This window comes from Balaenoptera physalus (genome assembly GCF_965194825.1).
Source record: "Balaenoptera physalus genome assembly, chromosome: 18".
NCBI lineage: Eukaryota > Metazoa > Chordata > Mammalia > Artiodactyla > Balaenopteridae > Balaenoptera > Balaenoptera physalus.
In genome coordinates this window covers 45,754,732-45,898,910 of record NC_138899.1, presented here as the reverse complement: position 1 = coordinate 45,898,910, position 144,179 = coordinate 45,754,732, and the positions used below count along the sequence as shown (strand labels likewise).

At 33.6% G+C, this 144,179-nt stretch overlaps 1 long non-coding RNA gene across 1 annotated transcript; it reads left to right on the top strand.

The window, feature by feature from the left end:
- The first annotated feature begins 44,143 nt into the window (after positions 1 to 44,143).
- On the top strand, positions 44,144 to 106,481 carry LOC309647954. The gene is made up of 2 exons (XR_014256412.1): positions 44,144 to 49,740; positions 101,826 to 106,481. It is a non-coding gene; the product is annotated as an uncharacterized lncRNA (long non-coding RNA).
- The last annotated feature ends 37,698 nt before the right edge of the window (positions 106,482 to 144,179 follow it).

Genomic DNA, 144,179 nt, shown 5'->3' with positions numbered 1-144,179 from the left:
ACCCACAGCCAACATTATAATCAACAGTGGAAAGCTGAAACATTTCCCACTATACTCAGGGGCAAGACAAGGAGGCTCACTCTCACCACTTCTATTTAACATAGAATTGGAAGTCCTAGCCACAGCAATCAGATAAGAGAAAGAAATAGACAGTAGACAGTATCCAAATTGGAAGGGAAGAAGTAAAACTGTCACTATTTGCAGATGACACAATACTTTGTAAAGAGAACCCTAAAGTCTCCACCTAAAAACTAATAGAACTAATAAGTGAATTCAGCAAAGTAGCAGGATGCAAGATTAACATACAGAAATCTGTTGCATTTCTTTACAGTAACAATAAAATATCAGAAGATAAGGTTTAAAAAATCTTTTTAAATTTGCATCAAAAAATAAAATATCTAGTAATAAACCTGAAAAAGGAGGTGAAAGACATATGCTGGGAACTATAAAACATTGATAAAGGAAATTGAAGCTGATTCAAAGAAATGGAAAGATATCCCATGCTCTTGGTCTGGAAGAATTAATATTGCTAAAATAGCCGTATTACCCAAAGCAATCTACAGATTTAATGCAATCCCCAACGTACCTAGAACATTTTTCACAGAACTAGAACAAATGATTCTAAATTTCGTATGGAACCACAAAAGACCCCTAATAGACAGGGAATCTTGAGGAAAAAAGAACAAACCTGGAGGTAGAACTCTCCCAGACTTCCAACTATATCACAAAGCTACAGTAGGCAAAATAGCATGTTACTGGCACAAAGAGAGACAGAGATCAATGGAGCAGAATAGAGAATCCAAAAATAAACCCACACACATGTGGTCAATTAATCTACAACAAAGGAGGCAAGAATATATGATGGAGAAAAGACAGTCTCTTAACAAGTTGTACTGGGCAAACTCGACAGGCACATGCAAAACAAGGAGATCAGAACATTCCCTCATACCGTATTAAAAAAAAAAAATCACAATGGCTTAAAGATCTAAATGTAAGAACAGAAACCATAAAACTCCTAGAAGAGAACATAGGCAGACACTTTTGACATAAATCATAGCAATATTTTTTGGATCAGACTCCTAAGGTAAAAGAAATAAAAGTGAAAATAAACAAATGGAATGTAATTAAACTGAAAAGTTTTGGCACATCAAAAGAAACCATCAATGAAATGAAAAGTTGATCTACTGAATGAGAGAAAATATTTGCAAATGATGTGACTGATAAGCAGTTAATATGCAAAATATACAGTGGCTCATTCAATTCAATATCAGAAAACAAAAAAACAAATAACCTAATCAAAAATGGATAGGAGGCCTGAATAGACGTTTTTCTAAAGATGACATACACATGGCTAACAGGCACATGAAAAGTTGCTCAGCATTGTTAATCATCAGGGAAATGCAAATCAAAACTACAATGAGATATCACCTCACACCTGTCAGAATGACTATCATCAAAAAGTCAATACAAAAGGTTGGAGAGAGGGCTTCCCTGGTGGCACAGTGGTTAAGAATCCACCTGAAAATTCAGGAGACATGGGTTCAAGCCCTGGTCCAGGAAGATCCCACATGCCATGGAACAACTAAGCCTGTGTGCCACAACCTACTGAGCCTGTGTCCTAGAGCCCACAAGCCACAACTACTGAGCCTGTACCACAACTACTGAAGCCTGCATGTCTAGAGCCCATGTTTCACAACAAGGGAAGCCACCACAATGAGAAGCCTGTGCACCACAACAAAGAGTAGCCCCCACTCACTGCAACAAGAAAAAAGCCCATGTGCTACAATGAAGACACAATGCAGCCAAAATAAATAAAATAAAATAATAAAATAAGTTATTAAAAAAAAAGGTTGCTGAGAATGGAGAAAGGCAACTCTAGCACATTGTTGGGATTGTAAATTGGTGCAGCCACTATGGAAAACAGTATAGAGGTTCCTCAAAAAGCTAAAGAATAGAAGTACCATATTATCTAGCAATTCCACTGCTGGATATATATCCAAAGAAAATGAAAACACTAATTCAAAAAGATACATTTACCACAACGTTCATAGCAGCACTATTTATGGTAGTCAAGACGTGGAAGTAACCCAGTGTTCATTGACAGACAATTGGATTAAGAAGATGTGGTATATACATTACTCAGCCATTAAAAAAGGATGAACATCTGCCATTTTCAGCAATGTGAATGGACCTAGAGAACATTATGCATAGTGAAATGTCAGACAAAGAAAGACAAATACTGTATGATATCACTAGGAGGAATCTAAAACAAGAATACAGAATGAATGTATATGCAAAACAGAAACAGACTTACAGATATAGAAAACAAACTTGTGGTTACCAAAGGGGAGAGGGAAGGGGCAAGGGACATATTAGGGGTATGTGATTAACAGATACAAACTTCTTCATATAAAATAGATAAGCAACAAGGATATACTGTACAGCACAGGGAATTAGAGCCATTATCTTGTAATAACCTATAATGAAGTATAATCTACAAAAATACTGAATCAGTATGCTGTACACCTGAAACTAATATTGTATATCAACTATACTTCAATAAAAATAAACAGGCAAAAAATGATATCTAAAATAACGTATACATGCACTTCAGTTTTTGCTCTAGCAAGATTATTCATTTTATTATAGTTAACTAATGTTTCTTTCACCATCTGAAATTATCTTTGGTAATATCAGATATATTGTAGAATTGTTGTAAAATTTAGTAAAACCCCTATCAAGATTATTTTATATGTCAGATACAAAAATTCAGTGAATTTCAGATTTCATGTACAGAGACTAATTTTAAATGATCTTTTATTTTTTAGTACTCAATATTTAGGGTCTTGAATGTGACCCCATTAAGTAAGGGACCTGGAGTCTTAAGATTCATTTGCTTCATAGTAAATCCAACTCTGAGAAAAATAAAGCAATTACGATAAGTAGTTAAGATAAAGTTCAGCAAATATTCTGATAAAAGAAGTGGAGGATACTCTGAAGGATGCATTTCACAAGGGACTTCTAATTTAGTGTGGGTGCATACTGGGTGGAAAGAAGACAGTTGAAGGAACAGTAATGTTTCAGTTAAATGGAGAAGTCAAAGACAAAAAAAATAGACATATAATTCTTGTAGAGACAAAAACTGGACATGGACTTTATCCTTTGGGGATGGAATACACTCAAGGGAATTTTAGATGAGGTAAAAAAAAAATAGATTTGCATTTTCAATGCAAAGGAAGCTGTGTTTAAATCTAAAGATACATTTATTTGTTCACTAATTGTACAAATACCTGAAAATATGTGTCAGACAATGGGTTAGACATTGGGTGTAAAATTAAAAACCTTCTGAATTCAAGAGAATAGAGAATGTCTTCATAGATGTGATCAAGATGGCAGAGGAGTAAAACATGGAGTTCATCTCCCCACAGATATATCAAAAATACATCTACATGTGGAAAAACTCTCACAGAACATCTAATGCATGCTGGCAGAAGACCTCAGACTTCCAAAAGGGCAAGAAAATTTCCACATAATTGTGTAGGGCAAAAGAAAAAGAAAAAGATAATAAAAAAGAAAAGAATCAGGATGGGATCTGTGCCACTGGGTGGGAGCTGTGAAAGAGGAAAGGTTTCCATACACTGGGAAGTCCCTTCACTGGCAGGGACAGAGGTGGAACTTTGTAGCCTCAGAAGAGAGTGCAGCAACAGGTGTGGAGGGCAAAATGGAGAGAAACCTGCACAGAGGGTCAGAGCTGAACAGCACTTCCCAGCCTGAAATGCTTGTCTGCTCACCCACTGGGGCAGGTGGGGGTTGGGTACTGAAGCTTGGGCTTTGGAGGTCAGACCATGGGAAGAAGTCTGGGGTTGGCTGTATGAAGACAGCCTGAGGGGGCTAGGGTGTAGCACACCACAACTAAGGAGTCCAGAAAGAGGTTTGGGCCCACCAGAGAGACAAAGGACCATTGTTGTGGGACACATGAGGAAAGGAGTGGGACTGCCATAGGGTTTTTTTTTTCTCCACGCCCTCACATGTGGCAGGGCACCATCTACACTAGCTCCAGGAGCAGGCATGAGCTGCAGCTGCCATCTCGGACTCCAGAGGTTGGCGCTGACCACAGCCACTGCCAATGCCACCATCATGGGTCCTGTGAGCAGGTGCAGGTCACTGTTCCCAACTTCCCAGGAGCCAGCATTGCCCACCACTGCCAAGGGTCCCGTAATCTGGGACCAACTTTGTTGGGAGGGCAGATGGTCCACTGCCACTGACGAAGGCCCTACTATCCAGTGCCAAGCAATGCCCCCACCTCCCTTGCTGCATGCAACACACTGCCACTGCCAAAGGCCCTACCATCCAGTGCCAAGCAATGCCCCCACCTCTCTTGCTGCATGCAACCCACTGCCACTGCTGCCTAAGTTTCCACAACCCAAGGCCAACTTCCCTGGGGGTGTGCAACCCACTGCCACCACTGCAGAGGGGCCTGCAACCAGGAGCCACCAACTACCTGCCCCCCCCTTCCTGGAATCCTGTGCAAGCCATGCACCTCTGCACCTGCATAACCCCTAGCAAGGCAATAACAGCCAGCACAACCTGATGAAAGAGATGGCAAGCATCCCAACCAAAAACAGCCCTCATGCCAAAAAAATATTAAACCCACACAGGCTACACAAGGATGCTCCAACTTATAAATAGCCCTCCTAGACTACAGTAGGTAATTGTTTCTCCTAAATTCACAGACTAAGAGAAATATAAGCAAAATGATGAAGCAGAGGAACAACTCTCAGTTAAAAGTCCAAGAAAATTCCCCTGAAGGAACAAACAATGAAACAGACCTCTTCACTGAGTTTAAAAAGGAGGTAATGCAAATACTGAAGGAATTAAGAAAGACTATCAACAGAAATGAAGATTACTGTAAAAAGGAACTAGAAACTATAAGGAAGAGCCAAGAAAAAATAGAAAATTCATTTGCCTAGATGAAAGCTGAGCTCAAGGTAATGAATAGCAGAATGAATGATGCAGAAGAAAGAATAAGTGATCTGGAAGATAGACTAATGGAAATTACCCAATCAAAACAGCAGACAGAAAACCAAATGAAAAGTAATGAAAGCAGTATAAGAGACCTATGGTATAATATAAAGCAGGCCAATCTACACATAATAGGGATTCCAAAAGGAGAGGAAAGAGTCAAGGAGATTGAAAATGTATTTGAAGAAACTATGGCAGAAAATTTCCCAAACCTAAAGAAGGAAACAGATATCTAGACACAGGAAGCACAGAGGGTCCCAAACAAGATGAACCCAAACAGACCTACATCAAGACATATTATAATAAAAATGACAAAAGTTAAAGAGTGGAGTGGATTCTAAAGGCAGCAAGGGAAAAGCAAAGAGTTCTTTACAAGGGAACTCCCCCCCATGAGGCTATCAGCTGATTTCTCTACAGAAACACTGCAAGCCAGAAGGGAGTGGCAAAACATACTCAAAGTCTTGAAAGAGAAAAATCTACCAACTAGAATATTCTACCCAGAAAGATTATCATTTAGAATAGGAGGAGAAATAAAAATTTCTCAGACAAGCAAAAACTAAAAGAATACAGCGATATTAAACCTATCCTAAAAGAAATATTGAAAGATCATCTCCACCTAGAAACAAACGAGAAGAAATAAGAAGGAGGAAATCACAATTGGAAAGTAAATCACTTAAATTAGTCAGTATACAGATCAAAAGGGAAAAAAAGCTATTTGTGAAGGCAATGATAAACAGAAGGAACAGCAAAAGGATAAACATGAAGATGTAAAAAGGGACATCAAAATCATAAAACGTGGGGAAGGAGAATAAGAAAATACAGATTCTTTTCCATTTCTTTTTCTTTCTTTTTTTTTTTAGAATGTGTTTTACCTTAAATATCAGTCTAAAGCAAGCAGATAGAGGAAGGGGTTAACATACTTGAAAAACAGGGTAACCACAAATCAAAAACATACAATAGATTCACAAAAACCTAAAGAAGATAACACAAGCATAAAATAAAAGGAAATCATCAAGCCACAAAAAGAAAAAAAATCAATTGGAAAACAAGGTTCGAAATGGCAATAAATACATATGTATCAATTTACCTTAAATGTCAATGGAATGAATGCTCCAATCAAAAGGCATAGAGTGGCAGACTGGATTAAAAAAAAAAAAAGAGCCTACAATATGCTGCCTACAAGAGACCCACTTTAGCACAAAGGGCACACATAAACTGAAAGTGAGGGGATGGAAAAAGATATTTCATGCAATGGAAATGCAAGAAAGCAGGAGTTGCAATAATCTTATCAGACAAAATAGACTTTAAAGCAAAGGCTATAAAGAAAGACAAAGAAGGACACTATATAATGATAAAAGGATCAATACAAGAAGAGAATTTTACACTCATCAACATATATTCCCCTAATATAGGAGCACCCAAATACATAAAACAAATTTTAACAGACATAAAGGGAGAAATTGATAGGAATACAATAATAATAGGAGACTTTAACACCACACTCACATCAATGGACAGATCGTCCAGACAGAGAACCAATAAGGCAACAGAGGTCCTAAATGATATAATAGAAGAGTTAGACTTAAATGACATTTTCATGACACTGCATCCAAAAAGCACAGAATATGCATTCTTTTCCAGTGCACACCAAACATTCTCTAGGATTGACCACCTCCTAGGGCACAAAACTGACCTCAACAAATTTAAAGTATAGAAATTATTTCAAGAATTTCTCTGACCACAATGGCATGAAACTAGAAATCAACCATAGGAAAAGAAACGAGAAAAAAAAATGATTACATGGAGAATAAATAACATGTTACTAAAAAACCAATGGGTCAATGAGGAAATCAAAAAGGAAATTTAAAAATACATTGAGACAAATGACAATGAAAACAGAACCATACAAAATCTACAGGACACAGCAAAAAGCAGTTCTTACAGGGAAATTTATAGTGATACAGACCTTCATCAAAAAACAAGAAAAATCTCAAGTAATGTAACCTACCACCTAAAAGAATTAGAAAAAGAAGAACAAACAAAATCTAAGTTCATCAGAAGGAAGGAAATAATAAAGATCAGGGAGAACATAAATAAAATAGAGATAAAAAAAAAAAAAAACAATAGGGACTTCCTTGGTGGTCCAGTGGTTAAGACTTCACCTTCCAATGCAGGGAGTGTGGGTTCAATCCCTGTTTGGGGAGCTAAGCTCCCACATGCCTCATGGCCAAAAATAAACAAACAAAAAGCATAAAACAGAAGCAAAATTGCAACAAAATCAATAAAGACTTTAAAAACCATACACATCAAAACAATCTTTAAAAAAATTTAAAAACTATAGAAAAAAAATCAACAAAACCAAGAGCTGGTTCTTTGAAATGGTAAACAAAATTGACAAACCTTTGGCCAGACTCATCACGTAGAAAAGAGAGAGAAATCAAAAAAAAAAAAGAAAAAAGAAATGAAACAGGAGAAATCTTAACTGACACTGCAGAAATTTGAAAAACCATAAGAGAATACTACAAAGAGTTATATGCCAACAAATTTGACAACCTAGAAGAAATGGACAACTTTCTAGAAACATAGCCAACAAAATTGAATCAAGAAGAAATAGATAATTTGAACAGACCAATCACTAGAAGTGAAATAGAATCTGTAAAACAAACAAACAAACAAACAAACAAAAACTTCCTACAAACAAATGTCCAGGACCAGATGGCTTCACAGGTGAATTATACCAAACATGGAAAGAAGAACTTATATAGATTCTTTTCAAACTTTTCCAAAAGATTGAAGAGGAGAAAACACTCCCAAAGACATTCTATGAAGTCACCATCACCCTTATACCAAAACCAGACAAGGACACCACCAAACAAGAAAATTACAGACCAATATCTTTGATGAATATAGATGCAAAAATTCTGAACAAAATATTAGCAAACCGAATCCAACAACATATAAAAAAGATCATATGCCATAACCCAGTGGGATTCATCCCAGATTCATAAGGATGATTCAACATACACAAATTAATGTGTGTAATACACCACATTAACAAAAGAAAAGTTAAAAACCACATGATCATATCAATAGATGCAGAGAAAACATTTGAAAAAATTCAACATCCATTCATGATAAAAACTCTTACCAAAGTGGGAATAGAGGGAACATATCTCAACATAATAAAAATCATTTATGACAAACCCACAGCCAATAGAATACTCAATGGTGAAAAGCTGAAAGCCTTCCCACTAAAATCTGGAACAAGACAAGTATGCTCACTCTCACTGCTTCTCTTCAACATAGTATTGGAAGTCCTAGCCACAGCAATCAGACAAGAAAAAGAAATAAAATATATCATAATTGGAAGGGAAGAGGTAAAATTGTCACTATATGCAGATTACATGATACTATAAACAGAAAACTCTAAGGACGCCACATAAAAATTACTAGATCTGATAAGTGAATTCAACAAAGTAGCAGGATACAAGATTAACATTCAGAAATCAGTTACATTTGTTTACACTAACAATGAAGTATCAGAAAGGGAATGTAAAAAAACAGTACCTTTTAAATCACCCACCCCCCAATAAAATCTTAGGAATAAACCTGACCAAGGAAATATAAAACATTAATAAAGCAAATAAAAGGGGATTTAAAGAAATGGAAAGATATCCCATGCTCTTGGATAGAAAGAATTAATATTGTTAAAATGGGGATACCACCCAAAGCAATCTATAGATTTAATGTGATCCCTATCAAATTATTCTTGACATTTTTCACAGAAAAGAAGAAAAATTATTCTTCACATTTTTCACTAGAACAAGTAATCCAAAAATTTATATGAAACATTAGAAAACACAGAATTTCTAGAGCAACCCTGAGGAAAAAAATCAAAGTAGGAAGCATAACTCTCCCAGACTTCAGACAATACTCAAAAGCTACAGTAATCAAAGCAGTATGGTATTGTTATAAAAATAGGCATATGAATCAATGGAACAGAATAGAGAGCCCAGAAATAAACTCACACACCTATGGTGAATTAATCTTCAACAAAGGAGGGAAGAATATAGAATGGGAAAAAGACAGTCTCTTCAGCACATCATGCTGGGAAAGTTGGACAGCTGCATATAAATCAATGAAGTTAGAACACACCCTCACACCATGCACAAAAATAAACTTAAAATGGCTTAAAGACTTAACCATAAGACATGACACCATAAACTCCTAGAAGAGAGCATAGGCCAAGAATTCTCTGATATAAGTTCTACAATGTTTTCTTCAGTCAGGCTCCCAAGGCAATAGAAATAAAAACAAAATTAAACAAATGCGAGCTAAGCAAACTTGCAAGCTTTTGCACAGCGATGGAAACCATAAAAAACCCCACAAAGACAACATACAGAATGGGAGAAAATACTTGCAAATGATGTGACAGGCAAGGGTTTAATCTCCAAAATATACAAACTGCTCATACAACTCAACAACAACAACAAAAAAACAAATAAGCCTATTGAAAAATTGGCAGAAGACTTTAAGAGACATTTCTCCAAAGAAGACATACAGATGGCCAGTAAGCACATGAAAAGATGCTCAACATCACTAATTATTGGAGAAATGCACATCAAAACTACATTGAAGTACCACCTCACACAGGTCAGAATGGCCATCATTAAAATGTCTACAAATAACAAATGCTAGAGAGGATGTGGAGTAAAGGGAACCCTCCAGCGCTGTTGGTGGGAATGTAAGTTGGTACAGCCACTATGGAAAACAGCGTGGAGGTGCCTCAGAAAACTAAAAATAACATTACCATATGATCCAGCAATCCCACTCCTGGGAATATACCCAGACAAAACTATAATTCAAAAAGATACATGCGCTCCTATGTTCATAGTGACACTATTCACAGTAGCCAAAATATGGAAACAACTTAAATGTCCATCGACAGAAGAATGGATAAAGAAAATGTGGTACATATACATAATGAAGTACTATTGAGCCATAAAAAAGAACAAAATAATGTGAATTGCAGCAACATGGATGCAACTAGAGATTGAAGTGAAGTAAGTCAGAAAAAGAAAGACAAATACCATATGTTATCACTTATAAGTGGAATCTAAAATATGCCACAAATGAACCTATCTACAAAACAGAAACAGACTCATAGACATAGAGAACAAAGAGGGCAGAGGGAAAGGGATTGACTGGGAGTTTGGGGTTGGTAGATGCAAACTATTTCATTTAGAATGGGCAAACAATAAATTCCAAATGTATAGCACAGGGAAGTATATTGAATATCCTCTGATAAACCATAATGGAAAAGAATATAAAAAAAAATGTAAATATGTGTATAACTGAGTCACTTTGCTGTACAGCAGAGTTTGACACATTGTAAATTAACTATACTTCAAGAAAAATTTATTTAAAAATTAAAAAGATGTGAGATATATATATGTGTGTGTATATATATATATATATATATATATATATATATATATATAATGGAATACTTCTCAGCCATAAAAAAGAATGAAATAATACCCTTTACAGCCACATGGATGGACCTAGACAGTATCATACTAAGTGAAGTAAGTCAGAAAGAGAAAGACACTTATATGTGGATTCTAAAGTATGACACAAATGAACATAGCTACAAAACAGAAACAGACCCACAGGCATAGAGAACAGACTTGTGGTTACAAGGGGGAAGAAGAGTGAAGGAGAGATGGATTGGAAGTTTGGGACTAGCAGGTGCAAACTATTATATATATGGAATGGATAAATAACAATGTCCTACTGTATAGTACAGGGAACTATATTCAATATCCTATAATGAGCCCTAAGGGAAAAGAACATGAAAATATATATGTATTTTTAACTGAATCACTTTGCTGTACAACAGAAATTAACACAACATGGTAAATCAACTATACTTCAATAAAATAAACTTTAAAGAAAGGGAATAGAGCATGTCTTTTTATTTTGGGGAATTCTGAAATTCTTCACTAAGAAAATGAATAGAATAGACTATATTCCCCAGATAAATTCCTCTCCCTTAAACACAAGCACTGTATTAATATAAACATATAACAAATTTAATACACAAACATTAATATCATTATATGAAAAATGTTAGTACCTGGTACCTGTATGCAGTGGGTATCAAAAGAGAAGTGAACTGTTTCATCATTAGATTCAATCAAATGATTGCAGGTCAACTTACATCATTTCCTTTCCTTTCTATGGACAACTAACCATAGCTGAAGGAACATTAGGAATAACTTACTATATCCTCTTCCCCACTTGTTTTCAAGTTAGAATTTTCCATGAAAGGCACTTGCTTCAGATTTTAAAATGTGGAGTAAAAGGAGATGTTACCCTGTGGGAGAGTTGTACATATATTAGATGTATAATATTTTTTTCTTCTGGCTGATTTTAAATGTTTTTCCTTTATTTCTTGTTTTTAGTAATTTATGATGCCTCTTGATGAATTGCCTTTGTGTTCATTCTGCTTGAGATTTGTTATGATCCTTACATATGTGGGTTGATATTTTTATTATATCTGAAAAATTTTATAGCCATTATTACTTGAAATATTTTATCTTATCACCTATTCCTTCTGGGAGTCCAATATTTCCATGCTTCATTATAGTCAGATTATTTAAGTTAACTAACCTTTCTTTCTTTATTGTTTAAACTGCTATTAGTTATATCCAGTGCTTATTTTTAAATTCCAGATATTTATTTTCCCCATTCTAGAGATTCTATTTTGTTCTCTTATATTTTTTCATTTTCTTCTGTGTTGTCTCCTTATGTGTGTCTGTGTCTAAATATTTTAATATATTCATAATAGCTGTTTTAAAATTTTATCTTCTGAGTTTAACAACTTGCTCATGTATGCCTTTATGTTCAACGTTTATCTACTGCTTACAGATCATTTTTTCTTGTTTCTTTATGTCCAGTAATTTTAGACTGGATGTGGACATTGTGAATGTTATATTTTTGAATGTCTTTTTTTTTTTTTGTATACCTTTAAAGGGTGTTAGAGTTTATTTAAACAGGCAGTTTTTGTAGATATTCTTGAGTGTATAGGCTTATTTTTTTATGCTTTTTTAGCATAAATGTAGCAAAACCTATAATCTATGGCTTGTTTCACCCATTATCTTATACCTTAAGGTGTGGTCATTCCGGGATCTCAACTGATTTCCTTGACTGTTCAGTGAAGTCTCTCCACACTTGCTAGTTAGTACCCATATATTAGCCCTATGTGAACTGCAATAGTTATTCAACTTATGGTTTCTCAATAGTTGTTCTTTCCCTGGTGATTTTTTCTTTGCCCATCCTCCTGGAGTGTCTAAATTATTAATCAGCAAGGAATTTAAGACCCATAGGCAGATTTTTGGAGCTCTTTTCTCTACATATATATCTTAATGTTACTCAGTCCTACAAATTCCAGTTAGTCCAAATCTATGAAAGCTAATATTTTTTCCTCTAGTCAGCAAGACCACTGTGCTTTGCTCCTGGGTCCTTCCTGTACCATGGTCTAGAAAGTGTCTCCAATTGAAAAGCTAGCATAATAGTAGGGCTCATCTAATTTGTTTCATTCTTTCACAGCCCTGAACTGCCTGTTGTTCAACAAATGAAAATTATTGTTTTATATATTTTGTTCAGATTTCTAAATCTAGGATTGCATTTTTAAACGATTACAGTTGTGTATAAAATGTTCAGTGGGAAAGCCAAATAGAATTAAGAATGACATGTGTTTTGCTTGACAGCTGGTTTCACTTTAAATACCATTCATTGAGGTAAGATTAAAAAAAACAAAAACAGAAGAAAAGGCAAAACAAGAGGAGAAGCGAGGGTGGGAATGGGAAAGATAACATTTGGCTTTTTGATCTGTTGATTTTGAGGTGATTAAAAGGGAGTCAATTGGATATAAACTGTAGTAAGTTGAAGTTTAGTAAAGAGGTCAAAGTGAAAGATACAGATACTAAGTAAATCATCAAATAGTATATTCAGTGACAGAGAAGAAAAGAAATTGAATATTAAAGAGTGTTATGGCTGTTACTTGTTCTGCCTTCCTTCAGTATACATATGAGACTTGTTCTAAGAAGCCTGCAAGGGACTGGCTCAAAAATCTACAGATGCTCAAGTCCCTTATATAAAATGACACAGTATTTGCATATAACCTAAACACATCCTCCCATATACTTTAAATCATCTCTGGATTATTTATAATACCTAGCTCAGTATAAATGCTATGTAAGTCACCAGCATATGGCAAATTCAAGTTTTGCATTTTGGAACTTTCTGAGTTTTTTTTTAATATTTTCAATCCACGGTTGGTTGAGTCTATGAAAATATGCAAATATGCAAGTATGAACTGTCAACTGTACTAGTATCTTACAATGCTATTTCAAGAATAAAATTTCAGAGATCAAGGGGGTCGTTTTTTTTAAAATTGAAGTTACATGTTATCTACTGTTCTCTTAACCAAATGTCATGATAAACTGAGTTACCCAAAAGAAAAGCCAGTCAAATTATTAAAAAAATACATTATTCTTCAAAAGTGGTATAATTCCAAGGAAATTTGTGTGTTTGTTCCTGACCGGTTTTCATGTGCAGTATTTAAAGAAAATTGCGTATGAATAAACATATATTTTATTAAATCAACATACTTACTGAGGTCCTATTATGTGGCAGGCACTGTTCCTAAAAGCCAAAGATACAGTGATAAGCCAGAGAGCCAAAACTGTTACTCTTATCCTATTGGGATATGCAGAAATCAACAACAACAAAAATATGTTTAACATGTAAGGTAATTATAAATGCCATGAAAAATAAATAAGTGAGGTAAGGTAATGGAGAGTTCTGTGAAGTAGTATTCTGATACTGTGCTTAAGGAAGGCCTCAATAGAGAAGTGGTACTAGACCTTAATTTAAGGAAAGAATAAGCATGCAATGACCCTAAAACAAGAACTAGCTTTGTATGTTCAAAACATGCAAAAATACCAGAATTGTTGGAAAGGTGGAAGTGTGTAGATAGTGTGGTGAGTGATGAGTAGTTCACAGAAATGGGAAGATCTTTATTATGTACCACCTCTATTTTTACAGGGAAGACATTGAGCCTTCTATTCTTAGTGCAAAGGGAAGGAACCATTGGGGGGCGTGTGACTAAGAAGTGACGCAATCTGATTATTGTTTTCATACTATTATTTGAGGAGTAAATTGTACTGTAAAAACAATAAAGAAAGATTACAAGTTAGAAGGTGGCTTGGTGAGAAGAATGGCATATTTTAAAAAGAGAGATATTTGACCAGAATCCTAAATGAAGCAAGAGAGTGAATCATATGGAGATCTCTGGGAGGGACATTCTTGGCAGTTGCTTCTGAGGAATAGAAATAAGTCCAGTTTGGCCTGAGTAGAGAGCCTAATGGAAAAAATGAAAGGTAATAATTTTGGAGAAGAAGATATGAAGAATATCATGTAGTGTCTTTTAGCCCATGGTTAAGTGATTAAGATTTCTGTGGATAGATTTGGAGGTTTTTGAACAGGGCTGTTACATGATTTTTCTTTTACTAAAGTGAGACACCATTTTGACAAGGTGACATTCACTGCCAGGTAGCAAACAGTTTTTAGAAGGAAAGAAGGGAAGCAGGAATACCACTTTTGAAATTATCGCAGGAGTCCAGTACAGAGAATGTGGGGGCATGTTCATAATGACCCTGCATAATGGGAAATTTGGGATAAATTTTATGTAGATTCGTAGAACATGAAAACAGATCGCCTGTTGAATGTTAGAGGAATAAACTCTTTTTAATGAGATCTTAATATTCTCTTCCAACTACTAATTTACAGATTTGTGGTCATAACGGTTTTAGTTTTTCCTCTTTCAAACCTCAGGATGATAGAAAAAATAACAAGTAATTCCTCTCTAATTCTTGCCCTCATTCCCCACTGTGTTATCATTTTCTACTCAGATGTACATATATACTGCTTCACATAATTCTACATTTTTGTATGGAAAAAAAATTGAACATTAGGTGCCTGATGAGCATCACAATAAACTTTTCTTGTAAGTAAACTTCCTTACAGTGCCAGACATAAAATGTCAAGGAGTACTGTAGCACTTTTCCATAGACATCAATGTTTCTATCTCCTGCTCAGCAGAGTTCTGTATTCGGTGATATAACAAAGTCATTTGCAGTGAAGTTGCCTGGTGAGAGAGAAGATGATAGTCTCCTTTGTCTTTTAAGTAACTGAAAAATGTTTCAGCAAGCAAGACAAATTTCACAGTGCTTTAATTCACTTTTTCTCCTTTCTAAGTGACATAAGAAGATTGCAAACCCAAGAAATGTTCTGCTAACTACTAGAAAAGAAAAGACATCTTTCTCCATTCTTCTAATCTCTGAATACTGAGTATTGTAAGAGAGAATGTCTAATTCATGTACTGCAAGAATGTTGATCTTGTTTTACATTTTTTGACAGGAAACATTGAAAAACAAATTAAATAGTCTTTCCCTTATCCCCATGTAAATTTCAATACAGTAACTGTACTCACATGAAATACCTGTGCTCTAGGCCTTGAAGAATAATTGGAATCTCAAAAAAGGAAGACTAGTGAGGACACTCAAAGAGGCATGTGAAATGGAAAGCATAGAGTAAGTGCTGTCAAAGAAAACTTGTACCCAATTCAGTTAAGCAGGCAGGAAAAAGGTTATTCAAGATTATTGCAATAGGGTTGAGACTATTGCAATAAGGAGAAAGATCGAATTCAACTACACTGAAACAAAAGCGGAAGTGTTTGCAGGGAGATCAGCTCGGTGCTTTGTGACCACCTAGAAGGGTGGGATAGGAGGGTGAGAGGGAGACGCAAGAAGGAAAAGATATGGGGATATATGTATATGTATAGCTGATTCACTTTGTTATAAAGCAGAAACTAACACACCATTGTAAAGCTATACTCCAATAAAGATGTTAAAAAATAAAAAAAGCGGGAGTGTTTGTAATGGTTTTTAAGCACTAGAGTGAGTTATTGGAAAAGTACTGAGAGGGTTTACAAAGGAGATTGGTCAATGTGATTAGCTAGTTGGTGCTTAGCAAAGTTAGGCTCTTACCTTATCCAAGAGACTGGGAGACAGGGGCCTTATCTCCTTAATTATTTTTCAAAGGGTTGGATCCCAGGTCCTTGAGAAAGACATTCCTGGGTTGTAAACCTGGCAAGAGGTTGGCAGAAGATTTATAACAAAATGGGGCCTGGGAAAAAAATTGCAATTGCAAGTTTTCTAAAGTAAATGCTCTAAGGAAAGGGAGGTTGAGGCCTACAGTCAGGAAGAAGTTGTTTAAAAGTTTAGTCAAGCTGAGGGGAACATTAAGTATGTCTATGTCAGTGCAGGAGAAACATGGCTGGAGAAGCTGATGTGCAGAAGATTATGAAGTCTGAAGACCCTTATTTTGAAAGGACACACTCACAATACTATTTAAATGCTTTACTGGTGTTGATATGGAGGGTAGGGTAAAGGGTAGAAAGATAAGACTAAAGGAAATTTTGTAGGAAGCTAGTACATTAGTCAAAAGCACCAGTCAGTAAAGACCTATTATGGGGACTTCCCTGGTGATGTAGTGGTTAAGAATCCACCTGCCAGTGTAGGGGACACGGGTTCGATCCCTGGTCCAGGAAGATCCCATATACCATGGAGCAACTAAGCCCATGTGTCACAACTACTGAGCCTGCATGCCACAACTACTGAAGCCCTTGAGCCTAGAGCCCGCACACCAAAACAGAGAGTAGCCTCCACTCGCTGCAACTAGCAAAAGCCCGTGTGCAGCAGCGAAGACCAAATGCAGCAAAAAATAAATAAATAAAAATTTAAAATAGACCTATTAATGAGGTCAGAGGCCGTATAAAAGACAGAGTATTTCTCTATTATCAATATTTATCTACCATCTATCTATCTCTCTATCTAGATCATCTACTTATAAATTATCTATTTATTATCTACATTTATTTCTGATAGCAACCAAACTTTTCTGTCATTTTAAACTGAATTTTGCTTATTTGGATTATCCTGTATCTGTTGGCATTTGAAATAGCCACACAGGGCCCACAGATTTAACACAGATGTCTGTCAGTTAAAATAACAGATGAATAAAACTCTTGAGCCACTGAGTTACTGAAGATTATAATTACTGTGTCATTAGAGTTCCTAGAGGTCATATAATTCCTATCCATTTTCTGGATGGTGATCTAATGGTTTTCTTCTGACATGCAGAATGCTCATGGCAAATTAATTCCCTAGAGAAAGGTGAGTGACAATGTACTGCCAGCGGTCATGACTTCCTCTTCTTGGCTGCCATTTAGTCTGTACTTTTATGTTTTTAGTGTAAAGAAAACTTTTACTGGTTTGTGCCAACAATGCTCTCTTGGGGAACTTAATTGTGTCTCTCTGTCTGCATAACAAATAGTATAACTATAGCAGGAACAAACATTAAATATGTAGACTGTCACATGATTGCTTAACTCTGAAGCATACTCAAGAAAGTTCATTTAGGATTCCTAAATGAATAACATTGTCAGTCATAGTTAACTCTAGAACAGTTTAGGGAATAGTTTTCATGACACTGAAAAAAATGTTGCCATACTTACTCTGATTTTAAAAATCACACTGATTCAAAACTATATTAAAATTTTATTTCACTATTTTTTGTAGGTCTTCTCTTTTCTGAGATTTGTTTTTGTCCTTGTATTTCTTTGGAATAAGCAAGATGGCTCATGACAGAATAAATGTCTATTTAGGCTAACTTTGGTAAACAAATGAGATATACAGGACCAATGGCCCAGACATGGATGGAATACATTTACCTCTAAGTTTGTCATAGTTAGAACTGGTTTGGCAAAAACTTAATCTTATGCCATTCTTAGTTTGATTTTGTGTTGAAATGCATCATCTTCATCCTGACCACATTCAGACACTGTATTTCAGTAGATATATGTGTATGTGAATGTACTTTGATGTAATACAATGAGAAAAATATTCTACTTTGTATGTGAGAGTTAAAAAATAACAGGTCAAGAACTGAGGATAGATGTGAAACACTGAGGTGCAGAATTCTTGACCTTCAGCTTCTGTGACCTATTATTGATTGTTGAGCTGCCTGTCATGGGAAGACTGAGCAGGACTCAGACCAGTCAGAGCAGGTCAAACTTTGAAGACACGAAGAGCACTTTTTGCTTACAGAATACTGTTTTAAAAAGGCTTGGGTTTTGTAACTTTTTAAATTGTGTATAAAACTATTTTCACTGTTTAGTAGTATAAATGAATTGTGTATTTAGATTCATTTGGCACGTATGTGGGCTACTGTAGTTCAGAAATTCTGAAAAACAAACATTATCATGCAAATATTTGTTATTTTAGGGAGTACTAGCAGTAAAATAAGTTGACTATAGAGTATCAGATTTATGTAATAGTTTATGCATTAATGTAAATTCCATCCAAATAGTCCACATTTTGCTGGTAGTCAATTAATAGACTCCTGAAGGAGAGAACACACAGAGTTGATTTCATTTTCCATTAATGATTAGAACATATTCATTCATTCCTTTAACAAATATGCATGCAACATCTACCATGTACCACATAGGTGGGATACAGTCAAAGTTAAGGTAGGCATAATCCTTGGTCCCATATAACTTCTAGTTTAGTGCTGTGCCTAGTAAACAAAGAGAAACAAAAAAGTTTATCATCATTGTATGGCAATATTATATATTTTAGGGCTATTATTGTATAAACACTTATTGTGTTTCAGTAAGCTACAGGAATATATGTTTTCAAGTGGTAAACCTTTGCTTGATTTCCTGCCTCAGATGAAGATAATCAAAATTATGATATTGGAAAAATACTAAAGTGAATGGCTAGCTGTTAAAAGGGATTATAAAGAATTGCATATATTTTATGCCCAACTTGTTTTTCAAAGAAAATATTTTCGTTACTGAATATTAATGTGTAAGAATTAAAAGTTCAGTGTGGAAACATTGTATGTCTATTTTTAGGGTAATTTTTTGTGTTTGGAGATAATTATATGTCCATGAAACCATCATAGGGTAATTTTTCTAGTCTAACATATATAAATGGGAACAGACTTTCTCAATGAACTGTTTTGGTAGTTTTGTAGTAAAAGAAGTGAGTGTATGTGTGAGTCTATTCTGGCCTTTATTATTTTTTTTCTATGCATATGCCAGAACTACACTTTCCAGATTACTATGGTTTTATAGTAAGTCTGTATATGAGGTAGTGTAAGTTAGCAAATTTTGTTCTTTTTCAAAATTATCTTGGTTATTCTAAGTCCTTTGCCCTTACATGTAATTTTTTAGAATCACCTTATCAGTTTCTCCTAAAGAGCTGCTACTGTTTTGATTGAGGTTTAATGAATTTATAGAACATTTGGGAGATAATGACATCTTAATGCTATTGATTCCAGTCCATTATTACACTATACCTCTTCTCTTATTTAGGTCTACTTTGTTTGCTCAGAATTACCTTGTGGTTTTCAGTTTAGAATCTAGTGCATCTATCATTAGATTTATTTATAAGTATTTTTATGTTTTCATATTATTGAAAATGCTATTATTTTAAATTTTATTTTTCATTTATTCATTAGTAATACATAGAAATACAATTGTGACATTGCTAAATTCACTCACTATTTCTTGTGGTTCATTTGTAGAGTCCTTGAGATTTTCTGTCAACTGAGAATAAAGGCAATTTTATTTTTCCATGTCTAAAATTTGAGGTCATTTTCTTTTCTTTTACTGGCTAGGACTTGAAGTACAAGTTGAATAGAACTGGTGAGTGCAGATGTATTTTACTTCTTCTGGAATATAGGATAAAGGTGTTTAAGGTTTCACCATTAAGTTTCATGTTAGTTGAGATATCTATGAAGACACCCTTTATCAGATCGAGGAAGTTCCTTCTATTCCTAGTTTGCTGACAGTGCTTTCATGAATGTGTTGAATTTTTTCAAAAGTCTTCATGCATCTGTTAAGATGATCATGAGTTTACTCCTTTATTCTGTTAGTTTGGTAAATTACTTTGATTTTTGTATGTTGAAACAAACTTACATTCTTGGAATAAATACCACTTGGTCTTGTTTTATTATATGTTTTAAATATTGCTGAATTCATTTGCTAATATTCTTTCCATCTATGGTCATGAGGATATTGATATCTCATAAATATAGACATTTTTATAAAGTCTTGTCACATTGGTGTTGCCTTATTAGTCTCTGAATGTGTTTGTGGAAGGTTGATATTATTTCCTCCATATGAGTTTGATTAAATTTACCAATATATTCTCTGGATGTGCTGTTTTCCTTCTTAATTATGAATCAACTCATAAAGGTTCTTAATTACGGATTCAATTTCTTTAACAAATTTAAGGTTATTCAAATATTCTTTTATTTCCACTGTGTCACTTTTATAACTCTGTATCTCTCAAGGAAAGTCTGTTTACCAAACAGTGCTTGAAAAATTGGATATCTACATGGATGAAAATTAATGTTAACTTCTACTTCAAATCTTACATAAAATTAATTCCATTTGAATCATGTACATAAACATAAAAGCTAAAACCATTAAGCTTCTAGTAAAACCAGGAGATACATTTTTGACCTTAGAGTAGCAAATACTTTGTAGACAGGACACAGAAAATAGTAAGTATAAAAGGAAAAAAATAATAAATTGAAATTCATGAAAACTAAAATCTTTTGCTCATTTCATGCAGCTCAATATCAAAAAGCAAACAACCCAATCAAAAAATGGGCAGAAGACCTAAATAGACATTTCTTCAAGGAAGACATACAGATGACCAAGAGGCACATGAAAAGATGCTCAACATCACTAATTATTAGAGAAATGCAAACCATAACTACAATGAGGTATCATGTCACACCAGTCAGAATTGCCATCATCAAAAAATCTACAAACAACAAATGCTGGAGAGGATGTGGAGAAAAAGGAACCCTCATGCACTGTTGGTGGGAATGTAAATTGATACAGCCACTATGGAAAACAGTATAGAGGTTCCTTAAAAAACTGAAAATAGAACTACTATATGACCCAGCAATCCCACTACTGGGCATATAACCTGAGATAACCATAATTCAAAAAGACACATGAATCCCAATATTCATTGCAACACTATTTACAATAGCCAGGACATGGAAGAAACCTAAATGTCCATCGACAGATGAATGGGTAAAGGAGATGTGGTACATATATACAGTGGAATATTACTCAGCCATTAAAAGGAACAAAATTGGATCATTTGTAGAGACGTGGATGGACCTAGAGACTGTCATACAGAGTGAAGTAAGTCAGAAAGAGATAAACAAATATCGTATACTAACCCATATATGTGGAATCTAGAAAAATGATATAGATGATCTTATTTGCAAAGCAGAAAGAGACACAGACATAGAGAACGAATATGGATACCAAGGGGGAAAGTGTGAGTGGGAGGAATTGGGAGTTGGGATTGACACATATATACTATTGATACTATGTTTAAAATAGACAAGTAATGAGAACATACTGCATAGCACAGGGAACTCTACTTAATGCACTGCAGTGACCTAAATGGGAAGGAAATACAACAAAGAGGGGATATATATCTATGTATACCTGATTCATTTTGCTGTACAGTAGAAACTAACACAACATTGTAAAGCAACTGTACTCCAATAAAAATTAATATTAAAAAAATTGCTCTTTAAGGCACCCTGTTAAAAAGATGAACGTGTAAGTCACTGACTGACATAAAATATAAGCAATGCACATACAAGATTTGTATCCAGAATAAAATGGACTCTTACAAAAAACCCAATGTAAAAACATATACAAAGTACCTGAAAAGACTGTTCTCAATGGAATATAGACAAATGGACAATAAACACGTGCAAATGTGGTCAACATTGTCTTAATCAGAGAAATACAAATTAAAACCATAATGACATACCACTATGCTTCCTCTAGAATGGCTAAAATTAAAACTACTGAGAATACCAAATGTTGGTGAGGGTATGGAACAGCCAAGACATTCAAACATTTTTGTTGGAACTGTAATATGATACAACCATCTTGGAAAACAGTTTGGAAGTTTCTTCTAAGCTTGTACATTCACCTCCTCTATATTCTAGCAATTCCACTTCTAGGTATTTAGCTGCAAGAAATGAAAACTTATGTCAATAAGCAGACTTGTACAGATACATGTATAGCAGCTTTATTCATGATAATCAAGAAATGGAAGCAACACAAATGTCCATCAACAGAACAATGGATCAGCAAATTGTAGCTTAATCATAGAATTTAGCAGTAAAACTGAATAATCTACCGACACACACAATAATATGCATAAATCTCAAAAGCATTATGCTAAATTATAGGAGCCAGACTCAAATGTGTACTTATTGCATAATTCTATTAATGAGAAGTTTTGGAAGAGGCAAAACTGATATATTGGAGTAGAAATAAGAAGTGGGATTTCCTCTGTAGAAAGAAGGTTTAGGCTAAAGGGATATCAGGGAACTTTCTAGGGTGATGGAACTATTCTATATGAGGCTAAGGATGTGGATTACACAGTTTTTGCATTTGTTAAAACTCATCAAATTATTCAACCAAGATGTGTGCATTTTACTGTATGAAAATTACATCTCAATTTCTTTAAATAAAAGAAAAAATTAATTATAAAAAAGTGTATCGATGTGAAACATAATACATTTTATTGTACTATGCAAGGAGAGCATTCAACTTTAAGGCATTTGTATGTATGTTGAACAATGTCAAATTACTGTACATAGGAAAGAGAATAGAAATGTCTATTAAACAGTCCATCTCCTGGACAAAATTGAGTCAGTGAAAATGTGTTATAATTTCTGTGCACAATCAACCAAATGTTGCTATTTAAAATGTACATTGATAGTACACAGCCCCATGTTCATATATGTAAATTTGTCTTAAGATAGTAAAAGTTTTACTTTTATTTAAATAATTCTTACAAAATTTTTGTTTTACCTTTTCTGAGAAAGACAAATTATTATTAAATAATTTCAGAAACCCTAAAAATATACCTATAGAAACTTTTCAAAGTTTCACTTGATTTTACCTTTGAGCTGAAATATCATTGTCTTTAGCATTTTAAATATTATTTTAAGTTTTACTCATTTTAATTTAAATATCATTTGTATCATTTAACTTTGAATATCAATTTTTATTACAAATATATCATCATAACCATAAGGAAGATGTATGTATGTATGGCATATTTTTTAAGTAATACAGTTTGAAAAAGTAACTTCAGAGCAGAGAAAAGTAAAATAAAAGAAATGATGTTGGAAAGAAGAAAAATTAATGAAAGAGGTCTTAAATATATCTTAATTCTTAAGATCTTAGTTTTTATAACTTGGAGGAATATGTTTTTCTTTTTGTTTTTCAAATTTTTCTACTGTACTAAACAATGTAAACATGAAATAGTTTAAAGAATTTAGTCTTTGATTCTTAATTTTCCAAAAATTTATATCACCAGTAGCGCTGCAACTACAAATGACTTTTCATTGTGACATAAGCATTTGTTGTCTTCATTCTCCTTTTCCATCTGTGAGATAGTAACCATTTACCATTTTCACATTATTTTGACATTACCATTAATAAATTGACTGTAACATTCAAATGTACAGCTGATATAACTTCGGTTCTGATTTACCATTTCCATCTTGATAACTCTTTAAAAAATGAATGCACCACATAAGGATAACACCTGATAATTGGTAGAACTCCACCATTTCAATCTGCGGGTCAGGGAGAAAGATGTTTGTGGTAATGTAATTTTCATGCTTTACATTTCATTACAAAGTATGTTTGAACTCTATGACATAAATCACAGCAAGATCCTTTTTGACCCACCTCCTAGAGAAATGGAAATAAAAACAAAAATAAACAAATGGGACCTAATGAAACAAAAATTCTTGCACAGCAAAGGAAAATATAAACAAGATGAAAAGACAACCCTCAGAATGGGAGAAAATATTTGCAAATGAAGCAACTGACAAAGGATTAATCTCCAAAATTCACAAGCAGCTCATGCAGCTCAATATCAAAAAAACAAACAACCCAATCAAAAAATGGGCAGAAGATGTAAATAGATATTTCTCCAGAGAAGATATACAGATGGTCTACAAACACATGAAAGAATGCTCAACATCACTAATCATTAGAGAAATGCAAATCAAAACTACAATGAGGTGTCACCTCACACCAGTCAGAATGGTCATCATCAAAATATCTACAAACAATAAATGCTGGAGAGGGTGTAGAGAAAAGGGAACCCTCTTGCACTATTGGTGGGAATGTAAATTGATACAGCCACTATGGAGAACAGTATGGAGGTTCCTTAAAAAACTGAAAATAGAACTACCATATGGCTCAGCAATCCCACTACTGGGCATATACCCTGAGAAAACCATAATTCAAAAAGAGTCAAGTACCACAGTGTTCATTGCAGCTCTATTTACAATAGCCAGGACATGGAAGCAACCTAAGTATTGATCGACAGATGAATGGATAAAGAAGATGTGACACATATATATAATGGAATATTAGCCATAAAAAGAAACGAAATTGAGTTATTTGTAGTGAGGTGGATGGACCTAGAGCCTGTCATACAGAGTGAAGTTAGTCAGAAAGAGAAAAACAAATACCGTATGCTAACACATATATAGGGAATCTAAAAAAAAAAGAAAATGATTCTGGAGAACCTAAGGGCAGGGCAGGAATAAAGATACAGACGTAGAGAATGAACTTGAGGACACGGGGAGGGGGAAGGGTAAGCTGGGACAAAGTGAGAGAGTGGCATGGACATATATACACTACTAAATGTAAAATAGATAGCTAGTGGGTAGCAGCCGCATAGCACAGGGAGATCAGCTCGGTGCTTTGTGACAACCTAGAGGGGTGGGATAGGGAAGGTGGGAGGGAGACGCAAGAGGGAGGAGATATTGGGATATACGTATATGTATAGCTGATTCACTTTGTTATAAAGCAGGAACTAGCACACCATTGTAAAGCAATTATACTCCAATAAAGATGTTAAAAAAACAAGTATGTTTGATTGGAAAAGTATACAATTTTATTTTCTTGAATAGGGCATGTTTGTTATCCCTTATCTAATTCCTCCTCTGAAAATTATAAAGAACATTCAGCTAAATATGTTTGTATTTGATGGTTTAAATATACTTTGTCCCAGGATATATTCAATTCTGCTCTTACCTTAACGTGGCAGCAACTTGTTTTTTCAGAAGGGAGAAAATAGATATTTTCACTCTCTCAAAGTAGTCAAAGAAAGCATCTTTGCTCACATACTTAATGATTGATTTCTATGAGCTTTGTTTATAGACAGAAAACCAAGTTCAATATTTACTCTTCAATGTTAATTAGAAAAAGAATTTAAAATAAGCAAATAATATCATAGTAACATGCATTTATTAAATAGTATTTCTTGCATAGTATTACAATACTGATCATGTATTTCAGTGGAATTTTTCATTTTGTAAATCTCTGGGGAAGGCTTGGCACCACTTTTAATTATAGAAGTCTCAGGAAGCTCAGTATTTCCTGGTAGCTAAGGTGTAGATTTTGATCGAGGCTCCACCTTTTAGAGTCCCACTGAATGTTTCATATGGGATCATTTCATGTAAATGTAGAGACAAATATTAGAACTCATTCATAAAGGTTGTGGTGGCAGAACAGTAGAATTGTGTCTTAGTGTCAGGACCATCTACTTGTGGTGGTGATCCCTAGTGGAAAGTGTAGCAGCATACTCTAAATACACTATTTCTCAGTTCTCACTTTGGGAGTAGCTTCTTCTACCTGGCTTGCTTTCCTTCCTTTTCACTCTAAAACTGTTTCAAGTTTCTGTTGCTTTCTGCAAAAAGAACTCAGGGAGAGTGATTTTCTCTGTGACATCTTATACAAACACCTGTTAAATAAAGTAGACTTAAAAGTTCTTATTCTTACATGAACATATGCTACATTTATTAATTAATATGAAGTTAAATCCTAGCACCCTTACATGTACAGATGGGGTATAGTTTAAAAGTAAGTGATAATTTATTTTTTAAATTCTTTAAGATTTTTAACTGATTTCAATTAGAATTAGCCATGAACTTTAAACATATTTCTCTGGGATTGTGTAAATTACATTGTATTAACATAACCAATAATCTGACCTATATTATAAATGTATAAATATAGGATTGCCTACCTGCAGGTCTGCTTTTCTTCTTTCTCCCTTCATTCAAACTTATACAGGACCTCAACTGCGATTAGTGATGCATATAAATTCACCCTACTCTTGAGTATTTGAAGTGTAAAATGTTAAATAACATGAATTCACTTGCTACAAAACTAATGAGAGGTAGAATGAGAGGAGACCATAACTGTGTCTCTTTCCATGGAATCTGCAAGCCTGAGAGATTAGGCGATTTCCTTAGAATCTTGTTGTGGAGGGATGTGTTTATGTAGGGGTTGGGGTAGTAAGAAAATAAGATTTTCTCCCTAAGCCTATGAAAAGGTTTTGTACAATACCTAAGATGTTTTGTGAAAGACTACTTCCTCCATTTTCCAGAGACAATCAAATTCATTATTACATAGTTCTGGTAGGCAAGGGTTTAATTATGAAAAGGAAGATTTTGAAACAAACAAGCAAACTTGCACCTCTCTACTGTGACTGGATTGTAATTGCTATTCCCTTTAAAGAATATAATTTTTGTTAAGCATTTCATTTTTGTTTTCCCTCTTTGTTTCTTTTTTTTTGAGAGAAAGAGAGATACTCTTTCTAAGTATGGTTATTTCAACTAGAAGAATCACAATTATTTGCACTTAAAGTGCAATTTGATAATGATAGTGTCTTGGAAAGTGGCTATGCTCTTTGAATATATTAGCTTATTATATTCTCATAATACATACACCTAATTATTTTTCCTATTTCTCCTTTTTGTCCTCTCTAATATTCAGGTGTGATAACATACAAGTGAAAATCTACTCACATCTGATTAGTGGTTCAAGGAAATGCAGCAAACTCAACCTCTCCCTATTTCTCAAAATTATTAGATGACTTTGATTTCCCTCATAAACTATGGAAATACTATTTGGATATTTTATTTTTGACAACTCAGTTATGTACGTACTGACAATGTACATTTACTCTTGAAGAAGAACTTTCAAACATATTCAAAATTTTTATTGTTTATATTTAAAATCTACATAAATGTCATTTAAATTTTATTATCTCTATGCCAATGTGGTTGCAATAATAGGAAAGAGGCTTAAATCTTAGTGCTTTAGATTATAAAAATAAAAAATTTATTCATTATAAACAAATGTATCCATGTTCCTCTGATGATCTCAAAAAGAATATATTGTACTATTGTTGATTTTAAGTGCAATTAAACTACTGAACGAAAACAATTTTTATAAATTATCTTACATTTTGTCTTCTATTAATATTTGATGTGTCAGGGGATCTGGAATATATTTAAAGGGAATTTGGTTTTGGTTTCCTATTCAAACCATGAGAAATTTGGTCATTGACATGACTCTTTAAATATTTTCATTAGTGTCAATAGATAAAAGTAAGAGGAATGAAATAAATAAGTATATACTCATCAAATTTTATATTTTAGGATCTCCAATAACACTTGAAATGTTTGGAACATTTCTCCAAACCTGGATTGGAAATTTAGTAGGATATCTGCCCTTATTGCAATGACATTTGATAAATGGCTTATGTCCACAGAAGGACAAATTAAAAGGCATGTGTGTACCAATATGAAAAATGTCTCCCTGACCATTAATGACAGGATTACATGATAGGGCAATCTAATATCTTATTCATATTAATGAGATAACATTTTCCAAATTTTTGTAACTATGTATGAGAGTGATTTAGGTCTTTTAGTCATTTAGGTCAACTCCCAGATTTGGGAGTTGTGGCAGTTATTGTTTGGTTACCATATGACCTGAGATACTGGCAAAGGAAGAAAGCAATAGATACACAGAAATAAGCAAGAGAGGAGTGTGTGTGTCCATGTCTATGTGTGATAGAGAGAGTAAAAGGAGAGGGGAGGGATAAGGAAACAGAGAGAGAGAGAGAAAGAGAAAACTCCCCAGTTTTCTGATCCCTGTCAGGTATTGATTCTTTCCCTTCTGTGAATTTTTGGCCAGGCTGCCTTCCTGCTAATGGTTCCCATTATAAATAATTGTGCTCAAACCTAAATGTGTTTTCACACATAGTAGTTATAAAGTGGTAGTCCAAGTCATTGCAGGAAGAAGAGAATGATAAGATTAGTTAGTATTTGTATAATCCTTAAATTGTTAGCATACTTCTTTTACACACAAAAATTAATTTTATCTTTCTAATGACCATATGTGACTGGTAAATTTAAAATTATTTTCTCCACTTTACAGATTTTCATTTCTAGCAAACTCTTACAATGGTGAGAACAAACCAATGAGCCCAGTCACTAACATTTAACGTATACTTTCAGTTTGAAACTAGAGTGTCTGTTAATGTTAGGGTTAGATAAATTGGGGAGGGGATATAAAAGCATGAATGCAACTAGAAATATTTAACCTTTTTTAGTGTTAGAGCAACTATTTTAAGAAACATAGGTCAAAGTGCAAGCAACAGCTACAGAGTATTCTCATTTGAGCCACTCAACTACAAATAGGCACTGATTTTTAGTAAGTGTTTAGTATAAGCAGGATGAAAGACTGAAAGACTTTCTGAAGCTGAAAGACTAAGAAAAGTGCAAAGTCTTAACTTTGTTTATTTATCATAACTAAATTGTTTTTGGTAAATCAAATAACTAGGCACTCCCATATTTCATATACTTCTGTTATAACACTAATAAGTAATTGAAAGTTATATTTTTACTGATTTCCACCTCTAATAATAGTTTTACATAATGTGGTTATAATTATAGGTCAAGTAAAATTGTACATACTTTTTTTAGTAACTTCATTTTGTCTGGTTTTCTGGTAAGTCAAAAACACTGAAAAATAATAAAATGGAAAAATTTGAACCTAAACATTACTCAGATAAAATTACTATTAACAATTTTGTTTTTGCCTCTGCTTTTGGTGTTTTTTTGCTATATGAAATATTGCTAGTTTTGAAATCAATTTGTAATAATTTATTTTGAATTAGTTATGCCAAGACCTTCACAGGTCTTCCTAGGTTAATGATTTTTTAAAAAGGAAATATTGAAAAGATATATTTTAATTTAAAGAATGGTTCAGTTTCTCCCATGTGAATCAAAAGACAGAAAATAGCATTACTCAAGCTCTTTCATTATAAAGACAACTTTTTAAAAATAAAATAAAAACTATTCTCTGAATTGATTAAGAAATATGTGTTTAGTAAATCTTATCTGAAGTATAAATAGCTGTAGAAATAATCCAAATTATTTACTACATGTGTAATTGAACTTACTTGCTAAATTTTTAGCAATTAAAAAATACCATTCAAATCTGGGATATAGACAAGGATCAAGAGACACTTCATGGCAAGGGAAGGGAGGCAACAGAAGCAAATGTAGAAGCAAGGTCAAGTTTGGTCTCCATTTCAAGAATACACTTTAATATTATACATTTTGATTCCTGATTTTATATTTTAACTGAATGAAGTAAGATAAGCAAAAAAATGTATTACACAACTATCCCTTCTTAAGATATAAATATGTATTAATTTCTTTACCTGTTGGAGTTTGATTACATGCAATTTTTAAAGATTTGTTTACCAGTGAGTGATATATTTGTGAGTTCCTGAAGAGATAATTATATCATTTATGTTCATCACAAATAAATGAGAGCTTGGCTGAATACAAAACTCTCAGGTCAAAAAAATTTTGGCCTAAATTCTGTAGTGATTGCTTCATTCTTCTGAAACTTTGTGATGCCAAACAGCAACTATCCAGTTTGTAAAAAACAATTTTGTGTTTTGTCCAGATACTTGTCATCCTTGAATTTGGAAAAATGGTAGGGTTTTTCTACATGATTATTTTATTTTCAAAAGACAGGATCAGAATTTTAATGTACATATTCAATATATTTTTCAACTTGATAATTTGGGGGGCTATATAGATTTTATGATAATTTTCCCAAGATTTTATGTTCTTCTTTGAAACTCTTCTATTCCCTATCCTTCATGTCTGTTATCCATTATCTCATTGTTTTCATCCTATTGTCATTTCCCTTTGCCTACCATAAAGATTTCTCATGATGTTTTCCATTTAATTAATTTTCTAGTAGTGTGAATCCTGCACTTTCCTACCCTGTTTTAATTCTACTATTACACTTTAAGTATAGTCTGCTGTTGTTCCTTATTATACCAGTCTTTGATAAGCAGTTTTTATTTCTATTTATTGTCATTTGACCCAAGTTTCCTTTCTCCTTAAGACTCTTTCTTTCAGATTGAAACAGATTGTGTTTTCCCTCAGTGTATTAAGTATATAAGCATAGTTTTCTTCAGTTGCTGCTAGCAAAACATTTTCCAATATGTGTCATTTCTTTCATTTTGAGGGAAGAAAAGCTGGTTCTTACATCTAGTTTCCAAAGGCCTTAAAGTACTTCTGACAAGTGCATTCAAGACCATAGTCAGTAGAATACATGACACAAGCTGCAGTATCCTAAGCTCAGTACCAATGGTATCATCAAGCAAGCTGCTGGTATAATGCCCAGAGGTGCCAGTAGTGTCTAATTGAACCAGCTCTGTCATGTGAATTTGCTTTTATAACAGGTGGTATGATTCCAAATCTAATTCTCTGCCAAAAATCTTGTAAGTTACATATAATTTTACTAAAAAATATGTTTTGCCTTGAAATTGTCCAGTGTCAGTTATGTTATTTGCATGTGAAGCCTAATACAAAAAGTCAGAAATATTCACACACTGTCTTCTTTTTCTTTATTTTCTCATATATTTTTATTACATACTTTGTCTTATATGCTCATACATAATTTTATAATTTATAAACATTAGCATTCTAAGGATTTGTTGGAGTTACTCTACCATTCTTCCCATTTCCCCATATGTTCAAATATATTCATCATTACACTTTTACCTTTTCAGAGAAACTTTTAATTATGAATGCTTATGTGTAATCTCCTCAAAAATTATGAAGTTTATTTTGTTCAGGAAGGTAGATATTTGTTACAAAAAAAACAAAACAAAACAAACCCTAACATAGTATGGCAAGGCCTTTTAGAAAAGTATAAGACTAGGTTCGTTCTCCATGGTAACATCCCCAAATAGAATTTCTATTTATAGAGACCATCTAGGGTCAAAATAATCCATATTAATTAAGCTCTAGTGTCATTTCTATAAACTGCAAGAGGTGACTTGAACTTTTTTGTCCATTATAGTTCCTTTGACTTCTGACTCCCTCCTTTGCTTTTTTCTCCTTGTCACTTCATGTCCTTTTTTATTCCAGGTCCTGGCATCTCTTCACACATTCCTCATCTTTTACATTATGGTTTTACTCTCCACTATTTCATTGGTTATTCTTCCCAAATACTATTCTTAACTAGCATTTCAGCCATTTCAAACATGCTCTACTAATCACCTGTACTTGACTGTTCTGAATCAGCCAGCCTACTCTCTACTTTTTTTCAATTATTTCTAATACTTGACTGTATTATTTGTTCAGACTCACCTGCAATATATTCCCATTCTTCTAATTAAGGATATTATTACTTTTATTCAAAATTAATGTAATATTACATAGCTAGACAAATACTTATGCTCTTAATAGGCGCTAAGTTTACAGTTTCTTTAATAGCCATGTGGGAAATTTATTCAGACCTTTTGTTTATAACTATAAATAAATAAAATGTACAATATCATTGGCTCTAAGGAGATGGAATTTAATCAAACTCATTATCCTATTAGCATTGGTAATGTCCGAGGATGTTGTGTGAACCTCATCAAATTCTCAGAGCTCTTGTGGTTTTCATGGGTCTGAGGTGATAATCAAGTTAATAAAAATCATTCAATCATTATAGCAAAAATGCCTTTATTTTATTTAAAATTTTAACAATAAAAACATAATAACACATTTAATAAGTTAAATAAATGCAAGGAATATATCTCTTTTAATATACTGAATTATATCATTGATTGTCCTGCTTTTGTCCTTACTTCTCTAAATTCTATTTTCAACACATTAACACTTCAACCAGACTGATCCTTTCCAAATGAAGGTATATCTCATTACTCATCTGCTCAAGCCTCTTTAGTACACTTCCATCTCTCTTGGATTAACAGTCTAAATCTCAGTAGTCTATGAAATCTTACATGATCATTTTCCCCACTCTCACTCGCTCAGCTTCAGGCATGCTATTTTTATTATTAGTCCTTTAACATGACATAGTACTACCTCAAAGTCTTGTACTTGCTGTTCACTATTTACTTTTTCTGAATGTTGTTCCTCCAGATAGCCCCATGACTCCCACCTTGAATCCCTTCAGTTTTTGTTCAAGTTTGCAATGCTTCATGTATGTCTATGGTACTAGGATTAAAAGACACAATCATTAGGATTTGCTTTAGAAGAGAGTTGTTTTCTGTTTTTCCACAGACAAAATCATCACAACACACTTCCATCCCAGGCTATTGATCTGACTTCATATTTTGCCTAAGAATTGGGACTGGGGTATTTGAGATACTGAAAACATTCTGAGTAAAGATGACAAATTGCCTACATATATTTATCCATTATCTCAAAGTAAAGATAAAGTGAATAATACACATAATTTTTTTTAAATTAAGATAAAAATTGCTGGGGAGATAGTGTTATATAAAAAAGAGAAACGCTGCTACAAAAGTTGTTCACCAGGAATGATATGAACAATAAAGAAGTAGGTTTCCTCATGGAATCCCTGAGAGATCCGGATGAAGAATGCCATTTTTGAAGGGAAAGAGTGAGACAACAGTGGAGAGAGCAACTGATTTTCAGTATTGAGAACTTGTCCTATCCCTGCATCCAGAGTGCAAGCAGTCAGACTTCTGTACTCCTAGATAGGATAAGAAGTTTTATTAAATAATTTAAATAGTCCTGAAGAAAATAATTCAAAGTTTTGGCATTTTGGATTTAATTAACCTAAAGCAAAGCTTGTTGGTTGATAAGAACCACTAAGTTACTAAGTGCCTAATTGCTTTGTAGTACTGTTTTATTCTTATATATATAAACTTATGGCCACCAGACACTTGAGGAAAATTTACAAGACAAAATAATAAATAATGAATGTAAAAAAATAATTACCCTGAAGGAAGAAGAGATAGCCCTGGAGGAAACAAAGAAAATTTAAGCAAACACTTCTCCAATGAGTATGTTCAAAGAATTTTAAAGAATCAATGTTTCTAAAATAAAGAATAGGTATGTATGTCCTTTCACATATCTAACCTGAATCATGTCATAGGAGTAATAGGAGCAATATAGCATTAAAATAATTTTGACTAGAGAACAACCTAGGGAAAGATAGGGAATAGAGTTGAATAAATGAAGTGGAGCTTACTACTGGAGGATGTTTAATCACAGACCACTATTTTGGGCTAAAAAGTCAATTAATTAAACTGTAAGTTATGGGGCAAGAGAGAGACAGATTTAGGTAAAATGATCAAAGCAGCCTATTTATACACTTATAAGATGACTTTTTCTTAAATGCTCCACTGGAATTCCCCTTTCCTAAATGCATCTCCATGTTCTGAGTGTGAAACTCATAGGTGCAAATGCCAACTGCTACTACAGAAATAGCTACTTTCAATGAAATGGAGTTATGTTTAGCAAAAATGACGTTTTCTTATTGAGACTTGTTTTCAATGTTTTGAAATAGAATGTTCAAAATATTCTTACTACTGTGGCTGGTTTATTCTTAAAACAGTTTCTTTCTACTTATAAAATGCTAATGTAATTTGACTATGAAAATTGTAAATTTTAATTGTTAGGATCTCCCTTATATAAACTCATTGCTTCCTAGGTACATATGATAAGGATTAAAAAAAAAAAAATTCACTTAACCAACAACAACAACAGCAGAGTAGGTATGGGGAAAAATCTGAAGAAAATGTTCCTGGAAAAAATGTAACTGTAGATATTTATGCAATATTAATGAAAACTCTAAAAAAATAAGTCAAACATCCCTCAGAAAATAGAAGAAAAGAAAAGAAAAGAAACAGGAGAAAAAATAAGAGATATAGAGTAGATTTTCAGGAAATTCAACATCTGATTTATGTAATTTATATAATTTTTCATAACCTACAGAGAAAACAGAGCAAAAAAAATATCTGCCAAAGAATAGTGGAAATAGTTGAGAAAAATTATACTATTCAGATTAGGGGACCAATACATTAAATAAACACACATACCAAGGAATATTTTCATGAGATTTTAATACATCTGGAAAAATACTAAAAACTAAAAGCTGCTAATGAGGTAAACAAAATGAAGCAAAACAAAACACACAGATTATTTACCAATATGGCGGCCACCTTTTCAGGAACTACATTAGTTACTGGAAGACAAGAGAGCAATGCTTCAAGTTCCTATGATATATTACTTTTTCAACTCAGAAATGTAAAATTCACCAAGCTACCAATTGAGAAAGATGGTATTAAAAAAGGTCAGAAATGCAACATTACTCGTCCAAAACGTTAGTATATGTGCTTCAAGGAACAGAGCAATACAGAGTGTCTGCAATCCATGACTGGAATCAAAGGTAACCTCAGCATAGGGTTTTGATTGAAGCCAGAAAGTGGGAGACTGTTTCAGGAAGGAGGGTGCAGGAATCAGACTTAATAAAGTACTAAATATGAAGTTTTAAACATTTCTAAATATTTAAATGAGTAAAGTTAATAAATAACACGAACACAACCAAAACATCAAAAATGCTCTTAAAATGCAATTAACTTAAAAAGAGGAAGAAGAGCAAAAATGCAATTATAACACAATATTCCCAAAGGCATAATCATATGTAGGTAATTTTAATTAAAATATGACAGAACAATATTGACAAAATGCAGAAGAGGTCTTATGGGTGAGAGAGGGAATTAAGGGAAAAAGATGAATGAGTTGATCCCTCAGTAGGAAGTCAATAATAGGGTCTAAAATGAATATTAAATAATACTCTGCACATATTCAAAACACAGAGATAAATATTTTAAAGTAAGAACATCTGAACAGCAGGATTGGGATGAGGATGGCAGTTGGGAGTGTGTTCATTGCAAATCTTTTGGTACTGTGAAAGCCAGTGTTTGTTTGCAAGATGTATTATCTTCACTTTTGTTTTACACAATATGGAACTGCCACAAATACAACATTAAAGGAACTTTTTAGTCTCGCAAAATAAAACAATTTCTTTCCTTTTTCTTTCTGTTTCTCTTTTTCTCTCTCTCTTCACACACATAACACATGTGTATGACTGTATGTATATATTTTTTGTAGTCCAGTGGTTCAAATGTCATTAGATATGAGATTCCTATTTGCCTCATTTAGTGCTTTTGGTTTTGAAATTCACTTTACATGGTTTATTTCTACTCCTGCTTACCATTTGTTTACTTTTCACAGCATTTCTTTCCCATTTTTTTCTTCTACGTTTCTTTGTCCTTTTGTATTTGATGTATCCTTGGTAACGTGCCAAATTTTGCTCTGTAACCACTTTGAGATACTTCAATTTTATCTTTTATGAAGGAGATTTAAATCATTTCCATTTACAGTGATAAATAATCTATTTGGTTTTGTTTATTTTACTTATTTTGGGTTTACTATTAAGTATTCATTGTTATATTTTTATTTTACTCTTTCATCATGATTTTGTGTTGATCAAGTTTCCTTTCATTCCCTCTCCCCTATTAATTTCAACTTACTAGTTTTCTGAAACCCTTTCAAATCACTTTGGTGTCTTTGCTCTTTTCCCTGACAAAGCTGGAACCTTGGGTCTCCCAGCCACCCTTCAGAAGGTCTCTAGCATTCTTCTTAAGCTTCATAATTACACACCTTGTAAAAGACTGAGCCAAAATTCAAATGCAGGCACTCTGATTCCAGAACTCAATATTAATAATCACAATTCTAAAGCCATACATTTTGTTAATTTTGTATTTTTTTTCCATTTTTGTTCCACAAATGGTGACACACACCTCAGTACATAAATTCATTTACTCATTATGTACTAATTTAAATAAAAATTATATGTATGTCTTGTGATATTTTCCATATTAGTACTTAATACAAAAGTACAAAATAGACTTGCCATAGTTTACTTAGACATTCATCTGTTGATAGATATGTAGATTAATTCTAATCTTTTGCCAATTCGAAGAATTCCACAAGGATTATTTATCTTTCTTACATAAGTGAAATTGTTACTGCAAGATAAATTCAAGTAAATTTAATGTTTGGGTCAGCAAGTATTTATTTATTTACTTTTATTTATTTTCTCCAGCTTTATTGAAATATACTTCACATATAACATTGTGTAAGTTTAAGGTGTACTGCATGATGATTTGATATGTGTATATATTCTGAAACTATTGCCATAATAATTTTAATATTGAAAAAAAATTAATAGTCAATCAAGAAAGAAATGGAAATTTTTACTTGAGCCAACATGAGAAAGCTCTGAGAACTGTTCCACCTGTTAGAGGTCAAGGCACAATTATATCAATATAAGTTTTTGAGACAAACGGTTATACATCAAAGTAGCATATTGACAGTTTACATAGTCCAACAAAGTGAAGAGTGGGTTATTGAGAAAGGAATGTTATCTCCAAAGGAGTTACTTTTGTGGTGTCAGGAGGAAATTATTTTAAATTTTTATCTTTTTAGTGAGTAAGCATTTCTGTGTCTTCTAAGGGGAGCTAGCTAATATATAATGCAGGTGCACAATGCACACTAAGGCGGAAAGGTTAGTTGCTCAAACAGGCAGAGAGAAAATTTTATGTTTAAAATTTTTATTGTCCTGCCTTAAAAATAATTTTATTCCATCATTGATTACATTCATAACCTCATATAGTTACTATTTCTTGTGTCTGATGAGAACATCTGAGATCTACTCCCTTAACTTTCAAGTATCCAATACATAATTGTTAACATATAAGTCAACTTGCTCTACATTAGGTCTTCAGAACCTATTCATCTTAAAACTGGAAGTTTGTATCATTTGACAACCATCACTCATTTCTCCCACCCACCCCATGCTAACCACCAACCTACTCTCAGTTTCTATGAGTTCAGCTTTGTTAGATTTCATAAATAAGATCATACAATACTTGTCTTTCTCTGTCTGACTTAGCATACTGCCCTCAAGATCCATGCATGTTGTTGTAAATGGTAGGATTTCCTTCTTTCTCATAGCTGAAAAATATTCCATTATAACCATATATTCATGGATACAATGGAATCATTTCTATTATATTCATCCACTGACACTTTGGCTGTTTCCATGTCTTTGTTGTTGCAAATAATGTTGTAATGAACTTGGGGGTTCAAGTATTTCTTTGAGGCCCTGATTTCATTTCCTTTGGAAATATACCCAGAAGTGGGGTTGCTGGACCTTATAGTAGTTTTGTTTTACTTTTTTGGGGGGAAATCTCCATAGTGTTTTCCACAGTGGCTGTACTAATATACACTACCACCAGTAGTACACAAGTGTTCCCTTTTCTTCTCATCTTTGACAGCACTTATCTTTTTTTGAAATAATAGTCATTCTAACAGTTGAATACACTTTTATGATTAATTTTTTATTCATAAATTGTGTTTTAATATTATTTAATATACATTTTTGTCCTGAATTATAATGTAACTTTTAATAACATCTTTAACTGACATAATGTAATGTCTTCGGTATTTTTAAAAATAATCTGCTCATCTCTTTGTTTCCAAACTCTTCTTTTCCCTTACAGTGCTTCTTTAAACAGAATACAACTGGGCAATTAATTATAAATAATCTGACTCTTAAACTATGTAAAAAAATCTACCCCATTTACAGTGAAGTTAGTAATGTGCTAGAGTGTATGCCACTTATTTTGCTTCATATTAACTACCCTATATATTTTACATAATTGCTTCTTTTTGAGGAAGCTAGAGACAGTTATAACAAGCATTTTGGATTCCTCACAGATATGGAAAAATATAATTAAAAATTACATTTATATTTCTAAGGTTAGTCTAAAAATCAAAGCTTATACATTATCATTCCCTAAGTAGTTATTTATTTATTTATTTATTTATTTATTTATTTATTTATTTATTTATTTATTTATTTGTAACATCTTTATTGGAGTATAATTGCTCCACAATGGTGTGTTAGCTTCTGCTTTATAACAAAGTGAATCAGTTATACATATACACACATCCCCATATCTCCTCCCTCTTGCATCTCCCTCCCACCCTCCCCATCCCACCCCTCTAGGTGGTCAAAAGGAACCAAGCTGATCTCCCTGGGCTATGCAGCTTCTTCCTGCTAGCTATCTATTTTACATTTGGTAGTGTATAGATGTTCATGTCACTCTCTCACTTTGACCCAGCTTACCATTCTTCCTCCCCATGTTCTCAAGTCCATCCCCTACGTCTGCGTCTTTATTCATGTCCTCCCCCTATGTTCTTCAGAACCTTTTGTTTTTTTTTAGATTCCATATATATGTGTTAGCACAGAGTATTTGTTTTTATCTTTCTGACTTCCTTCACTCTGTATGACAGACTCTAGGTCCATCCACCTCACTACAAATATCTCAATTTCGTTTCTTTTTATGGCTGAGTAATATTCCATTGTATATATGTGCCACATCTTCTATATCCATTCATCTGTTGAAGGACACTTAGGTTGCTTCCATGTCCTGGCTAGTATAAATAGAGCTGCAATGAACATTTTGCTACATGACTCTTTTTGAATTATGGTTTTCTCAGGGTATATGCCCAGTAGAGGAATTGCTGGGTCGTATGGTAGTTCTATTTTTAGATTTTTAAGGAACCTCCATACTGTTCTCCAGAGTGGCTGTATCAATTTACATTTGCACCAACAGTGCAAGAGGGTTCCCTTTTCTCCACACCCTCTTCAGCATTTATTGTTTGTAGATTTTTGATGATGGCCATTCTGACTGGTGTGAGGTGATACCTCATTGTAGTTTTGATTTGCATTTCTCTAATGATTAGCGATGTTGAGCCTCCTTTCATGTGTTTGTTGGCAAACTGCATATCTTCTTTGGAGAAATGTCTATTTAGGTCTCCTGCCCATTTTTGGATTGGGTTATTTATTTATTTTTGATATTGAGCTGCATGAGCTGCTTGTAAATTTTGGAGATTAATCCTTTGTCAGTTGCTTCATTTGCAAATATTTTCTCCCATTCTGAGGGTTGTCTTTTCGTCTTCTTTAAGGTTTCCTTTACTGTGCAAAAGCTTTTAAGTTTCATTAGGTCCCATTTGTTTATTTTTGTTTTTATTTCCATTTCTCTAGGATGTGGGTCAAAAAGGATCTTGTTGTGATTTATAATCATAGAGTGCTCTGCCTATGTTTTCCTCTAAGAGTTTTATACTGGTTGGACTTACATTTTGTTCTTTAATCCATTTTGAGTTTATTTTTGTGTATGGTGTTAGGGAGTGTTCTAATTTCATTGTTTTACATGTAGCTGTCCAGTTTTCCCAGCACCACTTATTGAAGAGGCTGTCTTTTCTCCATTGTATATTCTTGCCTCCTTTATCAAAAATAAGGTGACCATATGTGTGTGCGTTTATCTCTAGACTTTCTATCCAGTTCCATTGATCTATATTTCTGTTTTTGTGACAGTACAATACTGTCTTGATTACTGTAGCTTTGTAGTATAGTCTGAAGTCTGGGAGCCTGATTTCTCCAGCTCCATTTTTCTTTCTCAAGATTGATTTGGCTATTCAGGGTATTTTGTGTTTCCATACAAATTGTGAAATTTTTTGTTCTAGTTATGTGAAAAATGCCATTGGTAGTTTGATAGGGATTGCATTGAATCTGTAGAATGCTTTGGATAGTAGAGTCATTTTCACAATGTTGATTCTTCCAATCTAAGAACATGGTATATCTCTCCATCTGTTTGTATCATCTTTAATTTCTTTCATCAGTGTCTTATAGTTTTCTGCATACAGGTCTTTTGTGTCCTTAGCTAGGTTTATTCCTAGGCGTTTTCTTATTTTTGTTGCAATGGTAAGTGGGAGTGTTTCCTTAATTTTTCTTTTAGATTTTTCATCATTAGTGTATAGGAATGCAAGAGATTTCTGTGCATTTATTTTGTATCCTGCTACTTTACCAAATTCATTGATTAGCTTTAGTAGTTTTCTTGTAGCATATTTATGATTATCTATGGATAGTATCCTGTCATCTGCAAACAGTGACAGCTTTATTTCTTCTTTCCTGGTTTGGATTCTTTTTATTTTTTTTTCTTCTCTGATTACTGTGGCTAAAACTTCCAAGTCTAATTCGAATAATAGTGGTGAGAATGGACAACCTTGTCTTATTCCTGATCTTAGAGGTAATGGTTTCAGTTTTTCACATTTGAGAATGATGTTGGCTGTGGGTTTGTCATATATGGTCTTTATTATGTTGAGGTAAGTTCCCTCTATGCCTACTTTTTTGAGGGTTTTTATCATAAATGGGTGTTGAATGTTGTTGAAAGCTTTTTCTGCATCTATTCAGATGATCGTATGTTTTTTACCCTTCAATTTGTTAATATGGTGTATCACATTGATTGATTTGTATATACTGAAGCATCCTAGCATTCCTGGGATAAACCTCACTTGACCATGGTTTATGATCCTTTTAATGTGCTGTTGGTTTCTGTTTGCTAGTATTTTGTTGAGGATTTTTGCATTTATGTTCATCAGTGATATTAGCCTGTAGTTTTCTTTCTTTGTGACATCTTTATTTGGTTTTGGTATCAGGGTGATGGTAGCCTCATAGAACGTATTTGTGAATGTTCCTCCCTCTGCTATGTTTTGGAAGAATTTGAGAAGGATAGGTGTTAGCTCTTCTCTAAATGTTTGATAGAATTCACCTGTGAAGCCATTCCTGGGTCCTGGGTTTTGTTTGTTGGAAGATTTTTAATCACAGCCTCAATTTCAGTGCTTGTGATTGGTCTCTTTATATTTTCTATATCTTCCTGGTTCAGTCTCGGAAGGTTGTGCTTTTCTAAGAATTTTTCCATTTCTTCCAGGTAGTCCATTTTATTGGCATATAGTTGCTTGTAGTAATCTCTCATGATCCTTTGTATTTCTGCAGTGTCAATTGTTACGTCTCCTTTTCCATTTCTAATTCTATTGATTTGAGTCTTCTCCATTATTTTCTTGAGGATTCTGGCTAATGGTTTATCAATTTTGTTTACCCTTTCAAAGAACCAACTCTTAGCTTTATTGATATTTTCTATTGTTTCCATCATTTATTTTTCATTTATTTCTGATATGATCTTTATGATTTCTTTGTTTCTGCTAACTTTGGGGGGTTTTTTTGTTCTTCTTTCTCTAATTGCTTTAGGTGTAAGGTTAGGTTGTTTATTTGAGATATTTCCTTTTTCTTGAGATAGGATCATATTGCTATAAACTTCCCTCTTAGGACTGCTTTTGTTGCATCACATATATTTTGGGTTGGCGTGTTTACATTGTCATTTGTTTCTAGGTATTTTTTGATTTCCTCTTTGATTTCTTCAGTGATCTCTTAGTTATTAAGTACTGTGTTTTTACGCCTCCATGTGTTTGTATTTTTTAAATATTTATTCCAGTAATTGATATCTAGTCTCATAGTATTGTGGTTGGAAAAGACACTTGATACAATTTCCATTTTCTTAAATTTACCAAGGCTTAATTTGTGACCCAAGATATAATCTGTCCTGGAGAATGTTCCATGAACACTTGAGAAGAAAGTATATGCTTTTTTTTTTTAATGGAGTGTCCTAGAAATATCAATTAAGTCCATCTTTTTTAATGTATCATTTAAAGCTTGTGTTTCTTTATTTATTTTCATTTTGGATGATCTCTCCATTGGTGAAAGTGGGGTGTTAAAGTCCCGTACAATGAATGTGTTACTGTTGATTTCTCCTTTTATGGCTGTTAGTATTTGCTTTATGTGTTCCTATTATGAGTGCATAAATATTTACAATTGTTATATCTTCTTCTTGGATTGATCCCTTGATCATTATGTAGTGTCCTTCTTTGTCTCTTGTAATAGTCTTTATCTTAAAGCCTATTTTTTCTGATATGAGAATTGCTACTCCAGCTTTCTTTTGATTTCCATTTGCATGGAATTTCTTTTTCCATCCCCTCACTTTCAGTCTGTATGTGTCCCTAGGTCTGAAGTGGGTCTCTTGTAGACAGCATATATATGGGTCTTGTTTTTGTATTCATTCAACCAGTCTATGCCTTTTGGTTTGAACATTTAATCCATTTACATTTAAGGTAGTTATCGATAGGTATGTTCCTATTACCATTTTCTTAATTGTGTTGGGTTTGTTATTGTAGGTCCTTTCCTTCTCTTGTGTTTCCTGCTGAGAGAATTTCCTTTAGCATTTGTTGTAAAGCTGGTCTGGTGGTACTGAATTCTCTTAGCTTTTGCTTGTCTGTATAGGTTTTAATTTCTCTGTAAAATCTAAATTAGATCCTTTCTGGGTTGAGTAATCTTAGTTGTAGGTTTTTCCCTTTCATCACTTTAAATATGTCCCGCCACTCCCTTCTGGCTTTCAAAGTTTCTGCTGAAAGATCAGCTGTTAACCTTATGGGGATTCCCATATGTTATTCCCAAATAACATATGTTTTATGTTATTTGTTGTTTTTCCCTTGCTGCTTTAATATTTTTTCTTAGTACTTACTTTTAGATAGTTTGCTTAATATGTGTCTTGGCATGTTTCTCCTTGGATTTATCTTGTATGGGACTCTCCGTGATTCCTGGACTTTATTCACTATTTTCTTTCCATTATGAGGGAAGTTTTCATCTATAATCTCTTCAAATATTTTCTCAGTCCCTTTCTTTTTCTCTTCTTCTTCTGAGACCCCTATTATTCAAATGTTGGTGCATTTAATGTTGTCCCAGAAGTCTATGAAGCTGTCCTCAATTCTTTTCATTCTTTTTCCTTTATTCTACTCTGCAGTAGTTATTTCCACTCTTTTATATTCCAGGTCACTTATTCGTTCTTCTGCCTCTTATTCTGCTATTGATTCCTTCTAGAGAATTTTTAATTTCATTTATTGTGTTCTTGATCATTGTTTGTTTGCTCTTTAGTTCATCTAGGTCCTTGTTAAACGTTTCTTGTATCTCCTCTATTCTAGTTCAAGATTTTGGATCATCTTTATTATCATTACTCTGAATTCTTTTTCAGGTATACTGCCTATTTCCTCTTCATTTCTTTGGTCTGGTGTGTTTTTACCTTGCTCTTTCATCTGCTCTGTGTTTTCCTGCCTTCTCATTTGACTTAACTTACTGTGTTTGGGGTCTCCTTTTCACAGGCTGCACGTTCGTAGTTCCCATTGTTTTTTGTGGCTGCACCCAGTGGGTAAGGTTGGTTCAGTGTGTTGTGTAGGCTTCCTGGTGGAGGGGACTGGTGCCTTTGTTCTGGTGGATGATGCTGGATCTTGTCTTTCTAGTGGGCAGGACCACATCCAGTGGTGTGCTTTGGGTTGCCTGCTACCTTGTTATGATTTTAGGCACCCTCTCTGCTAATGGGTGGGCTTGTACTCCTGTCTTTCTTGTTGTGTGGCATGGGATGTCCAGCACTGGAGCTTGCTGCTCGTTGAGTGGAGCTTAGTTTTAACATTGAGATGGAGATCTCTGGGATAGCTTTAGCTGTTTGATATTATGTGAAGCTGGGAGGTCTCTGGTTGACAAATGTCCTGAACTCGGCTCTCCCACCTCTGAGGCACAGGCCTGACCCCTAGCTGGAACACCAAGACCCTTTGAGCCACATTTCTCAGAAGAAATGGGAGAAGAAATGAAAGAAAGAAAGAAAGAAAGAAAGAAAGAAAGAAAGAAAGAAAGAAAGAAAGAAAGAAAGCGAGAGAAAGAAAGAAAGAGGAAAGAAGAAAGAAAGTAAAATAAAGTTATTAAAATAAAAACAAAAAGAAATTATTAAAAATTAAAAAGTAATTTAAAAAGGAAAAAAAAAAGAAAGAAGAGAACAACCAAATCAAAAAACAAGTCCACCAATGATAGCAAGCACTAAAACTATACTAATAAAAACAAACACAAAGAAAATAAGAAAATAAAATGGACCGACACAGCCCTAGGACAAATGGTAACAGCAAATCTATACAGAGAAAATCACACAAAGAAGCATTCACATACACACTCAGAAAAAGAGAAAAAGGAAATATATATATATAAAGAAGGAAGCGAGCAATCCAAATCAATAAACAAATCTACCAATGATAATAAACTCTGAATACTAAACTAATATAAACATAAAACCAGAAACAAATTAGATGCAGAAGGCAAACCCCAAGTCTACAGTTGATCCCAAAGTCCACCGCCTCAATTTTCTGATGATTCGTTGTCTATTCAAGTATTCCAAAGTTGCAGCGTACATCAAGTTGATTGTGGTAATTTAATCCGCTGCTCTTGAGGCTGCTAGGAGAAATTTCCCTTTGTCTTCTTTGTTCACATAGCTCCTGAGGTTCAGCTTTGGATTTGGCCCTGCCTCTGTGTTCAGGTCACCTGAGGGAGTCTGTTCGTCGCTCAGATAGGAAGACAGGACAGGGTTAAAGTAGCAGGTGATTAGGGAGCTTGGGCTCACTCAGGCCAGGGGCAGGGAGGTGTATGGAATGCAGGGTGAGCCTGCGGTTGCAGAGGCCGTCATGACATTGCAACAGCCTGAGATGTGCTGTGTGTTCTCCTGGGGAAGTTGTCCCTGGATCACGGGACCCTGGTAGTGGTGGGCTGCACAGGCTCCTGGGAGGGGAAGTGTGGATACTGACCTGTGCTTGCACACAGGCTTTTTGGTGGCTGCAGCAGCAGCCTTAGCATTTCATGCCCGTCTCTTGTGTCCACGCTGATAGCTGCAGCTCACACCCATCTCTGGACTTCATTTAGGCAGTGCTCTGAATGTCCTCTCCTTGTGCACCCTGAAAAAATGGTCTCTTGCTTCTTAGGTGTTCTGGACTTTTCCCTGGACTCCCTCCCGGCTACCTGAGGTGCACTACCCCCTTCAGGTTGTGTTCATGCAGCCAACCCCAGTCCTCTCCCTGGGATCTGAACTCTGAAGCTGAAGCCTCAGCTCCCAGCTCCCACCCGCCTTGGCGGGTGAGCAGACAAGCCTCTCAGGCTGGTGAGTGCTGGTCAGCACCTGTCCTCTGTGTGGGAATCTCTCCACTTTGCCCTCTGCACCCTTATTGCTGCGCTCTCCTCCGTGGCTCTGAAGGTTCCCTCCTGTCATCCCCCTGTCTCCACCAGTGAAGGGGCTTCCTAGTGTGTGGAAACTTTTCCTCCTTTACAGCTCCCTCCCAGAGGTGCAGGTCCCATCCCTTTCTTTTGTCTCTGTTTTTTATTTTTTCTTTTGCCCTACCCAGGTACGTGGGGAGTTTCTTGCCTTTTGGGAAGTCTGAGGTCTCTGCTAGCATTTAGTAGTTGTTCTGTAGGAGTTGTTCCACATGTAGATGTATTTCTGATGTATTTGTGGGGAGGAAGGTGATCTCCATGTCTTACTCCTCCACCATCTTAAAGGTCCTCTATCCATGTCTTTTTAATCCACTCTGTTTTCTTCAATTTTATAGTTACTGAAGGAGTCTCTAAAATTAGTCTTCAATATGAAATATTTTATTTTTCTCTATGCCTTTATCTTGCTTATTATCTCATTTGTTTTTTCTTTAAACCCATTCAACTTCATATCAAAAGTCTTTATTCTTTGCATTAACTACTGATCATAGTTTTCAGAACCAAATACTCTTGAATACTTTTATGTTTTAAAATATCTTCTTATTCTTCTAAATCTTCATAATTAAGGTGTTTTTTCTTGCTTTGTGCTATGTTTGGGAGGCCAAATTGTTTTTCCTGTTTTTTCACAAACAAGAACTTTTCTTAAAAACTTAAACAATTCTTTGTCATTACAGGGAATGCTAGCTATCATTGATCCTACACTTTTTAAAACATTTTATATACTTCTTTTTTTGGGGGGGGACTTGAACCCTCTATCTTTTATTTTATTTTTTTTCACACACACACACTGTATTTTATTTTTACAAGAGATGAATAGACTGACACCAAGCATTGTAAATGGATGACCACAACAAAAGCAACAATGATTGCAATTACCAAACACGAAACACACTCTTACTATGTCATAATATTGACATTCAGTCCAGTAATCCTCCACTGTAACAGCTCCTTTACTTTTCAGTGAAAATTGATTTCTATATTCTTTGCCTCTGAGTCCTTGAGGAATTTTATTTTTTTAATTCAAACAGAAAGTCACAAAACTTATGATCATCTTCATCAATTCACTCAGTCCCATGTAATTAATTTTTTTTCATCTTGATCTTTTGTTAGCACTTTTATGAGTTCATCAGTATTTCATAACAGTTCTGAAAATGCTTATTCATTCAGTTCAGCAGTACAGTTACCAGAAACCTGTACTTGTCAGAGTCTTTTCTATGAATTCCTTGAAGATGAAACCCTTTTATAGGAATATATTTGCAAAAGCATCAGAGTACACCCAGAACTGTCTGTAACTGACAAAAGACTTAAAAATGTCCACGGTTAAAGATTTGATGAAAGTTCATAATAGTGCAATTGACAAGGAAATTTAGTTATTTCTGAGATATACATTTTAAAGTAATAACTAGAATTATGACTTATAACATTATACCAGAACATATAAGATTTTTAGAAATTTCACGTAACGTCTGAAACATTTATATTAACACATTTCCATACAGATAACCCAATGAAAGTTTAGTATTAGTTGTTTTGTTTCTTTGTCTTTTTATACTGCAGGTTCTTATTAGTCATCAATTTTATACAAATCAGTGTATACATGTCAATCCCAATCGTCCAATTCAGCACACCACCATCCCCACCCCACCGCAGTTTTCCCCCCTTGGTGTCCATATGTCTGTTCTCTACATCTGTGTCTCAAATTCTGCCCTGCAAACCGGCTCATCTGTACCATTTTTCTACGTTCCACATACATGCGTTAATACACGATATTTGTTTTTCTCTTTCTGACTTACTGCACTCTGTATGACAGTCTCTAGATCCATCCACGTCTCAACAATTGACTCAATTTCGTTCCTTTTTATGGCTGAGTAATATTCCATTGTATATATGTACCACATCTTCTTTAAGCATTCATCTGTCGATGGGAATTTAGGTTGCTTCCATGTCCTGGCTATTGTAAATAGTGCTGCAATGAACATTGGGGTGCATGTGTCTTTTTGAATTATGGTTTTCTCTGGGTATACGCCCAGTAGTGGGATTGCTGGATGATATGGTAAATCTATTTTTAGTTTTTTAAGGAACCTCCATATTGTTCTCCATAGTGGCTGTATCAATTTACATTCCCACCAACAGTGCAAGAGGGTTCCCTTTTCTCCACACCTCCTCCAGCATTTGTTGTTTGTAGATTTTCTGATGATGCCCATTCTAACTGGTGTGAGGTGATACCTCATTGTAGTTTTGATTTGCATTTCTCTAATAATTAGTGACGTTGAGCATCTTTTCATGTGCTTCTTGGCCATCTGTATGTCTTCTTTGGAGAAATGTCTATTTAGGTCTTCTGCCCATTTTTGAATGGGGTTGTTTGTTTCTTTAATATTGAGCTGCATGAGCTGTTTATATATTTTGGAGATTAATCCTTTGTCAGTTGATTCATTTGCAAATATTTTCTACCATTCTGAGGGTTGTCTTTTTGTCTTGTTTATGGTTTCTTTTGCTGTGCAAAAGCTTTGAAGTTTCATTAGGTCCCATTTGTTTATTTGTGTTTTTATTTCCATTACTCTAGGAGGTGGATCAAAAAAAATCTTGCTGTGATGTATGTCAAAGAGTGTTCTTCCTATGTTTTCCTCTAAGAGTTTTATAGTGTCAGGTCTTACATTTAGGTCTTGAATCCATTTTGAGTTCATTTTTGTGTATGATGTTAGGGAGTGTTCTAATTTCATTCATTTACATGTAGCTGTCCAGTTTTCCCAGCACCACTTATTGAAGAGACTGTCTTTTCTCCATTGTATATCTTTGCCTCCTTTGTCATAGATTAGTTGACCATAGGTGCGTGGGTTAATCTCTGGGCTTTCTATCTTGTTCCATTGATCTATGTTTCTGTTTTTGTGCCAGTACCATATTGTCTTGATTACTGTAGCTTTGTAATATACTCTGAAGTCAGGTAGTCTGATTCCTCCAGCTCCGTTTTCTTCCCTCAAGACTGCTTTGGCTATTCGGGGTCTTTTGTGTCTCCATACAAATTTTAAGATGATTTGTTCTAGTTCCATAAAAAATTCCATTGGTAATTTGATAGGGATTGCATTGAATCTGTAGATTGCTTTGGGTAGTGTAGTCATTTTCACAATATTGATTCTTCTAATCCAAGAACATGGTATATCCCTCTATCTGTTGATATCATCTTTAATTTCTTTCATCAGTGTCTTATAGTTTTCTGCATACAGGTCTTTTGTCTCCCTAGGTAGGTTTATTCCTAGGTATTTTATTCTTTTTCTTACCATGGTAAATGGGAGTGTTTCCATAATTTCTCTTTCAGATTTTTCATCATTAGTGTATAGGAATGCAAGAGATTTATGTGCATTAATTTTGTATCCTGCAACTTTACCAAATTCATTGATTAGCTCTAGTAGTTTTCTGGTGGCATCTTTAGGATTCCCTATGTATAATATCATGTCATCTACAAACAGTGACAGTTTTACTTCTTCTTTTCCAATTTGTATTCCTTTTATTTCTTTTTCTTCTCTGATTGCCGTGGCTAGGACTTCCAAAACTATGTTGAAAAATAGTGGTGAGAGTGGACATCCTTGTCTCGTTCCTGATCTTAGAGGAAATGCTTCCAGTTTTTCACCATTGAGAATGATGCTTGTCATGGGTTTGTCGTATATGACCTTTATTATGTTGAGGTAGGTTCGGTCTATGCCCACTTTCTGGAGAGTTTTTATCATAAATGGGTGTTGAATTTTGTCAGAAACTTTTTCTGCATCTATTGAGATGATCATATGGTTTTTATACTTCAGTTTGTTAATATGGTGTATCACGTTGATTGATTTGCGTATATTGAAGAATCCTTGCATCCCTGGTATAAATCCCACTAGATCGTGGTGTATTATACTTTTGATGTGTTGTTGGATTCTGTTTGCTAGTATTTTGTTGAGGATTTTTGCATCTATATTCATCAGTGATATTGGTCTCTAATTTTCTTTTTTTGTAGTGTCTTTGTCTGGTTTTGGTATCAGGGTGATGGTGGCCTTATAGAATGAGTTTGGGAGTGTTCCTTCCTCTGCAATTTTTTGGAAGAGTTTGAGAAGGATGGGTGTTAGCTCTTCTCTAAATGTTTGATAGAATTCACCTGTGAAGCCATCTGGTCCTGGACTTTTGTTTGTTGGAAGATTTTTAATCACAGTTTCAATTTCATTACTTGTGATTTGTCTGTTCATATTTTCTGTTTCTTCCTGGTTCAGTCTTGGAAGGTTATACCTTTCTAAGAATTTGTCCATTTCTTCCAGGTTGTCCATTTTATTTGCACAGAGTTGCTTGTAGTAGTCTCTTAGGACGCTTTGTATTTCTGCAGTGTCTGTTGTAACTTCTCCTTTTTCATTTCTAATTTTATTGATTTGAGTCCTCTCCTCTTTTTCTTCATGAGTCTGGCTTATGGCTTATCAATTTTGTTCATCTTCTCAAAGAACAAGCTTTTAGTTTTATTGATCTTTGCTATTGTTTTCTTTGTTTCTATTTCATTTATTTCTGCTCTGATCTTTATGATTTCTTTCCTTCTGCTAACTTTGGGTTTTGTTTGTTCTTCTTTCTCTAGTTCCTTTAGGTGTAAAGTTAGATGGTTTACTTGAGATTTTTCTTGTTTCTTTAGGTAGGCTTGTATAGCTATAAACTTCCCTCTTAAAACTGATTTGCTGCATCCCACAGGTTTTGGATCATCGTGTTTTCATTGTCATTTGTCTCTAGGTATTTTTTGATTTCCTCCTTGATTTCTTCAGTGATGTCTTTGTTATTTAGAAATGTATTGTTTAGCCTCCATGTGTTTGTGTTTTTTACATTGTTTTCCCTGTAATTCATTTCTAATCTCATAGCGTTGTGGTCAGAAAAGATGCTTGATATGATTTCAATTTTCTTAAACTTACTGAGGCTTGATTTGTGAACCAAGATGTGATCTATCCTGGAGAATGTTCCATGTGCACTTGAGAAGAACGTGTAATCTGTTGTTTTTGGATGGAATGTCCTATAAATATCAATTAAATCTATCTGGTTTATTGTGTCATTTAAAGCTTCTGTTTCCTTATTTATTTTCATTTTGGATGATCTGTCCATTGGTGTAAGTGAGGTGTTAAAGTCCCCCACTATTATTGTGTTACTGTCAATTTCCTCTTTTATAGCTGTTAGCAGTTGCCTTATGTATTGAGGTGCTCCTATGTTGGGTGCATATATATTTATAATTGTTATATCTTCTTCTTGGATTGATCCCTGGATCATTATGTAGTGTCCTTCCTTGTCTCTTGTAATCTTCTTTATTTTAAAGTCTATTTTATCTGATATGAGTATAGCTACTCCAGCTTTCTTTTGATTTCCATTAGCATGGTATATCTTTTTCCATCCCCTCACTTTCAATCTGTATGTGTCCCTAGGTCTGAAGTGGGTCTCTTGTAGACAGCATATATATAGGTCTTGTTTTTGTATCCATTCAGCCAGCCTGTGTCTTTTGGTTGGAGCATTTAATCCATTCACGTTTAAGGTAAGTATCGATATATATGTTCCTATGACCATTTTCTTAATTGTTTTGGGTTTGTTTTTGTAGGTCCTTTTCTTCTCTTGTGTTTCCCAGTTAGAGAAGTTCCTTTAGCATTTGTTGTAGAGCTGGTTTGGTGGTGCTGAATTCTCTTAGCTTTTGCTTGTCTGTAAAGCTTTTGATTTCTCCATCAAATCTGAATGAGATCCTTGCCGGGTAGAGTAATCTTGGTTGTAGGTTCTTCCCTTTCATCACTTTAAGTATATCATGCCACTCCCTTCTGGCTTGTAGAGTTTCTGCTGAGAAATCAGCTGTTAACCTTATGGGAGTTCCCTTGTTTGTTATTTGTTGTTATTCCCTTGCTGCTTTCAATAATTTTTCTTTGTCTTTAATTTTTGCCAATTTGATTACTATGTGTCTCAGCGTGTTTCTCCTTGGGTTTATCCTGTATGGGACTCGCTGTGCTTCCTGAACTTGGGTGGCTATTTCCTTTCCCATGTTAGAGAAGTTTTCAACCAAAATCTCTTCAGATATTTCCTCTGGTCCTTTCTCTCTCTCGTCTCCTTCTGGGACCCCTATCATGCGAATGTTGCTGCATTTAATGTTGTCCCAGAGGTCTCTTAGACTGTCTTCATTTCTTTTCATTCTTTTTTCTTTAGTCTGTTCTCCAGCAGTGAATTCCACCATTCTGTCTTCCAGGTCTCTTATCTGTTCTTCTGCCTCAGTTATTCTGCTATTGATTCCTTCTAGTGTATTTTTCATTTCAGTTATTGTATTGTTCATTTCTGTTTGTTTGTTCTTTAATTCTTCTAGGTCTTTGTTAAACATTTCTTGCATCTTCTTGATCTTTGCCTCCATTCTTATTCCGAGGTCCTGGATCATCTTCACTATCATTATTCTGAATTCTTTTTCTGGAAAGTTGCCTATCTCCACTTCATTTAGTTGTTTTTCTGGGGTTTTATCTTGTTCCTTCATCTGGTATATAGCCCTCTGCCTTTTCATCTTGTCTATCTTTCTGTGAATGTGGTTTTTGTTCCACAGGCTGCAGGATTATAGTTTTTCTTGCTTCTGCTGTCTGCCCTCTAGTGGTTGAGGCTATCTAAGAGGCTTGATGGGAAGCTCTGCTGGTGGGTAGAGGTGACTGTTGCTGTGGTGGTCAGAGCTCAGTAAAACTTTAATCCACTTGAGTGTTGCTGGGTGGGGCTGGGTTCCCTCCCTGTTGGTTGTTTTGCCTGAGGCAACCCAACACTGGAGCCTGCCTGGGCTCTTTGGTGGGGCTAATAACAGACTCTGGGAGGGCTCAGGCCAAGCAGTACTTCCCAGAACTTCTGCTGCCAGTGTCCTTGTCCTCTCGGTGAAACAGAGCCACCCCCTGCCTCTGCAGGAGACCTTCCAACACTAGCAGGTAGCTCTGGTTCAGTCTCCCCCGGGTTCACTGCTCCTTCCCCTGGGTCCCGATGCGCACACTATTTTGTGTGCACCCTCCAAGAGTGGGGTCTCTGTTTCCCCCAGTCCTGTTGACGTCCAGCAATCAAGTCCCACTAGTCTTCAAAGTCTGATTCTCTATGAATTCCTCCTCCCGTTGCCGGACCCCCAGGTTGCGAAGCCTGATGTGGGGCTCAGAACCTTCACTCCAGTGGGTTGACTTCTGTGGTATAAGTGTTCGCCAGTCTGTGAGTCACCCACCCACCAGTTATGGGATTTGATTTTACTCTGATTGCTCCCCTCCTACCGTCTCATTGTGGCTTCTCCCTTGTCTTTGGATGTGGGGTATCTTTATTGGTGAGTTCCAGCGTCCTCCTGTCAATGATTGTCCAGCAGCTAGTTGTGATTCTGGTGTTCTCACAAGAGGGAGTGAGAATATGTCCTTCTACTCCGCCATCTTGGTTCCTCCTCTATACATGTTTTTAATTTTTTTATTAAATATAGTTGACTTACAATGTTGTGATTGTTTCAGATGTATAGCAATGTGATTCTGTTATGCATATATATATATCCTTTTTCATTATAGTTTATTACAAGATATTGAATATAGTTCCCTCTGCTATAGAGTAGGTCCTTATTTTTTGCCTATTTTATATATAATAGTGTGTATATGTTAATCCCAAACTCCTAATTTATCCCTCCCCCCCTTTCTCCTTTGGCACCAAAAGTTTTATTCTATGTCTGTGAGTCTATTTCTCTTTTGTAAATAGGTAAATTTGTTTCATTTTTTAAGATTCCACATATAGGTAATGCCATATGATATTTGTCTTTTCTGTCTGAATAGTTCACACTAGGTCTGTCCATGTTGCTGCAAATGACATTTTTTTATTCTTTTTTTATGGCTGAGTAATATTCCGTATATATATACACACATACATATATATTTATATATGTATATACATACCACAGCTTCTTTATCCATTCATCTGTCAGTGGACATTTAAGTTTTTTCCACATCTTGGTTATTGTAAATAGTAATGTTATGAACATTGGGATACATGTATCTTTTTGAATTAGAGTTTTAATCTTTCCTGGATAAATGCCTCAGAATGGAATTGCTGGATCATATGTTAACTCTATTTTATAGTTTTTTTAAGGAACATCCATACGGTTCTCTATAGCAGTTGCACCAATTTATATTCCCACCAACAGTATAGGAGGGTTCCTTTTTCTCCATACCTTCTCCAGCATTTATTATTTGTAGACTTTTTTGATGATGGCCATTCTGACTGGCATGAGGAAATACCTCATTGTAGTTTATTAGAAAAATGCACATTTTTGAATTATGTTTTAATCTCTTTCTCAGCTTGGGGTATGGAGAATGAAAATATGAATGTTGTCAGACCATTTAGCTCCCAGATAATTATGTCTAACTGCTAGAAAAATCTCCAGTATTTAGCAAATGTGTATTTAGTCTAGCACTGCTGAACTAAGATAAATATTCATCCAGCTCCTTGCCAAATAGTGTTCATATATGTGCAAATAATTATTAGGCCATACTACCTAGTTTTCTGATAGTAGAAGTCATGGGTCTCTGAACTGAGGAGCAATATGGTAAATGGATATAGGCTCATTCCACCAGCATTCAGATAGCACAGATGGGACACTGTATTTTCCAGTCAGTTCATAAACCCCTTACAATTTTTGGAAATAAGCAAATCCTCAATTCAAGTTTCATGAAGTTTAAAACTATTCTTGTGGATGAGTGTTGTCAGACCATTTTCCCTCCCAGATAATTATATCTCTTATGAAAGTTCAGAAATAATATGGATTCATTGGCACAAATAATTGATTTAAAGACTATATGAAGACTGAATGGAGAATAATGTTAAATCTAATTGTTCTGAATAGTTAAACACAGACAGAGCTTATCAATACAGGATGTGTATAAAATATTATTTCTAAATAATATTTATCAAAATTGTTTTAAATAGTAACAATTTATTTGTTTAATAATAACCAAGTGTCATAAATGAGTCTTCTTAAAACTAATTTTAGTGCTTTGTAGAGAATTATCAGCTCTAAATTGAAAACTGAAAAAATAATATGGAAGTGACATTGATTTTCAGCAGATAACCTTTGTCAATTCCATAATAATACTAGTTACAGAAAATCAAAAACAATAAAATAAGATAAAAACAAAGGAAAAGTAAAAAAGAAGCATATAATTAATGGTCTTTATTTAATTAAGGCTCTTTGCAAACAAATACAACTTAAAGAGTTGTTTTATAGATTCCAAGAGCAAGAATATAGTAGGTTTTAAGAAATGGAATAGCTACCATTAATCCCCTTTTTTTTTTCTTTTCTTGTTCTAAATTTTTTCTTCACTTTTCTCTGCATTCCCTGCACAGCTATTTAATCTCTATTTTGTTTTTCTCTCAAGATAGAATATGGCCACTCTACTACTCCTAATGTTACACTAGTGACAAGAGAGAGTGTTAAACTGTGACCTTTTCATAGCCTTGTTTTGGCAAGACCTACTGCTGAGAACAAAAATATGTTTCATTGACCTGCACATTCAAATGGAAGAAACTAATCTTTCACTGCAGATATGCTAAAACTATGAACACCTTTAGCTAACATGAGCCATCACCTACTTCCAGGCTACTTAGAATTCATCAGGAGGAAGGTTTCACTGGCAGAGAGGATTCATTGTTAGGTAGAAGAGATGAGAGAATGGGGATTTTAAAAAGATGTCAACCACCATAGGTAAGAAAAAAGGACTCTTCAAATCCCGTTCAGAGAGCTTAATATGTTTCCAAGAGTTCAAACAACATGAACACTGGTATCCAACTCACCCCTGAAAAGTCTAAATTAAGATACTGTAGCCAAGGGAGATTATATTTAAGAGCAGGAGGGCAAAAAGCAGGATTGGGAACAACTTATATTTTTAGAATGTCATCAGACCAGGTTGCATGTATTTCTCTAGTCACAAATAGAAAAAGATGGATAATGAGGAATATGATGTGTTTCATTCTAAAAAGACTACAACAGAGGGTAATGGGACCTCAGCAGGGTGAGCAGACTGTCAAATAAATTAGTAAACAGTACATCAAAAAATTCAATGCAACTCTCCATAAGAGAACCCCAAAATGAAGAATCTCCAAATAATGAGGGTAATCCAAATAACCCATATGCACTAGAGACAGATAACCTAAATAACCCATATCCACTAGAGACAGAGCCAAGCAGAGGGTATGGATACCTGATAACAACTGCACTAGTTGTTATCCTCATTTCACCTCCCTAATCTTGTTTTAACTGAGAAGACACACTTATTCTTATATATATAATCTATCAGTTTAGGAAGAGTCAGGAAAAGAGAAGGAATCCACTGTAAGTTTCTGTGCATAAGTGAGACCAGGCCAAAAAAGGGAGAGATTTTTAATTAGATGGCATTTAGGTTTTGATATTACAGTAGACTAGAAAATACTTTTGTACTTAAAAAGGGGGTAGTTCACATTTTATCTGGATATAATTGAGAGCAACCAGAAAATTGGTGAATTTGCACTAATTTTTTTCCTGTGGCAGACTTAAAAAAAAAAAAAAAAGAAAAACCATAAGCTCACTTTTAAAAGCCAATGAAAAGAACTTATAAAACTTGCAATTTAGTGAAACTGATCAATAAAGATAATTTATTTTGTATATAAAAAAAAAAAAAAAGTAATATCAGGTGAGAAGTTCTACAGTCTCTATCTTTAGTCAACTAGGATCAACTTATTCAATCATCTAGTTAAACATTTGAGAATACCAGCCACATTCAACTTAGTGTTACATTACAATTTTAAATTATTGGAATTTTATTGTCCTATCTTTCCTCAAGTGTTCTAATCAGCATGTTTGGGTGTGATAATGGTCACTGTGACTCATACATTTTACTTAGGTACCAGAAAAGGGAGGATGGCTTAAATATATTATCTTCCTTTATTTTAAGTTACTAACTTTGTCTTATTTTGCCAAATTTACAAGTACGGGAGCTCAAAGACAACAAAGTTCTACTGACATTTAAAAAATGATGTTGATTTTGAATCCTGCAACTTTACTCAATTAGTTGATGAGTTTTAACAAGTTTTTGTATAATATTTAGGGTTTTCTACATATCAGATCACATGTCATCTACAAAAAAAGATAATTATGCTTCTTCCTTTCTAATTTGGATGACTTTTATTTCTTTTCTTGCCTAACTGCTGTGGTTAGGGCTTCCAGTATTATGTTGAATGGAAGTGGTGGGGGGGCATCATTGTCTTGTTCCTGATCTTAGAGAAAACCCTTTCAGTTTTTCACTATTAAGTATAATGTTTCTGTGGGCTCATAATATGTAGCATTATTATGTTGATGAAAAAAATCCTTCTAAACAAAATTTGTTGAGAGTTTTTATTGTGAAAGTGTGTTGAATTTTGTCAAATGCTTTTTTGTGCATGTTGAATTGGTAATATGATTTTCATCTTTCATTTTGTTAATGTAGTGATTCATGCATGTTGAATGATTCTTTCATTTGAGAATTAAACCCCATTTGATCATGTCATAGGTTTGTTTTAATGTACTTTTGACTTTGGGTTGTTATATTTACTGAGGACTTTTACAGTTACATTCATCAGGGATATTGGCCTATAATACTTTTTCTTGTAGTGTCCTTACCTGTCTTAGGGATCAAAGAAATGCTGGTTTCATAAATGAGTTTGGAATTCTTCCCTCCTCTTCAATTTTTTGGAAGAGTCTGAGAAATTCATATATTTCAGAAAAAAATAAACCCACAAATAACCTGATTAAAAATCAGGCAAATGGAGATCAGCCAATATGGTGGCATAGAAAGACCCTGAGTTCATCTCTTCTCAAGAGCACACCAAAATCACAACTACCTACAGAACAACCATCAGTGAAAAAGACTGGAACCTACTAGAAAAAATCTTCTACAACTAAAGACATAAAGAAGGAACCACAATAAGACAAGTAGGAGGAATGGACTTGCTATATAATCAAGTCCCATACCAGTGGGTGGGTGACTCACAAACTGGAGAATAATTATATTGAAGATGTTCTCCCACAGGAGTGAGAGCTCTGAGCCTCACGTCTGGCTCCCCAGCTTGAGGGTCCTGCACTGGGAAGATGATCGCCCAGAGTACTTGGCTTTGAAGGCCAGTGGGGCTTAATTTTGGGAGTCCTATAGGATGGGGGAAATGGAGAATTTACTCTTAAAGGGTGCACACAAAATCTCTCACACACTGGGACCCAGGATAAAAGCAATAATTTGATAGGAACCTGGGTGAGACCTATCTACTGGGTCTTGTAGAGTCTCCCAGAGAGGCAGGGAGCAGCTGCAGCTCACCCTGGAGACATAGACACTGGCTTCAGTCATACTTGGGAGATTTCAAAGAGGTGGATACTGTGTGGGAAGGCACCATTGTTGGATCCTCCCTCTAGCTCATTAAGCCATCCAAAACTTATGGGACACAGAAAAAGCAGTTCTAAGAGGGAAGTTTATAGTGATACAAGCTTACCTCAGGAAGCAGGAAAAATCTCAAATAAACAACCTAAACTTACATCTAAAGCAACTAGAGAAAGAAGAGCAAACAAAACCTAAAGTTACTAGAAGAAAAGAAATCCTAAAATCAGGGCAGAAATAAATGAAATAGACAGTAGAAAAGATCAATGAAAGAAAAACATGGTTCTTTGAAAGGATTAAAAAAACTGATAAACCTTTAGTGAGACTCATCAAGAAAAAAGGGAGAGGGCCCAAATCAATAAAATCAGAAATGAAAAAGGAGATGTTACAACCAACACCACAGAAATACAAAGGATCATAAGATATTACTACAAACAACTCTATGCCAATAAAATGGACAACCTAGAAGCAATGGCCAAATTCTTAGAAATGTACAATCTTCTAAAGCTGGACCATGAAGAAATAGAAAATATGAACAGACCAATTACCAGTAATGAAATTAAATCAGTAATTTAAAAACTCTCAACAAACAAAACAAAACCCTCAAAGTCCGGGACTGGATGGCTTTGCAGGTGAATTCTACCAAATATTTAGTGAAGAGTTAACACCTCTCCTTCTCAAACTATTCCAAAAAATTGCAGAGGAAGGAGCACATCTGATCTCATTCCATGAGACCAACAGCACCCTGATACCAAAACCCAGACAAAGATACCATAAGAAAAGAAATTACAGGCCAATATCACTGATGAACATAGATGCAAAAATCCTAACAGAAAACTACTAGAACTCATCAAGAATTCATTAAAATTGCAGGATACAAAATAAATATACAGAAATCTGTTGCATTCCTATATACTAACAAAGAACTATCAGAAAGAGAAATTAAGGAAACAATCCCACTTATCATCACATAAACAGAATAAAATACCTAGGAATAAACCTGCCTAAGAAGGTAAAAGACCTGTATTTGGAAAACTATAAGACACTGAAAGTGAAGACAACACAAACAGATGGAAAGATATACTGTGTTTTTGGATTAGAAGAATTAATATTGTTAAAATGATAATACTACCCAAGCCATCTACAGATTCAATGAAATACCTATCAAAACACCAGTGGCATTTTTTCACAGAACTAGAATAAATAATTTAAAAGTTTTTATGGAAACACAGAAGAGCCTGAAGAGCCAAAACAATCTTGAGAAAAAGACCAGAGTTGGAGTTATCATGCTCCCTGACTTCAGACTATATTACAGAGCAACAGTAATAAACACAGTATGGTACTGGCACAAAAACAGACACATAGATCAATGGCACAGAATAGAGAGTCACACACTTAAGTTCAATTAATTTATGACAAAGGAGGCAAGAATATACAATGGAGAAAAGACAGTCTCTTCAATAAATGGTGGTAGAAAACTGGATAGCAACATATAAAAGAATGAAATTAGAACATTCTCTAATACTATATACAAAAATAAACTCAAAATTGATTAAAGACCTAAATGTAACGCCAGAAACTATAAAATCCCTAGAGGAAAATATAAGCAGAACACTTTTTGACATAAATAGTAGCAATATTTTTTGGATCTGTCTCCTAAAGCAAAGGAAATAAAAACAAAAATAAACAAATGGGACCTAATTAAACTTAAAAGCTTTTGCACAGCAAAGGAAATGATTGACAAAATGAAAAGAGAGACTGCTGAATGAGAGAAAATATTTGCAAGTGGTATGACCAATAAGGGGTTAATATCCAACATATATAAACAGCTCATACAACTCAACATAAAAAAAAAAATTAATTAAAAAATTGACAGGAGAACTGAACAGACATTTATGCCCAAAGAGGAAATGCAGATGGTCAGCAGTCACATGAAAAGGTGCTCAACATCACTGATCATCAGGAAAATGCAAACCAAAACCACAATGAGATATCACCCCATACTTGTTAGAATGGCTATTATCAAAAAGAACACAAATAGCAAATGTTGGTGAGGATGCGGAGAAAAGAGAACCCTCATACACAGTTGGTGGGAAAGTAAATTTGTTCACCCACTGTGGAAAACAATATGAAGGTTTCTCAAAAAACTAAAAATAGTACTACTATATGACTCACCAATTCCAATCCTGGGTATATATCTGAAAAAAACAAAAACACTAATTTGAAAAGACACATGTGGGCTTCCCTGGAGGCACAGTGGTTAAGAATCCACCTGCCAATGCAGGGGACATGGGTTTGAGCCCTGGTCCAGGAAGATCTCACATGCTGCAGAGCAACTAAGCCAGTGCACCAAAACTACTGAGTCTGTGTACCACAACTACTGAAGCTCATGTACCAAGAGCCCATGCTCTGCAAGAAGAGAAGCCACCACAATGAGAAGCCTGTGCACCACAATGAAGAGTAGCCCCTGCTTGCTGCAACCAGAGAAAGCCCATGCGCAGCAACGAAGACCCAATGCAGCCAAAAATAAATAAGGAAAAAATAAAGGAAAAGGAAAAGAAAAGAAAAGACACATGCACCCCAGTGTTCATAGCAGTGTTATATACAGTTGCCAAGATATGGATGCAGACTAAGTGTCCATCAACAGATGAATAGATAAAGAAAAAGTGATATGTATACACACACACACACACACACACAATGGAATACTACTCAGCCATAAAAATTAATGGAATTTTGCTATTTGCAACAACATGGATGGACTTGGAGGGTATTATGCTAAGTGAGATAAGTCAGACAGAGAAAGACAAATACTATATGCTATCACTCATATATAGAATCTAAAAATACAACAAACTAGTGAATATAAGAAAAAAGAAGCGGACTCATAGTTATAGAGAACAAACTAGTGATTACCAGTGGCGAGAAGGGAGGGGAAATATAGGGATAGAGGATTAAGAGGTACAAACTATTATGTATAAAATAAACTACAAGTATATATTGTACAGTATGGGGAATATAGCCAATATTTTATAATAACTATAAATGGAATATTACCTTTAAAAATTAGGAATTGCTGTATTGTACACTTGTAACATATTGCACATCAACTTAACTTCAATTTAAAAAAAAAAAAGCAGTTTTTAAAAAAACGGACAAAATACCTGAATAAACATTTTTCCAAAGAAGACATACAAATTGCCGACAAATACACAAAAATCTATTCAACGTCACTAATAATTATCAAGGAAAGGCAAATCAAAACCACAATTAAATATTACCTCGAACCTTTTTGAGTGGCTATTATCAGAAAGGCAAGAGATAAATTCTGGCAAGGATGTGGAGAAAAGTGAACCCTTGTACACTGTTATTTGTTATAGCCACTACAGAAAACCATATGGAGATTCGTCAAGAAACTAAAAATAGAACTACAATATGATCAGGCTTTTGGATCCCACTTCTAGGTATTTACCCAGAAATGAAGTCACTATTTTGTAGAGATATCTGCAATCCTGTGTTTATTGCAGCATTATTTACAATAGCCAAAACATGGAAACAACTTAAATGTCCATCAACAGATGAATGGATTGAAAAAATGTTGCTACACACACACACTACATTGGAATATTATTCACTGTAAAAAAGAATGAAATTCTGACATTTACAATAATATGTATAAACCCGAGGGTATTATGCTAAGTGAAATAAATCAGGCAAAGAAAGAAGACAAAGATCGTATGATCTTACTTATACATGGAATCTAAAAAAGCTGAACTCAGAAAAATAGAGACTAGAATGGTGGTTGCGAGGGGTTAGGGATTAGAGGTAATAGAGAGATGCTGGTCAAAAGATACAGACTTCCAGTTATAAGTTCTAGCGATCTAATGTAGAGCATGGTAACTATAGTTAATAATATGGTACTATGTACTTGAAAGTTGCTAAGAGAGTAGATCTTGAATGTTCTCACTGTGACAACAACAAAAAATGGTTATTATGTGAGATAAAGTATGTACTAACTAATGTCTTTTAATAATCATTCAGCAATTTTTATGTTTGTCAGATCATCACCTGTCACCTTAAACTTACACAATGTTATATGTCAATTATATCTCATAGCTGGAGGGAAAATTTTGGTATATACATACAGTGGAATATTATTCAACCTTTATAAAGAAGGAAACCCTGACATATATGACAACTTAGGGGAACTCAGAGGGCATCATGCTAAATGAAATAAACTAGCCACAGGAGGAAAAATACTGCATGGTTCCACTCATATGAAGTATATCTAAATAATCAAACTCATAGAAGGAGAGAGTAAAATGGCCTGGGGGAGTGGGAAATAAGAAATTGTTGTTGAACAGGTACAAAGTTTCAGTTATGCAAAATGAACAAGTTCTAGAGATCTGCTATACCACAAAGTGACTATAGTTAACAATTCAGTGTTTTCAACACAATATAAAAAATGTGTAATATTTTAAAAAGCAGAGCAGGAGGGAACTTATCATGGATTTATTATATTAATAATGGATATATTTATTTCCTTGATTGTGATAACAGTTTCTGGACGCATGCATATCTCCAAACTCATCAAATTGTATACACTAAATATGTCCAGGGGTTTTTTGTATATAAAATATACCTCAATAAATCTGTTTAATTTATTTTTAATAAAATTAAATTTTTAAATGAAGAAGCCTGTTTCATTTTCTATTATCTTTTCCTACATTTTGTTTTTGTTGTTGTTTTCTGGCTCTATATAAAAATAAGTTATCACCTTGGCAGGGGATGTTAGTTAGGACATTATTATATTAAATAAAAAATTTAAAGGGCTTTCCTGTTGGCGTAGTGGTTGAGAATCTGCCTGCCAATGCAGGGGACACAGGTTCGAGTCCTGGTCTGGGAGGATCCCACATGTCGTGGAGCAACTAGGCCCATGAGCCACAACTACTGAGCCTGTGCGTCTGAAGCCTGTGCTCCGCAACAAGAGAGGCCGCGATAGTGAGAGGCCCGCGCGTTACGATGAAGAGTGGCCCCTGCTTGCCGCAACTAGAGAAAGCCCTGGCACAGAAACAAAGACCCAACACAGCCAAAAATAAAAATAATAAATAAATAATAAATAAATTTAAAAAAAAATTAAAACCCATGTTAAAAAAAGAAAAACAAACTAAAAATATATATGGCAAAATATGTTTACTCTATCATACTTACATACTCTAAATGCTTTATTTGTGTTATCTCATTTTATCCCAATGACAGCCATCTATGTTAGATTGTGTGTGTTTGTGTTTCCATACTTATTATACACATAAGAAAATAAGACAGAGTGGTTAAATAATTTGTCTGAAGTTACATAGTTAGTGTAGTCTTTTACACTAGGTAATCTTTTACACTAGGTAATATTGTCTTCTAACTATTTTTCAGTGCTGGCCCTTTCTTTATAATTCTTTATAATTCACCAAACATATTTTGGTCTGTGAGGTCATGTCAAACAATCTTAGCACACAGGGACTCTCATTTATCTCGTGTAGTACAAGTAGGGCTATTCTCCTCTCATCTGACTAATCTGATAAGTCACTGTCTGATTCTTGGCAGACTTTTCCCAAAAATAAAAAGCTTCAGTTGCTGGTTTAAGTATATAATAGATATGAAACATCACGTATAACTCTGAGGAGGTAAATCAACAGTTCTTAGCTCTTACCTTCTTCCCTAGGCATACATAGGTTCATATCTGTTTAGTGGGGAGATACACCTGGACTTTGCACCCCTCAGAGGCACTTGTAAGGTGCCCGATTGTTACTTTTCCCCACCATTCTTACCTAGTCATAGTAATTATTTGACTTCACATCAAATTACTAGTCAGTACCAGCAAGATGATTTAGATAGAGAGCAAAGTAATTAGAAAAGTAATTTTATATTTCAAATCAAAATTTACATGTGTTTGCTTCAATTATTTAAAATTTCTTCTTTTTTTAAACATCTTTATTGGAATATAATTGCTTTACAATGGTACGTTAATTTCTGCTTTATAACAAAGTGAATCAGCTATACATATACATATATCCCCATATCTCCTCCCTTAGAATTTCTTAAGCAAAAATAAGTGCAATTGTCTAAATTATTTCAGCATTGTAATGATCAGACTACCTTACATGATAATTCTCACTATAAAATGTACCTTTCCTGATGCACATACCATCTTTCAATATATTCCTTCATTGACTTGAAAGATTCTCAACAGGATCATGACACATAACTCTGATATTCCATACTGTTTAGAAAATTATTTATGACTTAGGGAAGGAAAAACTTTTTCTTGAGCCTCTTAGAGGCCCTGGCTAAGCCCTGGCTAAAATCAAACTGAAAAAGAGAAATTAACAGGAAAAAAGCATAAACATTTATTTAGTGTAAGTTTTACATGACATGGCAGCCTTCTTAAGGAAATGAAGACTTGAAGAAAGACTGACCTGAGTACTTTTATGCTAGGTTTGATGATGGACTCATAAAACTGCTAGGTGGATATCTGTGGAGGATTGTGAAAATTTGAAAGTAAGAGGTAAGTGTAGTAAACCAGCGGAAATTTAGCAAGGTCTGTTAAGATTCTTCTTGTCCTCCCTTTTTCTTCTGAGATAAGGATGTTTCTTTCCTCTGGTTATAAGGAGGGTACCTCTCACAGAAGAGTTTTATGATGTGTTTTGGGAAGAAAGTAAAGGGAAAGTCAGAGTAATCTTCTTGCTTCTGCTTTTCCTCAAACTCCTTCAACTTAAAATATGTAGTATGCCAACGTGCCATATTTTGGGGTAGCATGTCCTGAACTCCATTACTGTGAATGCTTAAACTTACCTTCCCATATAAGGGAAATTTGTCTCTAGAAAATCTCCGCAAATTTTAGTATTTTCCATTCATGACTCAAATATAAATTCAGTTTTTTTAATGTAAGAATTCTCTTCAGGAATCATTTTGTTGTTATTCACTTTAAAAGAAAAAAGAAGAAATTATTAATTTTGTCAGTTATATCATAAACACACTTTACCTACTTGAAATCTCTGTTGGATAAATTTGCTGTTTATTATTCACATTAGATGAATATTTCTGAATACTCACATATGTGGTACACAAGATAATATTAAAGGTTCTCTCCTTGTGAAATTAAAAAAAAAAAAAGCTTCAGATCACACATTTTCCCTCATTCCTAGTGGTATATTCAACTTTTTAATTTCCACAAAGTCTTTCAACAATCTCTTTTCTTCACCACATCCTACATCTTCCCTTTGCTCTGCCAGTATATCAAATTGATTTAGAAAAGGTGCTTAATATATCTCAGTAATTATCTTAGGTCTACCCTATTTGCTCCATCCTCATTCAGTGACTTACAATTATTTAATTGAAATATTCCAATGGTTTCCTTATGGGTCTCCCTTCCACTGTTTTCTCTCTACCTCAATTGGACCACTACACTTGTTTCAAATTTATCTTTCAATTAGGGGTAGGATTTTCTGCTTTAGTAAAAATAGTCTGAAATCCCATTGCATACAAATCATTGTTGAATATCTAGATCTCATAGTTTCAAAAAACAAAATTTTATAATAGAACTTAAATGGAAATTCAACTTTTTATATTATCTTTTTATATATAAATATAAATAAATAATTAAATATAAATATATATAAATTCTCTTTTTATATTATCCTACACACTGTCAATATACAAATTCTTATATTTTCTGAATAATTTAGTGTACACATACACACGTACTTCCTTCCTACAACAAAGCTTGTTTTCTCTTTTGAAGCCCTTTATCTCCATCTCAACACTCTCAAATTTCTTTTACATTCTAACAATCATCAATCTTGCAATCCTGCTGAAAAAACATTTTAATCACACCATTCTCCTACTTGGTAAGGGAAGAAGAAAAAATAGGTGTGAAAGAAGGGGATGGGGAAAAGAGTTGAGGGATGAGGGAGGGCTTCTCCACTTCAGAAGATAAAAAAACTTCCTGTGTTTAAAGTCTTTACAATTACTTTCTTTTTCTTTTTTTTTTTTTTTTTTTTTCTACATTTGGCACAGAATGGGAACATCTTAAGCAGTCAGGGTATCTTCTCATGGTCTTAACTGTCATAGACTTTCTCTTCCAACCCCTCCTCTTTTTCCCCCTAGATCTAATCCTTCCTCTTATGTTAAACTTTTTCTCAGTACTCCAAGCCCTTTTCCCTTTCTTTGTGAGAGACACTATGGTTCAGAGTGGATTCTAGTCCCAAGTCTGCTCATCTCTGAACAGAGAATCCTTCAGGCTATTCTGGAATTGAAATTACTCATAGTTCCTTTTAGCTTCTGGTCTCACCTTGTTATTAGATAGTCTGTAGGAAATAGAAGTGGAATGAAATGAGATAGGCAGGAGATCTCTTCCTTACCTTTAGAAAGATCTAGAAATACATTCCTCTCTGTACTTCTGTTGTTTAAAAATTTAGTTGAAGTTATATACAAATTATTACAGAGTAAATGGTGGTAGCAAACAGCTTAAATATAAATGCTTGATTGCTCATTTGTTGTTTCTTGTTTTTATCAAACTTAATGAAAACATTCTTGAAGACAGGAATATTGTCTTATCAATTAAGGTGTCCAAAAACTAACAAAATATCTTTTAATTGAATCATAATTTTTTAAGGCTGAAAATTTAGATACCTAGCTACTCAGTAGTTTCTCCATGGAATATTTCTATGAATTTTTCTCATTATCAGTGTTGTAACATTTCAAGGCTTAAACTCTAATAATACCATTTCATATGTTTGTTAAAATATTTATATTTATTGTGAAACACTTATTTGTACATTTTACACTGCTCAATAAAACTATTGATGAACTATTCATGGAAAAATTTGAAACATTAACCTGTAATATTCATGCCATTGCTAGCACTATAATTGAACTAAAATGTGTATCACAAAGCCTTCCATTTACTCAACTATATTTTAAAATATTTTAACATGAAAGATCAGGTTTTCTCATACACTCAGTATTGAAATTGCAGCTTCAGGTAATGAACTTTATAACTAACAATGGTTTATGCAGTACTAGGGCTACAAAATAGAAAGAAGCAATTTTTAAAAATTTGGTAACTAATAAAATGGAAGATATGATTCTAACAATTTAGAGCTTTCATTTTAGGAGACTTCATGGAGAAAATGGTTTTAGGTACCCAGCTGTGTTTTCTAAAAAGACATTTATTTTCATTTAAATTCAATCTATCTTTACCTTAATGACAGTGCCAGTGGCTATTTTATGAACAGTTGCTTGGATTCAAATTACAACGTAATTTTCTAATTAAAAAGTTTAATTTATTTTTAATAATAAAGAATAATTACAGTATGTGAGCTGTTAAAAAAAAATCTTAGCTGTTTCCATACATTCACTCTTTTGTTAAATTCTCATTTTTAGAAACTTTGATTAACTTGATGCCAAGAATGCACATATAGATTCCTACATTAAATGAAGATTATTTCTTTGTAAACTCAAGGAGTATTGTTCTTGGAATTTTACATTCTTTTTCAAAATAAAACAGCTTGGGGGGGAATGTATATATCAACTTATTCATACTTAGTGATACCAGGAGTTGTTTATTTCCAGAAAGTTTTAAAATATTTTGAAAACTTTTTCTTTGAAGTTGTGGATTGATGAGGCTAAAGAAGTTCTCAGTAGAAAATTGGTCTCTCTGGCAAGGGCACATTTAGTCCCACTGATAGAATAACATCTGTCATACTTCTAATGACACAAAATAAAATGTCAATCTGGATTAATGTATACAAGTCTCTACTTGCTCTCTAATAGTTTATTTTGTACTACTGATGAGAGAACCTTTATTATTTTCCCTTTATTAATATGATATACTCTAATATTTAGCAATTAAAATACACTTCAATTATATAGAGGTAAGATTTTTTACTTTTTATATGGCAATTATAATTGATCATACCTCAAATTCTTAAATGTGTTAAAACAGACCTAGTGAAACCAGAATCAAGAACTGAGATACCAAGGTAGTCCCTGTGTGAGTGAGAGACCTGGGTATAATTAATAAGAAATGTTCAGGTTGAGAGGCAGGGTATCATATTCATGGTATGGAAACAGAGGTAACTGACAGCCTGGACATAAAGTAAGCATAGGTAAGTTCCAAAACAAAGAAAAGAGGTTGTCTTAGACAGTCATAGCATAGCCCAACAACAGTGAACTAAGAATGATGATATCAGAATTAATCAGACAAACAGTTTTTCTAGCATGATTTCATTAACAATTAGTAGCAAACATTAGCAATGTCCATCCAAAACTGGCTTACAACACAGCCCAATGTCTTTCAAGTGAGAAAGGAATTGACGATACTTTCAAGCAAGGATTCAAGCATTAAAAACACAGAAAAGAACCCAACAATAAGGACATGAAGTCACATCGAAGCAAGTAACATTTATGGTATATCATTAGTCTCATCATAATGAACAAAATCTCTCTTGTTCAAAATCAGTTGTATTGGGGGTTTACTGGTATAACAAAAAGATTGATTCAAGGGCTGGAATTCAGACAAGCCTGATCATTTTTATTTTATAAGAATGTTTCCCTGAAATGGCTCCTTAAATTCATCTGGGAAAGCTTAACAAATAATGATTCTTGAGCCCCTTCCTTACCAGATCCATTGAACCAAATTTCATGGGACTTTTTTTTTTTTTTTTAATAATAAAACCTCTGCGGATGATTCCTATGCAAACAGCTTTGAATGTGTAGCCTATGGACCGACATTTAGGAATCATTGAATAGCCTTTATTTGATTAGTTTTGAAAAACAGAGTTGGTATATTATTTTCTTTAATTTGAAATGAAATTTAGTAATATATATTTTCTTTTGTAAATTTTTTTGGAGAAAACTGCATAAAAAAAACTGCTATTTTGTTTCTTCAAACCTACGTAATATTTATAGAAAATTTTAGGGGAAACAGAAAAAGTTTCCCATAATTCAATAACTACAGTTACATATTGATGTATCATTTTGATATTTGTATGAATAAATATATACATGTGATTAGATTGAGTAATTTTTCTTGTAGGAACTATTATGAAAGTTTTTTTTTTGTGAAATCTTTCCTCATTTAAGAAATGCTTAAAATGGATAAAACTCTGTCAGATATAAATATGCATTGGCATGAATGTACAAACCCATAACTTATATTATTCCACCAGTCCTCCTTGACCAAAGGAGAATTAACATTTCCAATAGAAAAAAAAAAATTATCTATATTACTAATCCCTGGGCATAAAACCAATAACCATAAACAATGGGAAAAAATTGTTCCAGAAACAGTCAACTCAAGTTGGTGAAATCTCTGGCTAGCCTATGAGAGTGATTTTTAAAATGTGCTGTCACTGATAGAGACCTGTAATGATTTTCAGGCTTCCAGGCAAATGGCCACAGTTGTAGAGGCATAGATCTGAATGAAGAATCTTTGAATACCAAAGTATTATGGAAACGAATCACATCTTCTTCTAAACCAATGATGAATAGGAAGAATGAGAAGTTTCAGCAAGTTGGAAATTCATGAATCAGTTAGAACTAATTTCTAAATATGATTCTTTAACATATTAATGCAAACAATACATTTATACAGATATTAATAATTTCAAAAACTTTGGTATATGACTATACATGTTTTTCATTTAAAGATCAGATTTAGAATCTGAATTTTAGGCCCTTCCATACTTCAATGTATAACAAATATCTGTGAGTTTAGTGATTGAGCATTATGTAAGGGAGGGAATCTCACTGCATCCCCAACAAACATTATTATTATTAATAAATTTACAGATTTTATAAATGCTTATCTCATTGCCATTTTAATTTATATTTCAAATGATTATTAATATAATTGAGATTGAAGGCCTTAATATTTTACTTTATAGTATAAATTATCTGCTCACCTTCATAATTTTCTTTTTAATATTTATGTTTGTCTTTTATTGAATGTGTTATATCCGTATACTTTATTACATATACTTATCTTTTTTGGCAAAGATTGCTTTTAAATTTCTCTACTCCCTCTTGTTCTTGGATAAACAATATTACTAAGATAATGTGTGTCTTTGCTTCAGATTAATCTAGTTATAGTGAAGTAATATAGCTATATATGTGTATGATATAAATACCAACAAATCAAATGCAAGTGTAAACATAAATGTAAATATATGTTTGTTTCATTGAAAACAGATCATATTTTCAGTATCTTGCTTCTTACTCTAAAAAGTTCAACATTAAATGCATCTATTTACCTGGAATGGAGTTAACGCATTCTTTTAGTATTTGTAGATTTTTCACAAAATCAATGTCCCTCAACTTATTCAAATTTCCCCTCCTGATTAGTATTCACTATTTAAAATTTTCTCATATATAAGTAGCATTTCACAAAAAATCCTTTACTGTACATATAACTTTATGCATCAATGCATTTATTTATATGAGTTAGATTCCCAAAAAGAATTTGGTAGGTAAAAGTGTGTTGTCTTTTTTTACACATATGTTCCATATTATCAATAAAGATATTGTAATTCACTTTATTACCAGCTATGAGTTTGAGTAAACTTTTACTTCACATCCTCACCAGCAATAGATATTTATATTATTTTTAATTTTATAAAAAAGTTTAAGGTGTGTAAACTAAAATAATATCTCTAAGTTAATGTAATTAACGTTATTAACCTAGTAGGAAATTTGGTCTTTTATTTGCCAATAGCTATCTGGATTTACATTCTTTAGAACTGGCTATTTAAATTTTTGCCCATTTTCCTAATGGTTTCATTGAGTTTTTTTTAAACAACAAATTTTTTATATATTATAGATATTAATATTAGGAATTTTAGAATCAAACAATGAAAAATATCTGGTTGAATTAAAGATATTTCTGGTTGAAATTAAATTGAAAATAAATGTGTAGGAAGTATTTTGGGTAGCTCAGAATTTTTAATGTAAGTCTGGAGAAACAGTCTCAGAGAGAATAGAAGGAAGAGGGGAAGCTAGATATTTCAATAATTTTTTCACTGTGACCTGTCAGGCTGACAACACTGCCACTGCCTTTGAACGGCAAACTTAGAATATACAACTTGACCATATCTGAAACTGGACAATGGCGATCTGGTCATGTTGTCAGCACAGTTTCTGGAACTTCATTCATGACACTCTTAAAAATGAGATTTTGCTATTATAACTACCCTCTAAATGATCCATGTATTCATTGTATTATTAGCTTCTTGTTCTGCCCTGATTGAATATATCAGATCCATCAAGTCTAATTCGTACTCTTGTGTCTGAACTTCAAGTAGATGTAAGTTTTTGTTCCAAGTAGAAGTTTTTAAATGTATTGCTCTCAATGTTGGAATGACCAATTTTATAAACCACCAGTACTCATTGGGTGGAGAATTATCCAATCATATAATGGGTATTCAAGTATGGTGCATATTTGATATTAAAAACATAAAAGTGTTAACCAGAGATAATAACCTTTTCCCTGTTTCTGAGTTGTAAATTATTTCTCTGTATTTTATCATTTATCCTTGTCTTTTTTTTATGGCATAAATCAATGGATTTTCTGAAAAGCTCAATTTTTAAAAACTGAATTAAATAATTTGTGCATAAAGAAGTAGAATCATGGTTTCCAAAGTGCTTCTTGGTTGTTTTCAAGCTTCCACTTACCTCATAGATATTTCTGACTTTATGGTACCAATTTATAAACTTGTATTATGAAAATACATTACAACTTTAAAATGAGCCAGGAAAGTTACTTGAGCAATATGGAAATTTATTTATTTTCAGCGTATATTTTTATGTTATCATTTCATGTATCAAAATGCAAAGGATGATGTATGTTTTGACATAAATAAAACCTATGCAAGTTATTTACAATTTGTTATAAAAATAAAACAATGAAATGCATTTTGGTAGATTATTTAGTGAGTTTAGGAGAAAGCTTACCACACAAAATAGAGCAGAATCAAACTTAATTTTCTCTGGCCATTGTCACTTTGAATCCATTTTTCTGTTATTTATATTAGGCAGTACAGTGTTTTAAATTTGCCACTAAAAGGTAAAAATCCATATCTTTTCCCAAACTATAATGGATCACACCATATAACTGCTTTTAGCAGATATCTACTTTTCAAAAAGTGTATTTGCACATTTGAAGCAATGAGTCACATCTCTACTCCACTGACCAGTATTGTTATAAATCTCTTGGATCTCATTATCTTGTGTTGTGTCAAATCACATTGGCTTTTCTATGTGACAAAATATACAGTGATGCAAGTTGACAGAAGAAATGTAACACAATGTGACACATCAGAAATTTAAAGGGTAAAGAGATTAGTTATTAGGTGTCAAATTAGATAAGGAATGCCAAATCCAAAATGAATCTGGCAGTCGCTAATGGAGTGAAAGGTACATTGTTCACCTTATCTATGAAACAATGAATTCTTAACTTTATCAGCACATATTTAGCCAACTCAGATACATGCTCAGGAACATCAGAAAGTATCTTGGAAGATCACGGACCACTTCAAGGTCATTTTATGATGACACTAAAGATGATTTGACCTATATGATTCTTCTACAGAGAAAGCTAATATTATTGATTGTTGCTGATAATGCACATGTCTTTTGCTGTATTTAAGAAATTATGATTTTTTTTTAAAGAGAAAAATTAATACAATGGCATTATACTATGTTATACTTGATGTCTTTTTGCTATACAAACAAAGAAAAGTAATTTAAACTATTTGGAATGGGACAAAAAGAATCCTTATACTCATGATAATAAAGATCTCTGAAGATTTAGTTTGTACCTTTTGGTATCTAGATTAAATTAGTAAGATTCTTCACATTAAAGGAATGTGACCCAGAAAAAGGACTGAAAAAAAGTTACAGATTTATTTCTTGCCATTTTAAGGAGGTAACAATAAGTGATGATTAAACAAATACTAAAGGGAAATCATCATTTCTCTAGTCTCCTTGTTGGTAATATTTAGTGGTTTTGCCTGGACTGAGGACAATAATTTTCCTTAAATAAATCAATAAAATATTTTGTTTAGAAAATCATACTTTTGTTTCTTTACCATGTTATAATTTACCATTTACAACTGCCAACTCTTTCCATTATGACACTTTGGAATAAAGATTATGAGGGAAAAAACACCCTTCTGTGTAACTGGTATTCACTTTCAAAGAATAATAGAAAGTATAAGAAAATGATCAAATATTCATCAAATTTAGGAAAAACAGTCTATCTCACTCATCTTTTACTTCATCTTCCCCCTAATTTCTTTTTCATACCTTCTGGATTGTTGATACAAAACAGATGATCTCTAATGGTGACCTTTAAGCATTTTTAAAAGACAGGAAGACACTGAAGCTCTGATAATAAACTGCAGAAAATGCTAAACCATTTAAGTTTCATCACCCTCCATAGATTAAGTGTGCTTAGTTCTCTCCAATGTGAAAAGCAAAAGAACAATCTAAATGTAAACACCTAGAATGATTACTTGCAAATCTGCTACTTCTGTCTTCTATATTTTGTTACTCATGTTACTCTACATGAGATTTTTTTTTTTTTTTTTGGAACCAGGGAACTTCTGAAAGGAAGGCAAGGATATAAGGAGATCTAAAGAATAATTAATTGATTTCTCTGTCACTCGGGATGAATACTTGTTTTTAAGGCTATTAGAATGAATTTATTAAAGATTAATGAAGGGCATTGAGAGAATTAGAGTTTAGATAATTAGACTATTTAAATTTTTCCTCCACTCTTCATCTCAGAATAAAAATGTAGTAAAAAAGAGTCACTATATAATTTAAACCCTTCTCATACCTTTCTGTTTGTGTGTTTCATAAAGCAATTTACCAAACAAGATTTACTAATAGGAGGTTAAAAACTGTCACATAAACTGTCAAATTTTAAAACTTCCAAAAATAATATAAAAACCTCTAATCCAAGATTTCATTTTCAGCACTGCCAAATAAATTTCTGCAAATGTAGAAAATGCAATCTAAGAAATGTATTTAAAAACTGGGAAAATATTAACTTTTTTAATATTAAAAAACACTAAAAATCACATGTTCTTGTATGGCTGTTTCTTTCTCAATTTCAAGTTACATTGAAATAGTATTTTTGGTCATACTTACATTTATAAAATGTTACTTTGAACTTACCTAAAATTAATTATTCAAGCATTGTTACATTGTTTGCATATATAAACAACTTACTCTGTTTAGATATATACATGAAAGCTATACATCCATTATTTAACATTTTGCTACCAGGTAAAATATTTAAATGAAATTCAATCTTGAACCAAATTCTTCTGTATGTTTAAACATTTATATGTGTGTAGTATAAAAACAATAAACAAATTTTCTTAGTAAAGTACTTAGTACGATATGTTCTTCCAAGTGGCAAAAATGGTGTGACCTTTATAGATTACAGATTACAAATAGGGAAGCCTCAGATTACCCAGAAGACCCTTGTGAGGTGGGAGCACACAGGTGCAATGGAATATTAACTCTCACATGATATGCTGAAGGTATTTGACTGCTGGGCTGGCATGATTTAAATGTCTTGTTCATTAAATGAAGTTTGGCCCAGACAATCTTTCTGGTTAGGGGGTGCCTCCATGCTTGTCCCATCTTGTGGCTTTGTCATCCTGTGAAGATCATCTTATCATCTATTCTTGCAAATCAGAAGAGAAAAGAGAAAATGCAGACCTACTTCTTATAATCAGAAATTAGAGAGGAAAGAGAAAATCAGAGAATGTGAAAGTACTTTTTGAAATGTACCTTTGGCACAAAAAAGGTAGATGTTAATTTCTCTCACATTCCACTGTTTGAAAATAAGTCAGAAATTCAGACCAAAATGTGCACTTGTACCTACCTCCACAGAAACTGTATACCATGGCAGTGGCAGCATGACTTCGGTAGGCAATTGTCCATCTCTACCAGACCAGTCAAACACATCCATGAAAGCATTACTTCTAGCTTCACCTGTATTATTTAACAAATGCTTAGGTAAAGGTTTTGACAATTATATTTGTAGTGGTTAAACAACTACCTCTGGTCTTGTTTATCCTTGATATGTCAAAAACTAACTAACCACTAGCATAGTACAGATTTATAATTAGAGTAATGTACATCAAACTAACTGAGTCTGGGATGTAGATTTTTAAAATATGCATACCTATTTCACACTATGTAGACTGAAGTAATTTTAATATAAATTCCAACTTAGTAACTTGACAAATACAATATTTATATACAATGTGCTCTTCATCTAAAGCTTTTTAAACATACTGAGTTATGCAGTAAGTAAATATTATATACTGATATTTCTTTAAATTTCATAATGAATGTGGAAAAGGCAATTAATAGCATGAAAGAATCAAAGCTAACTTTTATCTTTTTTGTGGAAAAAAAAAAGCTTTGGATTATAAATATGACTCCAAAGGGAGGGTTCTTTCAACTGGAGCCCTGTTTATAACACATTTCAGAAACTCATAGAACCCTTTTTAATTCCACCATACCTCTATCTACTACATAGTGAACTAAAAATTTAAACTATTGCAATGCCTGAAATTTAATTTAGAGTTAAGCACCAAAATCTCAACTGAAGTAGAAGACTCTTCCAAATATATCATTACAGCTTGATCCAAATTATACTCTAGTTTTTCAAAAAAGCCATTCAAATATTCTTAACAACATTATTGCTTTGCTTGTTGGACAGATAATATATGATTATGTAACTCCGTTAGAATAATTTCAGCCAAATTTAAGGCCAAGCTTTTTATAATGATTTTTAACTGGCATGTCAAATACCAGATAATAGTCTACCTACCCCAGAGTTCCCAAAATTTATCCTCTAAACTTGAACTATGTTAACAATTTCAGAGCTTTGAGATAAGTTAAAAATGAAGGAAGCCCACTGGTAAGTTTTATTTTAGAGGATTAAAAGACATGAAAGGCCTTAAACATGTAGTCAACCCAAGCTGAAAACAAACAGAAAAAACTGAGCTGAAGGCCAAAATTCACATGATCCAAGTAGGAGTAATTAGTGCATCCCTGAATAAAACTATGGAGATAAATTCTTTCTGGAATTCATTAAAATCAATTTCCTATCTGATAATTGAAAAAATTACTGAGAATAAATGTATAAACCTGTTACTTAAAACTATAAATATTTATTTTCAGAAAAAGGGGGAGGATTAAATTGAAGGCAGAATTGCAGGCATATTTTCAGTACACAGTATATTTTCTATTTAAAAGATATACGTATATATCCTTAAGTGCTGCATGTTCTTGTATAATTATAATCAAAATAGAGAAATATAGTTAGAGAATATTTATGGACATCCTCTGTAATAACTGTCAGTACTTGATAGTTCTGATCCATCTGAAGTAATGAGAAGATTAAGCTGAAAATAAATATTGGGTACAAATTTGGCTAAAGTTCGCTTTCAGAAGAATCTGAATGTGTATTTCATGTGTTCTAAAATTTACAATGACAGCACCTGCTATTTATTCATTATCAGACTATTTTAACTTGCTTTGAAAGGGTCCTTGAACAGCCTTTTATGCCATCTGCCAGTGAGGTGGGAATGTTTGCCTACAAAATTATCATTTTATGCACTCATTACAAAGTGGATAGTATGTCACACTTATTACTTGAATGAGGACATAAGAAGCTGTTAAAGTAGACTATGTTGCAAATACCTGTAATTTATGTAATATGATAAAGTTAAATATTTAAGATACAGAAGGCTAAAATGGATTTTAAATCATTTTAATTTTCCATTGTTTGGACAAGTGAGGTAGTCCTAAGGGGCTTGGATCCCTTGAAATTGATTTTGATTATAGTCATTATGATTCTGCATTGAAAAGTGACTTTGTATGAGAGCATACCACCATCCATAGTGATTTTAAATGTAATTCCAGTGGACTGGGACATAGCAATACTAATTAAATCAAATAGATATTTTAAAATATATTATCCATCATTTATAGATGCTAACTAAATGTATGCTAATGGATTTTCTGTTTCATTGTCTAAACTGACATTTGTAAGGCTATAGTGAAGATGCAAAAATGATAATTTCTGAGCAATTATTTATTTTAGGAAACCAGTAAATCAATTAGGCTACCTGACACTTCATCATCTAATGAAAAATTTATGTTTCTTTGTCATAAAAATAAAATGTATCGTGGAAGATGTTAAAATTCTTCTCAAATAGCTAACATCACTGATAGTCCACTGTTCAAACAATAAAAGGACATTTTGAAATTCATGTCAACAAGGGAAGTCAAGGAAAAGTCAGCATATGCTTTTTATATTTCCCAAATATTTTTTTAACCTTTTCTAAATAGAAAGAAATGCAAATGTTAATGTTATGGCTCTCTGCAAGACAGGATTATATGTTGTTATAATATAACAAATATCTTTGGATAACCAAAGATAAGGTACATAAACCTTTTTTCTTTTTCTTTTTTTTTACTAAACCACTTGTAAAAGATCCATTAACAAAATTGCTTCTGACAGTTTCAACTTCACATCAGCAATTTTAAAGCCTTAATTGACACCAAACAGAAGAATCTGGGGAAAACAATAAAATAAGGAGAGGTAAAAATAGGAAAATAGAGTTCAACATTGAGATTCAATTTATAAAGACCTTGAAAAACTAAGGTTTTGTTCATGATTTTTGCACCCTGTTCTTTCTAGACTTAATCTTTTTGCAATAACTTTCTTTTAACTTATGGTGAATCCATACCTTTTGATAGAATTTGCTAGTTATATAGTTATATAACAATATATTTTTATATGCAGTAGTACTTGTTCATTTATAGAAAGGAGTGGCAAGAATCCGGTTGTAATATCTCTAATCATCTATTTTAGGGCACCTTTTTGAGAAATTAAGAGCTTGGAAAATATATTTGTATCCTGAGTTTTTGTTTCCAAAGTAAATTTTAAAGTATTTATACAGATGACTGATTGATTACATTAGTTTTATAACTGTTTGTAGGACTGGTGGTATTATTGATTATAATTTATTCAATAACAATACAGGTCAAAGGATATTTCTGATTATTTTAAAATGCTTTTATTATTAATAGAAGTGAGATGAACACATATTGCTCCAGTATGGGTCATGTTGCATAGAAAGCTAATTTTCTTTTTAAAATATCATAGTTAAAATTGTTTATATTTTATTTTCTATTTAAAAATCATTTAAGTAGAAAATGAGACATATTTTAAATATAGTCATACTTACTCACACAATACTCATGGTAATAGGAGGTCTTTCTCAGAGGGTCAGCTCACTTGGTGTTGTAGTAAAGTGGTAACAAGGACTTGCAATATAACAAAATCCTCTCAGAACACTAATGAAAAATACGATACAGCTAAGCTTTCTGCTAATCCTGTATCTATGCTCTCACATTATGTTCTAAGTTGAAATATCCCTGCTCTCAATTTTTCTTGGTTTATTTTAGTATATATGTTCATGAGAAAGTGAGACTCTTCAAGAAGCTATATATACTTTTATTTATTTTTTTATTTATGGAAAGGTTTCCTTTACTTTCAGTAACAAATACATTTTCAATTTTTAGATATATGAAGCATAAACAATAAACTTTTGCATTTTTGTAATCTGGTTCGCCTCACCAAGTCCTTGAATTACACTGCTAATTTATTTGATAAAATAAATTTTCACATATTGAGGTATGGGGAAGTCATTCTGGCTTATACATGAGTTATCTTGAATTTTATTCTAACTAGAACAGCCTGTTTGTCACCTATCAAGTATAAATTGTACATCTGCTTTAATTATTAAAGAAAAGAGCACACTGATCAGAAGTAAAGAATGTCCACATTAATTAAAAATAAAGATTAAATGTCTGCCTTCCCAGGACACCAATGCTGGTACTCCTTAGATGATAAGATTCTCTTACCAGGTGCCATGGTCATAGTGATTTGCTGTGTATGTGCTGATTTTTTTCTTTTTTTGAAACCTTGAAGGAATGTATCCCTGACTTGTGTGATGTTCTTTGTTCTAACAAGACATAAAGCTGTGCTGAAAACCATGTTTCTCGGGAATTGTTCCTCAGAGTTATTTGAGAGGCTGTCTTCTGGGCTGTAGTCTTCAGTTTGGTTCAAATAAAAAGTCTTTTCTATTCCTATTATAGATTGTTTGTTGATTTTTTTGTCAACACACATCTGTTTATTTCATAATTTATTTATTTCAGCTCAAAAATTTATGATAGCATGGATTCAGTGATAGTATACACTTCCTATGTTTCTTGGGAGAAAGCTTAGTTGCACATTTTTGTTTTTAACATCAGTGTCCTGAGTTGCATTTTCATAATATTGACAGTACTTATTACCGTTGTACTGCAGGATGCCAAGTGTGCTGACCCTGCTGAGAAAGACCTTCTGTTATCAAATTGATACTAAATCTAAGCTGTTAGAAGCAGCTTTTTATGTAAGTGTGGTAAATTGAACAAAGAGTTTGAGTGCCCTAGAGTCATGAAAGGTCAGAAACTGTTCTGACTATTAAATGATATCTATTAATTTTGCTGCGGAGAACAAGCTATCCAGGTAGGCAGTGATAGAAGTAATTGCTTTGACTGTGAAGCCATTAGGCAACTTTTAAGGAATTTTGGCAGTGGAAAGTGTATGATGCCTAATTAATGCTTTAAGGTAAACATTAGAGTTCAAGTGAGAGGCAAGAAAACTCATATATATACAATTTTCCTATGAGACAAACTCTCATAGAAAATTAAAGTCCCACCATTAAAAATATTCTGATTTATTTGCTTAAGAAGCTGTGTTGTTTGGCTTTTTAAAATGTAAAATAATGACTTGTAAATTGTGCCAACTTATTCAAGACAGATATTTCTTAATTTGAGTGATCTTTTCATGATAGAACAAAAATGTCCTTACAAAAATGTAGGTAACTGAAATTTCTCAGGTAGTACAACTTTTAAATTTTATAACTCTTTTTTTCTCTCATATTTTTCACTGTGTACTTAAACCTGGTAAATCATTTCTCTTCCTCATCACTTGCCCAAGTCCAATCAGTCTTTAGTACCCATCCCAAATGTTATGGTTAATCTTTTTCTCACTGTTTCAATCCCAAATGAACACCCTTTCCTAAAATTAGCTAACATTTATTGATTATACCACACTACATGTATGTTATGTATCTAAATTATTTATGTTTCTTTTTCTTTTTGCACATGCACATGTATATCATATTTTTGATAGGAAGCATCGGATGGCTCTTAAGTATGTTGAACATCATGGTGCAAAATTGGCTATGGAAACTAATCTGTTTTCTCTGGTATCCTGAGAATATTTGGAGTTCATAAGGATGGTTTCAGAAGGAGGGAATGAGTATACAACATAGGAATGTGAGAGAAGTATAGAGACTCAGAAAGGGAATGAAAGACTATAAAAAATATATATATATATTTTTAAAAATCCACTCCTAAGGAGAATCTAAAAATTGTAAGGAAAATACTGTGAAGAAAAACTAGTTTTCCCTCTACCATTTTAGATTCTTGGCAGAGAACCCCCGTCCCCATTAATAAGAAAACAGATTAACCAGGGAACAAATTTAATTATGTATGTACACACATATACATATGAGAGTCCCACAAATATATTAGACTCAAGGAAATGACCAAAGCAGGAAGCTTTTTGATAGTTTTAGATAAAGAAACAATAAACTTGTGATGAACTGATAAAACAAAGGGTAGTAAAATGTGAAGAAGGAACAGGTTTGTTTACACAGCCTTCTTGGTCCTAAATTCCCTATCTCTGGTGATAAAGATATCTTCTACCCTCCTGGTACAGGAAGGATACATTTCACATGGGAGATTTATCTCTTGCTTTCAGGGGGGCAAAAGAGGTTCAAAGTATCCTTCATGCACGGACTGTTTCTCAAGTACTTTCACTTCAAAATAATCAATATACCAAAGTGGCATATTTTGAGGTGATGTATTCTGAATCTTTGAAAAGTCTATTAAACTCAAAAACTCTCAATGAGACTACTTTTTTTTCTTTAAACTAGGAAGATCTGAATATTACAACAGAACTGTTAAGTTAAAGGATAAAGAAAGCTAATAATGAATCCCAGTCAATAAATTATGATAAAATATAGGGTGATATGCATCTTGGAGTTAATATCTTTAGGAGGAATTTGAAGCCCATCTGCATTGAAAAGAATATGTTCAAGGAAATATCAGCCAAATCTATAAGATGACAGAGCTGACAGCTAACATATGGGTTATCTATAAGTAACTTGTGGTCTATTTTTTTTGTGTGTACAATAACTGTTCTCAAATTGACAGTTTCTGAAACTGAAATTGAGTATTTATGCCTCAGTATTTAAGATGTGCTCTCAGTATATTAAATGTTAAAGAAGATAATCAAGCTTAGGCAACCATACTACATAATAGTCCATAAGAAGATAGTGTACAACAAAGAAAAAAATACAATTATAACATGATGATGAAACCTGCTACTCTGACCTGATCCATGAATCTCAAGTAAGGAAGTGTCAGGTAAGGAAGAATAAGAGATTATAGAGCAAGAGAAGGATGTATTAGAAACTTTAAACATGCTCTGAAAAATAATCCATCCTTCTTACTTCTCTAATAGTGTGGTATGCGGGAGCCTGAAAGAGTCATTTTGTTCTCAGTGAAGGTAAGGTTCTTGTCTCACCCCAGAAAGAATTCATAAACAAGACAGGGAGATCAAGAAAGTAAAGTGAGGATTTATTCAAGCAAAAATACGCTCTCAGAGGGAGAGTGGGAAGACAGGTGAGTACCTGCCCTGGGTTTCTTTGGCAAGCAAGTTATGAGTGACATACAAATGAAGGACAGAATGTTTATTGTGCAAGGAGGGGCTTGGGGTCGTATAACCTGGTTTTCATCCTAACTCTACCTTCCCAAGGGAAGGAGGGATTTTTTTCATTATTTAGCTTTGATTGGAAGTGTCATGGCGTCAGTGCACGATGGGTACTTCTTATCTGCAAAGCTAATTTTATTGTAATGAGGGCATAAAGAGCAAAAGGTTACATTCAAACACTGGAGATTCCTTTTCTCACCTTTTTTTGTCTGCCTCCAGACAGACACCCCAAAATGTGTGGTTTCCTGTCAGTCTGGATGTTCCTGCATTTTTTTGTCTGCCCATGGTCCCCCACTGTTCAGAAGATGCATGGTTCCCTGCCACCTGGCCTGTACCCCCCTTTCTCTACTCATATCTAGCTACCTGCCTGCTCTAACATTCCCCCCTCAAGGAGCCTGTACACTTAAAATCTTTTAAGAGGCAAAGAGCCGATGGTCTGTCTTCTGCAAGTCCTTCAAGCTGAGCACAGGTGTTGTCCCTTCCTATGGGTCCAGGTCTCCTTGCTGTCTGTCAGAGGATTGTTTACAAGTGGCAGAGGTGGAGAATGGGGAGTAGAAGGAGGCAGCGACCTTGTTCAGTGGGTGTTGATGGTCCTTATCTTCAGGTGGGATGGGTCAAAATCCCTGGAGTAGTATTATTTGAAGTTGGAGTTGTTGTATTCTAGACGACAGAAATTTAATTGGGTGGTTAAAAATACAAGGACCAAAGGGAAAGATGAGAAATGTAGTGCCTATGGAACCTAGAAATGGGAGAAACCAAGTATATCCTGGAAACCATCCCTTAATGGTCTTGGTCCATTCTTGCTTCCCTTGATTATACCTGTGGAGCCAGGAAGCCTGTTTGTAGATTTCTTTAACATTTACTTCTACTTCTCCTGTGATATTAATATATGCACAACATATTTTATTTTTGACAGCCCAACCCCCCCCCCCTTGGCTTGCTAGGAGATAGTCTAGGGCTCAGCAGTTGTTGAAGGCCACCCCTGCCAGGGAATCTAGGAATTTTTGCAAGATTGTGAGTGTCTCCAGTTTTCTTTAGTGAGCTACCCAAGGAAGAAGTTAGATCCCTCAAGGTTGCCTCATGGTAGGCAAATCCTCCCCAAGGGGCAGGTGCAGCTACAGTCCCCATAATTCCTGCTAACACCAGGTAAAAGTCCCTTTCTTGTGTGTCACATGGGTTACGTTGAGGATGGTTATTTGGGCTGGAGTCACAGTACCCAAGATGCAGTCCCCATAATGAAGTGTGTTATCTAGCGTGAGAGAGCAATGGCTTTGGTCATTGTGAGATAGTTGTCTGGGATCCCACATAGCCATAATAATCCAGGTGGTGTGGGTAAGACAGTGTGATTGGTTTGATTACACAGTTGCAGAAAAGTTCTGGGAAGTGGGACACAGTTGCAGAGCGGTCCTATCTGTATTTGGTCCATGGTTTGGAGTGTCAGGGTGTCTATATTCAGGGAGAGTCATCATCAGGGGATGTCTGACATAACATCTGGCATAAGAAGTTCTGTTGGCATTAGTTTGTGAACTGTCATAACATACACGTGTGTTGCTAAGGGTGCAGGATGAAGTGTAAATAGGCTGGTCCACTATATCACTCCAATTTATAGGCTTAAACATCTAGGGACAAGCTTAGGTTTCTGCTGGAGAGAGCCTCAAGGGCTGAAAAGGGGTCTATGTTTCCCCTGTGGATGTTGTTGTGACAAGGGGTGCATCCTAGGGTTTGATTGCAGATTAGGGAGGATTTGGTGATATTTATAGCCCTTGAGTAGGGAGGTGTGATGTGGTAACAGAGCAGAGATAACCTTTCCTATGTAACACTTAAAGAAAAATCTTGTTGAGAGTAATTAAAAGAAGATCAGTTAAAAGCTGAGAATACAGAGTGGTTGTCGACAGGGTAGGCTTTGAGGGTGATACTTATGTCTCCCAGGGTGGTGGGTTGGGGATGGCAAACCCAGCAGAAGAGAGATTTTCCCCTTTAGCAATAATCTGGGAGTTATTGACTATTATGTTAACTTTCCATTTTAAGTCTTGGGACCAAAGAGATTGGATAGATATGATGAGAACAAGTAAGAGTAGGGGTAGGGTCCCCAGCATCTTTTGGAAACAAAAAAGAGAAAGCATAGACATTGTGGGGTGTCTTATCAAACCCAGCATTGACAGAGGTGTTCCTTCTTGGGTATTAGGTGCAGAGTTAAAGCAGCACTCATAAAAGATTCCAAGAGCAGAAGAAGAGTGAGGAGGGCAATAAGTATCCAAATCCACCAGAGCATATTAATTATTTTGTGGGTGGACCAGGGTATCAGAAGGCAAAAAGGAAAATAATGGCTATGGGTACAAACCCTTGGATCTGTGAAGTTTCTTTGTCCTTTTTGAGTAAAATCCTCAGGTCCTGAAGAGGCTTGCTCATCTACCTGGGCTCTTCTGGCTGTCCAAATTTCTCCAAGTCCTGTGAAGACTCAGAGGGAGCAGAAGGTTTAATTACAGAAAGGTGCACCCAACTAGTGATCCCCTGTAGTTTTACCATAATAAGAGTGCTGAGATAAACCTGGTAAGACCCCTTTCACCTGGGCAATAATTGATCAGATGGGGACCCTTTCCTCCATGTTTTTAGAAGGTCAAAATCTCCCAGCTGAACCTGAATGGGGACATTTTCCTGGCTGAGAGCTGGAAAAACCTCATTTCCATATTCTGAAATCACCTTTTAGACTTGTCCCAGATTAATTAGGTACTTAAGCTCATTGGTTTCAGTGTCCACCAGAATATCAGAGGATAAAAAGGGTCTACCATAAGTCATTTCAAAGGGGATGAGCTTTAGCCCCATTTTAGGTGCCACCCTGATTCTCAGGAGGGCTCTGGATAAAAGCTTTCTCCAATGTTCTGATGTCTCTTGACAAAGCTTAGTCAGAATTCTTGTTAAAGTTTCATTTGCCCTTTACACTTTTCCTAATGATTGAGGCCTCCAGGTAGCATGGTGGTGGTAGCAAATGCCTAGGACAGTAGAGATTTGCTGTGTTATCTTAGACACAAAAGAGGGACCATTATTACTTTGTAAAATCCATGGAGGTCCAGGCAGGTAGCTAGATATGAACAGAGAAAGGGGGGCATAGGCCAGGTGGCAGGAAACCACACAGCTTGTAAACAGTGGGGGGGTCCATAAGCAGACAAAGAAAAGCAGAAACCTCCAGACTGACAGGAAACCACACATTTTGGGGTGATAAGTGCCCTGGAGGCAGACAAAAAAAGGTGGGAAAAGGAATCTCCAGTGTTTGAATGTAACCTTTTGCTCTTTATGCCCTCTTACAATAAAATTAGCTTTGCAGATAAGAAGTACCCATCGTGCACTGACACCATGACACTTCCAATCAAAGCTAAATAAGGAAACAATCCCTCCTCCCCTTGGGAAGGTAGAGCTGGGATGAAAACCAGGTTATACGACCCCAAGCCCCTCCTTGCCCAATGAACATTCTGTCCCTTCATTTGTATGCCACTCATAACAGGCTTGCCAAAGAAACCCAGGGCAGCTACTTACCTGTCTTCCCCCTCTCCCTCTGAGAGCATATTCTTGCTTAAATAAATCCTCACTTTACTTTCTTGATCTCACTGTCTCAGTTCTGAATTCTTTCTGCGATTAGACAAGAACCTTACTTTCATCAGGAACATCTTGGCAGACAGAGCCAGCCAGGAGAATTTGGTAAACCTCAGCTTCTCACCTCCCTTGCACTTGAGAGGCGTTGCCTTACTTCCCGCCAACTCTCTCTCTCTCCCTCTCTCTCTCTGTCTGCCCTTGGACTCTCACAGTTTACAAGATGCATGGTTTTCTGCCACCTGGCCCATGCCCCCTTTCTCTGCTCATATCTAGCTACCTGTGTGCTGTAACAATTTCATTGTTTGGAATGTAATAAATTGAAATGAACCTGTGACTATAAATCATTCAACAGTCAACAAAAATCTACTATGCATTAAGCAAAAAAATTAAGCAATGAAGCAGTGAAGCAGTCTTTCTCAAGAGCACATAGACTATGTGCATCCGTGTGCCTCTAATTAATAATGTTTATCATAATGTAGTACACTCTCTCACTTTTTAAATAAGAAAGATGAAACTTGAGGAATTTAAATAAATTTTAGTCATGAAGAAGCGGAACTTGGGTGTGAATTCAGTTAGTCTAGTTTAAAATCTATAAATTTAAATTCTCTATTTCACTGTTTATAGTGTGAGGGTATGTCTCTTCTCCACCCCCACCAATTCCTCCACCTTTTCTGCTCATGGATCCCGTGTCTCCTGTCCTCTCCATTTATTTTTTTCTTCTCCCTCCATCTCCACTTTCTTTTTCTCCCTTTCTGCCTTCTTTACTTTCTTCCATTTTCCCCTTGTTCTTTCCTTTATTTCTTTTTCATATTTGTATTACATGTTTCTCAGAAACTATTTTAAATTAGTGATGGTTAACAAAAACTACAAAGTAATCTAGGTACCCTAGAAACTTCAACATCTCACAGAGGAACCCTTAGAAATGTTATACAATGTCCTTCAGCCTCTTTAGGAAGATGGAAAATAGAGCTCATACAATTGTTAAATATGCTTCATGGCACAGGAATGAAAACAGGAAAAGGAGAAATCTGCTACACCCTACATTAACTAAGGAGGAGTACCTTAACTAAGATATGAAAGAGACAATGGATGCCTTTCTTCAAAGACAATAGATAATTTCTTGAGGACGAGGAGGAATAGTTTTCGGTATTTCTACTGGAAATGTTGCCATGATTTTTGTGTATGAGAGTGTAGGGGGTGTTAAATAATAAGAAGAGGTTTTGTGTAAGAATCTATAAAGGCTAATAGGAGAAATGACTCTCAGTGATGTTTCAAACTATGTCACCACGTATGTCAACCACAAAATGACTGGGTGAGAAGTAATCCAGTAGAAAATTACATCCGCTAAAATGAAATGTTTGCTAATAACATTCAGTGAAACCTCATGGACATTATGGGAAAAGGAACAACTTTTTATGACTTGGATCATTAACTTTAATTAATATTAAATGTGTTTTTATTGCATGGCTTGAATGTCCTCAACAAGGAAATTGTAGAATGGAAATCAAGGGTTATATTTCATAAAAATTCTTCTAATCAGAGACTTAGAGCCAGTACATGTTAGATACAGAAAATGCAGAATCCTGTATTTGCCAAAGGGTAATCTCTAGAGAAATCAAAATATGTAAATGACCATCTGATCATGTAAAATTTGTTTTTTATAAAGGTGTGATTGACTTTATTCTGTACTCTAAATGCAATTATCAAATGAAGCTCTGTATTGCCTCCTTGAATAATATATTTGTCATAATATCTTTGTAATTTTCCATATGCTTAGTTAACTATATGCATTGTAAATGTGTGCATTGAGATTGTTAGTTGTATTCCCTGTTGACATATTTTATTATTGGTTGTGAAGTATCTTACTAGGAGTTAACTATTCTGTAAAAAGACAGGAACTTCTTGGAGTATACAGAGGAAACCATCAAATGCTAATACAGAAAATCAGTTTTTAATCCCCTAAGTGAATTCTAGTTGCTTCTCGGGGGTATATCTTTTAATGTCTTATCTCAGGCTATGGCACTATTATCTCCATGGTGTCACACAAAATTCCCGTGAAAACAAACGAGGTTGTTGAGTTAAGCAGGAAAGAAAAAGAAACAGGTCAATGCTCAGAACACCAGTTTCCCTCTTCTCTCACAATTTCAGACTGCGGTGTAATAAATCAGTTGTCATAGTTCTCCAAATTTCAGTTTCTTAGGAAAATTTTTAAACGCTGAAGGAAACATTTGTAAACTAATTTTGTTAAAATCGACATCTTTTTAAATAGCTTTATATAGTTGTTTTATTCAATAGTTTAGATATGAATAATATTTTTCTTAGCCATTTTTTAAAATCCTAACTTAATGAACTCAATTTCGTGAAGCTTGGGCATGATTAAATGTGTTTTGTCAGCACCAGGAGAGTTTGCAAAAAATGTGTTTAGACTTCTCACCCTTTACAACTGTTCTCTTTGCACTTTGTATTTAAAGTAATACACTTGAAGCAAGGTGACATCAGTCAAGACATATTTATAGAGAAGAGAGAGTTCCCTGTGTTAGAATTTCCAGGTGCACCATTCAACTTTAGCTGATGCAGAAAGCAGTTTTTTTTTTGTCTTAAATTATAATATATGTGGAATAATTTTCTTATTATATCAAAGTAATCACATCCATGCCAGTATAACTCAGTCTTCTAAACGGTAGCTCAGGCACACGATAATTAAACCAATAGACAATAAAAGCTGCAATTTTTAAAAAAGTTTCTATACTTGATTAGCTTATTTAAAAATAGGGTAGAAATCACTCTCTAGCTTTCTCTCAACTTTCTCTCTCTCTTTCCCTCTTTCTCCTCTGTCTCCATCCTACTGAACTCAGTCAGTGCCCAGGTCAGAGCTATTTAACTAAGGCATAATAAGAGATATTGGTCAGATAATACACAGGAAGGCTAAAATTTTATTTTAAAAATATCTTTTTTTTTTATTGGACTATAATTGCTTTACAATGGTGTGTTAGTTTCTGCTTTATAACAAAGTGAATCAGTTATACATATACATATGTTCCCATATCTCTTCCCTCTTGCATCTCCCTCCCTCCCACCCCTCTAGGTGGTCACAATGCACAGAGCTGATCTCCCTGTGCTATGCGGTTGCTTCCCACTAGCAATCTATTTTACGTTTGGTAATGTATATATGTCCATGCCACTCTCTCACTTTGTCACATCTTACCCTTCCCCCTCCCCATATCCTCAAGTCCATTCTCTAGTAGGTCTGTGTCTTTATTCCTGTCTTGCCACTAGGTTCTTCATGACCTTTTTTTTTTTTCCCTTAGATTCCATATATATGTGTTAGCATACTGTATTTGTTTTTCTCTTTCTGACTTACTTCACTCTGTATGACAGACTCTATCTTGTATGTGAGAAAATCAGTATTATTACCTAGGAGTGTAAAAACTTTTAAAATTATAATTTAATAACACTGGCAAAGATTTTTAATTTGTTTTTTGTTTGCTTTGACCAGCAAGCTTTACACTGATATAAATAACCTGGTCAAAAATACATATAAGGCCAGAAATAACCTGATATCCATCAATATTGGTATAGTTAAGTAATAAAACCCCCATATTATTGAGCAATGAAACATAATGAGGTAGAGATTTATATAAGAATATGGAATTAAAATTTTAAAGAGAGAGAATAAGAAGGAAAGACAAGAAGAAAGACATGTATCAGAACACTTTGTAAACAAAACAAAACAGAACACAATATTTTGGCTTGTAAGGCCTTATGCTAAATTGTTAAACATCCAATCATGTCATTGAAGACAGAAGTCCTGACATTTATCTTTACTGCTTTACTTTCACCTTATTCATGAATGTAAATCAAGAACATTCATGTCAGAACTATATCTGAACTATATCTGCTTATCAATTGTAACCATATAATTGCTACAGATACTAAAGTTCAGCAAAAATCAATAAAGGTTTTCTAGGAAAAGTAATTGGCAATGTGAAATTCACACACACAAAAGTTTTATATAAACGTCATTTATGTCAGTGAAAAGAAACTCATCCTCCAATTTTTTTTTTATTTTGGGTTTTTGGTTGGTTTGTTTGTTTTGTAATTTCTAATTCATCTTCTGCCACCTAAAATATTACAGTGACTTCACAGTTGTTCTCTTCTCTTTTCCATGATTGACCAGTATGACTGCATGGTCCAATTAACTTCATACACAAGGAGAATCCAGGGCTTGGAGCTTGAAGCAGAAATAATGTATAAAGGGAATAAGTGCTTGTTCTAAACTAACATTTTTTTTTCAGTAAGTTGAAACCTATTTTATTCCTTCCTGCAAATTTTCTATACATATCATCACACCTAAAGAGATGCTTACTTCTTGTTAGCATTTAGTAGATACTGACTACTGAATCCTGGCCAATTTCTGGTCTGTAAAATCTATTCCATGTGCTAACATTGTTGAATTAAGAAACTCTGGGCATGTTTGAGCCAAGTGTAACTCCCGTGGCTCTGCTATAAACTTCCTATTAACATAACTTCTGGATTAGCTACTATTCACTATTGCCAGTTGAGAAACATATTCACATTTTATCCTTCCCTATCACATTGCTAGACCACAATCACAGCCCTTTGCATTTAATTGGAGTCACATGACTCTCACCAAAGAAATGTGAGAGAAAGTGTTTTGTCATCAGCACATGAAGTGAAAAGAAGTAAGGACCTAAAACTAAGCTTTGAGGAATCTGAATAGGTAATAGCTAAGCCTACAAAGGTGACTAGAATTTAGTGGCCAGTTGAGGAACAATCAGGGGAGGAATGCATCATAGAACTCTGAGCAGTGAGTGTTACAAGAGAAGAAGTTGTCAATAGTGCTAGATACTGTTTAGAACTCAAATAAGACAAAGTCAGAGAGTTCCCATTAAGAATTACCAAGAAAAAAAAAAATTACCAAGGATTCATATCTGACTGGGAAAATCCTGGCTTATGTCTATTGCCTGCCTTGGTTACTATCATTTCTTTCCATTTATAAGAATGCTTGATTTTGATGATGCATCATAGAGTCAATGTAGTTATTACTGACTTCAGTGAGAGCTACTTTGCTTGTGCTACTGGACTGAAAGTCTAATTTGTATAGTTTACTGAGTGGGAAATGAGAAAAGGAGCTAAGTGTGAAATTACCATTAATCTTGGTTGTGCAAGAGAGAGAGATTATTACATTCTACTAGGGGGATATTATTATCAATTCTTTATATCACTAGGATAAAGGATTTCTAGGTTTCTAGGATTTTACCATCTTGCTAACTCTTTATTTCCTCTGATCTTAGGCTCTTTCTCTGGTGTTCTTCCCATCTCTCAAAATTAAAAACAATTTCCTTTCTTTTCATTAAGGAAGGGAAGCTGTATTTAGCTTTTGCCCCATCTTTTTGGTACTTGCTACCTTCATACTCTGATTTCCCTCTTTTTATTTTTCAAATTAAGAAAAAAAAAGTTAATATCTTCTGCTGTTAAATGATACATTTTAAAAATGTATATTTTTCCACACTGTGTTCCACAGTTCCATTCCCCTCCTCCTCCTCCCATGTTGGAAACTTTGAGGTATATAAGGCATGGTATTTTTTTCCTGTATAACTTAAGAGTTTTATTCATGAAAAATCAACAATATATATGCAACTGTTACTGAATCAAACTTGGGTCAGTTTGCCCTTGCACAGTAAAGCCAGTTTACTGACTCCCAGTTATGGTGAAGGAAAGTACAGCATTTATTGCAAGGCCAAGCAAGGAGTTAAGGCAGCTAATGCTCAAAAGACAGGAACTCCCCAGTGGATTTCAGGGAAGGGTGTTTAAAGGAAAGATGAGAGAGGGAAGTTGCAGAGTGCATGATCAGCTGGTACATAATTCTATGATCGGTTGATGGTGAGGTAACAGGGTGATTGGGTTTACAACATCATCAATCCTCAGGCTCCAGCCTGCCTGGGAGCTATGTGTTCATGGTCATCATGCAGTTAGTTTCTTCCATATGGTGGGGGTTTTGGTATCTGTAAAACAACTCAGGGATGTGTATCAGATACTGTTTTCTATGCCCTTCAGGGAGGAAATAAAGATTCTGTGACCTTACTTTATGGCTGATCTATTGTTTAGATTGTTACCAGTTCTCCCGGCCCAACTGTTATCTTTTGTTAGTACATGTTTACATTTTTCCAGTCATTAACTCTTGAGCCAGCCTTTTGTGACTCAGGGGAGGCCTGGGAGACAAAAGCTTTTCCACAAACAAGAGGCAGGCTGAGGGCATGGTGTGTGAGAGAAGGTCTTTCCTGGGAAGACCTCCATAGAATCCTGCTTGGTTACACAACTATGTTTCTAAAATTGTTACTTCTTCTTAAATAGTGTCAAAAGGTTCAGGTCATAGTAAATGATAGAACCCAGTGTTTGCACTGCAAATGAGATTATTCTTTCCATAGAGATAAACAGTATTTTGTGGTTCTTATGTCTAAAGAACTGACTAATGCCCTAGCTCAACACCATCTATGACACTCCCTTATTTCATTTCAAAGTACATTTAGAAAGTCTAGCTCCACGGTGACTAAACTAAATGTTAAAATATAGAAAGCAGAAGTTGATTCAATATGATTGTTTATAAAGAGGTAAGTAATGTCAGCGGAGCATACTCCTTCAAGACCATAAGAATGACTACTGTGTGTTCTCACATCAAAATATAAATGTGCCCTTTTATATTTTCATAATGCAAAGTCAACAGCTACTCTCAAGAATGAAAACAGAATAAAGTTCCACTAGTTACTGTGAGAGAGGAGGATATAATATCAGAAGTGTGTTTCCTCATGCTCATATAATTAATTAATATATTTTCTTATCTTCATTGACATACACAGCCTCCTTATTAACTTTATTCAATCTTTTGAAATTCCATTTTTTCTTTCTGTTTACTCTTTACTCCCAATACAGAGCTCATATATTGTAATAATTTGAAGTTAAGCAATTTATGACTGCCATTCATTTGCAGGTCTCTGTGGTGAGGTTTGTTAATACAAATCTATTTCATTATATGTATAGGAAAATTGATTTTATTAAATTCAATTCAACTGAGTATGTTCAGTTCAAAATAGAACTGAGTTTAAAACAGAACTCCCCTCCTCAGTTTTCATTTCTGATTAACTGAGAAATTACTCTTCTTCATACAATTTATATTAAAATATCCCTACAAAAATCCAACTCCAAAATAAAGGAATACCCATCATTACTAATTTTATGAGGTGAGAAGTAATAACAATAATAGTAGTAATAAATGGCAGTTTCTATTTGCATATTTCAAGTAGAATGAGAAGCATAGGGTTTGGATTTGGAAAACACAATTAAACTCACTTTTGTCACTTATTTGTGTGACACGAAGGCAAGTCTTTAATCATTACTTAACCTCAGTGTCTTGATTTGTAGAGTGTACAATGTTATAATTTGAGCATAAAGATTTACTGAAAAATGTTAAGAGGAACATATGCTAATATTGTTATTATTGATCTGTGTATTTCCTATTGTGTAAAGTATTGCTACACTGTGATTTAATTGAAATGTAATGTGACCACAGTATAAAATTTCTATTTTCAAAAATACAATAAATGTATCTACACTTGTGAAACATTCTAAGCAAGAGACAATAATAAAAATACTTGCAATGCTTAAACAGCTTACACCATGAAAGGCATTATTCTATGTGCTTCACATGTAATTACTCATGTAACATTCACACCAAAAATATGTTTGAGCATGGGTAGGCTGAACTTAAATTCTGGTTCTTGGTGACAACATTCCACTCTTCCCATTTATTACTAACATTTGTTCTTTTTGTATAAAGAGTTAGGTCCAGAAAAAAGTATAGTTTTTTTTTCAATCTTTTTCCTGTCCAATTGAGAGGGGAAATAACTGTATTCAGAGGAATTTTTTGCCTGAATGGGTATTTCACACAGCCAGCTCCATTTTAATGGCTATATAAAAATACATTTTTTAACAAATAAAATGCTCTAAGTGTTGGTTTATTTGACCTAGTAATTGCAAACATCATCTTTTAGTTGTACACCACATTACCCTTTCAATACGTATATATTCTTTTCAAAATAGAATTTGCTATGGTAATTAAACATTATTTCTAAATTTTAAAACAAATCATATAATAAAATTTGCCCACAGGATTTTTAAGATGATTTTGCAAAAGTATTCTGCTTTTAATAATTTAAACAATTCATGTGAAAATTTAACATTATAAAACTATTTTACTCTACTTTTCTGCCATACTTTACATTTACAACCATTTTATGATACAAAGAGAAGAGATAACAATAAATTCTATTCCATAGAAGGGATGCACTAATGTGCCATTTAAATGTTGCATTAACATTCAATGAATTGGGGCTAAGTCAATTATTGTCTGCCAGCCACAACAAAGGAAAAACATCCGATACTGTTTTTCCCTTTTCAGTTTTGTTTTAATTTACTCATTGTATACTGGAATTGAGAAAACATGCTTTTAGGAGACTTGTTAGCTCATTAAGCATAAATTGTTACTGTAAATCAGAGTCAGAAATTCTTAAATATAAATCATTTGAGCCATAAATACATTATACCCTTAGGAAGTTTGCTTTGTAGTATGTATATGCCTTTCTGTTTTCAGTGAAAATACAAAAGCTATCTTAGTTTAAAACCATGGTGATATGCTGTTTCCAACATCTTAGCAAGATTTGATCAAAGGTTTTAAAAAACAGCAGAGAAGTCTGAGTGCAGAAATGCCTCTGAATGTAGCTGGACCACTAAAATTTCATGCTAAGAAATATAAACTTCATTACATTCTGTTAAAGAAGTACTGTATCATCCATTAATATTCATGTACTTTCCTTCTAATGATCGTTCTTAACATTTTACATACTTTAGTAATAATATATCTATTAATCTATTATTGAAATCTTATTATAAATTTTACTAGGCACTGAGAATACAACAATTAAATAAAGACAATTGTCAATATCCTAAGACATTAAAAACTATTGGAAAAGAACCACAACTGTCACATTTGTAGTGCTATGAAAGACATGTACTGAATGCTTTGAGAACACTCAGGTGGACCACTCCTTGCCATTTTGTTCAATGATATAATGTGCATGACTGCATTCGATGGGTTTTGTTGACATTTTCAGTGTATTATGCAAATGTAATAAATGTTATTTATTACTCCCTGTGGTTAGATAAAATTCTAAAATGACTCAATAACCCACACCCTAGTCAACCCTTTACTATGGGCAGGACTTTTCTTTTTTCTAACAAGTAAGATATGGCAAAGCTGATAGGATATTACCAGTGTGATGATATTGCATTATGTGGCAAAAGTGAAGCAATTTCTCAGATATCATTAATATCTCTAATCAGTTGACCCTAAGTAGTAAATCAAAAGTCAGTTTTCCATATGACCCAGCAATCCCACTACTGAGCATATACCCTGAGAAAACCATAATTCCAAAAGAGCCATGTACCAAATGTTCATTGCAGCTCTATTTACAATAGCAGGACATGGAAGCAACCTAAGTGTCCATCATCAGATGAATGGATAAAGAAGATGTGGCACATATATACAATGGAATATTACTCAGCCATAAAAAGAAACGAAATTGAGTCATTTGTAGTGAGGTGGATGGACCTAGAGTCTGTCATACAGCGTGAAGTAAGTCAGAAAGAAAAAAACAAATACCCTATGCTAACACATATATATGGAATCTAAGGAAAAAAAAAAAAAGGTCATGAAGAACCTAGGGGCAAGACGGGAATAAAGACACAGACCTACTAGAGAATGGACTTGAGGATATGGGGAGGGGGAAGGTTAAGCTGGGACAAAGTGAGAGAGTGGCATGGACATATATACACTACCAAACGTAAAATAGATGGCTAGTGGGAAGCAGCTGCATAGCACAGGGAGATCAGCTCAGTGCTTTGTGACCACCTAGAGGGGTGGGATAAGGAGGGTGGGAGGGAGGGAGACGCAAGAGGGAAGAGATACGGGAACATATGTATATGTATAACTGATTCACTTTGTTACAAAGCAGAAACTAACACACCATTGTAAAGCAATTATACTCCAATAAAGATGTTAAAAAATAAAAAAATAATAATAATAAAGAATAAGAACACACACACACACACAAAGGCAGTTTTCCTGGTTGGACCTTATCTAATCTGTGAATCCGGTAAAAGAGGATCTACAGACCAGAGATGGAATCAGTTAGACACTTTCTCTCTCCTGCAGGCCTTGAAGAAGCCAGTCATTGTAAGTTCTGTACATGCCCAGAAATTAATTCTGCTAAATCCATAAGAGCTCTGAAGAGGACCTCAGATGGAATCACATTTCTAAGTAGAAACTTTGACTGCTACATTGTTAGACCCTGAGCAGAGAACCCTGTTAAGCTGTTTCTGAATTTCTGACAATAAACTTATAACTGCACATTGTTTTGATCTGCTAAATTTGTGGCAAGTTTTTTAGATAACAATATCAAAAACAAAATATAGTATAAAATATATAAGACTCACTAAATATTCTTCCCTTTATGTGGTAGACAAGGTTGTACACTGAGAGTTATGAAAGAAGCAAAGTAAATAAGGCACAGTTCCTGACCAGAATGAGTTTATATTCTAATTAGGTAAATAAGATACTATTCATATGTAATATAACTGAATATGCAGATGAAAGATTAAAAAAAGAATTAATCACATATAATATGACAAGTGTTATACAAACAATACAAATGAGGTGGTTTGATAAATCACTGGGAAGAGAGATAACTTGAGCAACTTGGAAATCAAATTAGATATTATTTTAATTAAGCCTTGACAAACAGGTGAAGCTGCACAGGAAAGTCTGTGCTGTGGAGAGAAAAGCACTTCAGAAGGTCACAGTAAATTGAGGAGAGGCTTAGAGATGGGAAATCTTCTCTAAAACTCAACTTAAGTCCAATTTAATTAGATTAGATGACCCAAACATGTAATTAATAGAGGTTAATTTTGGAAAGGAAAAAGGGCTCAGATCACTCAGATTCTTAAATGGAAGGCTAACAAGAATAGTTTTTATTGAATAGATAGTAGAGAATATTAAAGTTATGACTTTCCAATTTAAATATTCTATTCCAGCAGAGTATATCATTCTTTTTTTCCTGAAGTTTCAATTGTATTTAATTATTTCTCCATTTTTTCCCTCTGGTTATTGATATGCTCCTCATTTGTCAAATCATGCTTAAAATGTATGATGACTGAATGATACTATGTTGATTCTTTCTCCTCTCAAGATCCTTTTCCATTAATATGACCCTTAAGTATATGCTCAACAAGCAATTTAATTTTTTCAACATGAAATAATTTTACAATAGACGTCTATACATCCAATTTAAATTCTAGCATTCCATGATACTTGTTTTATCACATATCTATTCATCCATATTTACTTGTGTTCGTCTTCACCCCAGTACTTTGGCATTTATGTCTTTAGCTAGAGTTTAATAAATATTTTCAGTTTTTCATGTAAAATTTATAAAGAAATGCACTTTGAAGATTAATTTTATGTATCAAACTGCCTAAGCCACAGTGCCCACATATTTGGTCAAACACTAGTCTGGATGTTGCTGTCAAAGTATTTTTGGATAAGGTTAACATACAAATCAGTACAATTTGAATAAAGCAGATTACTCTTTATAATGTGGATGGGCCTCATCCAATCAGTTGGAAGCCTAAAGAGATGAAAGAGAGATCACCTCCAATGGAGGAGGAATTCTGCCAGCAGACTGTTTTCTGACTTGGGCTACATTATCAATTATTTCCCGGGTCTACAACCTGCCAGCCTATCATGCAGATTTTGGACTTGCCAGCCTCTACAATCCCTTGAGCCAGTTCTTTAAAATAAATCTCTTTCTCAGTCTCTCTCTTATTGGTTCTTGTTCTCTGGAGAACCCCGAGTAATATAGTCACAAATTTTAAGTATCTATTTCTTTGACAACTAGTGATGTTGAAGTTCTTTTCATGCTCTTACTACCCATGTGTGTTTCTGTGAAGTCACTGTTCAAATTTTTAACTACTTTTTTTCTAGATTTTTATTAATGAGTTATAGGGGTCCTTTCTATTTACTGGATACCAATCCTTTATCAGATATATATTTTGCAAGTAAGTCTTCTCAGTCTGTGACTTGCCCATTTATTATCTTAATGGTGATGTTTGATGAGCAGAACTTTTTACTTTTGAGGAATTCTAGTGTATCTTTACTTTTTCTTTTCTTTTGGTTATTGCTTCTTTTTGACTTAACTCAGAAACATTTGGCTAGTCCCAGGTTACAAGTATATTCTCTTATGTTTCTTTTAAAAAGATTTATGGTTTTAGTTTTTATAATTAAGCCAATGATCTATCTTAAACAACATTTTCTGTAGAGTATAAATTAGGGAGTTGAAGTTCTTTTCCCCCCCTGCCCCACCCAGTAAGGATATCCAAATGTCCCAGAATCATCTGTTGAAAACCTTTCCTCTCCCATTGAATTATTTTGGTGACTTTGTAGAAGAAAGAAAAAATTGTATGAGACAATTGTGATACTACTTCTGGGTTCTCTGTTATATTTCATTTGTATATTTGTCATTCTTATGGGAGTTTCACAGTGTATTAATTATTGTAATTCATAAAGGATCTTAATATCACATAGTGAGTCTTCCAAATATTTTGACTTTTAAGGTTGTTGTGGATGTGTTGTTGTGGATGTATTTTAGTGCTTTAAACTTTATATAAATCTAAGTAAAAAGCTTGTATCAATTTTGGTACACTGTAATTTGTCAGAATTTTGTCCATTTTAGCTAAGTATTGTTGGCATAAAGTTTTTTGTCATATTGTCCTATTATCTTTTTAAATATCTATCTATAGTTTCTGTCTGATAAACCCCCTTTCATTCTTGAAATTGATGTTTTGTATTTTTTCTCATTTTATTGATCTGTCTGCTTTGAGGTTATCAATTTTGTTTGTCTTTTTTAAGAAAAAGTTTGTCTTTAATTTTTTCCATTGTCTGCTTTCTACATGTTTATCTCTAATCTTCTTTCATTATCTCCTTCCTTCTACATATTTTTTGATTTCCTTTGCTTTCCTTTATCTAGCCTTTTAAGGTAGAAGCATAGGTCATTGAATTTATTTTTTGAAATTTAATCATATAATCAAAAATATCCCCTCAAGAACTCAGATAGCTGTACACAATAAATTTTTATGTTAATTTTCAATATCATCCAGCTCAAAATATTTTCTAATTTCCCTCCTATTTTTTCTTATATCCAGAGATTATTTAGAAATTTATTATTCAATTTCTGAAATATTTAGTATTTTGCTAGTTATCTTCTTGGTATTGATTTCTATTTTAATTTCATTTAGGTTAGAGAAATACTATGTATGTTTTTAATCATTTTATATTTATTACTTTTGGGCCCAGAATATGGTTAATTCATGGTAAATATATCATGTTTATTTAAAAAGATTGTGAATTATACAATAGTTGAGTATTTTATTCCAAAAATTTTAATTACAAAATGGTGGTTGATACTGTTGATCAATCTACATATTTGCTGTGTTCTTGTTTATTTTATTGGTTCTCAAAGTGTGGTCCAAGTTGGCCATCAAGAATGCTCTAAAAACCCATTTAGTAATTACAACTAATCTTTAAGATACTAATATTTACCAAGATTTAATGTAGCATCAAGAAAGAATATATACAATTACCTGAGAAAATTATGAAAATACTACACTTTTTATAAGTTTTATATATGCATAAGGCCAGATTTTATTCATATGTAATGAACTAAACAACATATTGTAACAGCTAGAAGGGAGGAGCTAATATAAGAACTTAGCTGTCTTTTATTAAATTATCTATTTTAAAAATTATTTAAAAAATGTAAAATAATACCAAGCATCTATACTTTTTTTGAAAATATAGTTGTTATACTACAATATAGCCTCATTTTAATGTGTTATTTTAATTGATTGATAAATAGATACATAAATAAATAATTATCTATTTTCACTTTATTTGATAAAATGGTAGTATGAGTAGCAATAACCTAATGAATAAAAGTTTTTAAGAATGTAAAGGTTTCCTGAGACCAATATGTTTAAGAATAGATGGCCAAATTTTTCTATCAATTTATAAGAAACATGTTAAAATCTTCTATTCTCATTTTGGAAGACCTACATATTTATGACTAATGAATTAACCCTTTTATATTTATGATATGTCCCTCTTTATTTCTGTAATAGTCTTTGCCTGGATGTTATTTTTTTTGGTATCAGTATAGCCACCTTAGCCTTCTTATTGCTTATTATTTGAATGAAGTACCTTTTTTCATCCATTTATTTTGTTTTTATTTATATTTAAATCACATCTTATTTAGACAGCATATAGTGTGTGTGTATATATAATACATATACAAATTTTAAAAATATATTCTACAACATATGGCATAATTATTGACGAGGACAGATCACAATCAACCATTTATTATTTGTTTTTGGCCTATATCCTAAAAAATTTCCTCCACCATTCATTGTTTTTTATGTCTTTTTGATTATTTCAATATTTTTTAGAATTCATTTTAATGTTATTTATTCTATATCTTTTTAAAACTAACTTAGATCTTTTCAAAGTCTTTAAGAATCAAAAAAATTGTTGAGTACTTTTGAGGCAATTGTATTGAATTTTTAGTATCCTTTGATAAATTATATATTGTCATAATAATAAATATTCTACTGTGTGAACATGTCATATCTGGGCATTAATTTAGTTCCTCTTTTATGTCTTTCATAAAGTGTTAGCACTTTAAACATTAACATCTTCCAAGTACTCTACTAGATTTGATCATATATATTAAATATATATGATTTAATATATGTTTAATAGCATAATATATTTTTAACTGCTTGAAATAGAATCTTTTTATTTCAATTCATTTTTTAATTCTTTCTCCTCATGTAGAAGGATGTTTTTGTTGTTTATGATGCAATTTTTTGAACTATTTTTAGCTCAGATAGTTTGTGGAGTCTCTTAGATTTTAAATGGAGATAATTATGGGGTCTGAAAATGTAATTATGTTGTATGAAAGTCAAGGACAGTGTATTAATTTTCTAGGGCTGCCAAAACAAAGCATTATAGCCTGGATAGCGTAAATAACAGAAATTTTTTTTCTCACAGTTTTGGAGGTTAGGTGTCAGAGATCAAGGTGTTGGCAGGGTTGGTTTTTCTAAGGCCTTTCTTCTTGGCTTTTATATGGCTGTTTTCTTCCTGTACCATTATGTAGTCTTCACTCTATACATGTTTATGTCCTAATTTCCTCTTCTTACTAGTATGAAAGTCATATTGAATTAGGGCTCACTCTAATGACTACATTTTAACTTAGTTATCTCTTAAAAATACCATATCATCTCCAAACACAGTCATGTTCTCAGATAGTGGGGGTTAAGACTTCAACATATGAATCTTGTTGGAACATAATTCAACCCATAATAGAGAGTATTTCTGCAATGGAGAAAGAAATAATGATTTTAGCTTTCCAACTTAACATGATAGTAAATCTGTTAAACAAACAATGCTACGGTTGTTCTGTACAACAATGTACTCATGCACACATCACCTTATTAAAGAAAACTATGTGTCCACACTTATATCAATGAACAGATCATCCAGATAGAAAATCAATAAGGAAAATTTAGCCTTAAATGACACATTAGAATGGGTAGACAATAGATGTATATAGCAACAGAAAACATTCTTTTCAAGTGCACATGGATACCACAGGCTAGGACACAAAATAAGTCTCAATAAATTTAAGAAGACTGAAATCATATCAAGCCTCTGTTCTGACCACAATGCTATAAGACTAGAAATCAACCACAAGAAAAAAATGAAAAATACATAAAACAGATACAAGTGGAGGCTAAACAATATGCTACTAAACAAACAATGGGCAACTGAAAAAATCAAAGAGGAAATTTAAAAAATACCTATAGACAAATGAAAACAAAAACACAATTATCTGAAGTCTATGTGACGGCAAAAGCAGTTCAAAGAAAGAGGGAAGTTTATAGTGATACAAACTTACCTCAGGAAACAAGAAAAATTTCAAATAAACAACCTAAACTTACACCTAAAGCAACTAGAGAAAAAAGAGCAATCAAAACCCTAAGTTAGTAGAAAGAAAGAAGTCATAAAGATCAGAGCAGAAGTAAATGAAATAGACACACACACACACACACACAAAATAGAAAAGATTAATGAAAATAATAGCTGGTTCTTTGAAAAGATAAACAAAATCTATAAACATTTAGTGAGACTCATCAAGAGAAGAAGAGAGATGGCCCAAATTAATAAAATCAGAAATGAAAAGCAAGTTACAACTAACACAAAAGAAACACAATCTGTCATAAGAGACTACTATGAACAGCTATCCACCAATAAAATAGATAACCTAGAAGAAATGGACAAATTTCTAGAATTGTACAATCAGTCAAGACTGAATCAAGAGGATAAAAAATGTGAATAAACCAATTACCAGTAATGAAATTGAATCAGTAACTTAAAAACGCTTAACAAACAAAAGTCCAGGACTAATGGCTTCACAGGTGAATTCTACCAAACATTTAGAGAAGAGTTAACAACTATCCTTCTAAAACTATTCCAAAAATTTGCAGAGGAAGAAACACTTCTCAACTCATTCTATGAGACCAGCATCATCCTGATGTCAAAACCAGACAAAGATATCACACAAAAAAGAAAATTGCAGGTCAATATCACTGAAGAACATAGACGTAAATATTCTCAACAAAATATTAGCAAACTGAATCCAGTAGCTCATTAAAAAGATCATATTCCATGAGTAAGTGGGATTTATCCCAAGGACACAAGAATGATTCAATATCACTAACAAATTGAAGAATAAAAAATCATATGATCATCTCAACAGATGTAGAAAAAACTCTTGACAAAATTCAACATTCATTTATGATAAAAGTTCTCAACAAAGTGGGTATAAAGGAACATACCTCAAAATAATAAGGGACATGTATATATAACAAGCCTGCAGCTAACATCATACTTGACAGTGAAAAGCTGAAAGCATTTTCTCTAGGATTAGGAACAAGACAAGGATGCCCACTCTTGTCATGTATATTCAACATAGTATGTGGCCAAGAAGTCCTAGCAATAACAATCAGACAAGAAAAATAAATAAAAGAAATTCATATTGGAAAGGAAGCAGTAAACAGTGCAAACAGTGTCACTGTTTGTAGATGACGCAATACTACGCATAGAAAATCCTAAAGACACAACCAAAAAGCCACTAGAACTCATCAGTAAATTTGGTAAGGTTGCAAGTTACAAAATTAATATACAGAAATCTTTTGAATTTCTATGTCATAACAATTAACTATCAGAAAATTAAGAAAATAATCCCATTCACAATTGCATCAGAAAGAATAAATACCTGGGAATAAATCTAAGAGGGTAACAGACTGTATTTGGAAAACTATAAAACACAGATGAAAGAACCTGAAGATGACACAACAGATGGAAAGATATACCATGCTCATGGAATGGAAGAATTAATATTGTTAAATAGACCATACTACCCAAGGCAATCTACAGATTCAATTCAATCCTTATTAAAATACATTTCAATGAACTAGGACAAATAATTCTAAAATCTGTATGGGAATACAAAAGACCCCCAATAGGCAAAACAATCTTAAGAAAGAAGAACAAAGGAGGAGGTATCATGCTCCCTGATTTCAAACTAAGCTACAAGGCTACAGTGACCAAAGCAATATGCTGCTGACACAAAAGCAGACACATAGATCAATGGAATAGAGAGCCCAGAAATGAATGCACACTTAAATGGGCAATTAATCTATGACAAATGAAAGAAGAACTTATACTGGGGAAAAGACAGCCTCTTCAATAAATGGTGTTTGGAGGACTTCCCTGCTGGAGCAATGGTTAAGAATCCGCCTGCCAATGCAGGGGACAAGAATTCAATCCCTGGTTTGGGAAGAGTCCACATGCCATGGAGCAACTAACCTCGTGTGCCACAGCTAATTAGCCTGTGCTCTAGAGCCTGTGAGCTATAACTACTGAGCTCACATGCCGCAACTACTGAGCCCATGCGCCACAACTATTGAAGCCCACACACTCTAGGGCCTGCGTGCCACAACTACTGAGCCTGTGTGCTGCAACTACTGAAACCCATGTAACTAGAGCCCATGCTCCACAACAAGAGAAGCCACTGCAATGAGAAGCCTGTGCACTGTAATGTAGAGTAGCCCCCGCTCATCACAACTAGAGAAAGCCTGCATGCAGCAACAAAGACCGAATGCAACCAAAAAAAATAATGGTGTTTGGAAAACTGGACAGCTACGTATGAAAGAATCAAACTGAACTACTGCCTCACACTTTATACAAAAGTAAACTCAAAATGGATGACAGACTTAAATATAAGAAATGAAACCATAAAAAGTCTAGAAGAAAACATAGGCAGTATGCTCTTTTGCATTGGTCTTGGCAATATTTTTTTGATTCTGTTTCCTCAGGCAAGAGAAACAAAAGCAAAATAAACAAATGGGACTACATAAAGCTGAAAAGCTTTTGCACAGGAAATAAAATTATCAACAAAACAAAAAGATAGCCTACCAAATGGGAGAATATATTTGTAATGATATATCCAACAAGGGGTTGGGGTAAGGGATTAAGAGATACAAACTATCATGTATAAAATAGATAAGCAATAAGAATATATTGTACATCAGAGTATAACCAATATTTTATAATAACTTTAAAAGGAGTATAATATTTAAATTTTTGAATCATTATGTTGTGCACCTGAAACTAATATTGTAAATCAACTATACCCTAATTAAAAACAAAACATAACACAATGAGATACCACTTCATACACACTAGGATAGCTGTTATTTAAAAAAAAAAAAACACACACACACAAAAACAAATAAACACCAGAAGGAAAATAAGTGTTGATAAAATGTGGAGTAATGGGAACACTTGTGTGTTGCTGGTGGGAATGTAAAATGATGCAGTGCTGTGAAAAACAGTTTGATATTTTCTTAAAAAATTAAACATAGAATTACCATATGAGTCAGTAATTCTAGTCCAGGTATATATCCCAAAGAATTTAAAGCAAAGTCTCAAGCAGATACTTGTACACAAATGTTCAAGTATGTGAATAATTGCAACATTATTTATTCACAGTAGCCAAAAGTGGAAACAACCCAAATGTTCATCAACATTTTTTGTATGAATAAATAAAATGTTGTATACCCATACAATGGAATATTATTCAGCCTTAAAAAGGAATAAAATTCTGACACAATGCTACAACATGAGTGAGCTATGAAAACATTATGCCTAGTGGAAGAAGTCAGACACCAAAGGACATATACTGTCTGATTCCACTATATGAGGTGACTAGAGTAGTCAAATTCAGAGACAGAAAATAGAGTGGTGATTGCCAGGGGTTGGGAGTAGTGGTTGCCAAGTGTTGGAATGGGAAGCTATTGTTTAATGGGTACAGAATTTTAGTTTTGCAAGATGAAAAACTTCTGGAAAAGAATAATGATTGCATAACAATGTGATATACTTAATGTCACTGAATTGTATGCTTAAAAATGGTTAAACTGGTAAGTTTTATGTTATGTATGTTTTGCCACAATAAAAACAAACAAAAAATAAAGGACAGTAGAGAGTAAAAACAAAAGAAAACAAAAGCAAACAAAAAAACTCACAGAAAAAGAGATCAGATTTGTGGCTACCAGAGATGGGGTAGGGAGGTTGGGGAATTGGATGAAGGTTGTCAAATGTACAAACTTCCAGTTATAAGTACTAAGGATATGATGTACAACATGATAAAGATAATTCACACTGTTGTACATTATATGTGAAAATCATTAATAGAATAAATTCTAAGAGTTCTCATCACAAGGAAAATATGTTTTTCCTATTTCTTTAATGTTGTATCATATGATATAATGGTTGTTCACTAAACCTATTGTGGTAATCATTCCATGATGTCTGTAAGTGAAATCATGCACTCCTTACAGTGTTATATGTCAATTATACCTCAATATACCTGGAAGAAAAAAAAGAAAATTATGTGTGATTTAATTTTATATGGTTGTTTTGTAAAAAGCATTCAGCTGATAAAAGATGTTGTCTTATCATGAATGGGTTAATTTCTTTTTTTGGTTGTTTATATGTTTACTTAGTTCTAAAATTCTTATTTTCTTGTAGTTACAATTTTTCTTAAATTTCTTTCTTTTTTTTTTTTCCTAGGCTGTGCTGCACTTGTGGGATCTTAGTGCCCTGACCAGGGATTGAATCCAGGCCCCCTGGCAGTGAAAGTGCCAAGTCCTAACCACTGGATCACCAGGAAATTCCCTTAAATTTCTATTATTTTTCCCATCTTTCCTGAGCATTGGGTTAAAGTTTCTATATCTCCCCTTTTTTATAAGCTGATTTCTTTAGATTTTTAAAATTTTAATTGTAATATTTTAATGATTATTAAACTTGCTTTTAAGTACTTAAATATATATTTATATAAAAGTACCTTTTAAAATCTAATTGATTTGGTATTTTTATCTTCTATTTTGTATTACACAGAGTTTAGCCTACTATATGATTCACAGCATAACTTGCCGTTGCACAGGTACATTCCCAGTTTAACCTGACATTGTACATGTTCACAACATCACATACACACACATGCCATGTTAATTTTATCAAGGATTTTATACTTTGTCTTTTTTGAACAAAGAAATTATCATTTGTGTTAACAGTTTGTATTGATGTACAATATACAATATTTTACACAAATTGACTGATTTATGACAAATAAACTGATGCAACTAATACCCAGAAAAAGAATGCATTACTCCTAGCCCTCCAGTGATCACAACCTACCCACCCCCCAGGGAAACTATTTATTATTATTACATTTAATAGTCAATATATTAGCTATCTTGTTAATTTGTTTGCAAACTATTTTTGTTTTATTTTTTGTATCCCATTTCTTTCACATGAAATAATTTATCTTCATATAGAAGTTCATCTTATAAAATTTTCTTGTTATGTTTTGTAGGTTGTAACAATTTGGGCTTTTACAAATATGAAAATTTTACTCTCTCCATTCTCAATAAAAATTAGCCAATTATACAAATCTTGGTTGACATTATTAGCCTTAATCCTTTGATGAAATTACACATTTTTGTCATTCATTGCCTATTTTCTTCAAAAAATTATCTTTTCTTAGGTGGCATTAATTTTATGTGTAATGATGTCATGTTCAAATTAGTTTGCTTTGTTTTGCTCCTAATTTTGCTTTGCAGGCTTGTTTTGTTTTTTGAAAGGGAACTTTTATTTCTCTCTTTCACTTGTATTTTTCTAGAGTAGGCCCCCAGTCACTCAGTTGTTAATCAGAGTTTAAAATGGCAAATTGGACCTATGGCTATAATGGGAAATCATAGATCTATTATTTAAGCCAGTGGATGTACTATTTCAGTACATTTAAGAGAGCTTTATTTCTTTCCCCCCTACCATTGATTGTGGTACTCAGCACCTTCCTCACCCTTTTACACTCTCCCCTGTATTGAACAGGCTTCTGCAGGGAAGGGGATGAAATAACTGGAAACTATATTTCACAACTTACTTGTGAGTTGTGAGTAGGGTTTGGGTTTGAGTTGAACAATGAGGGGCACTTCTGGGATATTTGGAAGACAAAAGAGAGATGCAGTCTTTTTGTGATAGTAGCTGTAGAAAAATATGGGCATTGCCATATGGAAGACTTTTCACCTTGAGTTTCACATCTCCTCTTGAGAATGACTTATTTCAAGACTTCAGACAGCCAAGTTGAACCAATGGGAGCTTCCAGAATCTCTGGGCACCATCTTAGATGCAGTCTCTTTGGTTTTCCAGGCAACTGAGATCATTAGTGTTGTTTCTCTCTGTCCCTGAATTTCTTGACCATTACTCCCTCAACCTTCCAGTGGTTATAAATGTCTCTAGTTCCCTGGTTTAACCTCATTCTAGCATTAAAAGCAAAATAAGCACACAAAAATAAAACTAAAAAGATGTACTGTGTTGGATAGTACCCTCAATCCTCAAATTCATGTTCTTTCCAGAACCTCAGAATGAGACCTTATGTAGAAATAGGATTTTGTAGACGTGATTACTTAAGATGAGATCATATTGTTGCAGGGTGGACCCTTATCCCAATATAGCTGTTGTCCTTATAATAAGAAAAGTGATAAAGAATCAAAGACACAGAGAGAGAATGCTGTGTGATGACTGAGGTAGAGATTGGATTGATATTACTCCAAGCCAAAGAATGCCAAGGATTGCTGGCCACCACCAGAAGTTAGAAGAGACAAGGAAGGATTCTATCCAGATTCTCAGAGGGATCATGGTTCTGCTGACACTTGATTTTAGACTTGCAGAACTGTGAGAGAATAGAGTTCTTTGTTTTAAGCCACCAAGTTTGTGGTACTTTGTTATGGCAGCCTTAGGAAAATAATATAAGTGGTTTCTGTTTTCCTGACTAAATGCTAGACAGTTATAATTTATATGCACATATAATCTTTAAGGAACCATACTTCCCAGGAAACAGGCACCCAAAGCAGATTCTTAGAAACAATCTTACCTAAATCTTATAAGAGTTTATGTGTTTTTAGAGGAAGAACCAGTATAAATCTCAGTGCTGTATAAGTCCATTTGAATTTAAGTTTTCATAATTTCTTTTAGAATAAAGTTCAGTATTAAACACTTGAGTAAGAGTTTAGATTGCTGTGATTCAGAAAACTTGGGTCAGGGATACGTTTCTGTCAACAAAAGAGAAGGCATCGTTGACTGAAAGGAAAACGCACAACATGAGAGTTGTGAACTAAGTTTTATTCAAGGTCTTACTGAGGACTGTAGCCCAGGAGACAGCCTCTCAGATAGCTCTGAGGTAATGTTCAGAAGAGGCGGGTAGGGAGGTTAGTTTATATATATATATATATATATATATATATATATATATATATATATATATATATATATATATATATATATATATATATATTTGGCTAGGAAATACATGCAATAAAGCTTACATCTTGGTAAAAGATTACTGCTAGTTATGAAGTACAGATATTTCAAGTTAATAATTATTGTTTTTCTACATTTGAGAAGATGCAAAAAACTGGGATCATTAAAATTCTTCTTGAGGTACCTCTAAATATGTAAGGGGTCTGTTTGTCCAAAGCTCAGAGCATCCTCTTATCATCTTTAATTTCCTCTGTCCGATGCACAAAGTGCATTGTCGGTCAACAACTGTAGTGGGTTAATCTTTTTAGAACTGGATGGTGAGCAAAAAGTTCTTTGCTCTTCTTTTATTTGCAAAAATGACGTGACATTTATGGGGCAAATTTAGACAGATGAATTTACCTTGGGAAGGTAAGCCTGGGGCTGCAAAGAAAAGGGAGTGAAAAGTGGAAAAAACAAGACAAAACAAAAAACTCCTGTTAATGTCACGGATAAGGGTCATTTGTTTGAAGTTGTTTATAATACAGTAAATGCATATAATAATGCTTATTTAGCACTTACTAAGGCTTATAGTTTTCTAAGCACATTCTGCTAGTTGGTCTATTTAACCTCATATCAAATTAATGAGGTAGGTCCTTGGATTATCCTCAATTTCACAGATGAGAAAACTGGCTGAAAAGAGGTTAATGACATGTATTGACACGTATTGAAACCTAGATGGAAACCAAATGACACGTATTGAAACCTAGCTGGAAAAAAGGGGGGAGCTTGGTTATCAGGCTATTTCACTCATTACTGTAGCACAATATTTGTTGACTGAATGAAAGTGACAGATTTGGGATTTAAAACCAGATGTTCTAGGTCAGAATCCTTGCTCTTTACACAATTCTGGTTTTACCTTAATATAGTCTGGAAGCTATAGCTAGCTATTTCCTTTCCTTCTTGACAACATTTCCCTCTGTTCCTGAAGTTCCTTAGCCATATTATTTCTGATTTTTTTTAATGTTCCAGGTCCTCATTCTCTTTAGGTGCCTGCTACAATAGTGATATTAATCTCTAATAACATTTAGATAATCTGACCCCATGTAAAGAATTTTTTTTTCCCTGAAAGAATAGGTTGCACTGGCTCCTTACTATTTGTTAAGGAAGAGTCTTAGATTATATATGTTTAGAGCACGTTGCTTCACCAATTATATTATATTACTAATGATGAATGAATAAAGATAAAACAAATAAGTTTGATTTACAGAAAATTTTGAACACGTGTTTTCTATTTTTGGTGTTTCACAGCTCTAAATTGAAAGAACGTAAATCTCTAAGGATCCTAAAAAAAAAAATCTCCAAAATATTAAATTCCAAGCCACAGAGAAGCATTGACAGTGTTAACTTGTCACAGGACAAATGAAAAGAAAACATTTTTTTCAATGACAAAAAAAATCTATTAATAAATAAAGATAAACATAATGTCAAAAAAATCTTATTAAAGATTTTCCCCACCGCCTGGGAGCAATGTCTGGGAATTCTCCTATATGTGAATGAGTGAATGCATTTTTTCTTACTCAAATGTGATTCCCATATTACTTATACTTTTTTCTTTTAATTAATGGTATAAATATTAGCATTAGTGTTGGGAGATAAGATTAAATTAGAGTCATTAATACAATAAAATATGAGAAAGAGACTAGAAGAATCAAGTTTAGTGCTTGAAAAATCAATAAGCTTCCCATATCTAGCAAATCCAGGGTGCATAATGACTGGGACAACCACAAGAAAACTATAAAGATATAGTATAAAGATTAACCTTATTTGTAAGGTAAAAGAGATAGGAAAAGCAGTATCAAACACAATATTTATATAAAATTGTGGAGAGCAGCCAAGATGGTGGAGTAGAAAGACCCTAAGCTCACTTCCTCTCATGAGCACACCAAAATCACAACAATCTGCAGAACAACCATCACTGAAAAAGTCTGAAACCTACAAGAAAATATCTTCTACAACTAAGAAGAAAACCACAAGACACATAGGAGCGGTGGACTCATGATATAATCGAATCCCATACCCTGCCAAGTGGAGAACCCACAAACTGGAGAAAAATTATATTACAGGGTTCTTTCACAGGAATGAGAGTTCTGAGTTCCATGTCAGGACCCCTAGTCTAGGAGTCCAGCACTGGGAAGAGGAACCCCAGAGCATTTGGCTTTGAAGGTCAGTGGGGCTTGATTGCAAGAACTCCACAGAACTGGGGGAAATAAAGACTTCAGTCTTAAAGGGCACACACAAAATTACATGTGCACCAGGCCCAAGACCATACCTACCTGCTGGTCTTGGAGGGTGTCTGGGCAAGGTGGGGGGTGGCTGTGCCTCACCCTGGGGACATAGACACTGGAGGTGGACATTTTTGGCCATATTCATTTGCATGAACTCTCCTGGAGGCTGGAGGCTGACATCTTGCTTGGGTCATTAACACCAAGACCTGGCTCCACCCAAAACCCTGTAGGCTCCAGTGCTGGGATGCCTCAGACCAAACAACTACCTGGGTGGGGACACATCCTCATCCATCAGCAGACAGGCTGTCTAAAGACTTCCTGAGCCCACAGCTGCCTCCAGACATGTCCCTAGACATGGCCATGCCCACCAGAGAGCCAAGATCTAGTTTTATCCATCAGTGGACAGGCACTGGCCTCTCCCACCAAGAAGCCTACACAAACCTCTAGACCAGCCTCACCCACTAGGGGGTGACACCAGAAGCAAGAAAACTATGGTCCCACAACCTGCACACTGAATCCACAAATGCAAGCCAGACACTGCCCTGGGACGAGCTAGCCTCTGGCCCTTAAGTGGCAAGAGGGGAGTGCACTCCTGGGACACATAGTATGTCTCCTACAGAGAGCTACTTCTCTAAGATTAATAAATTTAACTTACCTATCACATACATAAAAATACACATAGTAATTTAGACACAATGAGGAGATACAGGAATATGTTTCAGATGAAGCAACAAGATAAAACCCCAGAAGAAGAAATAAGCAAAATGGAGACAGGCAATGTACCCAAGAAAGAGTTCAAAGTAATGATCATAAAGATGACCAAAGAACTACAGAACAGAATGGATGGAAAGAGCAAGAAATTAGAAGTTTTAACAAAGAATTAGAAAATAGAAAGAACAACCAAACAGAATTGAAGAACACAATAACTGAAATAAAGAACACATTAGAAGAAATCAGTAGTAGACTAAGTGAGGCAGAAGAATGGATTAGTGAGCTGGAAGGCAGAGTAGTGGAAAACACTACCACTGAACAGGTAAAAAGAAAAAAGGATGGAAAGAAATGAGGACAATTTAAGAGACCTCTGGGACAACATCAAGCATACTAATAGTCACATTATAGGGATCCCAGAAGAAGAGAGAGAGAAAGGGCCTGAGAAAATATTTGAAGAGATATTAGTTGAAAAATTCCCTAACCTGGGAAAGGAAGCAGTCACCCAAGTCCAGGAAACACAGAATGTCCTGTACAGGATTAACCTGCAGAAGAACACACTGAGACACATTGTAATCAAAATGACAAAAATTAAAGAGAGACTATTAAAAGCAACAAGGGAAAAGCAACAAATAACATACAAGGGAACTCCCATAAGGCCACTGGATGATTTTCCAGCAGAAACTCTCCAGGCCAGAAGGGAGTGGCATTGTATACTTGAAGTGATGAAAGAGAAAAATCTATCACCAGGAATATTCTACCCAGCAAAGCTCTCATTCAGATTTGATGGAGAAATCAAAAGCTTTTTAGACAAGCAAAATCTAAAACCAAACCAGCTTTACAAAAAATGCTAAAGGATCATCTCTAGGAGAAAAAGAAAAGGGCACAGCTAGAAATGAGAGAATTACGAAATGGAAATTCTTACTGGTAAAGGCAAACATACAATAAAGGTAGGAAATCTACAGAAAGCTAGTAGGGAGGTTAAAAGACAAAAATAGTAATTGTCTGTATCTGCAATAAGCAGTTAAGGAAGATACAAAACAATTAGATGTAAAATATAATATCAAAAGCAGTAAGCATCAGGGGAGGAGGGTACAAATGCAGAGTATCTAAAATGCATTTGAAATTAAGAGAACAACAACTTAAAACAAGCAGATATATAAATATATAGACTGCTATATATAAAACTGTGGGAGAAAAACACATTATTTTCCTAGTCAGTTCAGAATGCTATAGCAGAATACCATATATAGGTCATTTAGAAACAACAGAAATTTAGTGCTCACAATTCTAGAGGCTGGAAGTCTGAGATCAATGTGTTAGTATGCTAAAGTTCTGGTGAGTACACTCTTCTGGGATGCAGACTGCTGATTTCTCCTTGTATCCTTACATGGCAGAGCGCAAAGAGGGGCATCAAGTTTCCTAGTAACTTCTGTAAGAACACTAATACCATTTATGAGGGCTCTACCCTCATGACTTCATCTCATCCTAATTTACCTATCACAGGCTCACCTCCTAATACCATCACATAGGGGAGGTAGGGTTTCAACATATAAATTTGGGGGCACACAAACATTTGTTTCATAACAACTATATTCTTTATGATTTTTGAAAACATTGTATAAATAACTTAGCACTTTATTAGAATCAGAACTGTTCTATGAATTTAAGAAATTAAAATTTTAAAGTTAATTCGTTTTCAAAATCTGTGAACTCAGGAAGGCTTAGATGTTTGTTAGCCCTTTGTAGGACCAAGAAAAGCCAACAATGTTCATTGATGACATATAGACCTCTGAGTGAAAAACGTTTATATGATGAAAAAACTTGTGAAACAATCTGGAAAATAAGAGTTCATGGTTTAAAAACCCTGCTGCAAATAATGAAGTAGAAATGGAAGCAGAAAGTTGAATATATTTTTTAAAAAATCAACAAAAATAAGTAGCAGAACAAAAATCAGATAGGGACTATTACTGATGTTTTTGTAAAACTACTTGGTAAGGGAGTAACTCATTCTACTTGGGGAAATGAAGCTGTACCTAGAGGAATATTTCTCAATATTATCACTTAATTCTGACTTGGTAATAATTTTAATTACTACCACAAAACCAAACAGTAAAATTCCCTTGAATTTAATAATTTCTAAAATAAACAAATACCAAAGCTGTTCAACTGTTTGTCAATGTGCTATACTTTTATTATAAAATTATTTGTTAAAATACTTAAAACCTTGTAATAAAACATTAAGTTCTATGTGAATCAGTGTTTATGCAATTTTCCTGAAATAAACGTGGAGATTGCAATATATATTGGAAAGAAACATATAAAGTAGAACAAATTAACTTCTAAAGAAATCAAAACAGGACTTGATACCTTTTGGAAAATTCAGAGAAACAAGTTATTAAACTAAAAAGGAATTCTCAGACAACAAGTATGGAGAGTTATCAAGTACTCTGTCTGCAAGAATCTCAAGGCCAAGTGTATTTCCAGTCATCAAGAATAAGAGAGTTGAACATCAATTTGATTTACTTTTTTACAGGATTTTATGCACATTTATATAGTTTTCATATCTTAGGCAACAACACGGCAATGGTAAAATTGCCTTTTAAAAAAAGTATCTTTACTCATTTCAAAACAAAAATGAGTTCATACATAGATACATAGAGCCACAAAGTTCCAAGAAAGATAAATGAGTCTGGAAATGAGTGTTTTATATATATAATGTAATATAATAATTAAAATAAAGAAGATATATAGAAGTGAAATATCTCCAAACATTTTTAGAATAAATGGTTTGGATTTAGAAAACTCATGTCTTTCTTTCTTTCTTTTTTTTTTTAAATGGCAAAAATATTTACCTAATAGTATACCTCTAAACCAAAAGTGCTAATAAGCTTATACAGAAATTAGGTATAATTATTTATCAAATAAGTATTTGAATACAAATTATTATTGTTTTTAAGGGAAATATTATTTTCTTCAATAATATATGTTACATATAAGGACAAAAGGCAGATACAATTTCTATTTTCCATCCTTTTGAAAAGAAAACCAGTCTTCCATCAAGGATGTAACAGTTCAATTTAAAAATTTATTGAGAACTCAACCTTTGTTTTTTTGAAAAATTTAATGCTAATATCATGAATACACATAAATTTATAAAACTCTCAAATGTACTTACTTTTAATATCAACACCATAAAAATGTTGTCTATGTGTCTTATGCTACTACAAAATCACAGATGAACTGGATGGGATATAATATGGACATAATACATCTCTCTGCAAAACTGTGAAATGCATAAGGAAATAAGTTATGGATGAATATGTATATGTACAATAATACTGTGATGTGCTAACAATATGTGTCTTGACACATATTTCATATGAGAGAGGAGTTTTGCAGATGGTGTTATAAGAAACTATTGATTTTATGTGCACCAAAAAATTCTTGTTGGAAGGGAGAATGAATGAGCTGTTTAAATACAAAACACCAGAGTAAATTAAGTCTATCTATTGACAGTAATCAAGATGACTCCCTCTATCACATCAGGAGAAAGAGGTAGAATGGAGAGATCTTTCTGCAAACATATCTTGGGTTCCCATCTTTTGTGTATGCCTCACAACAAAAGGGAGGAAATACCTTAATTTATTGCTATAAATGTGATGATTAATAAAGAGTCAGTCTACTCATTAGAAAGCCCCTTATTTAGAGTGGAGTGTGTGTGTGTGTTTGTGTATGTGCATGGGTGTATAATGATGTATGTTTTAACATTTACTTGTGGATTTTTCCCCTTCCATACTTTTTCATGAGGTCATGTTTGCAAGCTCAGGAGTAACAGCTGGGACAGCAATAAAGTGTTCCATATAAATGAATAGATTGTGAAAGTATACTGAAATTGGATAAAAACAAGATGAATCCAGCTGAGGTGAATTTGGAAAGAATCAGAGAGAAGTGTAGTGATGCTGAAATGCTGCTGAGAAGGGACAAACAAGAATATATCTTGAGGAAGTGTGGCTGAGATGGTGTGGTAGAGTAGGAAGACACTGAGCTTACCTCTTCCAATGGGCACACCAAAATTACAATCATTTACAGAGTAACTATCTATGAGAATGATCTGAAGACAAGCAGAAAAGATTTTCCATACTAAAGATATAAAGAAAGATTAACAATAAGACAGGTAGGAGATGCAACAAATAGTATAGTCAAGACCAACAAACTAAAAACAAAAGGATAATCAAAATTGCAGAGGGTCTCCCCAGGGAGTGAGGGTTCTGAGTCCCACACTGGGCTTCACAGCCCAAGGGCCCTGCACTGTGAAGACAAAACCCCAGAATATCCAGCTTTGAAGGTTAGCAAGGCTTGCTTGCTTACAAGAGGGCCTGAGGGGTGTAGGAAAAATTGGATTTCACCCTGTGTATGCAGATGCTGGTGGCATGTATTTTGGGGGTACCATAAGGACACTGGTGCTAATAAGTCCCACTTTGGAGTCCTCTTTCTAGCCTACAGCTCCAGGGGCTTGCCAGACCAACAAAGGGCCAGAGCCACCACATAACGCACTACCTGGCAGCCAACCAGACCAGGGTCCAGCTCCACTTACCAGTGTACCCACAGTAGTTTGCCTCAGCACAACAGAAGGGCCCAAGCATCCCACAAGAGCAACTGTGTTCTAATATCATTTCCTCTGGTGACCAGAGGAAACTGTGTTTCTGGGCCCCATAGGATGTCTCCATCATAAGGCTACTTCTACAAGATTGGGAAACATAATCAATATACCTAATACATAGTAATAAACACAGAGAATTAGGGAAAATGAGGAGACAGGAATATGATACAAACAAAAGAACAATACAAAACCTCAGAAAAAGAAATAAATAAAGTGGGGATAAGCAATCTACCTGGTAAAGAGTTCCAGGTAATGATCATAAATATGCTCAACAACCTCAGTAGAAGAATAGATAAACACAGTAAGAAATTTTAATGAAGTGTTAGAAAATAAAAAGAAGAACCAAACAGAGCTGAAAAATACATTAACTAAAATTTAAAAAAAAAAACACTAGAAGGAATGAATAGAAGATTAGATGATACAGAGGAATGAAACAGTAAATTGTAAAAGAGAAGAGTGGAAATCATACAAGTTGAATAGAAAAAGAAAAAAAAAAAAAGAATTTTAAAAACAAAGATAGCTGAAGAGACATCCAGAACAGCATCAGGCATATTAACATTCACAGTATAGTCTTCCCAGAAGGAAAAAAGGGAAAGGGACAGATAACTTACTCAAAAAGATAATAGGTGAAAATGTCCCTAACCTGGAAAAGGAAAGAAACATCCTGTTCCAGGAAGCAACATAGTCCCAAACAAGATGAACTCAAATAATTGTGGTCTTGGGGATATATATATATATATATATATATATATATCCAGAAACATTCTTTTCAAGTGCATACGGAACATGCTCAGGATACACCACATGCTAGGCCACAAAACAAGGCCCAGTAAATTTAAGAAAATTAAAATCATATAAGTATTTTTCCAACCACTATGTTATGAGACTAGAAATCAAACAGAAGAAAAATACTGCAAAAAAATGAGAAGGCTAAAGAATAGGCTATTAAACAACCAATGGGCCAATGAAGAAAAAAAAGAAGAAATCAAAATATATCTGGAGACAAATAAAAATGGCAGCATGATACAAATCTACGGGACTCAGAAAAACATTTTTAAGAGAGAAATTTATAGTGATACAGGACTGTCTCAGGAAATAAGAAAAAAATCTTAAATAAACAAACTATCCTTACACCTAAAGGAACTTAAAAAAGAACAAACAAATCCCAAAGTTAGTAGAAGGAAAGAAATCATAAAGATCGGAGCAAAAATAAATGAAATAGAGAAAAGAACGAAAGAAAGAAAGAAAGAAAGAAAGAAAGAAAGAAAGAAAGAAAGAAAGAAAGAAAGAAAGAAAGAAAGAAAGAAAGAAAGAGAGAGAGAGAGAGAGAGAGGGAGGGAGGGAGGGAGGGAGGGAGGGAGGAAGGAAGAGAAAGAAAGAAAGAAAGAGATCAATGAATCTAAGACCTGGTTCTTTGACAAGATAAGCAAATTGATAAACCACTAGCCAGACTCAGCAAGAAAAAACAAAAAGATTGCTCAAATCAAGTCAGAAATGAATGAATAAAAGTTACAACCAACACCACAGAAATACAGAGGATCATAACAGACTACTATGAAAAATCATGGACCAACAAATTAGACAACCTAGAAAAAAATGGATAAATTCCTAGAAATGTAAAACCTCCCAGGACTTAAAATGGAAGAAATAGAAAATATGAACAGATAAATTACCAGTAATGAAATTGAGTCAGTAATCAAAAAACTCCCAACAAACAAAAGCCTGAGACTTCCACTTCACAGGTAAAATTTTATCAAGTATTTAAAGAGAGTAAGCATCTATCCTTCTAAAACTATCCCAAAAGATTGAAGAGGAAGCCATGCTTCTTAACTCATTCTATGAGACCAGCATCACTCTGATACCAAAACCAGACAAAATACTATTAAAAAAAAAAAATTACAGGGAAATATCACTGATGAACATAGGAGCAAAAATCCTCAACAAAATATTAGCAAACAAAATTCAACAATACATTAAAAGGTCATTCACCATGATCAATTTGTATTTATACCAGGAATGCAAGGGTGTTCAATATATGCACATCAATCAATATGATATACCATGTTAACAAATTAAAGAATAAAAATTATATGATCATATCAATAGATGCAGAAAAATCTTTTACCAAATTCAACATCCATTTGTGATAAAAACTCTCAATAAAGTGGGCATAGGGAGAACATGCTCAACACAATAATGACCATATATGACAAACCCACAGCTAAAGTCATACCCAATGGTGAAAAAAATTAAGCTATCTCTCTAAGATCAGGAACAAGACAAGGATGCCCACTCTCACTACTTTTATTCAACATAGTATCCGAAGTCCTATCTATAGCAATCAGATAAGAAAAATAAATTTTAAAAATCCAAATTGGAATTAAAACTATCACTATTTGCACATAACATAATATTATATAAAACAAAACCACCAAAAAACTATGAGAACTAATACATGAATTCAGTAAAGTTGCAGGATACAAAATTAATATATGGTAATCTGTTCCATTTCTGTGCACTAACAGAAAACTGTTAGAAAGAGACATTTTTTAAAAAGACAATTCCGTTTACAATCACATCAAAAAGAATAAAATACCTAGGAATAGAATAAAGCTATCCAAGGAGTTAAAGTCTTGTGCTTGGGAAACTAGAATTATTGATTAAAGATTGGAAGATGACACAAATGGGCAGATATACCATGCTCATGGATTAGGGGAATTAATATTGTTAAAGTGACCATTTTGCCCAAGGCAATCTACAGAGTCAATCCATCCTTATGAAAATACCAATGGCATTTTCACAGGATAGAACAAATAATTCTAAAATTTCTATTGAAAGAGAAATAAAAAATGGCCAAAACAACTTTCAGAGAGAAAAACAAAGCTGAATGTTTCATGTTCCAGATTTCAAACAATACTACAAATCTACATTAATCAGAACATATGGTACTGGCACACAAATAGGCACATATATCAGTGAAACAGAAGAGGGAGCCCAGAAATAAACCCACATTTATTTAATTAATAAATAATTAATATGGTCAATTAATCTATGACAAATGAGAAAAGAATATTTAACGGGGAGAAGACAGGTTCTTCAATAAATGGTGCTGGGAAAACTGTATAGCTACATGCAAAATAATCACACTGGACCGTTTTCTTACACCATATATAAAAATAAATTAAAAATGGATTAAAGACTTCAATGTAAGACCTGAAACAATAAAACTCCTAGAAGAAAACATAGGGAGTACACTCATTGACATTGATCTTAGCAATATTTTTGGATCTGTCTCCTCAGGGAAGGGCAACAAAACAACTGGGACTACATCAAACTGAAAAGTTTTTGCACAGCAAAGGAAACCATCAACCAAGTGAAAAGACAGCTTACTGAATGGGAGAAGATATTTTCAAAAAATATATCTGAAAAGGGGTTACTATTCAAAATATACAAAGAACTCATGCAACTCAATGATGAATAAACAAACAACCTGATTAAAAATTGGTCAGAGGATCTGAATAGATATTTTTTTTTTCCAAAGAAGACATACAGGTAGCCAAGAGACACATGAAAAGATGCTCAACATCACTAATCATGAGGGAAATGCAAATCAATATCAAAATGAGATACCACCCCACACCTGACAAAATAGCTATCAACACAAAGACAACAAAAATGTGTTGACAAGAATGTGGGAAAAGGGAACACTCATGCACTGTTTTGGGGATTGTAAATTGGTGCAGCCACTGTGGAAAACAGTGTAGCTTCCTCAAAAAATTAAAAATGGAACTGTCATATAATCCAGCAATTTCACTTCTGTGTATTTACCCAGAGAAAAAAAAACATTAATTCAAAAAGATACATGCACCCCTATGTTTATTGTAACATTATTTCTAATAGCTAAGAATTGGAAGCAACCTAACTGTTCATGACTGATGAATGGATAATGAATATGTGGTATGTATATATATATATATATATATATATATATATATATATATATATATATATATATATATATACACACACACACACACATACATATACATATACACACACACACAATGGAATATTACTCAGCCATAAAAAATGAAATCCTCCCATCTGGGACAATGTGTATGGATCTAGAGGACATTATACTAAGTAAAATAATTCACACAAATACCACATGATCTCACTTATATGTGGAATTGTGGAATCTGAAAAACAAAACAAACAAAACAAAATGAAAACAGACTCACAGATACAGAGAACAAATGGGTGATTGCTAGAAGGAAGATGGGTGGGAAGATAATAGGTGGAGGCGATTAAGAGATAGAAAGCTTCAGTTATATAATGTCATGCATATGAAGTATACAGCAGAAGGAATATGGTCAATAATATTTTAGTAACTCTGTACAGGGACAGATGGTCAGTACATAATGTATGCAAATGTGAAATCAATATGTAGTACAACTGAAACTAACATAATATTATACATCAACTATATTTCAATAAAAAATAAAAATAATATTACAAATGACCAAGAAAGAAATTTTAAATAAAATCAATTTTAAGGAAGGATATTTAAATTGTATTTCCTAGGGATTATAATGCAAGGTAAAAAAAAATAATAATAAGGAAACCTAAAGCTGCAGTGTCTTCTGTTCACTTTAACGCAGGGATTAAAAAAAATCAAAATCAAAGTATGGCAGACTAGCAGACATGGAAGTCAGAGAACACAGTGTTCTTAATATAGAGATTATTTATGAAAGAGACATAACAAATTACTAAAATGGACTAATCAAAAAACATAATGGCTATTACATTAGGATATTTGTGATTTTTTTTAATCATGCTATTGTCTAGGCTATAACAACATTTCTTTTGAATTTGTAGTTAGTGAAAATCTGAGCAATGCTTTCAACTCAGCACATAGTTGCATCATTGAGTTATAGGTAACCAGAAAATAAAGTGTCTTTTTTTCTCCTTTTGCATTCTTTAAATATTATTTAACATCCACTAAAGTAGACTTTTTTTTAGTCCTTTAACTCTTTCAAATAATAATAATAAGGCCCTAAAAATATGGAGTTCAAATAAAGTTATCTTAATAAATGAAACATATTAATCTATATGCATAAAAGGACATAGGTGAATCATTTTAAATGGATATGGAACTATTAACTACCTCACATTTTTCAAATGTATGTTTTTTTCAAATGTATTTAAACTATTATTTTCTTATAAACTTTCCTTGTTCCTACTCATTTGCATCAAAGATGAATCAGAAAGCTCTTCATTAGTATTTTTTATTAATAATGTAAATGGAAATGTTTACCTTTGTCTCTATGATGGAACCAGGAATTTGAGGTATCAATGGATGGTTATCTATACAGGCATTTAAATAATTCCTGTTTTCAACCCCAATTTTTACTTCCCCCTTCTGCCATATTTATGATATCTGAGCCCAGAGTCTCACAGTGGTTTCTTGGATAAAGTGCACCCATTTCTCCTGTTGCCCCTTGGTAAGTTTCCCTCTTCAGGTTTTATATATCAATCTGTTTTTATTTCTATCCATTTCATTGTAAATAAATTGTTATGGATTATGTACATATGTGTTCAACTGGATGAATTTTCACAAAGAAAAAATGCCCATGTAAGCAGCACTCAGATATTGAAATAATAGGTTGGACCATATAAAATTGCCAGTATTGACCATTTTTGAGCCAAAAAAGAATAATTTATGTTTTTCAACCTAGCACAATATTACCAGTACTCCAGAAGCTACCCAGCATACCCTCCCAGTCAATAGCACTCTACCTAAGGCAACCACTCTATTGCTTTCTAACATACTGTAGTTTTTGCCTGTTTTTGTAATTTATATAAATGGTATCATTCAATGTGTATTATTTTCTTTCTCCTTTCTATCACCCAACTTTATATTTGTGAGATTTATCATTATGGTTGCACATAGTAAGAATTATTTCATTTTCATAGCTGTATATTTTTCCATTGTATAAAAACACTATGCTTTATCCATTGAACTCTTGAAAAATATTTGAGATAATTTCAGTTTGAGGTTATTACAGTTGATATAGCTTAAATTTTGGTGCATATCTCTTAGTGAATACGTATACTTCTTTATTCTCAGGATATTTCTGAATGAAATTGACATATAAGTTTATATGTATTTGTTGAGCTTTCTCAGATACAAAAGAGGATTTTCCAAATTTTCCACTTTTCCAATGTACACTCCCACTAGCAGAGTGTAAGGTAAGAGTTCCTGTTATTCTACATCTTTGCTATTATTTAGTATTGCCACCCTTTTTAATTTTAGCTTTTCTACTGAGTATCTAATGGTATTACCTTGGGTATTTAATTTGAATTTCTCATCCTAATGAAAATGAATCCTTCACATGTTTATTGGTCACTTGGATATCTTCTCTTGTAATATATCTTTTTAAGTATTTGCTCATTTTATTTTTCAAATGGGTTACATGTCTTTCTATTACTGATTTGTGATAATTTTTAAGTATGTGGCAATAACTACTAAAACTTAACATATGCATATTTAAAACCAGCAATTCTAGTCCTGGGTATATACTCTCAAAAACATATGGTCTTACACATAGAAATGCATAACCAAGAATTTTATGGCATTATATTTTGTAATAACCAAAATCTTGATATAATCCAAGTATTCATCAACCATTGACTACAGTATATTTATATAATAGAATATTATACAGCATTGAGAATTAGCTATCTGTATAATGATGAATCTCTCAAATATAATTTTGCATGAAAAAGACATATACAAAAGGATATAGGTCACATCCTTCCATTAATAATATGAGATACAGGTAAATTATGTTTGTAGACACAGGTAAAATATGTGTTAGAAACTATGACAATGATGTCCTTGGAGTAAATGATGACTGAGAGGGTGCACAAGGGAGTCTCTGGTGTGTTGGTAATGTTTTATTTATTGCAGTTTAGCATTTTTAGGCCCAGTCTTTGCAGACATGAATTTATTTGAAAATAGCAACAAAGGTTCAGATATTGCAATTGACTGGTTTATTGTAGTATTTCTACAAAATCAGTAAGTTTAAAGCCACATCAATTCCAATATCCTCTTATCCTTAAAAATTTAAATAAGTTGGCAAAAATTCTTGATGGATTTCAAAATTTCTAGACAAAACAATATTGTTTAAATCAATTATAGAATGTATTGATACTTCCAAGATCAATTGCTACGTTCATGGTTTGAGGAAACAAGGAAATAATTCTTATCATCAGCCAAAACTAATCTTAGCATAAAAGCCTTTGGATTCACTAGGTTTTTAGATGAAGAATTTAAATCTATCTACACTTTATAGCTAGATTTTTAATTCCCTCCACTACTTACTTTCCATACCAATAGCAGGTCATATAATGTTTTAATTTATAGTTAAAGTAAATATAAGTAATTATCTTTACTTTTTATTTACCATCAATCATCGTGGATATAATGAAAATAAAATAAATATTTGTGTTTTTTTAAAATAAAGTCTCATGAAATATATATAAGAAAGATGGAAAATATTATTGAAGAGGCTGTGTAACTATTTGAATATTCATAAGTATATGTGTTTACAAGATTTAGTTCTAGAAATGAAGGGAAATATTTCTCTGTAACATATGGTACATACAATTTTAATAAGTAATATTTCAGTAATAGTTAGAACAAAGTTAATATAATACCACCGGTGATAAACTCTAGTGCTCAATGATTAATAATCTAAAATCAAATGCTTAATTTAGCAGAATATAAAAGCTAAATCACTTAAATATATGTTTGATCTGGCAGAAATTGTGTACTAAGCTAAAAATGTATAATTTTGTACTACAGAGAAATAACAATGCTTCCAGCTCCTGCAAACATGGAAAACTTTTGGGTCTCTTTCCCCCAAATTAATCATGTAGTTCTTTAGATGTAAAGGTGAATGTAAGTTTCAGAAATGAAGCATTGCATATTAGTCTTAGCTAATTTGGTTGTACAGAATTCTTAGTTCCTTTTGGAAAATACTTGTGTCCATTGGTAAAGTTAGAAACAGATGGATTTAGTTATCTCCTATATTACCTTACTCATAGTTTATAATGAGAGTTATGGAACAAATTTTGCCATTATCACAATCATTTGTCAAATATTTATGTGTAAGCTAGTACATAAATATTAGGTCCTTGTTTTCTGTTCCTCAAGATACAGCCTCATTTTCAGAGGCAATTTTCACCAACTCTTAAGGTCAGCATGATGTGATAGGAAATCCTCCATACCAATAACTGGATTAGAGATCATTTAGGGTATTAAGCCTCAGGTGCCTTCCATAAAGATATAGGCTATAAGCATTGCTACATATCTAGAATGTCTGACATATTTCAATCAATCCTCATAACTTGAATACTAAAATTTTCCTGATGGGAACCCCAAACTAATTTTATAATGATTAGTAATCAACCTTTAATTTCACCAATAAAACCCTAGTTATGATCTTCCCTGTGCTGATGAACAACACTTCTGGTTTTGATCAGAGGATAAAGTAGCTGAAATATTTGTATGAATCATATCTGGATTTGGGCTTTCTGACAAAATAATAGTTTACCACCCTTTGGCTGTGTATTTCTGAGTACATGACGGGACAATCTGAATTATAATTTAATTTATTTGAAAAAGTCACAAACATAGACATAAATATGCGCATACCATATGAAACTGGCTATAGAAACTATTTTAGAGTTACTTAATTGCAAAAATATTAACCATAGGGGACTTCCCTGGTGGTGCAGTGGATGGGAATACACGCTCCCAATGCAGGAGGCCCAGGTTCGATCCCTGGTTGGGGAACTGGGTCTCACATTCATGCTGTAAGTGAGAGTTCACAAGCCACAACTAAGAAGCCAGCATGCTGCAACTAAGGAGCCCACCTGACACAACAAAAGACCTGGCACAACCAAATAAATAAATAAATATTCAAAAAAAATTAACCATAAAAAGTGAAAAACTCTGGAGAGGTGATAAACACTATTGAACTGCTGTACATTTATCTAAGGTAAGTTTGGGGAGGTGGCTAAAGCCTGCTAAAGAGAGAAGTTGGAGATAGTTCTAAGAGGGTAATAGAGGAAATCTTTTTAAGTTTTGGTAATGCTGGTACACATTTGTGTATCCTCAATACAATAAGGACCAAGTCAACATCAACTCATTTAGAACTAGACAAGTGTCAAGAAAGCCCTGTTGAAGAAGATCTGGTGGACTGAAATGACTGGGGACTTTTCTCTAATGGTTTAAATGTGAAATTCTGACTGTAAGAAAAGTCTGCTCAGGTGGCAGCAAGCAGGTGTGCTCAAAAGTGCCTTCGTGTGGACTTCTGATTTCAGTTTTGACATGTAAACAGCTTGGAAATTGCACTCTCATCCTTCCAACAAAAAAATGCTAAGAAAATTAAAAATAAACTACATTCCTTGGGCCCATAAATAATGATACCACTATAGAAATATTAGAATGGCTAAAATCCATAAACCTGATCAGATCAATTTGCTGATAAGGATGGAAATCAACAGAAACTCTCCTTCATAGTTGATGAAAATGAAAATAATACGGACACTTTGTAAGACTGTTTGGTGCATTCTTACAGAGTTAAACATAATATTACTGTATGTCCCAGTAATAGCTCTCCTGATCTTACATAAATAATTGGAAAACATATGTTCACACAAAAGCTTGCACATGAATGTCCATAGCAGCTTTATTCCTAATCATTAAAAACTGTAAGAAAAAAGATGTCCTTTAGCAGCTGAGTTGATTGGCAACCTATAACATAATACGATACATTTGAATACTATTCAGAGGTAGGAAAAAATAAAAATTCAAGCCCTGGTTAACTCTTATTTGTTTTAACATCTTTATTGGAGTAAAATTGCTTTACAATGGTGTATTAGTTTCTGCTTTATAACAAAGCGCATCAGTTATACATATACATATATCCTCATACCTCCTCCCTCCTGTAGCTCCCTCCCATCCTCCCCATCTCACCCCTCTAGGTAGTCACAAAGCACCAAGCAGATCTCCCTGTGCTATGTGGCTGCTTCCCACTATCTATTTTACATTTGGTAGTATATATATGTCCATGCCTCTCTATCACTTCGTCCCAGCCTAACCTTCCCCCTCCCCATATCCTCAAGTCCATTCTCTACATCTGTGTCTTTATTCCTATCCTGCCCCTAGGTTCTTCAGAATTTTTTTTTTTTTTTTTAGATTCCATATATATGTGTTACCATACATTATTTGCTTTTCTCTTTCTGATTTACTTCACTCTGTACGACAGACTCTAGGTCCATCCAACTCACTACAAATAACTCAATTTCATTTCTTTTTATGGCTGAGTAATATTCCATTGTATATATGTGCCACACCTTCTTTATGCATTCACCTGTTCATGGACACTTAGGTTGCTTCCATGTCCTGGCTATTGTAAATAGAGCTGCAATGAATATTGTGGTAAATGACTCTTTAGGAATTATGGTTTTCTCAGGGTATTTGTCCAGGAGTGCGATTGCTCGGTCTTATGGTAGTTTGATTTTTAGCTTTTTGAGGAACCTCCGTACTATTCTCCATAGTGGCTGTATCAATTTACATTCCCACCAACACTGTAAGAGGGTTCCTTTTCCTCCACACCCTCTCCAGCATTTATTGTTTGTAGATTTTCTGATGATGCCCATTCTGACTGGTGTGAGGTGATACCTCATTGTAGTTTTGATTTGCAGTTCTCTAATGATTAGTGATGTTGAGTATCCTTTCATGTATTTGTTGGCAATCTGTATATCTTCTTTGGAGAAATGTTTATTTAGGTCTCCTGCACATTTTTGGATTGGGTTGTTTGATATTTTGATATTGAGCTGCATGAGCTGCTTGTAAATTTTGGAGATTAATCCTTTGTCAGTTGCTTCATTTGCAAATATTTTCTCCCATTCTAAGGGTTATCTTTTAGTTTTGTTTATGGTTTCCTTTGCTGTGCAAACGTTTTTAAGTTTCATTAGGTCCCATTTGTTTATTTTTGTTTTTATTTCCATTTCTCTAGGAGGTGGGTAAAATAGGATCTTGCTGTGATTTATGTCAAAGGGTGTTCTTCCTATGTTTTCCTCTAAGAGTTTTATAATGTCCAGACTTACACTTAGGTCTTTAATCCATTTTGAGTTTATCTTTGTGTATGGTGTTAAGAAGTGTTCTAATTTCATTCTTTTACGTGTAGCTGTCCAGTTTTCCCAAAACCACTTATTGAAGAGGTGTCTTTTCTCCATTGTATATTTTTGCCTCCTTTATCAAAGATAGGGTGACCATATGTGCATGGATTTATCTCTGGTCTTTCTATCCTGTTCCATTTACCTATATTTCTGTTTTTGTGCCAGTACCATACTGTCTTGATTACTGTAGCTTTGTAGTACAGTCTGAAGTCAGGGAGTCTGATTCCTCCAGCTCTGTTTTTCTTTCTCAAGATAGTTTTGGCTATTAGGGGTCTTTTGTGTTTCCATACAAATTGTGAGGTTTTTTTGTTCTAGCTCTGTGAAAAATTCCATTCGTAGTTTGATAGGGATTGCATTGAATCTGTAGATTGCTTTGGGTAGTATAGTCATTTTCACAATGTTGATTCTTCTAATCCAAAGACATGGTATATCTCTCCATCTGTTTGTATCATCTTTAATTTCTTTCATCAGCTTCTTATTGTTTTCTGCATACAGGACTTTTGTCTCCTTAGGTAGGTTTATTCCTAGGTATTTTATTCTTTTTGTTGCAGCAGTAAATGGGATTGTTTCCTTGATTTCTCTTTCTGATCTTTTGTTGTTAGTATATAGGAATGCAAGAGATTTCTGTGTATTAATTTTGTATCCTGCAACTTTACTAAATTCATTGGTAAGCTCTACTAGTCTTCTGGTAGCACCTTTAGGGTTTTCTATGTACGGTATCATGTCATCTGCAAACAGTGACAGTTTTACTTCTTCTTTTCCAATCTGGTTTCCTTTTATTTATTTTTCATCTCTGATTGCTGTGGCCAAGACTTCCTAAACTGTGTTGAATAATAGTGCTGAGAACAACATACTTGTGTTATTCCAGATCTTAGAGGAAATGTTTTCAATTTTTCACCATTAAGAATGATGTCTGCTGTGGGTTTTTCATGTATGGTCTTTATTATGTTGAGGTAGGTCCCTCCCTCTATGCCAACTTTCTGGAGAGGTTTTATCTTGAATGGTGTTGAACTTTGTCAAAAGCATTTTCTGCATCTATTGAGATGATCATACGCTTTTTATTCTTCAGTTTGTTGACATGGTGTATCACACTGATTGATTTGTGGATATTTAAAAATCCTTGCATCCCTGCGATAAATACCACTTGATCATCGTATATGATCTTTTTAATGTGTTGCTGGATTTAGTTTGCTAGTATTTTGTTGACGATTTTTACATCTATATTTATCAGTAATATTGGCCTCTAATTTTCTTTTTTTTATGATATATTTGTCTGGTATTGGTATCAGTGTTATGTTAGCCTCATAGAATGAGTTGAGAGGTGTTCCTTCCTTTGCACATTTTTGGAATAGTTTCAGAAGGATAGATGTTAACTCTTCTATAAACGTTTGGTAGAATTTACCTGTGAAGCCACCTAGTCCTGGACTTCTGTTTGTTGGGAGATTTTAAATTACTTATTCAATTCTGTTACTGGTACTTGGTTTGTTCATATTTTCTATTCTTCCTGGTTCAGTCTTGGGAGATTGTACTTTTCTAAGAATGTGTCCATATCTTCTCATTGTCCATTTTATTGGCATATATTTTTTCATAGTGGTCTTTTATGTTTTCTTGTATTTCTGTGGTGTTGGTTGTAACTTCTCCTTTTTAATTTCTGCTTTTACTGATTTGAATCCTCTCCTTTTTTTTCTTGATGAGGCTGGCTAAAGGTTTATCAATTTTGTTTATCTTCTCAAAGAACCAGCTTTTAGTTTCATTATCTTTGCTATTGTTTTCTTTGTCTTTCATTTATTTCTGCTCTGATCTGTGTAGCATTTTATTTCTAATTAACCTTCTTGTTCCAAAAGTCTGGTGGCCACTGCATATGATGGGTGATGGATACCTGACTTTCCAAAGGTAATGAAGTAATTACTGAATTTAATCCTAAATTAGTCTGATATTAAACCCAGATTCCCAATCTTTAGAATTGGTCCATAGGTCAAACTTTACTGACCCATGATTTGGAGAAACAAAATGAGGACACAAACCAAATTGTTAGGTGAATGGCCCCAGAAATTTTCTTTGGGTTGACTCTTGATAAACTGTCTGGGACTGGGGCTATTATTCTCCTGAAATATGCAAGCATCCCATATGTACAGGAAACAGGCAGCCTACAAGTCATGGTAAAGGAGAACATGGCGTGGTAAGCTTACAGCTGAATTTTTCATAGAAATAAGACCTCTCAATATTCCAATATTTGGGAATGAGCAAAATTCCACCCTCCCTAAGCTTTTCAGTAGCTGATCGGCTTCAGTTAATAGCAGTTGTGTATTACCACTAAATCTTAGGCTCTCTGGTGCATTAAACAAACTTTTTCACTCAACCTACTAATCTTTTCTCATGTTCCCTATAACATGAGAAAGTAGGTACCAGTCTACTGAAGCATGGCACTCCCCTGAACAGAAGACTGAAAAAACAGGATCCCAGGTAGCCTATGGATTCACCATTGACAAAGTTTTTTTGTTAATATGTGCCCAAACCCACTGAATGACACATTTTGAATGTGTTCTCTCAAAAAGACTTGGATAATATTTGTGAAGTAATTGTTACCTCATTGGAAAATTCAGAGCTCTTTTGAATGTTAATTATCACTGTAAAATTAACATTTAAAATTTTCTAGTATATATTGCTTGTTTACAAGTCCTTACTTATTTTTCATATAAAGTATGCCAAAAACATGCATTATAAATGTTAAAGTAGAAGAAATGAGCCAGCAGTTCATTTCTGAAAACAGTCATCCAAATTTTCAATTAAGGTTGACTGTGTTTATATATTACACCATTTGCATTATCCAGGAGACAGTTATTCTTTCCCAAATACTAATACTTTCTCAAGTTACTAAAGTTGTCTGTGGCTTTATATACCATGCAGATTGTTGCATTATAAGAAAATATAAAATACACTAAGGGGTATATTAACAAGTGAGTGACATTAAAACATAAAAAAATAAAAATGAACAAAATAAAAATAACATATCACTGCTATATGACCATTACAATCTGTTTTATTTTGTGTGCCCTTTAAGTCATTATTTTTAAGTCTATATAATTGTGAGCATGTTCTCTATACCAGTGAACAATAAACATTTTAATTTAATATTTAACTTATATATTCAGTTGAGCATGTGCTAACAAAGGCTGCACAGTATTCAATGAGATAGAAATAAATGTGAAAACATCATATCTTTAGGTTACAATTCTACTATTGACAATTAGCTCAATGTGGGGTTAAATTTGCTCACATTTAACACATCGCTCAATATATATGGACATGTACTTTGTAATAAATTCATATATTTTAACCTCATCATATAATTTAATATTTACCTTAGATTAAGAGCTTTCTGGAACTGAAGTAGAGCTAGTTGAACACTCTTACTTTTTTGATTTTCCATAGAGGAGTCATTAGCCAAGTATGTAATTTAAGTTTGAATAGTTCTACAAGGCTCTGTGTGCCCAAATTTTCTCCTGTTGAGTTTGTCACTGATATATTAACATGTTAGGGAAAATTATGTTTTTACTTTAATTATTTCAGTTTAAAGAACATTTGTTTATTTTTTTCCTAATAGGTATACTAGTGTATTGAGAAGACTACTGACAGTATGTTTAAAATGGTAAGCATATGAATCTTGGCTTTACTTACTCAGGTGGAAAGATCTTACAGAAATGAGTTAAATTGTTCATTTTAAAAATCTAAATATAATTCCTACTTCAGAGGATTATATTAAAGATAAAATAAAACAATATATTGGAAAGTGCCTTCCCTATTGCCTAATAGATATTTTAAATTCAAAAAGTATTATTCATGAAAGGTTAAACCTAATTATTTTGACTCTATAATAAAATGGGCAAATCAACAAAGGATTAATCTCCAGAATATACAAACAGCTCGTGCATCTCAATATCAAAAGAACAACCAACCCAATCCAAAAATGGGCAGAAGACCTAAATAGACATTTCTCCAAAGAAGACATACAGATGGCCAAGAGGCACATGAAAAGATGCTCAACATCACTAATCATTAGAGAAATGTAAATCAAAACTACAATGAGGTATCACCTTACACTGGTCAGAATGGGCATCATCAGAAAATCCACAAACAATAAATGCTGGAGAGGTTGTGGAGAAAAGGGAACCCTCATGCACTGTTGGTGGAAATGTAAATTGATACAGCCACTATGGAGGACAGTATGGAGATTCCTTAAAAACTAAAAATAGAATTACCATATGACCCAGCAATCCCACTACTGGGCTTATACCCTGAGAAAACCATAATTCAAAAAGACACATGCATCCCAATGTTCATTGCAGCACTATTTACAATAGCTAGGTCATGGAAGCAACATAAATGTCCATTGACAGAAAAATGGATAAAGATGTGGTACATATATACAATGTAATATTACTCAGCCATAAAAAGGAATGAAGCTGGGTCATTTGTAGAGATGTGGATGGACCTAGAGACAGTCATACAGAGTGAAGTAAGTCATAAAGGGAAAAACAAATATCATATATTAAAACATATATGTGGAATCTAGAAAAATGGTACAGATGAACTGGTTTGCAAGGCAGAAATAGAGACACAGATGTAGAGAACAAACGTATGGACACCAAGGGGGGAAGGGAGGTTGGGATGAATTGAGAGATTGGGATTGACATGTATACACTAATATGTATAAAATAGATAACAAATGAGAACATGCTGTATGACACAGGGAACTCCACATCACTGTACAGTAGAAACTAACACAACATTGTAAAACAACTATACACCAATAAAAAATAAAATGGGCAATATTACTGATTAAACAACATACACTGTTTACATATCAGAAATATAACTTTTCTTGTACAAAGTGTGTTATTTTCCTTAATGTTAACAAGTAATAGTAGAGACTCTTAGTTATTCCATGATTCAAAATATAAAATTGGTTTTTAAATATCATATTATATATATGTGTTTGTGTATATATATATATATGTATATATATATATATATACATATATATATATACACATTTGTGTGTATTATATAGAGTAGCTGATGTTGCTCTATTTTTACAGTCAAGTTGAGGATTAGTACCTTTCCTTTCTTTGTGATCTTTCATTTGCAGAGACATCATAATACTAGGCTTAGTCCGATGACTACATTGGAGATATGATATGTCTGTTTTCTTCGTTCGTAATGAAGCTGACAGTTGATGGCCTTGCTGTCAGCCATAGTTTTGTTTTCTTTTTCCTCATACACATTTTCTTACTGATTATAATTTTCAGCTAAAGGTTAGATTTTTCTGTAAGTAAATTGATTTTTTTTCTTTAAATTTGTTCCAGTCTTGGGTGTCTTGTTACTTAAGATGCCTAGAAATGTGGCAAGTCAAAATAAATAAAAATGAGTTTTGTTGGAATTAAGAAAAAATAAGAAAACCTGTGTTTAGCATAAAACATTTTTTAATGGCTAACTTTGCTATTTCTATGACTTTTTAATGAATTAGTTGCTTAGTAAAATAGTCCCAAGTAAAAATCTCATGTATAGCTAATACTCATCTACATTTCACAGTTTAATAAACTTTCTAAAAATGTCTTAATATTTTTGTTTTGGTACAATTTAAATTGAAATAAAATATTAAAACATTAGATACAATTAGCAAATATTTTTGTATATTGTGCAAAGGTAAAGTAAATAACATTTTGTGTGCTTGTTGTTGACTCAGAGAGTAAACTGTATTTTTATTGTAAAATATATTAAATAGAAGAATATATCTTTGTCTCTAATATAACATTAAACCTTATTCCACAGTGTAACTCTGAGATCAAATGCAATTATACATAATTAACCTTACATTGAATTTTGGTAACAGTTGAGTTCCTAATTTAAATTTTTAGTTCTGAAAAGATTATATCTATAAATAGATGGCATATTACTCTATGCAAGTTGGGACATACACCACAGTTATAACACTGTTGTTGCAATATTGTAAGTTATGGAGTGGGTTGAGTCAACCAGGACTATGGCAATTCTAATTATCAGAAATTGTAAAATTCAGATCATCAGTTAGGTCTTGTAGTAGAACATAGCATGTTGTTGATTGAAATGAGAGATAATATTTTGGCTACCATGTAGATAATAAAGTTAATATTTTGTTTAAAAATATAAGGGATTGCCTCGAGGTCTTGCCCTGATTGTGGGTGGAGGTAACATGTATGATATAAAATTACTTTTAAAAATCAAGTTTATCCAAGTAAAATTCACATACACACAATATACAGTTATATATACTACATAATGAACAAACTGTACATGTATATTCAATATAATGAACATACACAAACAATACATTTTTATTGTATGCATACCAAATAATGAGAGGTGAAATGTACACAGTCAAGTAATCACTAATCAAATTTAGATACAGAATGTCTGTTATTCCATAAAGTCATGCCATTTGAAGTGTATCCCATTCCCTTATGCTCTATAAAACCTATTAAACAATGATCTGTTTTCTGTCACTGTGGAAATGAAGTATTACAATATATAATCTTTAGTGTTTGAGTTCTTCTTCTCAGCCTAATGATTTTAAAATCCATTAACACTATTGCAATTTACTGCTTTTTTTTTTTTTAATATTTTAACTCCTGAGCAGTGTTTCATGATATGGATACTAGTTTGTTTATCCATTCATCTGTTCATTGATATTAAGGCTGTTTCCCATTTTGGCTATTATAAATAAAGTTATCATGAAATTTGTATAGATTTTTACCTGTGTGTTGTGTTGCTGTTTTCCTATGGATGTCTATTTTCATTTCTATTTGGTGAATGTCTGGGGTGTGCAATTGTTGGGTCACATGGTAACTCTATATTTAACTAAAAAAGTATCAAAACCTTCTCTAAAGTTGTACTAACTTTACAATTCTACCAACAAAGTCTGAAAGTTCCACTTGTTCCAAAACCTAGTCATCATTTGGTTTTGTGATCCTTTTAACTTTTCATTGTTGTCACACTGGTAAGTATGTAATATTGTCTTAGTGTGATTTTAATTTGCTTTACCTTCTTGACAAAAGGCATTAGGACCTTTTTATTGTACTTATTGTGTTTATAATCCTGGTTAAAATATATTATGTGTTTATAAATATTGCTGGATTTGATTTTTTAATATTTTTTGAGAATATTTGTTGAGAATTTTCTGCCTATGTTCATGAAGAATAACATTCTTTTATCATGCTATATCTCAGTCAGCTTTTGGTATCTAGGTAGTACTGCATTCATAATATAAATTGAGATTAATTTCATTCTTTTTTAAATTTTCTGAAGAAGTTTGTGTATTATTGATACTATTTTTTCCCAAAATGTTTGATGGAAGTCTCCAGGCACTGAATTTTCTTTATGAGAAAACATTTGGTTAAATACATTTACTAGCTATAAGAAATTCATGTTTCTCTTTTTTGTTAAATTTTGTTTTGTTTTTTAAGGACTTCTTCATTTCCCTTATGTTGGTGAAATTCTGTCTTATAAAGGACCATGTATCTCTCCCCAGCTCTGACCTATGCCTCCTAGTCTGACTGCCCTTTTGAGCTTGGAATTCAACATCGTTCACCAAAGGTATAAAATTTTTGCAGTTAGAAAGTCAGGGTAATAATGGGGTAGTTCTCATGATTCTCCCTCTTTTATGTATCATAGTTTCATAGTTCCTGTTGACCCCAAACAGTTTACCATATGTTTTGTCCAGTGCTACAGGTGTTTAGCTTGGAGTGCTAGCCCAATACCAGCTATTCCATCATTGTGGGCCCACTCTCCCTTACTCCATCATAGCTGGAAGCTGATATTCCCTAAATGACTTTTAATTATTTAATTTAAAAGACTTTCAAAAGAAACTTAAGACAATGCAATTAATTATGGCATTAAGATAAAATTACAAAAAAACAATAAGTAAAAAATTACTATAATTCTATTGCAGTTTATGCTTTCTGTCTAAATCTGTAATTGTTTCCCTGTATGAATAAAATGGCACTCTAATGAACTTCTAAATCTTCTGTTTCATTATATAATATCAGAGGAATAATATTTTTGAGAAGAAAGAAAACTTTTATACATTTTAAAGATGTACTTATATAGAATTTTACAGCTTGTATGAATAAAGATTTTAATTTACAAGTAATGATTTGATTCACCTACCAAGGCACTAAGGTCTTTAATAGAACTTGCTCTGTCATTATTATTCATAATTCCATAAAGTGACATAAATGGAAATAGTGCCTTGGAAAGGTCAGTATACAGGTAAATCCATTTCCTAAAGAACTTATAATTCTAAATCTCTTCAACAAGCTCCTCACTACCCAAACCCTGGACACTCATCAGAATAAGATGGCTTGTGATCACTGTTCCATTTGACATTAACAGTATATAGAAGTCCAACTAAATTAAAGCTTTAATATATTTCAAAAGTGTATTTTTAAATTGGAAAACAAAACATAATACTCTCATGAGTCTACATTATTTTATTAGATTTAAAGTATTTTATAAATATTAACTGAGTGGTTTACGGTATAGCAGAAGAGTAATATCTTATCTCAAAGTTAACTTTAAACCATTGTTTTTGTTTGTTTGTTTAATATGGCAACTAGAGCAGGAAATAAAAACAGCCCTTTCGGTACTTGCCGTAAATGAATTTGATTTTTGCCTGCACTTATATAGCTTAATGAAGATACCATTCCCTGTATCTTGTCACTGGGCATATGTCTACACAATCTTGTGCCCCCTTAGTTATTGCTATTTCATTAATTAATTCTATCTTCAAATATATGTGATGAATCAGAATAATTCAGAATTTCACAGACACTCGAAATATACTTGTAATCGAAAACAAACTTATGGTTACCAAAGGGAAAATGTGGAGGGGGGAGGGATAAATCAGGAGCCTGGGATGAACACACTCATACTACTATAAATAAGAGAGATAAACAACAAGGAACTATTGTATAGCACAGGGAACTCTACCTAATATTCTGTGATAACCTATATGAGAAAAGAATGAATATATATATATGTATAACTGAATCACTTTGCTGTACACCTGAAACTAACACAATATTGTAAATCAACTATACTCCAATAAAATTAAAATATTAAAAAATAATAAATAAATAAATAAAAAATATATATAGGTAAATGTTGGAATCATTATGACAACTCTTTTTAAAGCTTGTCATTCAGAGTAGGGTGGAATTAGCTAACTCTTTACAAAACATTAAGAATGTGGAAAAGACTTTTAGCAATTTAACTGTATTCAAAGGATGAACAAAGAAATCCTACTTAATGCTTTAACATTTGAGAATAGTATGGTTTCCATTTTTAAAACGTATAAGTGGAGAGTCAAGTTTTTCCTATAGCTACATGAGAATGTTCTCTTTAAGGAAAATGCTAAGCCATTTTTAGTAGTTACAAAGAGATAACATAATTATCTCACTCTGTGGAGGTGTGAAGGGTTTCTTGATGCACTGCCTCTGAGAGTATGAAAAAGCCTCTAACCCAAGAAACTCAGGAAGATAGAGAAGGCAGGGTTCAGGAATCAGTGGATGGAAGCAGGCATGTGAGCCATCCACTCTTGTTACTATGAAGAGTGATCCACCTTTGTCTTGAGGGCATTCCAGGCTCCCATTTTCCTTATTCAATGCCTAATATGCATGGAACTAAGAATGAGAATCTTAGCCTTACTGACTAGAGTTGGAGATACAAGCTTAATTATTAAAATCTTGTGTTTCTGTATTATCTTCCATAATATGTGGTCTTTTTTCTTTCTTTTTATTTAATTTAATTTAATTTATTTATTTATTTATGGCTGTGTTGGGTCTTCGTTTCTGTGCGAGGGCCTTCTCTAGTTGTGGCAAGTGGGGGCCACTTTCATCACGGTGCACGGGCCTCTCACTATCGCGGCCTCTCTTGTTGTGGAGCACAGGCTCCAGACGCGCAGGCTCAGTAGGCTCACGGGCCCAGTTGCTCTGCGGCATGTGGGATCTTCCCAGACCAGGGCTCAAACCCGTGTCCCCTGCATTGGCAGGCAGATTCTCAACCACTGCGCCACCAGGGAAGCCCCATATGTGGTCTTTTTAACAACACTTTATAAAATTACTTTGTATTCACACTGTCTTAATGTTACCCTTCTTTTTGAATGCTTCCTCCTATCCAACTAGCATGTAAAAATGGAAATAAAGCTTCCTCTAATCCAGGAGTGCTCTCCCACATAATGGTGGAGAATTTAGGCCAGCTTTGTGCTAGTATTTGAAAAATTGTACCTTGGTGATATCTTCCTGAGGTTCTTTATTCCCCCACTCCCCACTCTTCTTTTGGTCATAAAGTTACAAAACTTCAAGGGCCAAGATTGCTTAGGACATCAAGGTCAGTTCTAGAATTGACTACACTTGGGCTTTCCATTTCAGGATTGAGGGTTAAAGTATTCTAATAATTAACAGAATGCTTTTGTTTGGAAGATCACTTATGCTGTTGAGCTTCTAAATCTGTGGTGGAAGGAGATAAATGAAGAATTTAGAGAATATAGAATCCTGACATTGCTCAAATTCTGCTATAGAAGAGCTCATAAGAGGAGTCAGTGCCAGTTATTAATTTTCATGTTAACAGCAAGTTATTTGAAATATGGGGATTTTTTCTCTAAATTAACTTTGAGAACTATGAAGTTGAATCTCCAGCATGGTAATAATATACATTCTGAACTGTAACATTTGCCAGGGTTTTAAGGAAGTCCTATAGTGGGACCTTATAATTAGAAAAATGCTAAAGACTGTTTTATTTATTTTAGCATATTGAGGCATACTCTAATAAAATATGAATGGCTACTGTATGTGGCACAATGTTCATAATGCAATATTAAGTGAGGGTAAGTTATAAATTCATGCAATATGATAATTTTAATGTAATTAAAATATTTTTGTGGTATGTATAAAGTCTCAAAAGCCTTGCAAATAGTGGTTTGTAAAATTTGAATATATAGGATTTTGTTGATTTTTGAGCTGTATATTTCTTTACATTTTACCCTTCCCAATGTCAGGTATGCTTAATAATTAATAGTGTTTTATAGTTTAATAGGTAGAGGGTATTTTTTTTAACTCAGTGGTACATTTTAATATCATTGGTATCTTAGATCTAATAAAATGTTATTCTTAATCAGAATTTCCACATTTCTGCCTGATAGCAAAACACCACCTCATCAATTTTTCTCACTTCTGCACAATTCCTCTTTGTTTCTTATCTTAAACATTTTCTTCTATGAATCTTCACTTGTGGTTCTCATCCTGGAAGAGATTTTGCCCCTAAGGGGCAAAATTTGTCAGTGCCTGGAGATATTTTTGATTTTCACACTGGAGTCCCAAATTACCCAGGATAAAGTGTCAATAGTGCCGAAGTTAAAGAACCCTGGCAGGAAAATTCTCTGCTGCCAGCACAAAATACAAACCTTAGGATATGAGTCTCATATGTGAGACTGTAGCTTTCCACCATTCCAGGTAAAACAAAACAAACAAAAAAACAACAAAAACCTCTCAACTCATTATAAGACTTGGAAGGTAAAACATATAAATGTAACACTATTTGTACTGAAACAGGGGTTTTAAACTTTGACTCTCAACTAGAATCACCTGAGAAACTGTGAAAATGCTAATGATTCGTCTTACCTCCAGAGATTCTGAGGTAGTTGATATGGGGCATGTAGTTGTTCTTGGCTTTGGGAGTTTTTTCAAGTTCCCCATGTGATACTAAGTCAATATTAAGAAGCACTTCCCTAAGGTGTCTCTTTTTATAACCACCTGGAGACTGCGTTGCAGAAGTCAACTTACTTTTGACTCTCATTTAATATGAAGATGATGACCTTTGAACCTGACAGTTTAAACAAATGGCATTTTGTTCACTGGTTTTCTGAAAACTCCATAGTGGAAGAAATTGTGGTCCCAGTTCTTCTGGCCTGGGAGAAACTATATTGGAGATCTGATGTTATATATGTTACTGACCACAAATGCCACATGATCACTGAAGGATAAAGAGGAATATTTTATTTTTCTTAGATAAATTCCCAATGCCTGAATGAGGTTAATATGACTTTTGGGCAGTGCAATTATTTTTCCACTGTGTATTCTTTAATGGAAAGTTATAAAAATACTATGCTAATTTTAGTGATTGGTCTAATTGTTTCCTTATTTTTTGTATACTTCAAATTTCTGAAATGTACATATACATAATCATTTTCATGTAAGTATAATAGCTTTGAATGAAATATATATATATATATATACATTCTTCTATATTAATTCAAAAGCTATGTTTTGGTGAAGGATTAAATGTTTTATGCATCTATACCAGTGTAAATGACAATGTTATTAATTAAAAAGTACAATCATGATAAATTGTGTGAGAAAATAAATGATTAATTTGTTTTTAGCTACATTGAGTATTATTTGCCAGTAAGGTATTTTGGTGGACAGTACCATTAGGCAGTTAGAAATGTATAAATTAATTTAATATATTCGAACTATTTTATTTTTTTCCTGTTTTTTTAATTAATTTTTATTGGAGTATAGTTGCTTTACAATGGTGTGTTAGTTTCTACTGTACAGCAAAATGACTCAGCTATACATACACGTATATCCCCTCTTTTTTAGATTTCGTTCCCACTTAGGTCACCACAGTGCATTAAGCAGAGGTCCCTGTGCTTTACAGTATTTCTCATTACTTATCTACTTTATACATAGCGTCAATAGTGTATATGTGTCAATCCCAATCTCCCAATTCCTCCCACCCCACCCCTTTCCCCCTTGGTATCCATACATTTGTTCTTTACATCTGTGTCTCTATTTCTGCTTGGCAAATAAGGTCATCTATACCATTTTTCTTGATTCCATATATATGCGTTAATATACAATATTTGTTTTTCTCTTTCTGACTTACTTCACTCTGTATGACACACTCTAGGTCATTCTATGTCTCTACAAATGACCAAATTTCATTCCTTTCTATGGCTGAGTAATATTCCATTGTATATATGCACCACATCTTCTTTATCCATTCCTCTGTTGATGGACATTTAGGTTGCTTCAATGTGCTGGCTCTTGTAAATAGTGCTGCTATGAACATTAGGGTGCATGTGTCTTTTTGAATTAAGGTATATGCTCACTAATGGGATTGCTGGGTCATATGGTAGTTCTATTTTTAGTTTTTTAAGGAACCTCCATACTGTTTTCCATAGTGACTGTATCAGTTTACATTCCCACCAACAGTGCAAGAGGGTTCCCTTTTCTCCACAACCTCTCTGGCATTTATTGTTTGTAGAATTTTTTTTGATGGTCATTCTGACTAGTGTGAGGTGATACCTCATTGCAGTTTTGATTTGTATTTCTCTAATAATTACTGATATTGAGCAGCTTTTCATGTGCTTATTGGCCATCTGTATGTTTTCTTTAGAGAAATGTTTATTTAGGTCTTCTGCTCATTTTTTGCTTGGGTTGTTTGTTTTATTGATATTGAGCTGCATGAGCTGCTTGTAAATTTTGGAGATTAATCCTTTGTCAGTTGCTTCATTTGCAAATATTTTCTCCCATTCTGATGGTTGCCTTTTCATCTTGTTTGTGGTTTTCTTTGTTATGCAAAAGCTGTTAAGTTTAATTAGTCCCATTTGTTTATTTTTGTTTTAATTTTCATTACTCTAAGAGTTGGGTCAAAAAAGAACTTGCTGCAATTTATGTCAAAGCGTATTATGCCTGTGTTTTCCCCTAAGAGTTTTATAGTGTCTGGCCTTACATTTAGGTCTTTAATCCATTTTGAGTTTATTTTTGTGTATGGTGTTTTGTGTAGGGAGTGTTTTAATTTCATTCTTCTACATATAGCTGTCCAGTTTTCCCAGCACCACTTATTAAAGAGGTTGTTTGTTCTCTATTGTATATTTTTGCCTTCTTTGTCATAGATTAGGTGACCATAGGTGTTTATTCAAACTATTAATATAAATTTGGCAATATTGTATAGTCAGATGGTATTAAAAATTAACAGTAAGAGATATTTTTCTCTACAGTGAGAAACATAAAATGAGGGAAGAAAAATGGTAACAGAAGTAATTTGGTGGAATCACTGCATTTATGTTGTGAGAGATAGAGGAGGAAGAGTAAACATAGAACAACTATCAGAACACAAGGAACTTAATCAGCCATCACTTGCTACAGAAGGTAATAGTTTAAGAAGGGTGAAGATGATAAATTGGGAAAAGACTAAAAAGAAATGTAAAATGATGCCAAAAGAAGTTGGAGTATTGACCTTGGTATATAGGAAGTTATTATGACTTTTGAGATAATAAAAGGGTGAGTAAAATTCAAACAACAAAAGAAAATGAATAAATAAATAGAAGGTGTAGGTACAGATTATGGTACTCATGTGTAAGATAATACAAAAGGAAAAAGAAAGAAAAGTTGTTTGAGGTGACAGCTGTATGCAAATAAGATATATATTTCCTGAATTTTAGTTTATTTTAATCCTAATTTTAAAAAAATTAGAATAGAGCTTATTTGTGAGAAAAAACAAAAAGACAGGGGACCAGTAAAAGCTATTTAAAAATGACAATTAAAAAGTTAAACATATAATTTATATATTCTAAATAAATAACTGATAGCCTGAGTTCCTATTGCATAGTGGTGACAAACATTGGCAGTCTCTTATCTTTGGTTAAAAATAAAGTTAATTCATTGGAAGAGAAAATATGGTGAAGATGGAATTTAAAAATTACTTTAGAGGCAATATAATCTGCTAAGAGTGAGCAACTTAGATACATTTTCATGGAATTAGTTTCAATTTGATATACCTTAAGTGCCCACCACATTCCAGACAAAGTATAAATATTGGGTATACAACATAATGCATAGTATTGTTCATAAGTGTTACACAGATCAGTGAGATATAAAAAGAAGTTTCTATTTTTTTATGATAATGTTTCAGTGTGTCAACTGATATGATTTGGGTGTAAATTGATAAAACAGACTTCCAAAATGAAATAGAAAAGTTGAATTTTGGATCAATAAGTAATAAAAAATATTTAATTTTAAAAACCTCACATAGATATATAATAATATCAAACAAACATTTGGCGGCTTTTAGGAACCACTTAAATTTACTTTTGTGCATGCAAACATTTTCCTCACAATTACCATTTGTTCTTGAATATGAATGAAAAAATTTAACAAATTTGGAAAAAAAAGTTTATCTTCAGAGAATTTAAATTTACCAATTATCTAATTTTTCATAACTAGAAAGCACATGATGAGTCTACATTTATTTTCTCTTATAGCAAATTATGAGAATTACAGTTGAAATATTTTCCTGCTGTATGAAGCACTTTCCTCTTCTATGGGATTAGGGCTGAGGTTTTCAGTAATACATAATTAACTCAAAACACTTTAAAGAGAAAGCCAAAGTAAATTTTGAGAGATTTGTTCATGGTATTTTTCCTTAATGTGCCTTCTTTCCTCTACCATCTCAATACTACTTCCCATTTCCTTGGTTGCCTGTAGGAAATAACACTAATCTGCTGACAAGCTAAGACTAACTATACATTTCTGTGTTAAATTTTATACGTGAATCAATAGAATCAAAGAAAATTATAAAAGGCAGATAATATTACAAAATATGAAATCACCAATATATGTATAAATACTCAATATATGTATAAATACTCAAAAATGTCTAAAGTACAAAATCTTTGGTTTATTTTCTAAATTTAATATTTAATTGTTTCCTTTCAGTTTTGATCTTGGAGCAATGATCGTTTAAAACTACATAATTTCTATTCATGGGGATGAAAACAGTGTAGAACAATGAAAAGCAACCTCTTCATAGGTTAAAAAAAAAATAATGATACTTAAAGAAAAGGCTTTGAAGTAAGAGTAACTAAAATTTGAACATTGTCTTTCCACATTACTGACTGTACATGCTTGACAATTTGTATAAGCTCCTTGGTGTTTATTTCTTTTGTTAAAAAAAAAAGAGGGGCTTCCCTGGTGGCGCAGTGGTTGAGAATCTGCCTGCTAATGCAGGGGACACGGGTTCGAGCCCTGGTCTGGGAAGAACCCACATGCCGCAGAGCAACTAGGCCCGTGAGCCACAACTACTGAGCCTGTGTGTCTGGAGCCTGTGCTCCACAACAAGAGAGGCCACGGTAGTGAGAGGGCTGCACACCACGATGAAGAGTGGCCCCCGCTTGCAACAACTAGAGAAAGCTCTCACACAGAAACGAAGACCCAACACAGCCAAAAATAAATAAATAAATAATAAATAAATAAATAAATAAATAAATAAAAAAGAAATATGAGATGGTAGTGATCATTAGACACATTCTTTTCTGAGGGAGGAGGTCATGATGATGCAGTAAGAGGACATAAAACTCAGCTACCCTCAGGAGCACATCAAAAATATATCTACATGTGGAAGAAGTCGCTCCAAAAACTAATTAGAAACTGGCAGAGAGACACATGTACAAAAAAAGCTGGAAGAAAGATACACACACAATTGGGCAGGAAGAGAAGAAAAGCAATCAGGGACTCAGAGGAAAAGGGAGATTACGCAGGTGAATACCCACCCTGGGGAGTGGCAGTTTGAGCCCCAGATTGGGTGTACTAGTCCTGGTGTCATATGTAGAGGAGAAAAATT